Below are 144,179 nucleotides of genomic sequence, written 5' to 3'. Positions count from 1 at the left end.
ACTCAGACAGGCATAATAAAGCAACTAAAATATTAAGAAAAAAAATGAAGAAAATATAAAACAAAAAAAGCCTTGAGCTATAACCTTTAAAACATTCAATAAAAGCAATCAACGCTAATGAAAGCATGCGGTTACATATTATACATATTAAAAGAATCCTAAGAGAGATTTCACAGATGTATACAGATAGTGTCCTATATAGCATAATGAAACTGACTCTCTGAAAAATGAATACACTACTGCAGAGTTAAACTGTGCCATATATTTCAAGCTGTAGCAGTCTACATTATAATTGGTTGCAATTATATTCAACTAAGATCCAATTAAACACTTTTAACAGTTTTGGAAAACAACAACACAGATAAATAAGAAAACTCTTGTAAAATGAAATAAAAACTAGTAGAATTCAACTGTCCCTGACATATTTTTTTCAGACTTTCTCTTTAACACAGACTAACCTAATATTCAATTATTATTTATTCTTCTAGGAGACAATGTTTTTCCAGTTTTTTATTTTTTGCTTTTGTTACATTTACATAACTGCAAACAAAGGCCCTCATTCAGAGCCGTACGCTCTGAGCAGAGCGCACGCTCTGAATGAGGGCCGGCCTCCATGAAAATGGAGCGTCCTCCTGGACGCTCGTATAGCTGTGGGTCACCACCCACAGGCTATTCGAGCGTGCAGTTTGATGGCCGCGATGGTCTTGACCATCGCGACCATCGAAACTGCGAGCCGGAGCCTGCGGTTGAGGTTTTCAACCGCAAGCTCCGGAGTGATTTTGGCTCTATCAGAGCCAAAATCACTCCCACTGACATCACTAGTGATGTCAGTGGGCCGGCTTCTGATGGGAGGCGTTCCCGTGGGAACGCCCCCGTCAGGGAGGCACGCCCCCGGCACGCCTACCAAAGGGGGCGTGCTGTCAATCAACATCGACAGCACGCCCCCTTTGATCAGACACAACGAGCGAAGGACTTTCCTTTGCTCGTCGCGTCTGGCGCATGCGCACGACGGAGCTCCCTCCGTCGTGCGCATGCTCAGTCCAGAACATCGACCCACTTGCGAGCGGACAGCCGCTCGCGAGTGGGTCTGAATCAGGCCCAAAGTTAATTGTAGCATTATTAAGTCACATTTAGTGCAAGGGCAGCATAAGGCAGTTAATATCTGCCTGAGCCAGGTTAAATCCTGGGGTTGTAGTAGCAGGGTACAGTACCTTCAAGAATTATTGTGGTAGTTACAGGCACTTAGAGTTAGTCTATAGGGTTCTTGGGGGGCATGTTTTTGTGCTAATATTAGAGCTGGTCACCAGGAATCAGTCTCTGCTTCCGGAAATTTCCAGCCTAGGAGTCAAGGAAGTGTGGTCTGTGCTTTTGATTATACCAACAGTGTATATTCTGTTCTTTCTTACTTCACAAGGTTTTCCTTTCTGCCTCTGAGTCATTCTCTTCTTGCTCCTCTTGCTACCTTATTCTGCATATCTTTAATTTTATGTCTAGTATTATTTTTTCTTTACTGCCTGGCTGTATTCTTTCCCTTTCACTTGTTTCTGTCCTTGTTAAGGTGCACTACATGTATTTCACTATTCCCCGCAGCGGTTCTGGATCCCAGGGAGGATGAAAAATAATGATTTGGGCGGGGTGAGGGGCTTAAGTGGCCAGCTAGTGCAATGTCCAGGAGGTTAGCTGTAGTGAGGATGCATGGCCATGCGGCGCTGGGCTGCAGAGGGGATATGGACAGTACTGTGCTGCAGCCTGCAGTCCAGGCTCACTCTATATTGCGAGGGCAGCCTATTACTACTCTACAGAGTTGTGTGGTGGGTTCACATAGCCAGTTAGGTCGCGCTGCCCCTTTATACATTGAAGTTATAGTTTCTGGGTGAGCTGCACTTGCACGGGGGCCGGCATTGTTGGCGAATGCATTTGCCCCTTCTTTGGCACAACATTTTAGGTGGGTGTGTTTGCATCAATCACGCATTTTTCCCCGGCGGCTTTCACTAGGTACTATTACACCTGTAGTGCAGCAGGTCCCTTTGACTCCCATCATCTCACCTATCACCTAGCTCAAATCCAGTGGTGTCTTCTATGTTAATAGCTCCGCCACATATGGGGACACCAACCCCGTACCCATTGTCGGCCGCTAATGCATTGGTGGCTATGGCAGGTACTTTAACACCATTATTGAAGGCACAGTCATCTAATGTGACTGGGCTCCAAGCAGTTCCGCAGTTGCAGGAGGTTTAGCCCCTTTAACAGGACAGATTTTGTGCGCTTTAGGTTTACAGGGTTTTTCAGGTCCCTCCATTGTGCTGATAGCTTCCACTCCTACATCTGTAAATATAACGGATTCTGTGCCTGTTATACCTCTTCTATCCTCTACAGGTGTGGCTGTTGGCATGACATCTGGTGACCAGGTTGCTGATGCAGTGGCTCAAGTGGGATCTACCTGGGACTTCAAGTAAGTTGACAGTAGGGGCGGCTCCAGCTAAAGCAATTATTTCTTCCTCCTCCTTGACTTCTGATGATGCGTCCTCTTCATCTGATGCCACACATACATGGGCTAAGTGAGTGCAGGACCCGCAGGTCATGTACGTTCAGTTCAGACTCATCTAGCAGTTCAGAGGCTGATCCTCAGCATAAGGGTGGTGTTGTGCATTGTGAGACCACAGCCATATTGCGCGGCTTGTGCCGGTGTGTGCAGGAACGTATTATTAAAGGGAAATATGTAGATGTCTTTGCACTTACATTAAAATCCAAAAAGGAACTTGCAGTGGCTAAAAGGAAGCGAGGCATTTGGGAAGAAGTTTTTCAGTCTTATACTAATTGGCTATCGGGGATGTATAGATTTTTTGCTTGCTATTTTGAAACTAGGCTGGTGGAACACCCCAATGTACAGTACTAAAATACTTGCACATGATTAATAGGATCTACCACCACAATCAAGGGCCCATGTGGTGTATATATGATGAAGAATTCCGAAAGAAGCAATCGGGATTGGCCATCATCGATTTTGGTTGTAAGGATGTCGAGGTTTGGTTGGAAGTTACTCAGCCATCATCGACATCTGATGTCTACCAACTATTGTGTGTTAGGTATTTATGTAGGTAATATGTAATTAAAAAGTGATGGGGACTGGAGTATGGTAATAAGATTGGTTTGTAATAAATATAATGGAATATCCACAAGATATAGCAGGTCCTTTGATAAATGTGATATAGATATATTACTCAATTTCTTACTTTGTGTTCAGCTAGATTGTTATGTTCATAAAATTATTAAGCAGTGGCTCAGAATTGTAAAAGTAAACCATTTACCCTTCAGTGGGTGTGTACTATGATATGTCTGTGAACATCTTTCACAGACATATCGCATCGGCTGTGCATCACAGCCAATGGCCAATATATCTACAGATATATTGGCACATCTGGATGTGTGTACGGGTGGTCCACCAACCACCCATACATTTGCTGTAGGGACCCAGCGGTGATTGACATCTGAACCTGGCAAGAAAATACCCGCCCAGTTGTGATGTCAGTACTGACAGCGCAGACACATTAGCAGAACGATTGGTAATTGTGTATACACTTACCAATTGTTAGGTTGGCGGGTTGGTCAAAGAGCCAACCCGTTGGCCAAGTTGAGTCATAACTTTCAAATATTGCTGTGATCACCAGTCAATAACACCCTACACTACAGGACTATTAAGAAAATGAGCAATGGGGAGAAGGACAGAGATCTCCCATCTCCTGACTTCAATATATTCAGAGGTACCCAAATGTGGGGATTCCCCTATTTCAAATGATGTGGTATCTTAGTAGTCCTTGTTTGGTGACATCATGTGATCACCACATAATAGCACTCTAAACTTTAAGCAACATTAGGCAGCCAAGGGATTTGGAAGGTGTAATACCCAGATCTTCCCCATTCTGGCTGCAAGAATGCAAGTGGACCCCTGATTTGAAAGAAGATAGTCCCTTCTGTCAAAGTATGTATCCTTTTTGTAGTTATTATCTGGTGCACCCTTATAAACCATTGTCTGATGATTGCCAGGTAATAAAACCCTACACTACAGAGAGCATTAAGAAGCCCAGAGATAGAGTGGTTATAATCAGGGCCAGATCCCTGGCAGGGTAGCCAGACTGGTTACCAAGAGCTGACACACATGGGAAGGCCCCCCAGGTCTGTCACCAGAATGGTGCAGTACCAGATCTGGATGGGCACCTAAAGAGACAACTGGCCCAGCTTCTTAGTCCCTATTTGCATTTTTGGTATCTGCTCCCAGTCTGGAGGAGCTGGCTGCCACAGCAGATCAGCACTGGGGGAGGCAGAGTAGAGACTGAAGACTGAAAGGGCACGTGATGACAGGATGGCCTGACGGAAGCAAACAACTGGAAACAAAACAGACATGGTGAGGTTGTAAGCACAATACAAAACAGTGGCTAGGGTGGGGGAAAGGGAACAAATAAAAAAATGTCCAGGGGATAGAGCACAATACAGATGGAGAGGGTAGCACAGGGTAGCACAGTATGAGACATAAAGGTGGCGAGGAGGCACAATAAGTGAAACATATAAATATGAAGAGGGGGTGCTGCACACTATAGAGCATACAGATTGATTGCAATAGTAATATTAGTATTTGAGATGTGCGGTTTGGTTTTCCTGAAAAGCAAACACACCCGAAGTTAGGGGTTCTGAGTCAAATTGAGTCCCGGCTCGGATCTCTTTTTGGGTTTTGAGTAGGACCAAGTGCCGGCTCAGGTTTGCTGTAAATTTGAAACTCAGATTTTTAAAAATTAATCTCGGTTCTGGTTTGCATGTAAACAGGTCCAAATTACTATCAATTTTAAAGTAATCAAAAACCAAAACCGAATCCAAACCAAAACACTTGAGGGTGGTTTTGTCAAAACCAAAACACAGAGGTTCATGCACATCTCTAGTTAGTAGTATATAAGGTGAGTTCATTTTTCATATTGTTTGTACATATCCCTGATGATCATGAATTGAAATACAAACGTTGGCTCCACCTCCTGCTCCTAACTCGTTTTTACAGACCTGAGTGCCGCCGCTATGTGGATGTATGCATTTGCCCCCCTGGGCTGTAGAAGGCTCCCGACATAGTATACTTATTTTTGGATAGCCGAGAGTGCCATCAATTGGCCTTTCAAATTGACAATATTCCTGACTCTGGGGAGCACCACTGACTAACCAACTACACTACAAGAGTACGTAGGCTACACTCTATTGTTGGGTTATTTGTATACAGCAATTAAATTGTAGTTAGTTAAGAAGAGAGATGGGTTCATTACATAATTACAATTTTCTATAAAACTTCCTCCCTTTTTTCCTGTGCGGTTTTCCTTCCTCCTCTTCTATCATGGTATTGCAACTGCAGCATGTTAACTACATTTGCATAATTGAATGTGTCTTAGATGCATTCAGTGAGTCAGATGAAGCCAGCAACCATCATCATCAACTTGCAAGTTGCACCAAGGCTTTAATAACTACAAGTCATTTCCTTCATAACAGACTCATGTGCTTTTTTTTGTCAGCCATCTTGGGTATATTTCACAGCTGCATGTCCCTGCCCAGCTCCATGTTCCTTTTGGATTTGGGGGCCATACAGATGTGTCCACATGCACCTATCCTCAAATTGCATCAAATAGCTCCTCTTCTCATTGTGACTTAGCCGCAAAAAACTTTTTCTAAAATATGCTTCTAAAACTGTTGCCTTATACCAATTCATTTCTGAAAAAAATATGTAGTACTTAGTACACTATTAGGTACTTAGTACACTATTAGAGAATTATGTTGCAAAATTCAGGAAAGTGTACATAATCTGGGTAAAAAGGCAAATGAGAGAGGTCCTATACAAGAGATTTGGGCCACACATCATTATGTTTATTTATGCTTTATGCTTAATCTGGTACTTTATACCAATTCCTTTGCAACAAAAATTACTTTAATTAAGTACAAAACTTAGGGCCTGATTCAGCTTGGAAGGCAGTTGCTAATACGCACGCAACCAGCTGATTGTTGCGTTTTGCACATCCATATGCATCGCAGTGCCAAAGCCGGTCACTGCGATCGGGACTGCGATCACAGTGACTATGCGGACCCATTGCAGAGTGATTAACAGGAAGTACCGTTTGTGGGCGGTGACGGGGCTAGTTGGTGAAACACAAGCATGCCAGTGCGTCTAAACGCCATTGCAGGAGTGTGCATAAATTAGCAACTACGATGCCCTATGCAGCCTGACACCTAATAGCGTGCAATGAGGTTAGCAGTTCCTGAGTAAGGTCAGAGCTTGTACAAGTGTGCATGAGGCTGTGATGGTACTTGATTGTACCAATGTTTTCGCAGTCTTGCTAAACATTATGGATATGTGTAAGGTAAGGTAGTCATCCTTATGTAGTGCTGCGACGGCATAGTGATTGCAATAGATTAGCATACTATCGCAGTTGAACTTCATGCGTAATCGCTATTGCATCCGAAGTTGCGATCCACAATGAATCAGGCCCTTAGTACACTATTATGGAATTAAGAAGCAAAATTCAGGAATAAGTTCTCAAGCCTGGGAATTGCTGTCAATGGTCATGTGTCTCAGTTGTCCCAATCATCTCGCACAATATGACATAAAAAGGATAGATGTATGAGGACACATCTGTAAGGGCAAAATGTGACTGAGTCACTGGGGCAAATATATTAATTGTAAAAATATGTGTATATGTACTAAAAAAGAGCAAGTTGTGGGCAAAAAGTGGCAACAACTTCACTTTATGTCCAACTCTGTATGTAGACCTTTATGCACTTCCTTCAAGACAGTGCAAATTAGCAACAAAAAATACATTATCATTTATATGTTGAGTATAGAAAAGTATAGAATTAAGATTTTTGCTGTTTTGGAAAGTTGGATTAATGCCAAAGAAGGAATCACTACCCAAAATACAAATATTTATTTTAGTTTATTTTCTTGAAAATGCAATGAAAAAAATCTGACTTTTTAATTGCCATTTTGGGTAAATATTCTTTGCCGTGTTTGGGGATATAAGCAAACTAAGGGTATTTTCTGAAAATATAAAGTCTGAAAACATAATGTAAAATTTGACTGGGTACTGCATACATGACTGATATGGATGTTGGAATGTGACAAGAACAAAGAGTGTCAAACTAGAGTTAAAAAAAATATTTTCTTTCTTTAGTCAACCCAGCTCTATATTGGTTGACTAAACTTATTGCACGTAATAATTAATATATGGTTTGAAAATAAATATGTTTCAGCCTAAACTAAATAAGCACATTTTTTGGGGGTTTATATTTTAAAATAATGCAAGAATCATTGATGCAGCTATGGGAGCTAATGTGGTTTATTCTTGATGAGGGAATGATAAAGGTTAACAGAAAATATTTTCTGTATCATATGGCAGTAACAACTACTCTCCCTATTGTATGGAGGTCACTCACAACTTTTGTCAGTGTTATATGGTGGTCAGTGTTGCTCTCTGTATTATATAGTGGTCAATGACATTCTCTGTATTATATGGTGGTCACTGATGTTCTCAGTATTATATGACAGTCTCTGTTTTTCTCTGTAGAGTCTCTGTAGAGACAGAAAAGCCTGTGGTCACTGATGCTCTCAGTATTTTACGGTGATCAAAGATAATCTCTGTACTTTATGGTGGTCACTGTTACTCTCTGTATTACATAAAATTCACTGGTGCTCTCTGTATTATCTTTTCAATGTTGACATCTACATTAAAACAAGCTAAAGTTGGCTACTAACTATGGAAGAAAAGTGGGGGTGGATTGCTAGGGGAGCCTTGCTGTGTCTTTACCCTGGGTTATAAAAAGCTTAGCTTCACCCCTAACAATGTTATTATACCTCCATTTTTAACATTAAAAGCTGAATCTTAATCAATGGACACTTTACCTATGCTTACAACAGTACACTATTTGTACATTTCCTTTTAAAGGAACAATAAAAAGTTGTTGTTTTTTGCTGTTATTTTTATAGTAAAAAAACAAATTTGTTTATATGGCTTCATTATGTTTATCCACCATTAGATTGTATGAACTTTCTAGGTGAATAATACAGTATATTATTCATTAAAATCTGAAAATAATTTGATTGGCTTCTATCTTCTCACAAAGGCTTTTTTAGTCATTTTATGACAGAGTTAAGATACAGTAAGGTACTTTATGTAACAGTTAAGATACTGTAATAAGGTACTTTATGTAACAAATAAGATACTGCAATAAGGTACTATATGTAACAGTTAAGGTACTGTAATAAAGTACTTTATGTAACAAATAAGATACCGTAATAAGGTACTTTATGTAACAGTTAATGGGGTAGATGTATGAAGCCCAGAAACGGTATCAGCGCACTTATGTGCGCTGATACCGCTTCTCCCCAATGTATGATCGGGGTCTGGGCGGTAAATGACAGGGGTGCTATGCGCCCCTGTCATTATCGGCGCTGCTATCTACAAGATAGCAGCACAGATAGCCTGGGCTATGTACGAATGGTCAGATCGTCTGACCGTTCGGCCGGCTGTAGCTGTCGTTATCGACAGCTACAGCCTGGCGTTAGCCTATCCCAACAGCAGGGACAGCGCTGTCCCTGCTGCAGTGGCTACCGGCTCCAGGGCTCCACGCGGGGATCTTGCGATACTTGCGAGATCCCGCGCATGCTCAGTGGAGCCGGCCGGGACAGAGACACAGCTCATCAGCACTAGGCTGATCCGCTGCTGTCTCTAGCGGGTAGCACCGGAGGGGGGAGTTAACGCTCCCCCTCTCCGGCCGCTGAGATGTTTATACATCTCATCGGTAGTGCTTCCTGCTTCGCCTCGGTAAAGAGGTGAAGCGGGAAGCGTTATAGCGGCACGTTAAGTGCCGCTATAATACATCTACCCCAATATACTGTAATAAGGTACTTTATGGAGCAAATAAAATACTGTAACAAGGTACTTTATGTAACAGTTAATATACTGTAATAAGGTACTTTATGTAGCAAATAAAATACTGTAACAAGATACTTTATGTAACTAATAAGATACTGTAATAAGGTACTTTATGTAACAGTTAAGATACTGTAATAAGGTACTTTATGTAACAAATAAGATAATGTAATAAGGTTCTTTATGTAACAGTTCAGACACTCTAATAAGGTACTTTATGTAATGAATAAGATACTGTAATAAAGTGCTTTGTGTAACAGTTAAGAAACTGTAATAAGGTACTTTATGTAAAAAATAAGATACTGTAATAATGTACTTTATGTAACAGTTAAGAAACTGTAATAAGGTACTTAATGTAATGAATAAGATACTATAATAAGGTACTTTATGTAACAGTTAAGATAATGTAATAAGGAACTTTATGTAACAGTTAAGATAATGTAATAAGGTACTTTATATAACAGTTAAGATACTGTAATAAGGTACTTTATGTAACAGTTAAGATACTGCAATAAGGTACTTTATGTAACAGTTAAGATAATGTAATAAGGTACTTTATGTAACAGTTAAGATACTATATATTCTAAAATCAATTGTAAACAATTAGTCACTTGCAGTTTTACCAGTTCACTGTGACAGATCTATTTATTTCACATAGTAAAAGGCTTATTATCATCCTGCGACAGACATAATATCGAGCAATCAACATAAAGTTAAATAATATTTTCAATGCCTTCAAATAATGACAGCCATCTTGCTTATCACTAAACAAGCCCTATTAGAGCTAAACATCTTTGTATCATAGCAAGGTAGGTAGGTTTCTGATTGAACACAGGTGTAGCAGTTGATATACAGTCACTCAGACTGACATTAACCTAAGATCTTTGTTGAAATGGTTATTACGGATGGCATGAAATGTAATTGCTAATTTTCTGCCTGAGTGGTTACATATTTTCTTCAGATTCTGAGAGTTATTCATCCCCTTTTCTACTGCCCATTTCTCAGAGTAAAAGGCAGCTGTGTCGTTGGTCCACAGACCAATAATTGAACCTGTCACTTGCAATCTGCTGGCTTCATTCCTCATGTATGTGACTACTGCTTCATTCACCTTACTGTTTATGTTACGCTAGATATCAAATGTGATACTTGAACCTAAGCTAACAGATAATTATTATCCACCTACCTATCTTTTTGTTGCAGTGCAAATGACAGTATATTCTGTGGTTGGCATTGTCATTCTTGTCAAATGAATTCACAAGTCAAAGTCACACATTGAAGTGAGATTGATAAATTTACTTTAAATGCCAAATATACAGAGAGATCATTGGATTCAGGTAGAGGTATTGACTTTTTAGCCCATGTTACTGTGTGCCTATGGTGCCTGTTTGTACAGTTTGTATACAGTATAGGTATTGTATTATATTGTATTCTACTCCCTTAACTTCCCTGCACACAGTTCCTACAAAACTTTCATGTACTCTCTTTCTACACTCACACAAGAAGAGCGTTGCTTTGTGAGTGGATCAAATAGCCTCCAAGTAACTTTTACCTTTACAATCTGACTTGACCAATTTGCAATACGTACTGTATGTAGCACATACAGAGCCCACTTACCTCTCTCTCTCCCCCTCTGTTATTACCCAGTCTTGTTTTATTACTGTTTTATTCCCAATTGTCAAGCGCAGTGGAATATCCATTCACAATACAAATACATTTTAATAATATATTGCACATAAATTCTCTTCTCATCAACATAATGAAATGTAAAATACTGTAGTGTTCAAGAAATTGTCAGAAATTAGTATTAGCAAAGCATTGACCACTAGCTTACATCAAACAGTGAGAATTAGGACACTGACACTGCACCAGCCAAGTCATGTAACCAAACACTTATTCCTGCTGAATGTATTTCTTATTTTAATTAACTTTAACACAGAACCCCCTCAAGCTGCATTTACAAATGTAACAATGCACAGAGACATGACAGATCATCTGCAGACAGAATTGATCATGGATTACATTTTGTAAATACTGTTCCTATACATATAGGCATGATTGGAAAGTTTTGAAGCCATTGTGGACTGATCTGAAAACAAGAAGCCAGACAGTATGCACCATGGAAGCAAGAAAGATCACTGACAGCCAGGGTCATGTGAAGGAGACTGTAATGTATTGTGGAACCACCAACAGGCATACATAGACCTAAGTGGACAAAGCTAATGCACTACAACCCCTATATATGTTATTGTAGGTGTTGTAGTGCGGTAACTCTGTCCACTTACCTGTATATTGAGAAGAATAGGCACCTCTTCCCTACCTGCAGCACACCCCGTAACAAAACAGAACTATCCAGTGCACAAGGTAACCAACTATCTATTTTACATAGACCTAACCATCTTTGTGTTCCCCTGTATCTGAGACTGCTTCCACTGAAGAGTAGAAAAGTGACTGGAGAAAGTTGTAATTTGAAAATAATCTAGTTTAAGTGGCTGGAGAAGCAAGGAGGCAGTCATGGGTGATTCTCTGTGTGAAGTACAGGACATTTACATACAGTACATTCAAGTACGTGAACTGTTTCTATACCACAATTTTTTTTTCTGGTGTCCACATCTTAAATACGTCATTGGTAGAAAATATGCAGTAGAAAAAATGTCACTACATTAAATCATTGCAAAGACCAGAAGTCAGACGGCGGCCATACAAGAATCATTACTTAAATGTGCAAACACAAGGGGATTAATTAGGTGGCCATTTTCTTATAGACAAAAATAGTATTAAATGGCATTAAACATAATTGATAGAGACTATTTAATAAGAACTCAAGAAGCCATGTCTGTACATAAATTAAGGAAATTAGCCCCGTGGCCATGTTATTGTAAATAATTAAGCTGTAATGATGTAAAATGTAACAGAACTAAGTATATTATTAAAATAATAATGTAAGAATATAATATACAATAATATATTAAGACCGCATAGTTTACATAATAGTCATAATCAGTAAAATAATGAACCTAAAAAAACATTTCAACACAAATTCTGAATTCAAGTCTTTTGCAATGAGTGTCCAAATTAAAAATGTATTCCATTTCAGTATGTGCAAGTCTGCTTTCATAATTTTACATTAGAAACATAAAAAAGGTCTTAAGACCCATTCCTGCTCTTCACATTTTAAGAAAGTTCACAAGTGCTAAGGGAAGTTTATAAAATGCTTCTGGGGCATTAAACATGTTAGAATACATGGAAATATAGAGATTATGATTCATTGTATCTGCTATATATTGTTTGGCATTAGGACAGTTGCTATACACCTTGATAAAGACTCTGTAAGAGTAGAAATGCATCAGTGTTCTATACATGGACTGGCACTATCTGCTACTATCCGGAGTGGTCTCCTCATCCATCAGGAGCGGTTATCTGCACATTTGTTCCACACAGGCCTGTCATGCTAGTGTTTTTTGGGGGAACCGGGGTCAGGGAAATGTCTGATTGAGAAGTGGGAGGTGTGTAGATAAAGCTGGTAGGCCTTAGGAGACCTCCTGACATGCAAGTAGATGTTTCCCTGACCGGGAATAGAACACGGGTCTCGGCAGGGAGATTCCGGATCGTACCCACTAGGCCACCAGGATGTTGTTGGCGGGATGATGTATGTGGCAGAAAAGGGTGTGGCCGTAGATTAACCAGGCTGAACTGGGTTATTACTTGGTAAAATAATAGCACTCTTCGTACTTGGTACTGTAGTCCGGGACACTTGAGTGGCAGGACTTGGAAGACATATTTATCAGGATCAAACTGGGTTTTCTCTGTAGTCTAGGAGCACTCTGATGATGATAGGACCAGACACAGACCAAACACTGGAATGGATGGTAGCTGTGGAATAATCAGGAACAGAACCAGGAAAGCAGGAATGGCTGATATTACCTGAGCAGTCAGATGTGTGCTTAGCACAGGTGTTAATCAGAATCAGCAAACAGGAGCAGGCTGGATATTACTTGTGCAACTAGAGATGTGGATTGCACAGAAGTAGAATGGCAAAGAAAGTTAGTGCAGCAATAACAATCAGAACTGCACCAGCAGGATAACAAACAAATGTCACAGGAGCACAGTTAGCGTCACTCAGTAGGGACTGAACTAGACATTGTACTGGCGATGACTGAGAGCCAGAGGCTAGAATGTATACCCCAGGGTTAGCCAGGATTGGGTAAGCAGGGTCAGATAATACCGGCTGGCATAGGAAATGAGTGACCAAATTAGTGATTGGCCGGATCGCGATCAGGTGATTGGGACAGCAGTACTCCTGGTCTGGCTGGATGTGAGCTGCTGCCTAGTAGGCCGGAAACAATGAAGCCTGTGTGTCCTAGGGATGACAGTGGATGCATGAACTGAGTTCAGGTAGCAAGCCACCTGCCCACAGGAGCGATAAGTTAGCCTACGGCAGAGGTAACAAGCCTGGGTTGTTGTGACAAAGCATGAATTTGACTGACTGTATGCCATATTGTATAAACTTTGTGGTACTAATTCTCTGGTAGGCAGATTATACCCTACATATGTGCTAAAGCTGTCCAATCCATTATTTTGTATACATTTAGTTTTTTATGATATTGTATTAAAAACTTGATAATTTTAAAAGAAATAATGCACTAGAAAGTTCTCTTTTTTCTTGTATTATATTTCCCATGGTGAGATTCTTTGTTTTGGAGGTTAACTTTACAAGATCAGGGGCTATTCCCTATTTCACTATAAAAAATAATATACAGTATATGAGGAAGAAACTTTGCTGCAGAAACTACAAAGTTATGATATTGTGCCTTGCCTTTATTCTTGGTATTTGGTTCTCTTTCCTTTTGAAAAGGCTACACCTTTAACAATCTGAGGTGTGCAGTGTCATAATTGGTGTGTACATGTTCTTACATTGTATTACATTGTCATTTGTAGAGATGTGTGGTTTGGTTCTCCAGAAATCCGAATCCACCCGAATTTCCTGAAGTAGGACAGATCCGAGTCTCGGTTCTGGTTTCCTGAGGAGATCCGGATAGATCTGAGTTGTGGTTCTGATCTGTTCGAAAATTTAGATTTTAAATCCAAATTTCGGGTTTTGGATTGTAAAAATGACATGATTGTTGCTGTTTTTAACAACTTTTTATAATTTAAAGAAAAAAACCAGATCCAAAACCTAAACCAACCTAAACACTTGAGGGTGGTTATGCAAAACCAAAACCAAAACACAAAGATGAATCCAGATCCAAAGCCAAAACACGGGGGTCAGCGCAGAAAGCACCAACTGGGAGTATTTGTAAGGCTCTGTGTACTTACATATTTTATACTTTCATATTTGAATTGTGTTGTTTTTCTTTTCATTATCATTACTTATATTTCTTTTCAGTATTTATTACACTAACCACCAGTGGCATCACAAGGGGGGGTGGACCACACCCAGGTGTCACCCGCCGAGGGGTGACACCAAAGTGCTGACCCCTCCTCAGTGACAGGAGCTGGGTGCTGTACTGTAGCATTACATGCAGCACTCCCTCACTGTGTCAGGAGCCGGCACTGCACACAGACTATCACCGGGGGCAGTTTGCATCTACGGGACCCCCGGAGTGACTAAAACAGAGGTTCGGGCTGTGAGGCCACACCCCCTAGCCATGAGGCGTTGCCTTGATCTGCAAGGTCACACTCCCTTTTACTGCGTGCACTACATACCTCTCCACACCAGGTGTACTGCCCCGCACTAAGTGTCTGACAAATTTGGAGCAGCCAGCATAACCAATACTCTATCTTCCAATAATCCAGTCAGATGTTATCTGAAGAACTGAGTTTATTATTCGATAGAGGAACTTGCGTGGAAATGATAAGTAATGATATGACAAGTGATGTGGTAAAACTGTAAACAAACAATGAAAAACAATTACTATATGTACATGGGAATGCAAGGCAAACATATACATAACATGGGATATGCAAACAACATGAAACATACAGTATGCAAAGTAGAGGCTGCAATGTCACATAGTACAGCTAACATGCATTACTGACTAAGCAGATCTACAATATGATGGCACGGTTAAAGCTTAGAACTCACCATCGGATGCTGTACCAGGTTGAGCATATGTAATGATGATTGTCTGGGACCATGTGAAAAGGAAAATGGCTGCTTACAGCTCCTTTAGCCCAGAATGCATTGCTAGACTGCTATGGAATGTTAAGAAGGACAAAATAGATCAGATTTAAACTGCTGCTGTCCTGACCACTAGGTGGGGCTGCTAATATTAAATAGTGTAACACAACAAACCCTATGCTGAAGGCATGACACCAGGTGTCACCACAGGGAGGAACGCCACTGCTAAACACTGACTGAAAAGGTCAGAACAGATAATATAATGTTTTATATGGATGAAAAAATGGGAGGACCAGCACCTGATACTGTAGTGTAATATGTTAGATAACAATTAATCCAAATTAAGTACTCCAATATATATGTGTACCATAGATACACTTGTCAGTGAAGTGTATAAAACAAATCTTTAGCACCAGGTGAAATGCAGACTTGAAGTCAGCCAGTCACAGAACCTGTGTAATTCATGAGTGTGCCGATTAAAAGGGGTAGTATGATAAGGTTGCTGTGATATCATTCGGTAGCGTCCGTGCATATGAGAGGAAGTAGCATTTTTGAAGTTGTTTCCTGTTGGGAAGTCCTATAGCAGATTGCTAAAGAATTGTTTTATACGCTTAACTGACAAGTGTATCTATGGTAAACATACATATTGGAGTACTTAACTTGGATTAATTGTTATCTAACAAATTACACTATCAAGCGCTTGTCCTTCTTCCCCCCTTTTTTTCATCCTTAGAATTCAACCGCCTTTACCAAGCGACAAATTGTAAGGACTGAGTAGCCACTCATACAGAGGAGAAGTATAGTGTGACGTCCATACCCAGGGAGGAATTAAATCTGCCCCATCGACACGGATAAACTTAAATAGATATTCACAGTGACTGGAGCTAATTTTATATAGATCATAGGCAGCGCCACAATTCTATTATTCTTAAATATAATGTTTTATTTAGGTTCTGCCTGTCTGCTGTGATGATATTTAATCAATTTATGTCATTGGATAAAGTTATAAGAATGTAATAAATGTAATAACATTGGGTAGGCTGACCACACGAGCCAGCAATTGGGGAAGGTCAAGGGTCTGTAAAGCTCCATAGGTTGTACACCTGATGTCACCTATATGATTCCTCCGATAGCCCATGCTGCTGCAACATGTCCAATTCTGGTAAATTTTGACTTTTGATAACTTTTTTTAGTCATTTTTGTTGAGTTCTTATAGATAGACCAACACAGCTGTGAAATAAAACTTCTCCAACACACAAAAGTGACATGAAACAAAGTCCTGGTGCTCCCCAGGTTTAGAATCACCACTTTCTAAATTTTTATTTAAGAAGACGACCAATTGTCCTGGATTATAATATATTTCTGGCTTTGAAATCACTATGTTTCGCCATTGTCAGGTACATTGAGTTTATGCACATATAACTTCTTTGTTCCTCTACATTTTTGAATAGTGTCTCCAAATATATCCTGCATCAGTGTCATTCTCTAAATAAGCCTCTACATCTACTGTATCTGTGAAAGACATGTAGACAACTGAGTACCGTTGAGCACATCGAGCTGTAATGACTTGGATTAATGTACTACTTAGCTTCCACTTTAACTATTGTAATCCCCCTTACAGGTCTTCACCTAACCAGATGTTTGTCATTTCAATATACAATGCAGCTGATAATCTAATATTTCTCATAAAGTGTTATGCTATTGTAGCACCATCTGTCATTCTCTACATTGACTGTCTTCAAAATAACTCCAAATTGTCCCCTCCAATTTGTGCAAGATTTGCGTCTGTCATCCACACTCGTTACCTGCTCCCATTCCCAGTTACAGGACTTTTCTCAGCAGAAGATACATATGTAGCTCATCTTTCACCTTGATGCGAGCGCATTGCGGCATGAATAGTGCGACTAGTGTGCCTGCATCTATGACGTGCGCATGCATGTGCACAGGATAGACTTCAATGGAGTGAATGCCTGCTGTGAGTACTCGCAGACAGGGGAAAGCTGTGCTATGCTGCGATGCGTGGGCACATGCAGATGCATCACGACAATGATGAGCATCGCTACATCTGTACACTATGATGCTTAGGTATTTGAGATGTGTATATGCACTGCTAACATAGGTTCATAGGTTCATTCACCCAGTAATAAAGTAATACTTATCTTTCTGTAGCCATTGAGCAGTGCTTCAGTGTGATTATCCTGGAACTCATTCTCCCACTATACTAAACAACAAGTAGTATGCCATAGCTCTATAAAGAAAAGGATTTTTTCAGGCTGTACCCACTGCAGGGAAAATCCTCACTTACACAAGATTTTTTGCAAGCCTCCAAACCTTCAAGTGTTCACCATAATATCATCACCACCATCCTAACTTTCTAGGCTATTTTACCTGATTGCCACCATCTACACAGCATGCACAAATTCTCTATTTTCAAGCAATTAACTTTTTCACACCAGGGCTTATCAATGCCCAAAGGGGGGCTGTATGCAGTAGTCCCTCTCCTTTGAGCAGTGGGCCCCTCCAAACCTGCATATACTTACCTTGTGCAGACAAGTGGCTCCCACGTTCCTAGTGACATTTGGGAAAATGGAACTTATACACAAGAGAGCAAAGGCCCTGGTACAGTCCTAGAGTCTTTGCTTTCACATTTTCCCAAAAATGTATGGTGGCACAGAGAAGAAGGGACCGACTTGCAGGCACAAGATAAGTATACACTGGGTCCAGGGTGTGTGGTGCAGGGCCCCCTTGATCCAGGGGCCCGTGTGTACTACACACCCTGCACCCATTGTAAATATGCCTATGCTCTGACCCAAAACCAATATTGTGTTTTGACTGGATCAGATTAAGCAGTTTGTCCCATTGCAATCCAGCTGGACCAATAAACAGTTTGTGGCACTTTGTTTCATCTACAGAACTCTTATGTTTATGCAAACTTTTGTCTGTCTGTTAATCACCAGTTTTGTTTCATTACTATATTTGTTTCCAATTTTAAAGCAATGGTATGCTGGTGACATATAAATAAACATTTTTTTTATTATAATGTATATTTTTGTCTAATTCAACATAGCATTTTACTCTCCCTGTATAACTTGCTTGTCCTCTGAATAACCAGATTGGCTCTTATTATGACAGATGCCTTGTAATGTCAATACATCAAAATCACATTCCAAGTAGAATAGATAGAAGTTTATAAATTGTATTACCAGGAATGATAGTAAACCAATGTGTTACTCTGACAGTTATCTCACTTAGGCAAATGTGTCTCCATCTTGTGGAGGTAATGTATGTGCTCTGTTTCCGCGGCAGCTAAGTTTGGTGTGCAGCAGTGGTGGTGACTGGTGGAAATACATAGTGGCCTTCAGGAGTGCAAATCCGAGTGCAGACTCCCAATGTGTCTGCTCAGTAGTGTTTCATGGCACTGATTGGGATTGATGTATTCAGACTGACACATTTGCCCTTAGCAGGCTCCTTCAGGATTGCAGATAACTCGATCCTCAGCTTTTTAGTACTCTTAAGGTGCCCACACACATAGCGACATTTTACACGATTTGGCCGATTTCGACGAATCATGACGACGAATCGGTTAAAAAAAGTACAAATCGTGAGTTTATACTCACGAGCACGATGCCGATGCACGTCCCCGCTCGTCGTATATGGCATCTTCTGATCTGCCGTGCTGTAGGGAAGATTAGCCAACCATGAACACGATGGACGCCGATCGTGAGGGGTTTTTTCCTCACGATGAATCGTACGATTCATCACACAATGCGGAATTTGACTGACAGAAGCCTGGACACGCCCCATCGCCATCTTGTGCAGCATCATGTATGGAGCAAGACAGTCGCACATTGAGGAGCCTGCACACTGAAGTCTTGTTTTGGACAAGTTTTGGTGAGTATTGGTACAGTTTAATACAACCACACTGACCACCAATATGTGCTCCCCACTGCCCACCAATGTATGCCCCCAGGTAATAAATGCATGACCCAGCCACCGCCCGCAGTATTGAGGCGTGCGGTGGCTGGGTCATGCATTAAGCTCCCCCACTGCCCACCAATGTATGCCCCCAGGTAATAAATGCATGACCCAGCCACCGCCCACCGTATTGAGGCGTGTGGTGGCTGGGTCATGCATTAAGCTCCCCCACTGCCCACCAATGTATGCCCCCAGGTAATAAATGCATGACCCAGCCACCGCCTGCCGTATTGAGGCGGGCGGTGGCTGGGTCATGCATTAAGCTCCCCCACTGCCCACCAATGTATGCCCCCAGGTAATAAATGCATGACCCAGCCACCGCCCACCATATTGAGGCGGGCGGTGGCTGGGTCATGCATTAAGCTCCCACTGCCCACCAATGTGTGTAATACCTCAAATAAATAAACACGTATTTTACAAAAAAATCACCATACATTACATTTAAAAACACACATTATTTAAAGCTGGGGGTCTTCTACCTTTCGGTCTCCAGCTGTTGTGGAACTACAGATCCCAGGATGACCTGCCACCCACCTTTGAAACTGTTTTTAGGGCATCCTGGGATCTTTAGTTCTACCACAATGACAGGCCCAAAGGTGGAAAACCCATACTGTCAAACAAAGAAAAACATTATGTTACAAAGCAATAAACACATAACATTCCTGTAAAAGAAAACATGATTAGAATACCGTAACAAACCTTTATAAACCTGTAAAAAAGAAAATATTAAAACATAAAAAATGTGAACTATAACAACATTACATTTAACAACACTATATACACAAATATTTAAATGTCCTTTTTTTTCTTATTCATAGATAATGTCCATGGATTCAGAACGTGAATTCGTTACAGGATTCATTGAAATCCTGCACTCGAAAGACTGACTGTGGAAGATCAGTTCTCAGAAGTACCACAATAAGTCGCAGAAGTTGGCCGCACTCGAGGAACTGTTGTTGTATACAAAAAAATACATATCTGATGCAGACCTGAAAACTTTACTGCAAAAGATACAAAATCTCAGGACAGTATACATCAAAGAAAAAAAGAAGGTGGATGACTCCAAAAAATCTGGAGCAGCTACAGATGAAATATATACTCCTGCGCTGTGGTACTACCAAATGATGTCATTCATCAGTGAACAAGAGCCTCAAAGGGAATCAATCATCTTGATGTCTGAGCGTGAGGGAGATGAGGTTGCAGAAGTCTTGGTAAGTAGTGACACAGTTTAAACCAAAATCCTTAATGTTTTTGTTGTTAAATCCCAAATGTCCAATTTAGTCAGTAGTTCACAGATAGTCCTCCTGCCATGGTACAGCACCTGATCCATTGAAATAGGTCATGTACTCCTCCCTCACTTCTTTGGCACGTGCGGTGGATGTTGTTGTAGTTGGTGGTGCAGACACAGATGTCAAATGTTCAATGTCCTCCAGGGGTCCTACATCTTCTGGTCTAGCTGGGACTGGTCCTCGATGAGTAGATTTTCTTCGCAGAAAGTTGTGCAGCACACAGCATGCCATCACGACCCAGTCTATCTTCTCCACATGTAGATTGATGGTGGTGTGGAAAATGCAGAAGCGGTTGCTCATTATTTCAAACGCATTTTCCACAATGCGCCGTGCACGGGATAGACGGTAGTTGTAGATCCTTTTCTCTCTGGTCAGGCACCTGTGTGCAAATGGCTTCATCACATGTTCATGTAATGCAAAAGCCTCGTCTGCAACGAAAACGTAATTTAGGCCGTGCTTTGTCTGGTCCAGTGAGGGCAGGTTGAGGGTTTTGTTGTCGAGTCTCTGGTAGAAAGCCGTCTTTTTGAAGCACCCACCATCCGAAGCACGCCCATTCTTGCCGACATCCACAAACAGAAATTCGTAGTTGGTATTCACCACTGCCATGAGAACGATGCTGAAGAATCCTTTGTAGTTGTAGTAATATGATCCGGTGTTGGCAGGTGGGTTGATGCGGATGTGTTTCCCATCGATGGCTCCTCCGCAGTTAGGGAAATTCCAACGTTGTTCAAAATCTTCCGCGATGCTGGTCCACTCCTCCACGGTGTTAGGAAACTGTAAAAATAGTAAAAAAGATGTTAAAACATGACTATAATATTTTTTATATCTTTTTTTCCTATATAGACTCCCACCCAAGACCCTGATTTAACATCAACACCGGACCTCAGTCTGCTCAGTGGTGACAGTGATCTGGAGAATAGCACACAAGTGGAAAGTCAAGTTCCACCTGGACCCTCATCTTCTCAACAACCCCAAAAAAAGAAGAAAAAAGGCAGAAAGGAGAATTTTACAGAACGAGAGGACCATTTTTTACAAAACGCAATTTTTTAAGGTTAAACTACGACCTCTTGAGTCGCTGTATTAGCAAAAAAATCTCAAATTCGACATACATTGCAGATCCAATGCTATTTTCCCCTGCCCCAAATAGGTATGTCCGCCCCCCCCTGCCCAGTTAGATATTACTCCCCCACCAAGCACCCCAAGCACCAGTATTTTGCACACAGTTTAGTGCACACTTTCAGTTGCCTGCAGGTCAGTACACATTGTACTAAAAGAAGGCAATTTTTTGCTTTATGTTGAGTAAAAAAAAAAAAAAACATTTTTCTTTGCACAAGAATGTGTGGTGTTTTTTTTTTACTTACCTTGCAATACTGGTACTGTAGAACTTTTACGATGGCTTTGCAGGTCTCCGGAATGATGACACCCAAGGACTGAGGTGAGATGAGTGTCCCAAACTTTAGGTCTTCCAGTGACCTTCCTGTAGCCAGGTACCTTAGGGTAGCCACCAGTCTGTCTTCAGCAGGGATTGCCCTCCGCCACCTTGTGTCCTGTCTCTTGATGTGGGGGGTCACCAGATGCAACAATTCTTGGAAGCTGGCGTCATCCATGCGCAGGTAGTTCTGATAGTCCTCCGGGTTGTTCTCCTTGATCTCTATCAGCAGGGACATGTGAGAGCGGTTATCCCTTTGTAGCAGCCACTCCTTGGTCCAGCATGCTCTCGTCCTTCTTCGCTGGGCCCTCGTCCTAATCTCCTGGACCCCGGCTTCAGCGACCAACACTTTATACTGATAGGAACGCATCAGTACAGAATTCAGGAACAGGATAGAATGCAGGTAGGTAGCACACACTTGCAGGTAGAATAAAGTTTGTATAAGGCAAGCCAAATACAAAGAACACAATAGCAATATACAGGATTCAGCAGGAATACACCTAGCCTCATCTAGTAGCAGAGCAGAATGTACACAGAGTTTAGGGTGCCTGATTTTTTTATACTCCCAAGCTAGCCCCTCCCATTGTTATGGCTATTTAAATTTCCCTCCAATAGTCAAGAGCCTGTTTTATTTTTTTTTTCAACTCACGATTTTCTTATGGCCAATCTCACGATGCCTACGATCCGATAGATCGTGAGATCATAAGACAGATTGGGTGTCTTTTTTCCAAAATTGTGATCACGACGGCAAAGGACCTCCCGTGAAAGTTCATGAGGAAATTGGCCATAAAATCGTATTGTGAGCACATCGGTATATGTGTGGGCACTTTTATAGTGGCAGTGCTGTGTTTGCCCACTATATACTCAACGGTTCTCTAGCGTGAATTACACAAACCACACAAAACAAAACAAAATGGTCTGTACAAAAAATAAAAAAGGATCTGTATTTTATGTGGGGATTGGTGTTAAAACTATATATGTGCGTGATTTTAGAATATGAGACAGTAAAGTTCAGGATACTACTATGAGATAGTGAAATTCAGGATAATCTTATCTATCCATATGTGGGACTCACTGTTCCAGTACCCTATAATACTGTATCTAAAATAGGGATAGATAATATACATGACCCATATGCAGATAATATGCAATATTTAAATATGCTCACAGTGACTAGAGGGTAGTGGAGCACTACCTCAAAGATAATGTCCCTTTCAAATATAGAACATATTTGTATTACTAGTGTGGTACTGTATGTATTTATATTACTATATAAAGTAGGGATGAGTGGGTTCAGATTTCTGAATTCCGAACCCCCCCCGAGCCCCCCCGATCCGAGCCAGATCCGAGTCAGGTTCGAGTTTTCCCACCTAACTCGGATCTGAAATTGAGGCAAAACGTCATCATCCCGCTATCGGATTCTCGCGGGTTTTGGATTCAATAAAAGGTCTCCATGTCGGCGCCCTTTTTCACTCTGGCTGTGGACAGTGAAACAGGAGGGTGGGAGTTGTGCTGCTGTTGTCATCCATAGGGGCTGTGTCCACTAGTCCAAAGTCCATGGGGGCAGGCTGGTCTGTGTTGTGCAGTCTGTTGTCCATAGGGACTGTGGGCTTGATTCAGACCCGCGCGCGAGCACACAGCACTTGCGAGTGGGTCGATGGTCCCCCACTGTGCATGCGCATGCAGGAGCTGGCTCCGACGTGCACATGCGCGAGCCCTGGAGCGAGAGAGTAATTCTCTCGCTCCAGGACTCACTACAAAAGGGGTGGCTGTCGATGTTGATCGACAACTCGCCCCGTTTTGTAGGCGGGGCGGTGGCTACACAAACGGAGGCATTCCCGAAGGAATGCCTGCCATTTGTGGGTGGCCCCACTGACATCATGAGTGATGTTAGTGGTGAGCCTCGGCTCTATTAGAGCCGGAAGCTCACTGGGGCTTGCAGCAGACGAGACCCTACCACAAGGGTCTCGTCACAAGTCCCGATGGTCAGGACCATCGCAACCATCACGTGGCTGCTTGCTAAAGCTGTGGGTGGTCACCCACAGCTTATCGAGCGGCCAAAAGGCCGGCTCAAAAAAAAAAAAAAAAAACACCGCCCTGATTCAGAGCGAATCAGGGCCTGTGTCCACTCCAAAGTCCATAGGGGCTGGCTGGGCTCTGCTGTGCAGTGTCCCATAGTCTTGTCCAGGGGGTGCTCTGTCTATCAGAGGTGCTCCCCCCAAGTGCAAAAAAAAATATTTTTCTGTTTGTGTGCGCTGTAGCCGCACGTGCATCAACAAAGTTGCGCCAAGCGTGCACCTGTGTCATAAGTAAAGGGCCAGCTGGCTCATCTGTTGAAGGGTAGTGTAACCCCCAAAGTGCCTAAAAAAATAAATCTTTTTCTGTGTTTGTGACTTGTGTGCACTGCAGCCGCACGTGCATCAACAAATTTGCGCCAAGCGTGCATCTGTGTCATAAGTAAAGGGCCAGCTGGCTTGTCTGTTGAAGGGTGGTGTAACCCCCAAAGTGCGCTCCAAAAAAAATTTAAAAAATCTTTTTCTGTGTTTGTGACTTGTGTGCGCAGTAGCTGCACGTGCATCAACAAAGTAGCGCCAAGTGTGTGCCTGTGTCATAAATAAAAGGGTCGGCTGGCTCATCTGTTGAAGGGTGATGTAACCCCAAAGTGCCTGAAAAAAAAAATTATAATTTTCTGTGTTTGTGTGCGCCTTAGCCGCACGTGCATCAATATCAGATAAATTGAGGACAAAAATGTGTCTGATAAAAATAAAACAGGGAAAGATCAAGAACCACTTCCTCCTAGTGCTGAAGCTGCTGCCACTAGTCATGACATAGACGATGAAATGCCATCAACGTTGTCTGCCAAGGCCAATGCCTAATGTCATAGTAGAGGGCATATCAAATCCCAAATGGCAAAGTTCAGGAAAATGAACTAAAAAAATTAATTTAAATCGTCTGAGGAGAAACGTAAACTTGCCAATATGCCATTTACAACACAGAGTGGCATGGAATGGCTAAGGTCCTCACCTATGTTCATGACTAGTGGTTCAGCTTCACATGACGATGGAAGACCTCCTCTCGCTACAAAAATCAAACAAATTAAGCTGGCAAAAGCACAGTAAAGAACTATAGGCCTGATTTAGACCCACTCATGAGCGCACAGCGCTTGCAAGCGGGTTATGGTCCCTCACTGTGAGCGCACGCCGGAGCCGGCTCCAGCGTGCACATGCGCGAGACCCAACCAGCGATGGGTGCTCCGTCGCTATGGGTCTCGCACCAAAAGGGGGCAGCTGTTGATTTTGATTGACAGCTTGCCCCATTTTGGAGGCGGGCAGGGTGGGTGGCTACACAAACGGAGGCATTCCCGAAGGAACGCCTGCCATTTGTGGGAGGCACCACTGACATCAATAGTGATGTCAGTGGAGAGCTTCCTGCTCTGTTAGAGCAGGAAGTTCTCTGGGGCTTTTGATGGATGAGACCCTACCACAAGTGTCTCAACGCAAGCCCCGATGGTCGCGACCATCACCTGGCCACTCACAAGTGAGGCCACAACAAAAAAAAATACGCCCTGATTCAGAGCGAGCACTCTTCAAGAGCATTTGGCTCTGAATCAGGCCCTGTGCTTTCTAATTATAAAAAGATATCACAAATCCCCATGGAGAGTCCAAGTGTGGTGACAGTTGCGATGCCTGCCCTTCCCAACATTGGATGGGAAGAGGTCACTCCTTCCACCATTTGCACACCCTCTGCAAGTGCTGGAAGGAGCACCCGCAGTCCACTTGCTGATATTCAAATTAAAGATGTCACTGTTGAAGTACAACAGGATGAGGATATTGGTGTAACTGGCTCTGAGGAGGAAGTTCACAAGGAGGATTCTGATGGTGAGGTGGTTTGTTTAAATCAGGCATCGGGGGAGACAGTTGTTGTGAAAAAGCCCATCACGGTCATACCTGGGCAGAAGACCAAACATCCCACCTCTTTGGTCTGGCAATATTTCTATCCAAATCCAGACAACAACTGTCTTGCCATATGTACCATATGTAAAGGTGGAATAAGTAGGGGTAGGGACGTTAACCACCTAGGAACATCTTCCCTTATACGTCACCTGCAGTGCCTTCATAAAAAGTTATTGTCAAGTTCAGAAACTGTGGCTAAGACCGTAAGCAGTCCAGGGACACCTAAATCCCTTTTTCCTGTTGTATCCAAGCATCTGCAAACCACACCATCAACTCCCTCCTTGTCAAATTCCTCCTCAATCAGGATGGGAAGTAGTCCTGCAGGCTATGTCACTGGTATAACTGACTCTCCTATCCGGGATTCCTCGGGAGGATCCTGCTTTGCTACACCAACTGCTGCCACTGCTGCTGTTGCTGCTGGGAGTCGTTCATCATCCCAGAGAAGAAGTAGGAACACCACTACTTTTTTTATTAAGCAATTGACCCTCTAGCAGTCCTTAGCGAGGAGGATGAAGTACGACCGCAGTCATCCCGAAGCAGAGCGGATAACTGAGGCCTTGACAGCTATGTTGGTGTAAAACATGCATCCGGTATCCGCCATTAGTGCAGTGGGATTTAGACAATTGATGGAGGTAGTGTGTGCCTGGTACCAAATCCCATCTAGATTCCACTTCAATAGTCAGGCGATTCTGAGAATGTAGAGACGTCAGAAAAAGTGTCCTCAGTGTCCTGAAAAATGTGTTTGTACCCAATGTCCACTTAACCACGGACATGTGGAACAGGGCAGACTAAGGACTATTTGATTGACAGCCCACTGGGTAGATGTATCGCCTTATGCAGCAACAACAGCAGCGTCACCAGTAGCAGCATCTCAGAAACGCCAGCTCGTTCCAAGGCAGGCTACACTGTGTATCACCGGTTTCAGTAAGAGGCACACTACCGATAACCTCTTAGAGAAACTGAGGGAAATCATCGCCCAATGGCCTACCCCACTTAGACTCTCCTGGGGATTTGTGATATCTGACAATGCCACCAACATTGTGCGGGCATTACATCTGGGCAAATTCCAGCACGTCCCATGTTTTGCTCACACAATAAATTTGGTGGTGCAGAATTTTCTGAAAAACGACAGGGGTGTGCAGGAGACGCTTTGGGTGGCCCAAAAAATTTCTGCCCACTTTCACCATTCAGCGACTGTGTGCCGAAGACTGGAGCTCCAGCAAACACTCTTGAACCTTGCCTGCCATCACCTGAAGCAAGAGGTTGTGACGCGGTGGAACTCAACCCTCTATATGCAAAAAGCCATTCAAGACTATACATCCACCTATGACATAGGCAAGCGCAGTGGAGAATGATTTCCGTGTTGTGCAAGGTTCTCCAGCCCTATGAACTTGCCACACGTGAAGTCAGTTCAGACACTGACAGCTTGAATCAGGTCATTTCCTTCATCAGGCTTTTGCAGAAGCAGCTGGAGAAAGTGAAGAAGGAGCTAAGATGGAGCGATTCTGCTCGGTATGTGGGACTTGTGGATGAAGCCCTTCATTCGCTTTTCCAGGATTCGAGGGTGGTCAATCTGTTGAAATCAGACAACTACATTTTGGCCACCGTGCTCAATCCTAGGTTTAAAGCCTATGTGGTGTCTCTCTTTCCGGCTGACACAAGCCTGCAGAGGCGCAAAGACCTGCTGGTAAAAACACTGTCAGCTGAAGTGGAACATGACATGTCAACAGCTCCTTCTTCATTTTCTCCCACAACTGGGGATGCCAGGAAACAACTTAGGTATCCTAAGCAACCCGCTGGCATTGATGCAGGGCAGACAGGACCAAGTTTGGACATCTGGTTCGGACTGAAGGACCTGGCAACAATTTCTGACATGTCTACTGTCACTGCATATGATACTGTCACCATTGACAGAATGTTGGAGGATTACATCAGTGACAGCATCCAGGTAGTCATGTCAGAAAGTCCATACCTGTACCAGAAGGAAAAAGAGGCAATTTGGAGGCCCCTGTACAAACTGGCTCTATTTTACCTAAGTTGCCCCCCCTCCAGTGTGTACTCCGAAAGAGTGTTTAGTGCAGCCGGGAACCTTGTCAGCGAAAGGCGTAGGAGGTTGCTTCCATAAAATGTGGAGAAGATGATGTTCATCAAAATTAATTATCAATTCCTCCAGGGAGACCAGCCTCCAGAATGTATAGAGGGACCTGTGGTGGTGGATTCCAGCGGTGACAAATTAATACTTTGTGATGATGAGGATGTACACAACACTGAAGAGGGTGTGGAATCGGTGGATGAGGACGACATCTTGCCTCCGTAGAGTCAGTTTGTGCAGGGACAGATTAATTGCCAGCTTGTTTTGTGGGGGCCCAAACGAAACAATCATTTCAGCCACAGTTGTGTGGCAGACCCTGGCGCTGAAATGATTGGTTTGTTAAAGTGTGCATGTCCTGTTTATACAACATAAGGGTGGGTGGGAGGTCCCAAGGACAATTCCATCTTGCACCTCTTTTTTTTCTTTGCATTATGTACTGTTTGGGGCCTAGTTTTTCAAACTGCCATCCTGTCTGCCACTGCAGTGTCACTCCTAGATGGGCCACGTGTTTGTGCCCGCCCACTTGTGTCTCTTAGCATAGTCATCCAGCTACCTCGGTGCAACCTTTTGGCCTAAAAACGATATTGTGAGGTGTTCAAAATAGACTGGAAATGAGTGGAAATGAATATTATTGAGGTTGATAATAGCATAGGAACAGAAAACCCCACAAATTCTGTGATTTTAGCTGTTTTTATGCTTTTTTCCAAAAAAATACAGATCCAAAATACAAAACCCAGAACCCAACACACAGAAGGATGGTTTTGGCAAAACCAATCCAGAAAGATCCAGATCCAAAACCAAAACACGAAAAGTGGCCGGTGCACACCCCTAATATAAAGGTACATGACCTATTTAATAAAAGGAGCAAATTCTAGGACAATATTTAGTCCTTTTTTTGCCAGGGTACCCAGGTCGTATATAATTATGGTTTCTTGCTTTGTCAAAATTTCATCAAAATTTCCTCCTCTCCATGGTACAGAAATTCTTTTCAGTCCTATGAATTGTAGTTCTTTAGGGTCACTGCTATGGTTTTCCTTAAAGTGTATCTGTACACCATGGTTGTTTCGTTGGTTGTGGATGTTACAATTAATTTATTACATTTCTGTTTAAGGGACATTGTCCATTCAGGACAGATAAAAATTAACATATGCATAATGCTTTCACAAGCATCATTTTCTAATTGACTTTTATATGGTTAGTAAAAGTTGGACAATGACAGCGTTTCTAAGGCGCAGCTTCATCAACGGTTTTGGCAATTATATTCAATACAAAACCAAGTATGTTTTATATTGACTATATTGACTATAAATGCCCCCTTAAATACTGGTACCAAAATACGTTCATGAAACAATGACTTTGAAAATTGTCACGTTGTAAATTTTGCACCAAGTGTTTGTCTAACTTCTGCTTAATGAAATGTTAGTAAATGAGTACTCATGTGTCCTGATTTCCCAAGGCAGTTCCATTTTTTGCTGCTGAAAATCTTTAGCTTTTAATGGATAATAATAATGTACACAAAGTAACTCAATAGGGGTTGACATCTGTAAAGAAGAAATTACATAAATGCATGCCAAAGAAATTTGTGGGTGATACAATTAGCTGTGAGTTGACTAATACAGCGTTTTAGCATGTGTAATATGTTGAAGAGGAGTTACAGTGAGTATCAAGCTAGTAAAAAAGGTGTTACATTACTCATCTCTGAGCACACATCATTTAATACCTACATTCATGCCTCATGGATATATACACTTCCTGTTCAAAATGATTATCCTTAATTATCTAGGGAGTTGGTATGTGAAGATCATTTTATCAAATTAATATTAAGAGACAAATTTTTGCCTGCCACTAGCCCTTGCAGTTGTGTTTTGGTTCTAATTTGAGGTTCTCAAAAGTGCTTATCATAATGTGGGTGTTGCCAAGATCAAAGGTTGGCATAACTGGAAGAGAAGGCAGGGTTGTATGGATTGGTCATTGGTTCATATTAAGCTGGGTACACAACCGGTCGACAGCTTGGCTGTTCGACAGACCAGCTGACGTATCTAACGATTGGTAAGTGTATATACGATGTGTGTGGCCTGCAGAACCATTTGAATATGCCTTCTCACTTTTGACATCATACTCAATGGCTGCTGCAGCTGACATATCACGCGGTTGGCGGGTCGGCCGTACAAACAGCCAGGGCTGATCAGATATGTTTATGAATGACTCTGTTCACAGACATATCGGGTGTACACACCCGCCAATGCACCATCGATATTTCGTTCATCGCTCAAACTAAAGATATATTGCTCATGTGTGTACCTAGCTTTAGAAATGAACCAGGCTAGTCAATGGCATTTACTGTCTTTGCCAATTTACATATGATTTTTCTTGCTGAAATGTCAACATTTGTGGTTCTGTGACCATTCTGCTTCCCACTGAGTATAAAATGTTGTAATAGGTCATAAAATAATTGCAGTGTAATTTCAGGCATGTTTACAGAAGATTTCTGTTAAGGTATTGCTGAAATTTTACATATATTGAAAGTATAGTTTTTATGCAACATTTTTTATAGAAAATATACTGAATATAACAAAATACACACGTATGTTTGTTCCTAACACTGCACATATTTACATCTTATTTAGGCATGAACATATATTTTCTTTCTAACATTGCACACAGTATATAATTTCTGGTACATCTGTTTGAATTATACTGTACACTTTGTATCTTTATGCAGCTATCCATTAGACAAAATTCAAGGACCCATATATCCACAAGAGTATGTCCATTACAAGCTTTTATCCATCATCCCTCTTAGGATGCATTTATTACCATACAGTCAATTATTTGAAGGAAAAATTGCAAAGAGAGTGCAATTGTTCACCAGTTCTGTCAGCAGAACATTAGCATCTGAGAGGAAAATATTGAAACAGCATCTCAATAAATAGAAATTGCATTTCAGAAAACACATGGGGTTTGTCTATATTTCTCTTCAGGCAGAATACAATTCAGAGTTAACAAAACAGCAATCCACTAATTGAAGGGATCTGCACCATCTATAGTACCGTTAACTTGATTTTCATGTTTTTTTATTTAAGTTTTGTTATTTTATCGGTTTGCATAAAGTGTATAATGAAAGTCATTTCTGGAACTAGAAAAAGCAAAATACTAAAAGTTTAAATTGCATCACTTAACAGAACCGTCATAAGAAATAAATATAGTAGATCAAATGAAAATGACTTTGAACAGCGTGAAGGGGTGAGCTAGCAAAAGCAGATAATTGTGTTGTATGATTTTAGAGTATTTGCTGTACATGGAAGCCCAGTAAAGACATTATCCAATGCTATTAAAATCAGTATGGGTTAGATTTTTCAAAGGTCACAGCGCTGTGTCTAGCAAGTTTCTGTGTACAAAAAATATTAGCGACATATTGGTTTATTGAAATTTGACCAGTTCAGAAAAAAATATTTACTAAAACTCTAAGATTTACAAAAAAAGCAACCTTTAAATTAACCTTTAATTTAATTTGTTTCAGCATCTACAACATTGTCAATTGTCCGTAGTTTAGGATTGTTCTGTAGGACTCATTAAATGACTCTACACAAACATCCAAAACTGTTTATACACGGAATTCTTACTAACCATTAGGGGTATATTTACTAAAGTGCAGGTTTTTAGATCGTGGAGTTGTTGCCCATAGCAACCAATCAGATTATACATATCATTTAACTAGCACCTTTTTGATTCTAGAAGTACTAGATAAATAATAAGTACAATCTGATTGGTTGCTATGGGCAACATTCCACTTCTAAAAAACTGCACTTTAGTAATTTTACCCCTTAAATTTTACTTTTGTCTATTGCTTGAAACTGATGGAACACTGACATAAAGAATAATACTATTCAGACATATTTTGGCTAAAACTACAATGTACTAGAATAATTCCTGATACTTGATATATCTTCCTGAAAGCAACATGATTAAAATATAGAAATACACATTTACCATCACTTGAAACTCATTAGTAAAACCCATAAACAAATATGAAGAGCACTGATTGTTTCTGTGGTGTTTACATTTTAAGTTGACAATTCTCAGAGATTGGTAATTTGTAGTAACCTGCATAATGATTTTCACTAGGCAAATTCATTTTTCAGTAAGTTTATCCTTTACTGTATTGATTAATGTAAACAAAAGTAAATCAATTAATGGTAAAAATATATTGATTTTTAATGTTTTGTTAAAGTAAAAAGAAATACTGGAACTTCATATAATGTGCTTCAAGTTCATAATATTATATATAACTCTCTTAATATTCTCTTTAATGCCTTCATGACCACATGTGTTTGTCACGTTTGTTCTAACCAATGTTCCAAATTTCATACCAGGCTCCAAGAGGCAAACTAGATGGTGGTGCCCCCCTGGTAGTCTCTAGCTAGCCATCCCCCAGTATCACTCCAGCTAGCTTCCTTCTGTCTCTCCAGCCAGCCACCATCGATCTCTTCAGCTAGCCCCTGCTGTCTCACCTGCCAGCCTCTTTCTCTGTTTCTTAGCGAACCCCCACTGTCTCACCTGCAAGCACTCCTCCCTGTCTCTCCTGCCAACCGCCAATGTCTATCCAGTTAGCAACCCTAGTGTCTATCATGCTAGCCCTCTCTGTCTCTCCAGCCAGCACCCCTAGTGTATATCTAGCTATCCCCCTCTGTATCTTCAGTTACCCCTCCATTGCCAGCCTCCCTTTCTGTCTCTTCAACCAGCACCCCTAGTGTCTATCCAGCTATCCCCTATGTCTCTCCAGCCAGCCCCCACTGACAGCCGCCTCTTAGCCAGGCCCCACTGTCTCACCTGCCAGCACCCTTCTCTGTCTCTCCTGCCTACTTCCATTGTCTCTCCAGCTAGCAAACCTAGAGTTTATCTAGCTAGTCCCCCTCTGTCTCTCCAGCCAGCACCCCTAGTGTCTATCCAGCTATCTTCCTCTGTATCTCCAGTAAGCCCCCATTGCCAGCTCCCTTTCTGTCTCTCCAGCCAGCCCCCACTGACAGCCCTCTCTGTCTCTCCAGCCAGCCCCCACTGACAGCCCCCTCTCTGTCTCTCCTGCCAGTTCCATTGTGTCTCCAACCAGTACCAATTGTCTCTCTAGCCAGCCCCTGTTGTGTCCTTTGGCAGACCCCCTCTCTCTGTGTCTTCAGCCAGCCCCCACTGGTTCCTTTAACCCCCGCATCTTACCTTCTACAGCAATATCTGGCTGCGTCTTCCGGCTTGTCTATATGCCGCGGCTCCTCTGACTGTCACAATGCGTATCTGGAGGCACCTCTAGTGGTTGGTTTAATAAAGTTTTTTTTGTTTATTTAATGAGACTCGCACTAAACAAAAAAAACATTATTGCACTGCCACCAGCCACCACTACCTGAAGTGGAGACAGCAGCTCTATGACCGGACCCCACAAATAGATCCATCTATAACCGCTGCCAGCAGTTATAGATGGATTTATCTGTGTGCTCCTGCTGCCTGGCGCCCCCCTGACAGCTGGCGCCTGGAGGACAGTGACTTCATTGCCTCCGGGACTTCCGCCACTCTATATATCTATTTATCTATATAATAGATAGATAGATAGATAGATAGATAGATAGATACTGTAGAGAGCCACATCAACTGTACAAAAAATAACAATAATGTGGGAAGAAATGTAATCTAAAAGATTTTGACCATGTACTAATTTTTGATGACAGAAGGGGTGGTTTCAGTATCTCAAAAACTTCTGAGCTGGTGCACACAAAAGTCTGGTTCAAGCTGACAAGAAGACAAAAGTAACTCAAATAACCAAATGTTACAATAGTTTTATACTGAAGAGCATCTCTGAATGCATAGCACATTGAACCCTGAAGTGGATGGGCTACAGCTACAAAAGACTACACTGGTTTCCTGTCTGTTAAGTTGAAGATTGAAAAATATCTCCTGGTTTAATGAATCTCAATTTCTGCTGTGAGATGCAGGTGTGAGGAAAGCTCCACACAGACAATACCAGTTGCATTGAAAGCACAGTTTGTATATCTGCAGTAGCCACCTACTTAGTGCCCTCAATACCAGAGGTGTTGGTAGTGCTGAAGTCCAAAATTTCCAGGAGCAAGAACATGACCTGTTGATGCTTACACCAATAGGGGTATTCAATTTGGAGCGAAAAGGTCGGTTTTGCCGATTTCAATTATCCCCGTATTCAATTTCAAAGACTTTTCGCAGGTTCGAAAAGTCTTTGAAAAAAAACGGGGATAACTTTTCACCACTGAATAGGTGGTGAAAAAGAGTGCAGAATTGAAGTTTAGGGGTGAAGGCTTAAAAAAATAGCCTGCATCCCTGGGAATGTCATTTTAAAATAAACTGTGTCAAAAAAAGTTTTAAAAAAAAATAGGGACACCCCAAAAAAATTATTTAAAATTTGGGGTGAAAAAATAAAAATGGGAAAAAAAGTGTTTAAAAATAGGGAAATAGGTTCAGGGCTATTCTGCAAGTATGCGGCAGGTGTATTCTAGAATAGATTATTAGCGGCAGGTGCATATTTGCAGAATTTTTAAATAAAGACTTTAGGGACTTAAAAATATGCTAGTACCCATTTTCATGTACCCCAAATTTGATGGGACCACTTAAAAAACCGAAAAAAATAACCTAAGTGCTCTTCTGCAACACTTCTTCAATGTCGGGAAAAAAACACCTGCAGCTGCTATTTAAAACCCCGACTTTCATTTGCAGGCTAAAACGGGGGTACCCATAGTGATCCCCCATGTTTTTACAGCTTTAGGGGGTCCTACAATTTATTCCAGGAACATTTCGTATTTTTTCGCAGATCCCACTTCGCAGGTTCCAGTTTTCGTAGCTTTTATATTGAATACAGGGATAAAGCAGGTGCGCGCCCGATACTTTATCCCTGGAAAATCTCTGATGTGGAGCGAAAAGTCCAGCATGGACTTTTTGCTCCCATATTGAATACCCCTATAAAAGTAGTGTATTTCTGTTACGGATGTGACTTGGATCTGCATTACAACTCCAGAGCTCTAGTGTGTGGGAGCTGCCAATAAGGTGGTACATACATCATTATTACACTAGCACCACTACTTTAGCCTTAACCCACTCACCCATTTGGAGTACATACAAAGGAAAAAATAGTATATACTATATAGTGAATCTCTTTAAAATTACAATTCAGATATAAATATTTTCTTTGCTATTTATCCTACTATATGTTTTTAATTGTCTGCTAATTATTGAATTTGGAAGTAAAAAGTGTACAGTATGGTGTAAAGAACATTGGCTTAAATAAGTTTGTTCCTGACCCACCATCAGACCCTACTCATTGTGCTGTACCCCACAGCACCCAACCTAGAAGATTAGTGAAAGGATTATGTACGTGACATCAATACCGGAATAGAATATAGGTGTAGATTAGGATGGGGGGGTAATGACAAACCTGTCTTTAAGGAGTCAGTATATGGAGAAGTAGTGACAAAGCTGTGTAGTCAAGTAATTACAGGCATCCCTGTGTACGATGCAAGGATGGGAAGCTCCATATTAGTATAGAGGTCCTGTATAGAGTAAGATGAAGGAGCTTCAACAGACCAGTGTACAGTATATTCAGTCAGTACAGGAATAGTAAAGCGGTATACAGTAGAATGGAGTAATAGTGACAGATATGTGTATGTGTAGTCAGTACAAAAATAGTAGAGAGTAGAGATGTGCACTGACCCCCGTGGTTTGGTTTTGGTTCAAATTTGTTATCAAGTTTTGGTTTTGCCAAAACTGCCCACACGTGTTTTGGTGTTGGATCTGTATTTTTATCAAAAATTTATAAAATCAACTAAAATCACATAATTTGGGCCTGTGTTTGTTCCTACATTATTATTAACCTTAATAAAGTTAATTTCCAGTCAATTTTGACCATCTCACAGCTCACAATATTGTTTTCATCCAGTTTAGGCCAAAAGGTTGCACCGAGCTAGCTAGTTGACTAAGCTAAGCAGTAGCAGTGGGCATCATACACACGTGGCAGATCGACTTCAAACATCTAGGAAACAGAGTGGCACTGCAGTTGCAGACAGGAAGGCAGTTTAATATACACTATATGATGCTATACAATGTTTTCATTTATCAAGAACTAGATCAGAGGGCCTGATTCAGAGCTGAACGCTCTGACCAGAGCACTCGCTCTGAATCAGGGCCCTCCTACCTTTTTTTGGAGTGTCCTCATGGACGCTCGCATAGCTGTGGGTTACCACCCACAGCTATAGCGAGCGTCCATGATGATGGTCGCGATGGTCTTGACCATCGCGACCATCGGGCTTGCGACGGAGACCCTGTGGTAGGGTCTCGCTGCCGCAAGCCCTGGAGTGATTTTGGCTCTATCAGAGCCAAAATCACTCCCACTGACATCACTAGTGATGTCAGTGGGGCCAGCTTGAGACGGTAGGCGTTCCCATGGGAACGCCTCCGTCTGGCAGGCATGCCCCCGTCACGTCCACCAAAGGGGGCATGCTGTCAATCAACATCGACAGCACGCCCCCTTTGGTGTGAGACCCGGAGCGATGGTGAGCCCGTCACTTGCCGGGTCTCGCGCATGCGCACAACGAAGTTCCCTCCGTCGTGCGCATGCGCAGTGGGGAACATCGACCCGCTTGCGAGCGTCCTGCCGCTCACGAGCGGGTCTGAATGACCCCCAGAGGCCCAAGAGCAGTACAGGGAAATGGAGTATGCAGTGGAAATGAAATTGATTGATTGATTACTCATTATTTTATTACTGCTATAAAAAACAAATCAGAGAAGTGGAAAATGTTATTAAAAAACAAGCACCCAAAATGGATGAAAGTGGTACATTACTCAATTAATTCATTGATTAATTAATTATAATTGATTAAGAAAATTAAATTTAAGGCCATAAAAGAATACACTCTTAATAGCCAAGGATTTCTCACAGGTTGAAAGAGATGCCAAGAAAATTAATAGTTGCACTGCAGAGCAGCAAACTCCAATCATCTTATACTAACATTATTAGGAGACTGACCTGCTGGCCAAACTACTGCCCCCATCATTGGGTAACACACCCCTGTAGTACATTTATGCTGAATAATCCCATGTTTTTTCTCTTACATCTAGTCAACAAGCAGAACGATTTTCTGCTCATCCATGATCAACAAGTTTGCAAGCATTTCTGTTGACTGTTGTGAATAATCTATATTAAATTATCTTGTGCATTTTACTTATTATAATAACAAATATGCTACATAATTCTGTTTTTAACAAATGACAACCACCTCACACTGCAAGTAATACTGCGCTTATATTATTAGTGCAGTGTCATGGCACCTACTGACCGTTAGTGTTCTTATTAAATAGAGTATCACAGCCAGGTTTTAGAACACACATAAAAAAACTGTATTTTGATTTTGATAAATGTAAAACAAATAAAACAAAAAACAGGCCACCAACTGCAAATACTATGCAGATATTAAGGCAGTGGCTGTTATATATTACAGACACAGTATCATTGCCTGAAGTTTTTATCACAAAAAAAACTAGAATTTTCACTCACAGACACACTTAGAATCTCCTCAGGGATCTGTGATGTTTCTAAACACAAAGTTTGTTCTACTGCCTTAGTGGCTTTTTCAAGTACTGATTTTCTGGTTTTCATTTTTTTTACACCTCTTCTACACTCTGAGTGAGAAGGGCTTGCATCATCATGAGAGGCAGAAGAAAATGCTACACTGACAGCAATTGCCGAGCCAACACTCATAAATTAAGGCCAAGGCCTAAGCCTTTCCTTGCCACTGTGTGTGGTGAATAGCATGTTGGCAATTTTATGTTTTTCTGCTCTAAACTTTCTCTTTATTAGAGGTGTTTTTTCTTTATCACTGTAATATGTTCAGTTTTGATTTCAGATACCCTGATGCTTTAGTAGATGACATTGAAGGACTAGTATCAAATTCATCAGGACTGGTGGCAGCAACTGCAGCATTAGTATTTGGTTGCTGTTCCTGTTCTTGTCTAGACTGAATGTTATCCATATCAATGAATACAAAGACATAGAGCAAACAAATATATATATATTATTTTATTCTACTAATTTCTAATTCACAGCTCAGCTCACACTGTGTGGAGAGACAGCGCTTTTATATGTATGTGAACAAATGAACTGGGGGACAGCGCACAGATGTAGTACAAACAATAGATAATACATATTTAATTTATCCTACTAATTTTTAATTTGCAGCTCAGCTCACAGTGTGGAGACACAGTACTTTTATATATACATGAACAAATGCACAGGGGGACAGAGTACAGATGTAGTACAAACAATAGAAAATATATTTCTCAGCTCACACTGCATGAAGTCACAGCACATATATGTAAGTGAACAAATGCACTGAGGACAGCACACACAGGTTGTATAAACAATTTTGTTTTTTTAACTTTGTATTATTTGCTTTTTACGGAAATGACAACTGTGAATTCACACTGTTTATATTGCACAGTGCAGCGCCATATGTGTGACAGTTACGCTAGTAAGGGATTGGATGGAAACAGCAGCAGCTACTGAACACAGGGAGTATATGGACACAGCATAGCAGCAGCCACTGGAGGCGGAGGATGTACACAGCACAGGAGCCACTAGACACAGGGAGTGGATGGACACAGCAGCAGCTACTGTATACAGGAGTGGAGGGGAGACAGCACAGGAGCAGCCACTGAAGGTGGAAAGGATGTACAGAGAACAGCAGCCACTGAACATGTTAGCACAGCACAAACTGTAGTCAGTGTGAAATGGCAGAAAGCATAGAGGAGTAGTGACAAAGCTGTGTAGTCAAGTAATTACAGGTGTCGCTGAGTACAATGCAAGGATGGGAAGCTCCATATTAGTTTTGGTACTAGGAATCACACAGACTGCTGTCAATGTGATCTTACAACCCTACTGTGACAGGGACGAGCCAGGCACAATATTTATGTGTCTGCCAGGGCAGAACAGCATGAAGAAAGCTGGTGGGGGACAATAGAGAGATTGTGGAAGGAAGGGATACACTGTCCCAAATATATAGCTATATTTTGTTTTAGGGGTTTTTACCAAGGTGACCTAATACATATTGTGTTGTGACACATACAGCTCCTTAATTGTAGATGCCAGTTGGGATTGTATAACAGTAACAAGTTCTCTATTCTCAATATCATTGTCAGACCAATAAAGTAATAGGAGGGACACAATAGAGTACACTGAGATGTAATAGTACAATTTTCAGTAGCACTCACATTGAACAGTCAGGATGCCAATGCTTAAAATGCCAGCGCCAGAATCCTGACACATGTCAGAATCCTGGCGATAAGTAGTGGGGTTAGGGGGAGAGTTAGGGCTATGCACTAGAGGGAGGGTTAGGGTTAGGCACTAAGGGAGGAGGGTTAGGGTTAGACACTAAGGGGGGAGGGTGCAGGCAGGGGGGGTTAGGTTTAGGCAATAGGGGGGAGGTTAGGGTCAGGCACCAGGGATAGTTAGGGTAGGGAGAGGGGAGGCATAGACTATTGAGGAGACCTGGAAAATATGCACTGTTGGTAGCTCACGAGGACGAGGGTTGGCTACCCCTGCTATAGACAATTCATTGATGATGTGTTTTTATTGCGGCGTGGTGATGGGACATTGGTTGAAGTGATGGTCAAATCACTTAATGAACTCAATTCGCCTATAAAGTCACCATGCAGTATGGCTCAAAGCAAATAGATTTTTTGGATGTACTGTAGCTGTGTTTGCCACTGGACAGGGTTTTGGAAACCAACTATATAGAAAGATCACTGACAGGAATACACTATTAGACTATAATAGTTATCATCGTAAACCATTAAAAGTGAATCTCCCAATTTCACAATTCATTCGGGTGATGCAAAATAATTTCGACACTGAGATGGTGGAGATTCAGTTAAAGTAGATGCAACATAGATTTCTTGAGAGAGGATATCTCCCAAGGATTGCTGAAAGATGCCTATGTAAAGCCAGAACTATCTTCAAGAATAATAACTCACAGAGGATTGTATAGGACGATAAGAATTTTGTTTTCTTAACCACCTTTGATACCAGTAGTCATGCTACTAGAACAGCCATAAAGAAAAACTGGGATCTAGTGAGTGCAAATTACCATATTACCTAAGAAACTGATGATAGCATACAGAAGAGGACTTAACTTACGTGACATGTTGATGCATCCCAATATGTCATTAAGACGATAGCAAATGCTGGTTATCAACTACTAAGGTTGGGTGTTTTAGATGCTTGAACTGCACAATGTGCAGAAGCATGAATGCAGGATCCTTTTTTTCACACCCGCACAATGGGTGGAAGATTTCTATTAAACATCATCTGACATGCATGTCAGACTTTGTGATATATACTCTAATATGCCCATGTTCAATGGTATATGTCGGCAAGTCAATTCGCCCCTTCCGTAAATGTATCACAAATCATCAGTCATCCATTAGATTGGCTCTGAAAACTGTTAATTCCGATAAACCAGTAGCATGACATTTCATGCAAAATCAACACCAACTAGCATCCTTACATTGCATGATTATTGACAGGGTGCCTCCACTCCAAAGAGTTGGTGAGAGTAAAAGCCCTCCTGCATAGAGAGGCCCAATGGATATATAAACTGGATACAGTGTGTCCAAAAGGCATGAATGAATCAATACATCTGAACATCTTTTTGTAGGGTGCACTCTGATATTGAACAGTGATATGATTAAGGATATACTTATGTCTCAAGTACTGTGGCGATTATCTCCTTGAAAATATTCTTTGGACTTTCTTTTCTCATATTCTTTAATTTTTTCATATTTATGTATATATTTTTCTATATAGTTTTTTTCTCTTTTTGTATATATATATATTTTTTATTTGTGATCTACTATAGTCGGTGTCCTGGATGTGCAGTTGTGGATAAATGGAATGCTATTCATATTAGCATCTCTATATATTATTATTATTATTATTATTATTTTTTTATATGGCGCCACAAGTGTTCTGCAGCGCCTTACAAGGTACATAACCAAAAAGTGCCTTACAGTAAAATACAATACAATGAGGGACAAGGACATGGATAATATACATTGATACATAGGTGGCCATAACACCCAATTAAGCAACAAAGCATAGGTACCAAGTGTTAGTGTCCTAGTGGTGAGTAAGAAGTAGATGAACATAAAGTAAGGAGAAGTACAAGAGGGTAGAGGGCCCTGCTCGCAAGAGCTTACATTCACAAGGTATAGAGTATACCTGAAAATTTGTGGTTGTTGTGCAATATATAACTGTGTTTATTCCATGATACTGTGTCACCACTTCCCTCCTTATAAGATATGTGTGACATCTAGGCTTATATGATGGAGTTTTAAAGTTTATTATATGTTATTTGGTGTAATATTGTTCAATGGTGCGGTCACGTGATGACTGGATCACTCTGGTTGCCTAGCTACTGTATATCAGTGACGCATGTGTGAGGGCGACTTGTACACCCTCGTGTCCATGGCAGCACGGTGATGATGTGGCGTGCAGTTCATCTATGTGCCACCGATGGGAACACAGATCTGGGTGAGCTTATATAATTATAAAAACTGGACTCTGGATGGTATCTTGATGTGGTATATACTACATTTGCTATATGTTAAATAGCCGATTCGTATGTCATGTATTTATTATATGTCTGTGTCTATATGTTACTTTAGGGGGTAGGCTGTGGGTATTCATGATCTCTGTGAGTTATGGTTATTTGTACCTCGACGGTCCATATACATATACATATATATATATATATATATATATATATATATATATATATATATATATATCACTTAAAATCCTTCTGTTAATATCTTATTTTTGTTTTTATCTGCCTGCACAAATAATTGTGTTTTTTTCTGCTTTCTCCTGTTAGTTCCATGTTTGTTTAAAAAAGAGAGTTAAACATCTTTTCACAACATCAGATCGATATCATTTGGAGAAAATCCCCATTAGATCCTATGGGGGATGCAGTGTGTTCAAAGAACAGTGAATTCTCCGGACTTTTCACTGCACTTAAATATGATGAAAACCTAAATATCACTTTCTCTAGCTATTATGAAGGAAAAATGTGATACTTACAGTATGTTTACTAAATAGACCCTTTAGTGTTCAAAGTTTTTATTTCACCAAAACAAAATTAATTATCTGAAAAATATTCTATTTATCAAACAATTTACACTATTGTGTTTGTCTTTATATTTTCTCAGCACACTGAAATTTGTGAACAGAGGACCTGTTATTTGTAACCCAATCCATATGACATCTGCAATTAAGCATGTACACAATCTACTATATAAAAGCAAATATTTGTCCTTCTGCCTTTCTATACAATTCCACAGTTTACAAGCCAAGATCGTGAAATTTTACATAAAAGCCTATTAAAATACGGCAGAGGCAACTAAAACAAATTGAAATCTAAACGAATTACTGTTAGTTTTTAATTAATTAAAAAACACAATATTTTGCTGGACGCTCATTGTGGGGTCCTTGTACTCAGTACTGCTGTCTGCTGCCTCCAGTGGTGAGAGTTAAGAAGTTTATTATCTCTACTATTTATACTATTTCTGTCCTTCAGTCTTTCTATACAAATCCACAGTTTACAAGCCAAGAACGTGAAATTTTACATATGAGCGTATTAAAACAAGGGCGAGGCAACTAAAAACATTTTGTAATTGAAATTAATTACTGTTAATTTTTAATTAATAAATAAATCTCAATTTTTGCTGTATGCTCATTGTGGGGTGTCAAGGCATATGGTTAGTGCCTCGGAGCGAGCGTTTTGTATTGTCATGTTTTGTCATGAACTTAATGTATATTATCGAAGAGAGCTTTAGCAGGCTTTCCCAGCAATCTGAGCTGTCTGACTATACCAAATTACGCAACATTGACTTCTTTCTTCGAACTGTGTCAAAATGATGACTTTGCAAGGACCCTGCTTTACCGTGAGCTGCTAAAATATTACACATGGAATGCTTCTCGAAAAGTTTTTATGCGCAGAAAACAGGGAGTCGCTGTAGATGGTCATCCTGGTATCAGAGCAACAGAAGCTCTTGGCCGTGTTTACACTGTACATCCCACAACTTTTGAATGCTTCCATCTCTGAAGTTTGCTTTACGCAGTTACAGGTTCTACTTCCTTCGAAGACCTTAGGACTGTTGCTGGGGAAGCCTGCCTAGGAGAGGTTTGTTGGAGGATGATGTGTAAACAAACATTCTTAAAATTCCGGGCAACGCCGGGTAGTCCAGCTAGTATGTACTAAAAGATTCATAGGAGCATGGTTAATACTGCAGCACTTTATTTGCTGGCTGCTGTCACTAAACCTTATTTTTTCTGTCTGTTGTCCCTGGAAACCATTCCTATTTTTATTTACCCAGGTGATTCCTAAACATCTAATTTCCAAGTACATATAATTATGAAGCTAAGAAGATACTGTCCTTAGTAGCCATGATTGTACTGTCTGTGTAAGGAATAAGACTCACTGTATTACAACCTTCTGTGAATTTAAGCCATATTAAATAGAGCTGGAGTTTTTAACCTATGAATCAGGATACAAAACCTCAAAAGCTACCATGCAATGTAACAAATATGCACAGCTCCTAATTAAAGTTTTTTCAATTATGTAAAAATAAGGTTAAAATTAATTGAACAATGAACTTTATCTCTACTGGAGAAACCTAAGAGGTGGTCCAATTGGCAAGTCAAAGGAACGTAGGAATCTGATTTGCATCATCATGGCCCTGCCTCTGCGATTCACTGCATCATGGCAGGGGTGAGGCTATAATGACATGGTTCCCCGCAGATCTCATCAAAGACACCCTTCAAGGCCACTTCAATAAGTATGCAACAAAATTGTATATATATATATATATAATATATACACCAGAGGAACCTTGAAAACTGCTATAAAATACTGTATATGAATAAATATAGCCACACAGATAAGGAAAGTCCAATGATAATTGTGCTGTATAGGTGCAAAATGTAAATAGGGATTGGCACACATTAAAAAATAGTATCTGTAAATCTATTGGCTGTAATAAGTCTAACCTAAAAAAATAGCAGTATCATATATACAGTAGTTTCCACAAATAGATGTAAAATAACCACCGGCTTAAATTAAATGTATCTGTTTTGAAAAGGCTGTGAAAAGGGCTCTACCTTATTTTTATTTATAATTATTTTATTTAAAATAATTTTTGGTGGTGGTACTTTTTATTCTTTCTCCAAATTCAATCATAAAAAACCCATCAGCGGCCATTCATTGGCTGGGACCAACAAGGACTTAGCCAATGAGTGGCTCCTCCAAGTGGGTCTCAGCCAATGAACGGCTGATAATGGAAGCCGCCGCTGATTGGCTGGCACCCGGGAGACTGAACTCATTAGCAAGACGATACACGATACAACATCATCAGTATCACCATTGAAGCAAATAGGCAAACACGATTCTTAGTAAATCTGTGTGTTTGATCAGGAAAAACAAATGGATGAGTGATGCCCAGTGTGTTGTAAATATACCCAGGGGTGCCGAGAGTGGGGGAGCGGGAACTAATTACCCAGGTCCAGGCTTGCTGGAAGGGACCGATGGGGGTTCAGCTCTGGCACCCCCCACTTACCTCAAAGCAAGAACACGCTGCTGTGTGCTGGGCTGCAGTGGGAGATTTCTCGCAGTAGTCTAGTATGCCTGTGGGGGGGAGCGATCACACTGATCACGCCCCCCCTAGCTTTGCGCTGGGCTGGGGGGCTCACATTGCCCTACTACCTATGCGGCGCTGCAAAACTTCTTTTTACCCTTTTAACCCGGGCCCAGCGCGGCTCTCAGCATGCTTGAATATACCCTCGAGTCTATTGTCTATACAGTATGTCATACGGTGTAAGGCACTCGGCGAAACTAAGATACTCTGTCAGGAGTAGTATACTGTATTTCTTATACACATTGCAAAATCAGAAAAAGCTGCTCATAGAGACATCAGGCTGTGACATACAGGAATTGGTTTTACAAGTATACATAACACAGATTAAGCATGCCACGGAAGTTGGCATAAGAAAAAGCACTGGAGGCTGCATCGCACATCATACACAGATTCAGGCTCACACAGATGTACATATGTCAAACATCACATTGACCTGGGCAATCGAGAAATGTAGTTTTGTCGCAACCAGTTGTTTTATATATGCAAATAAGATGCACGTTTTGAGTGAAAAAGACCCTCGGCGCGGCTGAGTCATCTGGGATTTGGCGCAACTGAAGCCACAGTGTAAGAGGACACATTTATATAACCTTTGTGCATTTTTCCTTATTCCGATTGTATATACTGTAGATATAGGTGAGCTCTTTGCTGCTTGTTTTGTGGGATTACTTGTTCCTTTGGGACAATAAATCTGTTTTGCCTGCACACAGTATACTGGTAATAGGTTTAAATATAAAGGTAATACATTTCCTCAAACATAATATAAAGCCTTCGCAGTGCACCTTTAATTACACTAACAGAGGACAATGGCCCTCATTCAGAGCCGTACGCTCTGAGCAGAGCGCACGCTCTGAATGAGGGCCGGGCTCCATTTTCATGGAGCGTCCTCCTGGACGCTCGTATAGCTGTGGGTCACCACCCACAGGCTATACGAGCGTGCATTGTGATGGTCGCGATGGTCGAGACCATCGCGACCATCGAATTTGCGAGCCGGAGCCTGCGGTTGAGGTTTTCAACCGCAAGCTCCGGAGTGATTTTGGCTCTATCAGAGCCAAAATCACTCCCACTGACATCACTAGTGATGTCAGTGGGCCGGCTTCTGACGGGAGGCGCTCCCGTGGGAACGCCCCGTCAGGAGGCACGCCCCCGGCACGCCCACCAAAGGGGGCGTGCTGTCAATCAACATTGACAGCATGCCGCCTTTGATCGGACACAACGAGCAAAGGACTTTCCTTCGCTCGTCGCGTCTGGCGCATGCGCACGACGGAGCTCCCTCCGTCGTGCGCATGCTCAGTCCATAACATCGACCCACTTGCGAGCGGACAGCCGCTCGCGAGTGGGTCTGAATCAGGCCCAATGTCTGGAAGGTAGAGATGAGCTCAATGAACTGTTGTGTAATAGAGAGATCTGTCCAAATTATTACAATTATGTACAGGCTCCATATTTTAAATTACAGGTTATGTTTTTCTGTGGTGACGATAGGGTACTAAATTTAAAAACTGTCAACTGTTTTACAATGTTCTTTTAAGTTAATATTTGGAAACATTTTAAGGGACTGTATATTTAGCTAGGATCAAAACTCCTACTCATTATTAATTTCCTGCATGTCCAGGTGCCAATAGTTTTGAAGTGGGCAGAGATAGAACAACATGTAGCTAATCTGATAGACAAAATATTGACAGCACAAAGTATTTCAGGAGATGTTTGAGCTATTTTTATGACAGTCACTGTTTTTCCAATATGAATGTAGAGTCAGGGTCTTTTTCACTAATATCACTGTGTAAGTGAGGACAGAGCTGTAGATGACAGAGCAAATGTAAGGGGAATAGAAGTAAGCCAGAATTAAAAGACTGGTTTATGCAGTACAATTAGCAGGGTTGCCAAACGTCACAGGGTAGTAAGTAATGTGATTTATATTCTCCAAGGTCATTCCAAGTGGTTAGTTTGGACATTCAACATTCCTGCAGGTATGCTTTGGAACACAGCTGGATTTACAATGGGGCTGACGAAACTATATATCCAGGCAATCTTTAAAAGAAAAAGCCCAGGAAATAATTGACCCTAGGCATCACTGTTGGTCTGATCTGCTTTATGATGATTGTCCCTGTCCCAGGGACCAGCCACTTTGTTACTATATAGAACTGTAAATCTTGCCTGCATTGCCATTGCTTGTTGTCATTCATCAATCTCTACCTTAAAAGGATTGCTTTAAAACAACAAATGTGCGTTACAGTTAGCAAAATCTCCAAAACCAGCACCTGCTGCCTGCATAACCTGGATACTCTTCACTGAACTCCCTGCTTGGAAACTGCAATAACTTACCACTTTGCTTGCATCCATATGTATGTGCTGGCTTTTGGTTTTTCAAAAACATTTGACTACACATCTGTAATATGTACTAATGTCAATTTGCCTTTATACTCTTGAAAATCCTGTCTCACTTATCATTGCTTTTTAGTCTAGCCTGGAAAGAAAATTTGGAAAGTAATGCCACATGCTAAAGAATGAACAAGTCCAACCTTAATAGAGTAAATTAAAAACTCTGAAGTAGATCCTGCTGGTCACCTCTAAAAAAAAGGGGGTGCTGTACACCTCAAATAGACAACTAGAAAACAAAAGGAGCGAGTGCTAGAGTGAGGCATAATTTTAAAAATCTAATGACAACCAATAACAGAAAAAAAAAAAATATATATATATATATATATATGTATATATATATATTGTACAGGGAAATCACACACACCACTTAGGGTAACTTGAATAAATAATAGGTGCCAGGTTAAAGTCAGAATTATATAATACCATCCATCCTCTATATTCTCGTATCAGTATGGAGTACAACCAGCACATATGTGATAAATGTAAAAAAGTGTTATTTTTATTACACCATGTTAGGTAAAAAAAAAAAGGGGGGGAACAAGCCATCCAGTGAAACAATGCATAGCACATATTACTTATCTGAAGTAAAAAAAAATTCAAGTGGAGCAAAGCTCAAACACCCTGGACCTCCATATTTGTATATAGTAAACAGAGCATGTCACGACAGCTGTTTCGTGATGTCCTTTTTCAAGGGACTGCTGCAACACTAGTCATCACATTGGCAGCTAAATAACCCTCTAATTAAGCATAATGCCCAACAACCACACTCACCTGTGTGAGACACATAACCACGTCACCATCAACACAGTTGGGATGCTCAGCTGCCATCTTAGCAAACCAGAAGCCTTGTCAGCAACCTCATGCCGTGCCGGAAGTGGCAGCAGAGGTAGGAACCAAAAGGACGCTCCACATTGCCGAAGGGCAGCACCAGTTGTCACGCCGCCAGAAGTGACAAAATAACGTCAACTTCGATTACTAGGCAACCCCGGTGCCATCCAAAAAAGTAAGCACTCCCGTCAGTTATACCACGCCACGTCAAAAATGGCATCAGTGATAGGAATCCACGGGGTGCCCCACACAGCTGGATGGCAACACCAGGTGTCCCAACAAAGGAAGCGGAAAACCATAATCAGTGGCACAAAATCAATAAAGATAATCACAAAAATAAAAAACCACGCATGTGTTATATTAACATAATGTGTCCATTACTCAACCCACGATCCCTCAACCCCCAACAAGACGTCCAAAAGCTTGTGTCGGTGTGCGCAGCAAAGAATACAGGCAGACCAATTAGGATACACATAGTATCAACAGTAATTCTTGAACATAAACAATGATAAATTAAGAAAATGTGAATAATAACAAGAGTGTTATATTGTGACATATTGAAATATAAATAACAATATATAGCTAAAGTTATTACACATTATCTGAAAGCTCATTCCATTAATAATGTGTTTCTAAAAATGTCATGTTGAATTACGAGATAAGGGATCTGACTAGAGAACTAAGATGGAGACTAACGTCTGGAATTAGCAAAACAAACAAATAAAACATTTTTATCCTTCTCAATTTAGCAAGATCAGAACTCAGACAGCATTAATATGAAGATGTTAATTGTTAGCATAATTGGTATGAAATAAGTCAACCCAAAAACGAAGAGAAGGTCAATTCCTCATTCAGCCCATGTGGACCCATAGTGCCAAGTAAATGAATCCACCGACACTCTTTCTGAAGCAGCAATTTACTGTCCCTCCTTAAGGGTGGCACATGATCTATTGGCATGAAGGAAAAATCTTTCAAAGTGTGTCCATATATAGCAAAATGTTTAGCTACCGGAGTGGTCAAAGACTCCAATTTGATGAATGCTTTTTTAATGGAGGATCTATGCATAGCAATACGTTATTTGACAATCCATATGCTCTTTCCGACATAGAGCTTTTTGCAAGGACATATGATTACGTAAACAACAAATTTGGTTTTGCAATTCATGCGATGATTGAGATGATATATATTACCATTCCCAGGATGTTGAAAAACATTGCCAGTGGCCATAAAATGACAATTGACACAGCCAGTGAATTTAAATGCTCCACCATCAGATACAAGATGATTGACTGGATCCCTCCCAATCCCAGAGGTGGAGACAGAAATCGGTTGCTCCTACAGAGAGAAGCCTATTGGATACACACCCTGCAAACTGTTCAACCCTGGGGGCTTAATGAAACATTGTCCTTAACATGTTTCCTATAGTGCTAGATCTCAGCACATTGGTTAAATACTATATGAAACAATGTCACAATCTATTATCTGTCCAGTTTTTGGTCGCTCAGACTAGTGATTTTGGTTTGTCTTCCCTGGTTAGATCCCTTATATTAGTGGTCTTTTTCCCTATACATATTCTCACAGCTTTTTTCCAGATATGAGGGGACTTAGGGTCTTTTTATTCAAGTTTCATTTATTATTAGATTTTGTTCGTATGATGTAATTATGTTGTACAGTGATTACAGGTTTTCAATAGTTTAACTTTAGCCCTCCCTTCTGCCCCCACTTTGCGGCATTCCTCTGTAAGTAATCATTTTATTTTATGTCTCTGTAGATGCTATGGTGATGGTATCACAATTTGGCCATGCCCCTGGTGAGTCACCGGCCGTCACGGTCGCGCACGCCCATGATGTCACCGGGACTCTGATGGGACAGCGTGGTGAGTACACTTGGGTGTATTGGTTATGGTATGTATTTATATGTCTATTTTATGTTTTTTCAGTCTTGATAAAAGAGCTAAGAGCTCTGAAATGTTGGCTACCACTTGTGCATTTGGTTGTTAATTCATTGGAGACTCTGAGTGCTATCCCCGTTGTCAGCATTACATATATATATATATATATATATATATATATATATACAGTCCAAATGGCTCGGCACTCACTACTCGTGTTATAACAGACCTGGGTGCTCGCAGAAATATGGTAAATACACAGACCAAGTGCAAAGTCACTAAACGTGACAAACACGCAGCGTCACTCCAGGATTTTAGAAAAAAGATTTTTACTGCAAAATCAACGTTTCAAGGCCTCCTGGCCTAGTCGTCAGGAATACAAAACATGAAGACATAGACAAACACTTACCTAAATACCCCACCCGGTAATTGCTGAACCAGAGACTGCCACTGGACCGCGATCACGTGACCGGAGGGCACAAGTCGTCTAATTGATGATGCCACACGAATCCCCTCCGGAGGTTGCCAGGCCAACATACGAACATAATACTGTGACTGTTAGATACTTTGTAAGTGACACTTAGTGACATAATACGACGCAATAGAATTACATTGCGTGCCAAACTCTGATCTAAGGGCCTGATTCAGAGCCACTTGTAAGCGGCCGCTCGTTCGTTCCGAGCGATGTTTGCACAACTGCGCATACGTACGGATCGTAATACGCTTGCGCGAACCAGTCAGTGCGGCCGAAAATCGTTTGTTCGCTAAATAGCAAGTGCCTGCTATTTTGAGTGACAGGAGGAGGCATATGTGGGTGGTAACAGGGGAAGGTGCTTGAAAACGGAGAGTGGAGATCAGAATGCAGGTGTGCTTAAAGGTCAAAACGGGCGTTTTAAGGGTGTGCATAATTAATACAGCAGCGTCATTGACCACGTCACTTGGTTATTTTATAGTCAGAACTGCTCGCAAGATTGCGGTAGGAAAAACCAACCACAAGAATAGCGAGCATTTCATACGCTGGTCGATGTACTCGATTAATCTAATAAATAGCGGACATGACGTAGGATGCGAACGGCCAGGGGGCTTATTTTTCAAAAAACGACCGCATGTTTTGTTCGCTCGTTCAGACCTAGAGGCGTGAACAGACCGCAAAGAGCGAACGGTTCATTTGAATAGCCACCCCTTTTTTCTGAATGAGCGAGCGCAAATAGCGTCCGGCTCTGAATCAGGCCCTAAGTTCTAGAAATATTCCATACACAATCTGTATCATAGAAGGCATATAACCAAAAAGCAAATACTATGGACCTAACCAAAAAAACTAATAACAATTATGAATACAGAATAATATAGAAAAAATAAAAATCAAAAAATAGACATGAAACAATAAAACTTAAACAGTAGGAAATAAACAATGTAAAGTACCTAATTATACTGTAAAGCAAAATAGACCTAAGATAAAAAAAAGGAAAATAGGAAAAAGTACAAATTACACTCAAAAGAGTGATAATTAAATAATTAATTTAGAGAAAAGAGTTCCAGGAAATACATTCATTGAGTCCATGAGGTTGAACAGTATTCATTCTCAGAATCCATTTGGTTTCAAACATAGTGAGAGCTGCCACTCTATTGCCTCCCCTTGGTAATTCTGGAACGTGGTCTATGATCTTGTACCGCAAAGTGGATAACTGATGACCCATTGTTTTAAAATATTTGGCAACCGGCTGATCTATATCTCTGCAGACCTATGTAAGGCCATGTGTTCTTTAAAAGCACGAGAGGTCATGCCTATATAGCATAAAGAGCACGGGCATGTTATTAAATAAATAACAAACTTAGTGTTGCATGACAACACATGTCTAATTTTGTACTTCTTGCCAGTATGTGGATGATGAAAGAAATCTCCTGTCTGTAAAAGCCACATGTCACACAAGACGGGCATTTGTAACACCCAGGTATTTTTATGTACGGTCATAGGATATATGGACCTATGATGGTCCGTTATATCAGCATGAACCAATAGATCTTTCAAATTTTTGCCACGTCTGTAGCACATCATTGGTTGAATGTTACGAAATGTAGGAAGATCTTTATCCCCTGAGACAACAGACCAAAAGGTAATACTGCACTCGAGGTAGAAAAAGTCGTGATCCAAGGAAAACGAGCTTGACCTGTTTTTTCAATTTCGTAACTAGCAGGTCTTCTCTATTGAGAGCTAAGGCCCGTTGTTTAGTGGCCATCAATTGGTTCAGCGGATATCCCCTGGAATGAAATTTATGTACGACCTCATCTAGACGATCCGGTAACTCTTGACAGTTGCTGGTGATCCGTACGGTTCTGATCATCTGAGAAAAGGGGAGACCTTTCTTAAGGGATGGAGAATGATGACTGCCACTATCCAGTAGGGTGTTCCTATCAGTGTCTTTGAGAAACACAGATGTTGTAATTATTCCATCCATAATGGAAATATTTACATCAAGAAAGTCTATCTTGGTCTTATTCCATCTATAGGTAAATTTAATAGGAGAGTTCGAATGATTGATGTCCAACATCAAGGACTCAAACAAATCACTCCCCCCGGACCACAGCATAAAGAGATCGTCTATATAACATGTAAAGAGCTTGATATGTTGTTTAATGTTAGGGGACTGGAAGAATAGTTCCCATTCTTGCTGAAACATGTAGACATTGGCATACGATGGGGCCACACTGGACCCCATCGCACACCCAGACTGTTGAAGATAGTGTTCCCCGTCAAACAAGAAATAATTGCGTTTTAATGTTAGCACCAGAAGCTGCAAAAAGAGCTCTTGATCCAGGCCTAATGGAGATGTTAAATTGTCCAAGAACAATCTCATGGCTGCCAACCCTGTATTATGAGGTATGGATGTGTACAGGCTCTGTATATGCATGACATACATAATCACCTTGTCATCTACTACTTGTACATCCTTAAGGAGTTTCAAAAATGAAGTTGTGTCCTCCAAGCACGATGGTTGTTGAATGACGTGTGGTTGTATCAAAGAATCTAACAGAAGAGATATCGGTTGTTACATTGAGCCTCTGGCGAAAATTATAGGCCGCCCTTGTGGAGGATAGATGTTTTTATGAATTTTTGGGACCGTATCAATGACAGGAGTGATTGGGTCCTTCTGTTGTAACGCCTCAAAGGTTTTGAGATCTATCATGTTATCATTCTGTGCCTGTTTTAAGATGGTGTTCAATTCTTGATGAAATTGTATAGTCGGATTCACTGGCAATTTGGTGTATGTATTATGATCCGCTAACTGTCTGATGATCTCGTCCTTGTACGGTTGTAGGTCCTGAATGACAATACCTCCACCTTTGTCAGCAGGGCATATGATGATTGAACGATCCTGACTGAGGCTTCGCAATGATTCTTGTTCTGCTCTAGTAAGATTTGAATGTGGCCTAACAGGAGCCTGAATATATTTCAAAATAGACATTAAAACTAATTAGGACTATATCAAGGCTAAATGATGAGTGTCTGTAGGTCCCAAATAGTCCTCTTTAAATACTGCTACTTGCCAATCCCGAGTAATGGGTACAGGTACAAACTAAACAAAGAGCTCCTAACTACACCCCCCCCCGTATCCCCAGCCTCCACCAATCCCAGTGGAGAGAGCTGTCCACATGACCATGGCATATCAAAGTTACCCTGGTTACGTCCTGAATAAAGAAACAAACTACAGGCTCTCCCAGCGTCTGGCTGGCTGTGGATGCCACAACACAGCCTCTGTGTTTATATATCCATGTTCTAAAGGTGTCAGGGCAACCTCCTCTCCGGCTTCTGGATCAGTGTTTGAAAAAGAGACTTTTGCTTTCCCCATATGTAATCCGAACTGTAGTCCTTAATCACATTCAGTGACAGGTGCATGGTCTTTTAAAATATAAAAGAAAAAACACACACTTAAAACATATATTACCACTTGTTAGTAATGAACAAGTGAAAAATTTGAAGATGAAAGAAGGTGGAGAAAGAGAAAGAGTAAAGTGGAAGATGTGCAAGGTAGAGGAATAAAGGGGACCCCATAGGGGGAAAAAATGGACCTGTTACGGAAACAGTTTTAATTCAGTCCAAGTTTAATAATCCAGGCTTCAGAGTGCCAAACTTGTAAATGCATTTCATTTCTGACTTTGCAAGCTGACTGGATAATTCTCTCTGGCGCCCGTTGCCCTTAACCGCCTGAAAGCCCAAAAACCTTTGAATAGCCATAGTAGAACAATTATGATGGATCTTTAAATGGCTGGAAAGTGTCTGGGTATCAAGTCCCTTTTTAATATTGCATAGGTGCTCCCCTATACGCACCTTTAAAGGTCTGGAGGTGCTTCCAATAAAAACTACAATACAGGTATATATCACATTTTTAGTATTGCAGGTCATAAAATCCTTTATGATATGTGGCTTGGAATTAATGACAAAGTCCTCAGTCTTACTGACACCATTGCTTTTGACTTCTCTACACGCTACACAAGACCCACAACAGTAAAAACCTTTAGATGTGATATTGGTGATCTGTTTGGTCAGAGGTAAAGCACTCCTCAACAGGCTATTGCCTTAATTTGAGGCCTTCCCATAGATACATTTTGGTCTCTCCGGAAGCACCCCAGCAGTTATTGGGTCCTTTTTAAGCACTGTACAATGCTTACATAAGGACTTCTCAATACATTTGTACTGTGTAGTATAATTCATAATAAGATCCCATTAAAATTGGTTGATACCTTGGCCCTCATATCTCACCCTGTTGGTAGTCTCCAATAATGTACTACTATCAATAATGTCTACTTCTTTAGCTACTTTATCTACCAAAATGGGTTCATAACAACATGATATACATTTTGATTGCATTTTCTGGGCTTGTTGTTGATAGATCAAATTATCAGTATAATTGCATTTTAACATCTTGAGTTGTGGTACATTCACTGACATTGTATGTTAATTGAATGTTAAGGGAATTATTATTTAAAAAGTTGCAAAAATCTTCAAAAATTTAGCAGCTTCCTCTCCAAAAAAAACAAAACATTGTCAATGTATTTCAGTCATGCCACCAGGTTGGCTCCGAAGGGGTTGTGGTTGCAAACATCATCAAGCTCCCACCGTCCTTTAAAAATATTTGCAAAACTAGGTAAGAACCTGGTGCCCATTGCCTTGCCAACCTTTTGGAGATAAAATCTTTTTAAGCATAAAATAATTGTTGTAAAAATGTACACCTTATATAAGGAACTCGTGCTTGCACCAAATGTTTTGCTTGCATGCACCTCTGAATCACACCCACAGTATCAATCTCAAAGTGATGTTATTAGTTATTTTTTTTAGTTTCTTAAATTGGCTCTTAATAATATACAAACTATAAAAAAAGATTAATACAAATTTAAAAAAAAATAAAAAACTAAAACATATCCTGAAAGTATGTAACATGCAGTAATATGTAATCAAATAGACGACAATTAAACAAATAAACATTACACACAGATCTATAGTTTTATTATTATTCAAATTTAAACCAGCTCATTTATCTCAATTGACTCATTAAAACCATCTGGCAACAGAGATAAGAGATGGTAGATTCCAAAAGTTTCTTGTCTAAGCAATCTGGTATACTGTACCTGCACCCCCAACCTTGCAGATTTTTTTTTAAAATGCCCAAAGTTTATTATTTCTAAGCAACTTGAGTCACTTCTTAGACAGTCTTATAATGATATGACACACTGTACTTTGTTCGATACATAAACTCCCTATAAATTACCTCCAACACATAGACACTCTTGAATACTTATAACTAAAAATGTATCTAAAAAGTAAAAACAAGGACACCAAAGTTGGGATTGAAAATTAAGGTCAAATTCATTTTGACAACCAAAGTGAAACTGAATTATTATTTTCTTTGCTGATAATAAAGATAGTGATTAATGTTTTTATAGTGGCAGACAACAGAACAGATGACAAAACAAGACAAACATAAACTCATACAACCAAACGTTAGTGTTTAACTCTCCATGTATCAATAACACTCCCTGATGGGCTTATGTTAATGCCCTTGAAGGACATTTTATTTGGCAATCAAATAACATAAGGAGAGCACACCCACTAATAAATCTAAAAACTTAAAACATACAGCCATTCTATTGCCACAGCAAGGTATTACAATAGCGACAGCACTGACATTATACGCTAAATGAAAAATTAAAACAATTAAACCAAATTCCTGATGCCATAAAATAAATCTTCAATAAACAAGAAAAGACCCTCAGCTGTCAAGTGAACCCCATATGGCCTAAATAAATGTTTATCTCTAAATCTAATCAAATGGTGCTCAACCAGAACACCATCTTGTAATCATAGGAAATTGGCAACAGTAGAGTTAACCTTCCGCTGAGCCTCTATCATAACTGCACCTGACTTTAGAGCTCGCCATTTATGGCATGGTATGATGGCAGACCAGCCAAACTTACAAAATGGGCAAGACATTTGCAACAGGTCCAAGTCACATGTAATGTCCCACTGGACATCCAAAGATGTACACTGACCTGAATCATTACCAGCCAAATGGATGATAACACATTTTGGAGCCCCAAAATGCCTCACCACCTCAATCACCTATCATTTCAAATCTACCTACAACATTCTACAAAACTCAAGTCAACGAACATCCCCAGCTAATTGAAACCAAAATTAATCACAAGACAATTCATACATAGATGCTCAATAAGCAAAAGAATGTCTGATATTCCATATGGGGCTAACATCAACCTAGCCCAAACCCTAAGTGCTTGCATAATTATAAAACCTTTGGTAGGGTCTTGCTCTCCATAAATATGCCACACCAGTCAACCCCATTTTCATCACCAAGAGCAAATGACCCAAACTATAACACTGCCATATGAAAGAGAGCATCAGTCAATGTTGACTCTTAACTTTGTTGCAGGAGAGGCACAGTACTGTTCCCATTCTGACAATGCCATCTCATATGAGCGAAAAGTACAAGGAGCTACTGATCGCTGAGCACCTCACTAAATCCTCCAATTCAGCCAGATTACATACTAAATATAAAGAGGATACATTTCACCATCAAGGACTCTAAATTTCATCCAGTTATACCTAGAAAGAGCATCAACAATTTAACTAACCACCCCCAGAACATATTTAGCTTGGAAAGTAATATTCCAGACCAAACAACGCAAAACCAGCTTAATAAGTAATTGACTGAACAAGCCACATGTTGTCACAGCAGACAACTATGCCGGAATCACACAAACGCTCCCACCAAAGCACTAATGCCAGAGCAATCTGAAAAAGTTCAACCAGGAGCAAGTTCCTGGTCAAAACTTTTCTAATCCAGTCCTGCAGCCACAGTTCTGCACACCATGACCTGTTAAGGTATGCTCCAAAACCAGAAGAACTAGTTGCATCAGTAAACAGCTGCTAATCTACATTAGCACGCATAGGTACCAACCAAAAATGAGTGCAGTTGAAACTGGAAAGTAAAAATGGACCAAATATGCTGGTCAAGTTTTATCTCAGCAGACAAGTGAAGAAAACTATATAGTCTAGAAAGACAATGCTCTCTTTAACTTCCTAGAATTAACTCTGCCCATAGGTATTATCCTACAAGTGAACTTAAACATACCCAATAAAGATTGTTCCTAATGTATCATCTTTCCAACCTCCATGGCCACCTTAATAGCTGAAAGCAATTTTTGGACTTTAATCGCTTGGTAAACAACAACCGGCCCAGGCATTGATTATGATACCCAAGAAAGAAAGACACATAACTGGAACCTCAGTCTTGTCATGCATCTTAAAAAAGAGCTGGCCGGCAGTGAAATTAGCAATTTTGCACAGCGAGGGGAGTCTGGTGTAGGGGGCATAAGGAGGAGGGGGCATACTCCAACTTCCCATGATCTTGCCACCACGCTCCAATGCAAAGAAGTGTTAAAGCCCTAAAAAAGGAAGCATGATATAAAACAACCCTTTGGCAAACATTTGTCAATGAAATATACACTGTGCAAATGAAAACTCATAAATCGGAAGAAATCCGTATATAGAGGTAGGAGATGGAAAGTCGATTCAACATCTATCTTAGCCAAAAGGGCCACAGGACCATAAGAATGAATCAAGTCCAAAACTGTATAAAATGATTGATAAGTAACTTGGCACAATTCCATAGGAATTTTGTTGCTAACCAAACAACCCATAGGGTAATAGAAATGTTAAGTCAACCAGTATTTACAATGTGCTTCTTTGGGACTACACCAATAGGGGAAAACACCAAATCCGCCAAAGTAGGTGAAACCAAAGGGTCTATTATCCAGCCCAAATTAACCTCCTTCATGACCTTCTACAGTGTTATGTGGGCAATTGGTAAGCAGACTTCATATTGCAAGGCGCACTGGTCGCCACAACCCCAAAATAGGATGGCAGATGAAGTAAGGCGCTCAACCAGGGAAAACAAAAGGTAAAGCACCTGTGTATAAAGCTAACACAATGAGTATACATGTATACACATCCTGACTAGAAGTATCTGACTTGCATATTATATTTAGTGTGTTCTTATGCACACTTGGTATGAGACGCCTTCAATCTAGGCTAGCACCCCTTCCCACCTGTCCCTAATTGGTTTTAAGCAGGGATCTGGCATTTTGACTGCACTTTAACAAAAGGCACAATCTAGGTAAGTCCTAAAAATGTTTATACTGTAGTGCAGCTAAGGGTTGATTTTTGGGGCGTGGGTCCCCTGGATTGCTTTGGTTGGGCTGCTTCAGGGCATCGCATTATATAAACATTTTTCTTTTCTTTCACTTTTAGCACTTCCATTGTTTGTTTAATATATATGTATTATTTTCACATCTTTATTACTCACCTCCCTACATGCAGCAGCAGCTGCTCTTATCTATCCTACACCTTTTTACACTTCACCTTTCCTTATTGGAGCAATGCCCTGGGGTGGCTCAGCTGGGCTGGTTTGGGGGTGTCCTGCGCTCTGGATTTCAACCCCAGTAGGTTACCTGGGCGCGGTGGGTAGGCCCATAACCATGGCTATTGCAAAATGTATTATATATAATGAGTAATGTTGGAGTTGTGCATCTGTAAATCTTTTTTGTATGTTTGCAAGAAGGGGAGGCTGACAGAGTCATACAGGCAATAAGGAAACAAATGACGTTCATACATGACAAGCAGACATGGACACTGGCTGGGCTGCAAGCAGGAAGAGAAACCTTTGGCTGGAGAGAGACATCAGAGACTATCTAGAAGGAAGGAATTAAGCCTCATCTGTTAAGAAGGGTTGTTGGGATTTTACAACAGACTGAGGGCCTGATTCAGCAGTGCAGAATGCATATTCCCAATGTTTGGAAATCTGTGTAGGCACAGGATCCATTCTGCGAGTGTGCAGAATGGGTCCTGCTAACTCGCTCGCAGACTGGCAACAGACTGTCAGTGATTGACAGTCTGCTGCCAATTGTGGGCGGGGAGGGGACAGCAATGCCCTCCGTTTCCCGAAATGGAGGTGTGTGGCCGCCATTGCTGGGGAGGGAAGAAACCAGGATCTCCGTCGGCAGATGGAGATTTCCTGGCCTCTTCCTTTAAACTGCTGCAGCCGGCTGCAGGACCCCATGGGTCACCGCAGCTGGCCAATGTTAAGCAGATTATCCGATACTGCATTGGCCAGGCATGATGCCTCCTGCTGCATTACCATATCTGCAAGGGTTGCAATTACAATCCATGCAGAATCAGGCCCTGAGACTTAGGCCCTCATTCAGAGCCGTACGCTCTGAGCAGAGCGCACGCTCTGAATGAGGGCCGGGCTCCATTTTCATGGAGCGTCCTCCTGGACGCTCGTATAGCTGTGGGTCACCACCCACAGGCTATACGAGCGTGCTTTGTGATGGCCGCGATGGTCGAGACCATCGCGACCATCGAAATTGCGAGCCGGAGCCTGCGGTTGAGGTTTTCAACCGCAAGCTCCGGAGTGATTTTGGCTCTATCAGAGCCAAAATCACTCCCACTGACATCACTAGTGATGTCAGTGGGCCGGCTTCTGACGGGAGGCGTTCCCGTGGGAACGCCCCCGTCAGGGAGGCACGCCCCCGGCACGCCCACCAAAGGGGGCGTGCTGTCAATCAACATTGACAGCACGCCCCCTTTGATCGGACACAACGAGCGAAGGACTTTCCTTCGCTCGTCGCGTCTGGCGCATGCGCACGACGGAGCTCCCTCCGTCGTGCGCATGCTCAGTGCATAACATCGACCCACTTGCGAGCGGACAGCCGCTCGCGAGTGGGTCTGAATCAGGCCCTTAATGTGCTTGAGTGAATAAACTGGAGGGACACTAGGTGGTGCTGTTATGAAGTGTTGGTGTGTTACCACTCTGTAATATAGTTATGTACTTGGTTATTGTTGTTACTCGATTATTGTAGATAAGAAGAAGATGTTCTGAAATATTGTCTATTATCATGTAATCCTGTCATGTTTGTATGCTGTTAAACAAAACCAGTTTATAATTATAAACAGGGGGGAATGCAGATGCACAGTCTAAGCACTAAGAATGCTAAATATCAAAATATATATAATAAACTATCAATTAAAATAGTTTTCTGTTGAGATTATTAGTGCATGTTTGGCCAAATATGTTTGCCCAACTACCACGTCATGGTGACTTCATCAGGTGGTTCCCTAACATTCCTAATACTGACTAATTGTATAAATTTATCTAGGACTTACTTATAATAGTGCCCAATACATGTGTGTACTGCAATGCACAGGACCCATACTAATTAAAATCACCTGGGGCAGGTAGGAGGAGTGCTAGCCAAACATGTACTAAGTACAAACATGTACTAAGAACCTCAATAGAAAACCATGTTAATTGATAGTTTATTATATATATTTTGAGATTTAGAATTCTTAGTGCTTAGAGTGTGCATCTGCATTCCCCCTTTTTTCTGCAATAGAACTACAGGTCTCAGCATGGTAGCACCTCTTATTATGTTTAAAATAGGATGTGCAGCCCAGCCCCCCCTTTTTTCCTATGTATGTGTGTATTTAAAATACACTTGAAGGTGAGACCCCTTCTCCTGGGCTAGCACTCCTCCTACCTGCCCCAGTTGATTTTAATTAGTATGGGTTCTGTGCATTGCAGTACACACATGTAACGGGCACTGTTAAAGGTAAAGCTGCCCATCCACTAGATGATTAAGTTGAGCGACTGAACGATAACTGTCGTTCAATCATTTGCAAATCGTTTGCAAAAATGTCTAAAACGACCAGCGATGTGCGCTCCCACTGGTCGTGCAAACATGCTGGACAACCTGACAATATCGTCAGGTGTAGCATGTTTGCAGATGATTGATGAACCTGCACTGAACGACTGCTCATTCAGTGCAGGCTCATCAAAGACTGACAAACGACTGCACGAATACAATGTCATAATCGTGCAGTCGTTTTCAGATCTGCAAGTGGATGGGCACCTTAAGTCCTATATAAATTTATACAATGTGTCAGTATTAGGGATGTTAGGGACCCACCTGATGAGGTCACCATGACGTGGTAGGTGGGCAAACATCTTTGGCCAAACATGTACTAAGGACCTCAATAAAAAAACATGTTAATTGATAGTTTATTATATATATTTTGGTTTTTAGCATTCTTAGTGCTTAGAGTGTGCATCTACATTCCCCTTTTTTCCGCATTAGAACTACAGGTCTCAGCATGGTAGCACCTCTTATTATGTTTAAATTAGGATATGCAGCCCAGATCCCCCTTTTTTCCTATCATTACAAATAGTTTTTTAAAAAAAAAGGTTTCCCTGTGCCTATGAAATAAAATTTGATCTGGTAATTAAAACCTCTGCTAACAGTTTCCAGGGCCCACAATGCCCCTACATGGGCCTTATCCCATTCAGTGCCAGCTTGTGGTGGAGAAATGTATCTTCCTGCAGGGAAAGTCTTATTTACTTAACCCCTCCACTTCTAGCTGTGTGTGGACTATCTGAGTGTGGGGGATGGCCTTGCTTAGGGCATTTATCCTAAAGATCTATTGATGTGTGGCCTGGTTAACCACCTCTCTCCCTCTGCAAGCATATGTGTGTGTGAGGCTATAGAGGCAGTGTATGTGTGAGGCTATAGAGGCAGTATGTGTGTGTGAGGCTGTGGGGCAGCATGTATGTGAGGCTATAGGGGCAGTGTAAGTGAGAGGCTGTGGGGCAGCATGTATGTGAGGCTGTAGGGGCAGTGTATGTGTAAGGCTATAGGGGCAGTGTATGTGTGAGGCTATTGGGGCAGGGTATGAGAGGAAAGGTGCGCCAAAGGAAATTCTTGCCCTGAGTTCTACTTGGCCTAGAATTGGCCCTAAACCCTACAGCAGGTGCAAGTATATTCTTCAAATATATATAATTATACTTTTCATATGTATTTCAGATGGGGGATTATATCAATTTCAAAATAGGATACTGTTACAAGATACTGTAGTTTTACTTCCCAATATTGTTAATTTTGTTTGAGCAATTGTTACATTTAGACAAGAAAGCCATAATGGAAGAGACATTGTAAAATCCTACTAGCGATCCCTTTTTTGAATGTGTAAATTGTTCATCTGCAAAAAGGACTTTTTCCATTTTTCTGGTTTCTTCTAAAACTTTACACAACTACTTAGCTGGATAATCTTTCTCCCTGAAGTTTCTGAATATCACAATCCCAGATCCTAACAGCAATATTACACTACCTTTACTTCTCCCTCAGCCTCTGGAGTGTGATTCCAGTAGAGGGTAAGGCTCACACTTTGCTTTAGTCAAGCCTTTCCATCTCATTGGGACCACAGAGCGGGTACATATACTGTACGGTTACTTTGATTTACAGGGAATCTACTATTTTTTCCAAATACTGGGCAATGCCATCAGATATTTACTGTAGTTTCAGATTTATCATCTAAACAAATATTTGATACATAGAACACTGTCTAGATACAGCAGCATCTCTCAAATTGTGTGTCATGACACTTTAGTGTGTCGTAAGTTGGTCTCTGGTGTATCTTACGCACAATGAGAGTAAGGGTGACCAAAAAAAAAGTCTGTCTTGCAGGATAAACTGTGACCAATCAGCAGAGCAAGAAGAGCAGATTGTGCTTTCCCAAACTCCCCCATGCTCAACTGATTGGCATGAACATGTCCTGGAGCAGGGGGGAGAGTGCTTTATTCACTCTCCTCCTACTCTACTGGATACTGCGAGGGATTGTCAAACCAAAGTCACATCCACCCCCTGGTTTCCTGCAGCCTCAGAGAGGAAACAGAAGCAGTCATGCAGTGACAGCAGTGCAGGTATCTCAGCATCATAACATCTGTCATGGAGGGAAGGTGGGAGCAGGCAACCGCAGACTGAGTAGGAAGGGAGATTAAGAGGTAATGAAGAGGAATGGAATAATGAGGTAACTAATGAGAACATGGGGGCGAGGGGGTATTTGGTACCTAAAGAACCACTGGGAGTGTGTGCTCTGAATATACAATAAGTTTCATTTACATTTATATCTTTAAAATGTTGTGTCACATATGTGGATATGGTATCAACATACTGTGCTCCAATTACTAAACAGATCCATTAGACTCTATATTATACTCTCCTCAAGAAGTGTAGTTGGGAATTATTTCTAATCCATGCAAACTGTGATTTAATATTTACAATGGGCATTTGCTACTACTACTGTATTTGTATTCCTTGCTGGTACCAACTTATATATATATATATATATATATATATATATATACATACCTTATATATATTCTGTGTTTAATAATATTATAATACTATCATGTGCATTTGTGATTAAACTGATTTACATTTATACCTTATATAGATCTCCATTTTTTAAAAAGAATCACCATCCAGCGCTCTCATTGTTTGTTGTTATAACATCCATTACAGCCACTTACTAGAAATGAAAGGTAGGTGGACATCCCCTTTAATAGCAATTACAGTAGTGCTGTATTAAAAACAAGAAATTAAGACAGATCTGTAGTCCTTAACAACAAACTGGGACTACATTGGGTACACCTAGTAAACCTTAGCACAATAAAAGCAGAACAATAACTGTAGAAAAGTAGCAGACAAAGCATTTGCAAACATATTTAGTGCACTGTAAACTATCTAGAGCTCAATTCGTTAAGAAACATGTGTCCCCTATGAAGAGTTTAACTGAGTTTAATCACACATATGGGAAATTAAATGGCCTCTGGAAGTTGGAGACTGATGCATCAAGAAATATAAATGAGTGCTTAATTTAAAATTCCTCATTATAAGAGAGTTTGCAGACAGGGAATATTTTAAAATCAGCTTTATAATATTCTAAATACTCTCAGAGCTATGTGCTAATCACTAGGCTGTTTTCAGTATTGCACTCTCCCTTTATAAATGTTTCACAACTGTTTCTCCTGTTTTTAAAACAGTAAAGCTGCATGCACACACAACGATTTAGTAAATGAACGATTTTAGTAAATGATTTTCATTCATTTTTTCAAGGGAAAATGAACGAAAATCGTTTACTAAAATCGTTCATTTACTAAACGTAATGAACGATTTATTTGAACTACAAATGATTTTGCATATTCCCTTACTGAAAATCGTTAAGTTGGTCAGTCTGATTGAACTACAAACTACAAACGTGAACGCGCATGAACGATAATTGTTCATCGTTTATCATTTTACAGTGAACGATTTTTTGAACGATTGAACAATAACGACGTCGTTATAGTTAAATCGTTCAAAAAATTGTTGTGTGTGTAAGCACCTTTACTATTAGCCATTGCTCAAAGGGAGATTTCCATGTTCAAATAACATACAGTACATGCTAACCAGAAAGACAATCAGGGGTGTATCTAGGGATCCGAGTGCCCCTTGCAAAGTAATGGACTGGTGTCCCCCTCCCCCCATAATTTCAGGAAGTAGCCCCAGTAGTAGTCCCCTCTATGCAGTGCCCCCAGTAGTAGTCCCCCCTATGCTGTGCCCCCAGTAGTAGTCTTGACTATGCAGTGCCCCCAGTAGTAGTCTCCCCCATGCAGTGCCCCCAGTGGTAGTCCACCCTATGCAGTGCCCCAAGTAGTACTCTTTCTTATGCAGTGCCCCCAGTAGTAGTCCTCCCCTGTGTTGTGCCAGAAAAAAAAAACACACACACACAGAAAAAAAAAAAGCAACTTACCTGATCCCCGCTCGTGCCGACGTCCTCCGCTGTCCACTCCTCCGGGCCCGCTCTCACTCTTCACTAGGGGATGGGAGAGACGAAATGACGTCTCTCCCATCACCCGCAGCTCCAGCTGGCTCCCTCCGTGGACGCTGCAGCCAATGAGAGTCTGTCTGTCTGGCTGCTATAAACAAACACACATGCCGCCGCTGGCTGGAAGCAATCGGGAAGCCGACTGCCTAGATACCGGCAGACGGCTTCCCGACTGTCATTTCCCGGCAAGGGTGAAATGCCGGGCGTCTAGATGTAGACGCCCGCATTTCCCCGACGCCGGGAGACCGGCGCCCGGCATCCCGATCGTAGCGATGCCGGGCGCCGCGAGCGGACAGCTGCGGGGGGGAGGGTTAGGTTTAGGGCTCCCGGGGGGGACTTAGGGTTAGGCACCCCCCAGGAGGGTTAGAGCTAGGCTAGGGGGAGGGAGGGTTAGGCACCCCCAGGGGGGACTTAGGGTTAGGCACCCCCCCGGGGGACTTAGGTTTAGGCAGCAGGGAAGGGGGTGGTTAGGGTTAGGCACTTAGAGCGGGGATTAGGGTCAGGCACTTTGGGGGGAAGTTAGGGTTAGGCACCCCTAAGGAGGGTTAGGGGGGTTAGGTTAGGTTAGGTTAGTATATACTCACCTATCCACGATCGGGTTTCCAGCGCTGTCAGGCTTCCGCTGCTTCTAACTCTGCTTTTGTCGGGCTGCCGCTGATGGGAATCGAACCGCCGGCCATGTGGCCGGCGGTATTTCATACCCTTTCCCTGCTGGCGGCTGTATGTGTTTGTTACTGTGTAGGGCAGACCACTCTCACTGCGGTCTGCCCTACACTTGTGGGGCCCAGTGGCCTAGCGGGGCTAGTTCAAGCCCCTGGGGTAGTCCACCCATTGGCTGCTGGTGGCAATGCCAGACGGTGCCCCCCCTTTGGCCAGCGCCCATGGTGAGTGCCATCCTGGCCAATGGGTAGATACACCCCTGAAGGCAATGCAATGTTTTAAGTTATTTGCCTTGTAACTGCTACTTAATAAAATGAAAGACATTTGAGACATTTTAATAACAATTTCTAATATTGAAATTATTTTTAGAATTGAGTGTATAGTATGTGACACATACATATTTGGCAGGGGCGTGCTAAGAACCGGACGGGACAGTGTGCAGTCTCCTCCCCGCCCCCCACTATGAAGCATGCCCCCTCCTCCCTCATACCTGATAAAATGTGCCTCCCGAACAGTGGGCCGGCACTCTATGCTTCTTCAGCGGCGTCATCTTTCTGGTGATAAATTTGGAAATATGTGCATAAGAGAGCAAAGACTCGGGCCAGATTCTTTGCTAGCTCCTGTGCTGAGCCATCTTTCTGAATACATCACTAACAAGATGGCACACCACACGGGAGGCACAGGGGTCATTCCTGGGAGCAGGGTGGGTAAGTGCGCCCCCCCCCAGGACCCATGGGCCCATGTGCATTTCACACCCAGCACCAGGGGCGTATCTATAATGGGTGGCCGGCGGTATTTCATACCCTTTCCCTGCTGGCGGCTGTATGTGTTTGTTACTGTGTAGGGCAGACCACTCTCACTGCGGTCTGCCCTACACTTGTGGGGCCCAGTGGCCTAGCGGGGCTAGTTCAAGCCCCTGGGGTAGTCCACCCATTGGCTGCTGGTGGCAATGCCAGACGGTGCCCCCCCTTTGGCCAGCGCCCATGGTGAGTGCCATCCTGGCCAATGGGTAGATACACCCCTGAAGGCAATGCAATGTTTTAAGTTATTTGCCTTGTAACTGCTACTTAATAAAATGAAAGACATTTGAGACATTTTAATAACAATTTCTAATATTGAAATTATTTTTAGAATTGAGTGTATAGTATGTGACACATACATATTTGGCAGGGGCGTGCTAAGAACCGGACGGGACAGTGTGCAGTCTCCTCCCCGCCCCCCACTATGAAGCATGCCCCCTCCTCCCTCATACCTGATAAAATGTGCCTCCCGAACAGTGGGCCGGCACTCTATGCTTCTTCAGCGGCGTCATCTTTCTGGTGATAAATTTGGAAATATGTGCATAAGAGAGCAAAGACTCGGGCCAGATTCTTTGCTAGCTCCTGTGCTGAGCCATCTTTCTGAATACATCACTAACAAGATGGCACACCACACGGGAGGCACAGGGGTCATTCCTGGGAGCAGGGTGGGTAAGTGCGCCCCCCCCCAGGACCCATGGGCCCATGTGCATTTCACACCCAGCACCAGGGGCGTATCTATAATGGGTGCAGGGTGTGTGGGGCACACGGGCCCCTGGGTCTAGGGGGGGCCCACACCGCACACCCTGCTCCCATAATATATACTTACCTCTATGGAGTCCCACATCGGCGCGGGGATCCGGCGCTGTAAAGATGACTGGAAAATGGCCGTCATTTGCGCATGTGCAGTACAGGGAATATAACCGCCACGGCCATTTTCCTGGTAACCTGCGCATACTCTATAAACTCTAGGTGCACTCTAGTGCCCAGAGTCTATAAATTCGGCGCTGGCCGCGCACAGCTCAGTGCGCTGCTGGCCGCCGGACAGAGAGGAGGGGGCATGTGTCGCAGACTGCACACGGACCCCCTCCTCTCTAGAAACGACCCTGCCCAGCACCCATGATAGATGCGTCACTGATATTTGGTCCCTTTGGTAGTGTCAGTCATACAGTAGTGAACATATCTAATTACTGGAGTACTACTGTATGATGCTGGTCAGTAAGCAGGAATGTGGTTTAATGGAGTTGTTCATAAGCATAGAATAGAAAAAAAGTAATTATTTGCTACTTAAATTCCAGACCAATTTCAAATAAATGGCTTTCATTACATCTGCTTGGTCCAAGCATGCATATTTATCAATACAAGCTTATAGCTCTGCGCTTTGGTTCATGCCACTCAAAAGGGGTTGAACAATAAAGTTTTATAGAACCAACTGATATTGTAATGATAAATAATAATAAAAAGAGGGAGAACAGCCTGGCTGCCTGTGATTTAATTCTGTATAATTTGGTTGCTCTTAGTAACAGGTTCCTGCTATGTAGACTCAGAAATGTCTGGCACATACCTTAATCACCTCAAGCTTCAGTCTGTGTTCATTGTAATAGTCTATTCTTTGTAATAAATGCTATGAAGCAGAATAGAGATGATGCAACAGATCCATGCTAGATGCTCCTCAGTGCTGATGTACTACAGTACATTCAATGACTGATTGTAGATGTATTTTTATCAGCAATGTCTGACATTTATATGATGACTGCATGCAAGCCTGGCGTGACAGCAAGCTGTGCTACACCATCATTTACTGGCTTTAGAAAAGATGCAAAGCCATAACATCTATTATTGAAATTCACAGAAGCCCCAGCAACAGATATTTCTAAGTACACAATAATAATGATAAAAATAATTTTGTTGTCATATACTTACTGCATTTCTGTATTGCAACAAAAATCTGTGTGCATTTGCCCGTATCCTTGCCTTATGACTGGAGAGATGAACAGGAAGGGACAAGTAACTTTGAAAATACCTTTGTATTTAGGAGTGTTATAAAGATTGGAGAACTGTTTATTTCAATAAAAGGCCTTTTACTATGGTGTTGTTTTTTTAAATATTTCATATATCCGCAAATAAACTATCCAGTGCGGCTTTGCTCTGATTGGTTAGAACATGAGAAAGCCAATCTAATTTTTGTGTCTATCCCTTTTACCGTAACCCGCTTGTAATAAACCCATTTAACTGTATTGCCATGCCCCTTTTTCTGATATGACATATAGGGGTCTATTTACTAAGCAGTGTTAGGAGACAGAGTTAAAAGTGATAAGGTGCCAGCCAATCAGCTCCCAACTGTCATTTTTCAAACACAGCCTGTGAGATGGCAGTTAGGAGCTGATTGGCTGGCACCTTATCACTTTTCACTCTGTCTCCTAACACTGCTTAGTAAATAGACCCCTAAGCAGCTAAAAATCGTTACAAATCTGGACTGCTCTACAAAAGTTACTACTGGAAAGTATCTATCCATATGTCTGTCTGTCCGTCCTGTTCAGCTCATCTAGTAATGGGCCATAAATTATGCCTCTCTAAACTTAAAATGACCCATTCAAACTTAGGGCTAGTTAAATAAAATAATGAATGTGCTTAACATTTTTAGGCATGCTAATGTAAGATTTATTAAACACAAATGGAATATGTTTTAGCTAGTCTATGCAAACTTCCTATGGGATGACTTTTACAGCTCAAATTTTAGTGTCTGACATTTTTTCATCAGATTGTCATGTTTCAATGGAAAGAAACATCTTGCTATGTAACTGAGACAAGATTATAAACTGCTCCTCATTTTGAGACGTAAATGTGTCATTCAAACCTGCATTCTCCTGCAAGAAACATATTAGATTTGCAAAATATGTTTTCTTCCTGAAGCATGCACAATATTCCCCAGTGAGGATGAAAACATTTCAGAAGAAAGCAAAAATACAGAACTATTTAAATGACATTTCAATCCTCAAAAATATAAAAAATATGCCCAACCGATTCAGGAAAAGTAACAAATTATCAATAGTGGTTGTGGTTAAAACAGCTTATTAGTTTCATTATAACTCAAATTAATCAATTAGAGTGTGTATGTGTGTGCATATATATCTATCTATATATATATATATATATATATATGTGTGTCTCACATGACTGTGCAAATGAGTTGAATTCCCAGCCAGTGCCCTATCTACTTGGAGTTTATATGTTCTCACTCTGTTTGTGTGGGCTTCCTCCAGGTATTCCTGTTTCCTCCCAAACTCTAGAAAAATTTTAGTTGAGGCTGATAATCGTGTCTGCGATTTTATGCTAATACTAGTAAAAGCCCTTCCCCTGATGTACATCCCTGAATCTGAATGTGCAGGACTGGGATACCCAAACAATTCTGCTTGGTGCATCTTTGTGACATTGGACGCAACATTGGAACCTTCACCTGCCTCATGCAAGGTGCAGATTCTCCATCATATGGCTTCCAATGTAAGTGATTCTGGGGCAGATGTACTAAACTCTGGAAAGTGATAAATTGGAGATCGGTAAACTACCAACCAGTCAGTTCCTGTCATTTTCAAACACAGCCTGTAACATGACATTTAGGAGCTGAGTGGCTGGTAGTTTATCACTCTCCAATGTATCACTTTCCAGAACTTAATTCTGTCTTGTGTCTGAGTTCACAACCAATTGTGAGACATGTCCACAACACTCACATAACACACCCATACTACAGTATATCTTCCAGTCACCAACCAATACCTTTACAATACATTTTTGAGAATATGCGTCTCAATTGCAACTGCGACTCTATATGTACACACTGTGGGATGCATGGCCTGTGTGATGTTTTAGTGACTTAGATGCATGTACAGTTGAAAAACACAGACCACCTGAGTGTACATCTGCATAGCATGTGACTCAGAATTGGTCCCAAAGGGATATTTCCAAGATGCAAGATTTTTGGTCTGTACTGTATGTGCAAAATATTTGGTATCCAGTTGGATACCAGTTTTTTTGGGGTTTTTTTGAGAGAGAGCTTGATTTTTTGGGGAGCAACCAAAATTTTTCCTTGAATCAATTTTTTTAAAGAAAAATTGTTGGGAATTGCATCAGGAGCCTTTGAACAACCCCCTAATGACTAAAGCTGGCCACACACTAGACCAACTTACATCCAACCAGCCAACTAGTTGATTGGTTGGAATGAAAATCTGGTAAGGAATACAATCAGCAATTTGCTCCAAAACGCTGGAAAATGGTCCAAAACTTTTTGAACAAATTGTTTGGATCATACATTTAACAAACTTGTCTGACCGACCATTTTCATCTGTTTTCTGGCATTTAGGAGCAAATTGCTGATTATCATTTACTCCCATACGTTACCAGATTTTCATTCCAACCAATCAACAAGTTGGCTGGTTGAATGTAAGTTGGTCTAGTGTGTGGCCAGCTTAACTCAGCAACTGGAAGTTTCCAATTAGCTTAATTAGTCCATAATTACTCACTTTCTGCAGCACTAGCCTCCTCTGCTTCTCTGATATGCTGTTCTTCTTCTGCAGCTGTGTATGTGAGTGTTGTGAGTGTAAGTCCCCCTGTCTGTGTGTGAGACCCAATGTATGTGTGAATTCCGTTGTGTGTGTGTGACCCCACTGGATGTCGGTGTCAGCAACAGCCAGAAACAACATAAACCCCCTCCTCCTCATCCACAACTTGATGCACAGGAGGGGGGCTGACAAGGAGGGTGAGAGACCAGGAGTGGCCAGAATTTATGAGTGCATGGTGTTCCATGCCGCATCTTTTTTTCTACTCTGGGGGATTATGCATGCAAAAAAATTTGTGACCATTTTATTTAAATTGGATACTGTGTATATCGGAGTGTGCATACCCATGAAAATCCAAAATTGGGTGTAAGGAGCGCAAATTTTTTTGTGGCCAAAATCACGCACTCATTTTGATATGCGCCAAAGAGTCCAAGGTAGTAGGAGTTCCAAAAGTGTTAATCGTAAGTCTCTATAATGTGGATTTACACTAACAAAATCATTGCCATGGACAGAAAAGAATGCCAGCCATGGCTGTATAGATAGATGTTAAAATCATCTACTATTACTATTTTGTCGCTAGTCCAGCACTCACAAAGGTGCATAAAACCAACAAAAACATACTGTGGGCAGCCACCTTGTGAAATACTGCATTTGGTTCAGGATGGAGGGGGGCTTACTCAGGGCCCTGTTCCCTGCACACTCTGCACCCAGTATAGAACTATAGATACAACTGATACAATCAGTTCTTTTATGGGAAAAAAAAGTTTCTCTGGATCGCTGCTCACCACTTTGCTGCCCATTGATAGTGATTATCTGAAAAGGTCTGTCACGTCTCCTACATGTATGCACAGTGGGAGCGTTGGCATGCACTGTCTCTCCAGTGGCCCCCACTGCAACGTGTTGGGACAGACCTTACCTGGAGGACCTCATCCTTCAGTGCTGGAAGGGTAAGTCTATTGTAGGGGACAGCCGCATCACTGCAGCAGTAAACTCTGGGCACTAGAGGTGGCCATTTTCCTAGGTGTTATGTGCAGAACTACAGCCTACGTGGGACTTCGGAGGGGTAAGTATTAAAAAATATGGTTGCAGAGTCTGCAGTGTGGTCTCCTCCTGGACCCAGGGGCCATGTGCACCGCATACCCTGCACCTATTATAAATATGCCCCTAGGTGGGTCAGCAGAGAAAGCAGGGGGGATGGGGGAGCAGTGGGCAGACCAAGTTCCCTTTACTAGTTTAAATGTAGTCTGGAAGGGAATATAAGGTTAATTAGTTTAGTAATCTCAGATGTGTCTTGCACTGATTACAAATATCAAATACATTATGCAAATAGATCATAGCAGTCATGCTAATAATAGTTATAGTGTCAGTGGGAGTGGTCAAGATGCAATCAGCAATCAGGAGTGGATAATAATTGTATAATCATCAGTTATATTTTGCATATAGGGCCAAGCACCCACAAGTGACAAATCATCTGTGTCTTTGATGTAGTCTGCAAGGGACACGAAAACACAGGGCTTCCAGCAGAAATTGTGGGGACTGGGACTGACAAAATAGAAAGCCCCCCAGGTGGGTGGAGCTGTAGATAATGTGGTTGGAGCTAAAGCAGGTGTGTGGTGCATCAATTAGTGCAAAAACCAGTTAAAAAAAATTGTCAAACTTTGGGCTGTGGGAGTGGGTGCAATTATAACCTGTCAATCTATCATATAAATTATATGATACCGTACTCCTGTTTCAGCCACTTCAGTATGATACATAAATACCCTCATCGCAGCTCCATCTCTCACACCCACACACACACATTCCCCAGCCTTCTCCCTCTCACACATATACTGTATATCCAGCCCTGCCCCAGCCACCTCCCTCTCATACAGATATACCCCAGCCACCTACCTCTCATACATATACTGTATGCTACCTGTCCCAGCCACCTCCCTCTCACACATATAGATACCCTAGCCCCACCTCAGTATGATACATAAATACACTCATGGCAGCTCTACTCACACACACACACACACACACACACACACACAAACACACATACATATACCCCAACCACCTCCATCTCACACACATATACCTGGCCCTGCCCCATCAACCTCCATCTCACACATATATAGACATTGCCCCAGCCTTCTACCTCTTACACATATACCCCAGCCACCTCCCTATCACAGATATATCCAAGCTCTGCTTTACTGCTGTTAGCCGTAGTTTCCCAGTGTGCTTGCTAGCTGATCCTGCAGACATAATGTTGCCTTCTTCCTGACCTGTGTTAAATGTGATGCTTCCTTATATTTGTTACTCCATATTGTCGGTTGTTTTGTCTCCTCCATGGTGGTAGCCATTTTGTTGAGGACATTTCTTTACAGTTATACCCTCATCCACAGCTGTAGAGGTGGGTCCCCTCTCTCTGTCCTAGCTTAGGACTGGAGTCCCGGCAGTCCCCCCCTGATGGCTCTCTGAACACATCCTTAATGTACCCAGTGAAAGCTTGCATGCCCCTTCATCCTACATTCTGCCTCTCTAAGTGAAAGGAGACGTAAGTGCAAAATGAATGTATATAAGATTCTAATGTGTGCATTTAATGCAACTCCAAAAATGTGTTCAAACTAAACTCTACATCAGCTCATGAACGCACTGCCAATGTCATTGCTTTAATTCCATTATGATCATACCATATACCTCACGTGCTGAATATATCAAATACATTTCCATGTTTGCATACTCTTAATCCTATCAAGCAAAGCAACACAAAATATTTTGTACTGTATAGTTTATCTTTAAATTTAAAGGAACGTTTTAAAATAATAATAATAATAGTAATACTACTAATAATACATTTTTAGGAACATTTAACAAAACATAACATTTACTGCCTTCCATTGGATTCTCACTAGATGCTTTTCTAGTGACGAAATCAATAGTAAGTAATCTAACTAATTAACAAATAAAAAATATATATTTTCGTTTCAGTTATTACAGTATAACATCTGTGCATATTTTATAAAAAGCTTACACATGTTAAGTAATAATTAATTTTATACAATACCAGATTTCTTAAATCATGTTTTTAAATCCCTTTCTATAAATTCAGGGGCGTACAATAGGCTTAGTGTTATGATTTCTAATTAGTAATTTAATGTAATTTTTTTTGTAGCTAAATAATATTTGCTTTAGAATTAAACAGTAAATATAATTGGCATTTCAAAGTAAATTAGTAAGGATTTGAAATACTATTTTTTCTTGTAAGAATTATTACTTATAAAACTGTAATTAAAAAAGTTCATTGGGTTTGAAACGTGATTTGTTATAAAATGCAATAGCATTGTTCCCAAAATGAACAAAAGAGTTTTGGTTGATTATCTGCAATTGTTTAATGCTGGTGCGCAGTATATAATAACGTTTCTCTTTTTAGTAAAATTAGCATCCCTAATATTTTCCCAAAACACTAAGGGGCTCTTTTACCAATAATCACATTTGCAATGCAATCTGGGTGCGATATTATGTCCATCTTTGCATTGCGATATGCAATATTAGTGTCAGAATGTATTAAATCGGAGATGCAGGGACTGGAGCCTCAAAAGGAGCCGATCCCTGTCATGTGCACAGAATAAAGAGACCACATCAACGGCCTCATTACTCCCATGCTAGAACTCCTGCACATGCGCAGTCTATTGACCACACATGCATGGCAACCATTGCTGGGGAAGGAACCCTCTCCTAGTAAATTTTATGAATTGTAGCCCATAAGGAAACCCACGCAAGCACAGGGAGAATATACAAACTCCACACAGTTTGCGCCGTAGTGGGAATCGAACCCATGACCTCAGTGCTGTGAGGCAGTAACGCTAACCATTACACCGTCTGTGCTGCCCCAAAGATACAGCTGCACAATGTCATCTTTAGATCACATTAGTGGTGGGGACCAAATAACATTGCATCCCTTTTAGACACCTATGGAGGTTGCAGCTGCTGTTGGAAATGGAGGGACCACAGCAGATATTGGTCACACAGCCATTTGTCTAGGAGTTGGAGATGTGCTCTCTCAACACGCTCCTGATGGTCTCCTCCACCCTGATGAATTTTCTCCAGAAAATTCACTCCAGTTGAATGCAACTACTCTATTGGAGATCAAAACTTATCTCTATTAAGTTAGCATTGGAGAAGTGGTGCTAACTTTTGGAAAGAGCTGTGCATCCCATTTCCATTCTCACAGACCTCAAAAACCTCTTATATCTTAAGACAGCCCATCATCCAAAGCAAGAAAGATGGGCTCTGTTCTTCTCACAATTCAATATCAAATTGTCTTTTCATCCTGGGGTACAGAACCGAAAGGCTGATGCCCTCTCTCACTCCATGGAGCAAGAAAATGAGACAACTTCCACTGAGAAGCATCTCATCATTGATCCAGTAGCTTTCTCTACAGTCGGAGTAGAATCCTCACCACCTCTTGGGAAAACTCTTCTCAAGCCCGCATTATGCAAGAATCTGCTACACTGGGCTCATTCTTCCCACATTGCAGGTCACACAGGCATACAAAAGACAAGTTCCAGGTCTTACTGGTGGCCCTCTCTCAGAAAAGACATCCAAGACTTTATTGCCTATTGTAACAAGTGCGCCAAGCAAAAAGTGCCTCGACAGTCTCCAGCTGTTCAGTTATTTCCTATTTCTGTTTCACATCAACCGTGGTCACATCTGTCAAATGACTTCATTACCGACTCCCAGGTTTTAAAACAAGTGCAACACCATCTGGGTGGTAGTTGACTGGTTCACCAAGATGGCTCACTTTAAAACCCTCACCGGTTTTCTGTCAGCTCCCAAGTTGGCTTAATTATCCAAACAAAAAATCTTCAGATTCCATGGACTATCTCTGGAAATCATCTCTGACTGGGGAGTGCAGTTGCCTTCAAGTCAAGCTCAATTTCTTCACTGCCTACCACCCCCAGTCTAATGGCCTGACAGAAAGAGTCAACCAAGATCTGGAGTCTTTTCTTTGTTTATACATATAGTCAGGTGCATAAATATTGGGACATTGACAGAAGTTTCATATTGTGGCCTCTATTCACCAACACAATGGCTTTGAAATGAAACAAACAATATGTGATTTAACTGCAGACTTTCAGATTTAATTTGACGTAAATTACATCCAAATCAGGTGAACGGTGTAGGAATTACGGCGGTTTCTATATGTGCCTCCCACTTTTTAAGGGGCCAAAAGTAATGGGACAAACTAAACAATCTTAAATCTAACTTTCACTTTTTAATACTTTGTTGCAAATCCTTTGCAGGCAATTACAGCCTGAAGTCTGGAACGCATAGACATCACCAGACGCTGGGTTTCATCCCTGGTGATGCTCTGCCAGGCCTCTACTGCAAATGTCTTCAGTTCCTGCTTGTTCTTGGGGCATTTTCCCTTCAGATTTGTCTTCATCAAGTGAAATGCATGCTCAATCAGATTCAGGTCAGGGTATTGACTTGACCATTGCATAACATTCCACTTTTTAGCCTTAAAAAACTCTTTGGTTGATTTTGCAGTATGCTTCGGGTCATTGTCCATCTGCTCTGTGAAGTGCCGTCCAATGAGTTCTGAAGCATTTGACTGAATATGTGCATATAATATTGCCCAAAACACTTCAGAATTCATTCTGCTGCTTTTGTCAGCAGTCACATCATCAATAAATACAAGGGAACCAGTTCCATTGGCAGCCATACATGCCTACGCCATGATACTACCACCACCATGCTTCACTGATGAGGTGGTATGTTTTGGATCATGAGCAGTTCCTTTCTGTCTTCATACTCTTCTCTTCCCATCACACTGGTACAAGTTGATCTTTGTCTCATCTGTCCATTGGATGTTGTTCCAGAACTGTAATGGCTTTTTTAGATGTTGTTTGGCAAACTCTAATCTGGTCTTCCTGTTTTTGTGGCTTACCAATGGTTTACATCTTGTGGTGAACCCTCTATATTCACTCTTGTGAAGTCTTCTCTTGATTGTTGACTTTGACACATATACACCTACCTCCTGGAGAGTGTTCTTGATTTGGCCAACTGTTGTAAAGGGATTTTTCTTCACCACGGAAATAATTCTTCTGTCATCCACCACAGTTGTTTTCCGTGGTCTTCCGGGTCTTTTGGTGTTGCTATGCTCTCCGGTGCGTTCTTTCTTTTTAAGAATGTACCAAACAGTTGATTTGGCCACACCTAATGTTTTTGCTATCTCTCTGATGGGTTTGTTTTGATTTTTCAGCCTAATAATGGCTTGCTTCACTGATAGTGACAGCTCTTTGGATCTCATATTGAGAGTCGACAGCACCTGATTCCAAATGCAAATGTCACTCTTAGAATCATCTCCAGACCTTTTACCTGCTTAATTGATAATGAAATAACGAGGGAATAGCCCACACCTGTCCATGAAATAGCTTTTGAGTTGATAGTCCCATTACTTTTGGCCCCTTAAAAAGTGGGAGGCACATATAGAAACCGTTGTAATTTCTACACCGTTTACCAGATTTGGATGTAATTACCCTCAAATTAAATCTGAAAGTCTGCAATTAAAGCACATCTTGTTTGTTTCATTTCAAAGCCATTGTGGTGGTGAATAGAGGCCAAAATCTGAAAATTCTGTCAATGTCCCAATATTTATGCACCTGACTATCTGCCTCTCAGGACAACTGGGCTGGACTGCTTCCTTGGGCAGAATTTTGTCACAACAATCAATACCATTCTTCATCTGGTTCCTCACCTTTTTATGCCACTTATGGCCTCCACCCTCGAGTTCCTGAGTTTCATCCGCTTCCTGCTTCACAGGTTCCAGCTGCTGACTGCACCTTGCAGCACTTCTCCAAGATTTGGAAAGAGATCCATTCCTCCCTTGTGAAGGCTTCTGAGTGGTACAAGAAGTTTGCTGACAGGAAGAGGAGAGCAGTTCCTAGTCTCAAGGAAGGTGATTGAATTTGGCTCTCTACACGAAATCTATGGTTGAGTACCATCCATGCACCCTGCTACATTGAACCATTCGCCATTGAGCGTGTAATAAACCCAGTATCATTCAAACTCAAGCTACCTCCTTTTCTGAGGATTCCAAATTCCTTCCGTATTTCTTTATTGAATCCACTCATACTCAACTGGTTTCATTCTGCACTTCCAAAGGCACTCAAAGTCCAGACTCATGAGTACAAAGTGGCAAAGATTCTGGACTTTCGAATCCGGTATAAACATTCCTAATACTTAATTGATTGGAAGGGCTACAGCCCAGAAGAACATTCCTGGACTTTTGTCTCTGATGTCTATGCTCCTCAGTTGATCTGAGCTTTCCATGCCAAGTTTCACGAAAGCCTAAGAGGTTTCCTGAAGCCACCCATCAAGGGGGTTGGGGATTGCTCTCATGCTCTGGACTATTAAAACCACTTTCTTACCTCTCTGGTGCCTCTCCAGGCTAGCACAGAGGTCTGCTTGTGCTGCACATCTCTCCAAGCAGGTACTGAGGTATGTCTGTGCTGCTCCTGCCCAGTCTGCTCAGTGTCCTGTTACTGAGCATGCAGATGGCTCTCAACAGCCTCTTGCTCACAGCATGTCTTCCCAGCATGATGGCACACAGGCTGCACACCAGAGTTCCCTCCTAAACAACAGTATGGGTTCAGCCATGTTGAACTCTGTCACCTGACGCTCTTCCTCCACTCAGAGTACTGCTCCCAGACCAGCTGATCATAGCATCCAATCCCTGGGGATCCTCCCCTATAAGTTCCATTTCCTGACTGGCCTCTGTTACCAGTACAACATCACTTCTTGCTGAAGTTACAGCTAAGTACTGAGGGCCTGATTCAGACCTGGATGCAACGCATCACACTTTTGCAGCCATCAGGGGCCAGGTATGCAAATTCCACGATCGCATTGCCAGGCTTAAGGACACCCTCTATAGCTTAGAGAGAGATGGCAGAGTGATCGCACGCCGATGTAATGGTGCCCACTTTTCTTTCTTAGCACATGTCATCTCCAGGATGTGTATGATTATTCAGTAACATCGAGAGCCATTGGAGCTGCTCGTAGCCTTTGAGGTAGACCCTACCCCAAAGCAAGCACTGCATTCACTGCAGGCTGAAATACAACCAGGTGACGTGTACAATGACTATTCTATGCTAATTATGCATGCCCAAAGAATGCCATTTTGACACAGACAAGTTTGCATACATTCATCCACTCCCCCGTTTTCCAGAACCTTCCCCTGTTACCACCCACAAACTGCACTGTCTATCACTCAAAGTAGCACTCAGTCTTTGTGGTGAGTGCATGATTCACAATCGCAGTGACTGGCTCCTGCACTGCAACGCATATGCATGCACAGACGGGTGACTATCGGCCATAGCATGAGATTGCGGCTTAGCAGATGATGAACGTTTGGTGAAGAATATCAGCCTCGCAGCTGCATTCAAAACAGATTGTAGTGGCAAGAGTCTGCTTTTGGGAAGACCAGTAAGGACACTATTTCAATAGTCAATGTAGTAAATAATGAGTGAATGGATTAACAAACAAACAAAACATTTGACAACACCTCACACATACAGTAGCTTGTTTGTTTGCACTGCAATGTGTGAGTGTGCTGATTGCGTGTGACAAATTAAACAAACACACTGACAATGAGAATGCCTGAGTGATCCTATCACTCAGGCAGCCTTGCCACCAGGCTGAGTGATCCTTTCCACAAGGCACCTACTCCAGCTACTACTTAAAAAACTATTTGCATTCTTACCTACAGTACTCCTTCTAGTGGCATATATTATGTTACAATGTTCTAGCCCATAATCCCACATCCTCTCCCTCTGTTCTCCTGTGTTAAATGGCACCCGATCATGAGGCAGGAACTTTTATATGCAAACTAAAACACCCAAGATCCGACGTCAGGAAGATGAAGTTTGTTCAGTTCTGGAGGGTGAGATGTAATAGGGTGTGAGTTTTGTGTGTGGGACTGTGACAGAGTGGGTCTCTCCCACATTCTGAGGAAAAGGTTAATCTCTCTGTAGCCAGGGAGGAACTAGACCCATACCTCAATTAAGACCAGCTAAGGTATAAAAACCTGGTAAGTTTAGTTAATCAGGGGAAATGTGAGGGAGAGGTTGCACCTTTAGCAGCTCCCTCTATGCTGGACAAACTGAACCATGACTGTGCTGGGAATTCTCTGCTTGTTTGAACTGCTGTCTCATGTAAGCTGAATTATTGTTCCTGAACTGAGTTTGCCTTAGCGGGTAGCGGGTCTGAACTTGTAATGTGACTTTCATTACAAGGTCTGAGTTACACAGAAACATGTACAGATCCGTGCATGCTTCTGTGTTTTAAAAAATAGTTATTTTTTTTTTCCATTTGATGTGGGATTCCCCATTAAAAGGACAGCCGGCACCCAGCTTTTCTGAGCCGGTCCTGGTTGTGAAAAAACAGGGGGAAAAAAAACATAGGGTTCCCCCAATTTTTATTAACCAGCACCGGGCTCAGTGAGGCAGTCCTGTCTGTAGAAATACAGGAGACAAATTGAGTAGGGGTCCTCTGTATTTTCCACAACCAGCACCTGACTTTTTCTAGCAGGGGTATAATGCCACAGCCACCAGGTCTCCTGGCCAAAGGATTCTCACTTGACAACTAGTCAGTGCAGACAAGGGATTCCTGGGGAGGCAGAGACCCTAACAATAAAGTATTCCCCCTCCCCAGGGCACTATTGGCCTGGGGTTATCCCTGGCACCTTTGGTCAGTGGGTGCCGTATTGATAAATAATAGATTCGATAATGTTGAAGGATGTGTGGTTGGAGGAAAGAAAAGGAAAGGAAGAAAAAAAAAAGAAAGAAATGTACACACAACACCATTAATTAATAAAACAACATGAAATTAAACACAAATGATTTGCTTAGCTCTCTGTGTTAGTTCTTATGAATATCTTCCAAATTCACTATCCACATCTTGGGGGTCCTCTTTTGTTTCCTGCTAATTTTTATAATGTAATAGTCCAGATAACTCGACAATCCACCCTGCCCCAAAGGCTTGCTGCCTAGGTGTCATACTTGACTCTGAACTGTTCTTTGTTTCCCACATTCGATCTGTCTCAAAATCATGTTACATACATCTAAAAAATATATCCAAAATTCGACCATATCTCACACAAGACACTGCAAAACTCTAATCCATGCACTCATTATTTCTCGCTTTGATTATTGCAATAGTCTCCTTACTGGTCTTCCCAAAAACAGGCTATCACCATTATACCATTACAATCCATTATGAATGCAGCTGTGAGGCTTATCTTCCTTGCCAAACAATCATTGTCTGCTGAGGTTAATAATTCTAAACAACAAAAACATGACCAAATTACATGATTTTAGATGTTTTTTTAATTTTTTTTATAGAAATCCAAAACCAAACCAAAACACTTGAGGGTGTTTTTTCCAAAACCAAAATATGAGGGTCTGCGCACATCCCATCTTTTTAGCCTGCACATGCATCAGATTCGCACAGTGCATGCACCCTGGTGGTTACCATTCTTAGTCACAGATTAAAATTGCATGCAGAGGGATGCAATTTTACTGCATGTTACTGAGTGATAACAGAGGGGTGGCTAGCAAGACATGGGCATGTCATGTGTGTGTTGCAGTCAGTGAATGCATCTAAAGACACCGCTGTACTGACACAGATGGCCATGTTCAGAGAGAGAATCTGAGGCTTGTGCAGTCTTCCATGGTGTGACCGATGGTACATCTTAATGCTCATAGTGACAGACTAGCACCATAGCTTGTAGACATCTCAGTAGGAAGATTATTGGCTATGGCATTAGCATAAAGATGCAGCCATGGCTGTGGCAAAAGACGCCGTCATGGATGCAACTGTGTCCATCCTAAGGGTTTAATTTTGTCTCAATTTACATTTTTACCTGACTTTCACTCCATACATACTCCATCTCTGTTTCCCTGTACTACCCTCATGCCTTTGGGCTAGTTCCCTACATACTCGGACTCTCTGGGGTACCACATAAATGTACTACAGGGGAGAGGATTGTATGGCCAGCTTCTCTTGCAACCCTTGTCAGGAATCTTTGTTATTAACATTGTATTCTTGTATGGCTTTTTCTCAGTTGCTGCAAAACTGTTCTCACAAGGCCACATCTCAATTTAATTTGTTTTTTAATTAATCAATGAATCAATCAATCATTCTGTTTTGCCTGCCTTCCACTACATGCATACTTTACCTCCACATCCATTTACTGGCCATGGGCCTCTGGTCTAGCTCTTGATTAATGAAAACATTCCTTCAATTGGATTGTATAGTTTATTAAACTACCATCCTGTCTGCCACTCCTGTGCCACAATGTTTCAAAGATGTGCTATATTCTTGTAAACTATTGTGTGTTGGAGCTACTGATCTGTTGCTAACTTTAGCCAGCTAGCTCATTGCAGTCTTTGACCAAAATGGGTGAAAACAACATTGTGATTTGCGAGGTGGTAAAAATTGACTGGAATTGACTGGAAATTTATGTTATTAAAGTTAATAATACTGTACAATTAAAAACAGGCCCAGGTTACATGATTTATCTGTTTATATCAATTTCTTAAAAAAAAATTTAGACCCAAAACCAAAACTCGTGAGGGTGGTTTTGGCAAAACCAAAACATGATGATAAATTAGAACCAAAATCAAAACACTGAGGTCTGTGCACATCTCTATTAATAATATATATGTCCCATAGTGTAATTTTATCACCAGTACTTGGCTGTTCCCTGGTCTAGTAGTAATAGTAGTAGGAGCTTCTTCTTGGTCTGATTCTAAGACTATATAGATGGTCACATAATGCTATTCTGTAGCAGGGATGACATAGATAGTAACTTTGTTTGAATTTCTGAGCAAACTGTAAGTATAGATTCATGCACTGGCCAGTGATATAAAAAAAAGTGTAGTAAAAAAAGTAAAGAGCAAAGATCAGTTCAGGTGGCAATACAAATATTAGTCAAAGTTCAGAGCAGCAATCTAAAGAGAGATCAGGCTTCAACACAGGAGTCACAACCAGAATCATAACTAAACACACAGACATGCAGATGTCTCATGGTTGGCCTGATAGCACCTATAATCGGCACAGGAGTGCAAAGTTTTCTGCACAATAAAGAGCAGTAAGCCAATCAGGAGTCTCCTAATGATCCAAGACCCCTTGTTAGAGACTGTGTTTGTTGTGGACAAGGGGTGGTAACAGGAGTAGACACTGGAACAGGCTTAAACTGAAAGGTGGGTTGTTTAATGTGAATGTTGGTAGATATGAACAATAAGATAAACTAAAGTCCAGTAATAAACAAACTAATAAATGTGGCAGGTGGGAACTGTAGTAAGTGGGAATAAACAAACATCCAGATCAGTGACAGAGATGAATGAGGTGAATCCAGATAGACTGTAGAGTGAAGTGGATATCCTGGTATGCTGAATAGTGGTTGAGAGGGATATCTGGAAATGTTGTGATGATGGCTGAAAGGGAAATCCGGTAATGCTGTGATGATGACTGAAAGGAGAATCCGGTAATGCTGTGATGATGGCTGATAGGAGAATCCGGTAATGCTGTGATGATGGCTGCGCAGGAATGGATTAACTGAGGAGCCAGGTTCAGGCAGGAGTGGGTCTGGTGGAAAGTGCAGGACTGATCTCCAGTGGAGTGCAAGGCAAGGCAGAGCGGTGCAGGCTATGCAGGGAGCCGGAGGCTGACAAGGAACTAGGGCAAGCACCGGAGCACAAGTCTAAGGTACAGGAGCGCAGAGAACTCTCGCTCACAGCTGACACTGTGAACACGTTGCACTACAGGGTGCTCCAAACACCCTTAAGTACCCAGTGATGGAACGGTATAGGCCATAGAGAGCATGTGACCCACAGACGATTGGCCTGCTATGTCACATGACCAAAGACAACATGGTGGCGCCCAGACAGCGGAGACACCACTAGACTTATCCTTGCCAGGATGGCCCAATGCTGGCAGACCTCTGTGTACATGCAATGCCAGTCTCCACACGCCAGCTCCCCTGCCAGAAGGACCGCGCTACAGCGCCTCCACTGGAAAGGACCGCAAACCTTCACACCACAAAACCCTGGTCGTGACACCCCTTTACTATGTTGGAAATTATGTGTGTGCAGGTGTTACTATTGCAGAGTTATGTAGGCACATATCAGAGGATGACTCAAACTATGAACAGTCAAGTTACTTTTATAGATAGCAGGTAGATTCATTCTCACTGTTACATGCACACTGGTAATGGAGCAGAGCTTTAACAGACAGAAGTAACATAAAGCTCACCAGCCAGTGAGTGTATGTTGCAAACATGTAGCAGTGAAGGACGCTGGAACAGCTTCATAGCAGGTAATGACTAAAGACCTGATTCAGATCTGCTCGCTAGCAAACGATCACTCGTTGCTGGCGATGTTTACAAATGTGTGCATGCGTATAGTTCGCAGTGCATGTGCGCAAACTAGTACGAGCGATCAGGATGTGCTTGCTCGCCCTGCAAAGACAGCCCAGTGGAATGAGTGACAGTAGAGGCTGTTTGAGGGTGGTAACAGGGGCAGGGCAGTAGTAAAGGTGGAGTGGAGTTGCGGACACAGGCGTGCCTGAGTGTTTAAATGCCGTTTCAGAGGCGTGCATAATTAACCGGCAGGTCACTGTACACGTCACCTGGTTGAATTATACATTGAAGTGCTTGCAGTGTTTGCGGTAGAGTACAGTCAAGCGCTGCGGTCAGATCCGATTGAACCCGATGTACCGATGGATGTATATACTTCCTGGAGATGATATCCACTAGTGGGTGGCTAAAGACAGGCTGGTGGGTGTTTGAAAACACAAAGTTATTGCTCGCCAAGACATAGTGGGCATGCTTATGCCTTGCCGTGCGAGCGCCTGCCTTGATGTCACTTAGCTGAATTTCCATACGCTGGGAGCAAACGGCTGCATCTAGCGAGCGGGTCGGAATCAGGCCCTAAGTTCTTTATAGGAGCTAAATAGGAGACTTCTGTTTCCCACCGTGTCACTCTACACAAAAGATGGCTGCAGTAGCACATCCGATTGGAGGTTGGACCTACCTGCAGACTCTGGGTCCTAGTGCCCAGAATGTATACACAGTGAGGAGACAGTGCAGGAGTGCACTGCTTTGCAACATTATACTGATAAGGTACAGTCATACTTGCCTACTCTTCTAGAATGGTTGTGAGGCTCATAAAAAATTGAGTGGTGCTCTTGGACGCACACAAGAGAGGACAAGTCTCCTGACCGCCATTCATATAAACCTTGTCCATGTTCTACCATGTTTTGTACTGTAAGTCACTGTTTTCTTGCTTTGTTCATACTGTTTCTGTACTTTATAAGGTGACCTTTTTGTGGTGCCATATAAATAAATGATAATAATAATAATAATAATAATAATAATAATAATAATAATAATAATAATAATAATAATACTAAGGACATTTTATTGTTAAGTTTGAGAGTTGGGACTCAAAAAACATTAATATAACATTTTGATGGTATAGCTTTTTCACTATTACCGTTTAGACTGAACAAGGAGCATGTAGTAAATTATAAATTCACTTGCTATGTTTTAAGTGTTAATGACCTTTCCATTTTTCTATTAATAAGTGCAGTGCTGATACAGGCAACCATTTGTCTCAGCATATTTGCTGGTAGAGAATCAGCTTTTATAGCCATTTGTGTAGGGTTTAAATTTTAGTCATCTCAAGGCTAACTCTAACGCTGATGCATTGGCAAAGCCTGAAATTTGTTGCTGTGCTTTTCTCAGCTTTTGTTTCAGTCAGATTCTGCTTATTGATTCTTTCAAGAGACAAGTTTTAATTTTAGGAAGGAGACCTCCAAGAGCCTTGGTTTTATCTGATAGGAATCTAAAGTAATAAAATGGAATTTTAAATACAGTAAGCCTTAAGAGCATTCCACAAGGAGAATTTAGTTATTCGTTGTAAAATAAGTGTTTAGAGAGGTAGTCACTTTCTTTTTTCTTGATGTAGATAAAAGCACAAATTTAGGTCATTCCACTGCCATCTATACCTAAGAAGTTTTTGGTTGTTTTCAAGATTTCAAAACAGGGGCTAAAGCTGGGTACACACAGTGCCGACGGATGTGCCAACGGACAGATCCACGGACACAGCGGCCGATCAGGCATACTATACAGACTTACTGATCGGCTGCTCAATGACCGCCCATACACACAGCCAGATGCGCCGATATATCTGCAGATATATTGTCCATCTGCTGTGCTGCAGAGCAGATGTGATATGTCCGTGAACAACGTCTTTCCAGTGGCGTAGCTAGGGGGGTCTGCCGGAGCTCATGCCCTGGGCGCTGCTGGGCGCGGTCCAGGTCAGTAGTATTAGTAAGTGTACTGCTGACTGCACTACACAGTAACACAAACACACTACCACCAGCAACGGGTAGAACACTCATACTACCCGGCAGCGGTGTGTTTGTTTTAGCAGCCAATGAGAGTCAGACAGACTCTCATTGGCTGTTGCACCCACGGCCGGAGCCGGGCTGGAGCTCACTCATGAGCAGGAAGCTCCCCACTGACATCAGCAATGATGTCAGTGGGGCCGCCCCCAAACGGCAAGCGTTCCTGCAGGAACACCTCTGTTTGGGCAGGCACGCCTCCTGCCCGCCTCCCAAATGGGGCGAACTGTCACTCACCATCGACAGCTCACCCCGTCTGCTGCGAGACCCCTAGCGACGGAGCGTCTGTCGCTAGCCGTTTCTCGCGCATGCACACGATGGAGCCGGCTCTGTCATGCGCATGCCCAGTGGGGCAACATTGAGTTGGTTGCGAGTGCTCAGCGCTTGTGACCGACTCTGAATTACCCCTATAGTGCCAAGCGGGAGGATGGAAGATCGGACGGTGGCAGGCACAGGAGCAGGGATTCAGAGAAGTATTTTGTTTGTGTGTCTTGTGTCTTGTCACTACTGGGGGCACTTCATAGGAGGGACCACTACTGGGGCACTGCAAAGGGGGATCACTACTGGGGGCACTGTAGTAGGGGCACTACTGGGGGCACTGTATAAGGGGCACTACTGGGGGCTCTGTATAAGGAGCACTACTGTGGGCACTGCATAAGGGGACCAATTCTGTGTGGGGACACTCCATTGGAGGGCACTGTATAAGGGGCACTACTGGGGGCACTGCATAGGGGGACCACTACTGGGTCCCTGCATAGGGTGGCACTGTATAAGGGGCACTATTGGGGGCAGTGTATAAGTGGCACTACTGGGGGCACTGTATAAGGGGCACTGTATAAGTGGCACTACTGGGAGCACTACTGGGAGGTCTGTAGAAGGAGCACTACTGTGGGCACTGCCTAAGGGGACCACTTCTGTGTGGGGACACTGCATTGGAGGGCACTGTATAAGGGGCACTACTGGGGGCACTGCATAGAGGGACCACTACTGGGTCACTGCATAGGGGGCACTGTATAAGGAGCACTACTGGGGGCACTATATAAAGGGCACTGCATAAGGGGCACTGTATAAGTGGCACTACTGGAAGCACTGTAAAAGGGTGCACTACGGGGGGCACTGTGTAAGGGTGGGGGCACTACTGGGGGCACTGTATAAGAGGCACTACTACAGGGGGAACTGCAAAAGGGGCACTACTACAGGGGGCACTGCATAAGGGGCACTACTACAGGGAGCACTGCATAAGGAGAACTACTACAGTGGGCACTGCAAGAGAGGCACTACTACTGGGGGCATTAAGGTGCATATGAAATGGAAAGGAATGTTCCCAGAGTGACGAGTGTCACATTGACATGCCCCTATATTTCAGTGGCCACGCTCATTTTTCAGCACTCGCACATATTTGGAGGGGTTCTTTTTTTTAAACTTCCCTTGGGCTCCAATTACCCTAGTTACGCCACTGCATCATTCACAGACATATCAGGGGTACACACCCGCTGACGCACTCGCGATATATCGGACGTTTGATTGAACAGGTGATATATCACCCAGTGTATTCTCAGCTATAGTCTTATCATGTTACTGTACCAATTACAGATGAGGTAGTATTTTTGTATACAATAAGTAAAATAGTTTTCATCCAAATGCTCAGTCCTACAAACAATAGGGGGAAATCAATTTCTGCCATTGATGCTATGTGCATCACGTCCTGGCTAGCACCACCATTTTTCTCTCATACCCCATAAATGTGCAAGGGAAAACTTGCGATGTCGGCATTACCGTAATTGGGCAACGGCACTTCCCACACATAAAATCTCCTGCTGTCAGCAAAACAGTTTCTTTTTTGTTTACTATTCATTTTTTCTTTCTATAAAATAGTTTTAACAGGGATCAAAAATATTTAATATACTGTATGGAATTTTTTAATTTTATTTGACATATCAACATCAACTACCTTCCATTTTCTGTACTTGCGCACATATAAGACCTGATTCAGAGGTAAGTGCTAACTGCACGCAATGCTAATATTCACTCAGTTGGCCGATGTTGGAAGTACTGCGCTTGATTCCGAGTAGGACAGCGCAAGCATTCAGATGTTTACTGCCAGGAGACGTAAAACGAATTTGAATGCAAGAGCAGAGGATTTCAGTGGTAATTCCTGGGAGGTAGCAGGGGGATGGTTAGTCAGATGTGGGTGTGTCTACAGATGCAATAGAGCTGACGTAGGACTAAATGTTCAGGACAGAGAAATTGCAGATGCCATAGGGTTTCTTGCAAGCTTCGATGGTGAAACCGATGGTGCAGTGATGGTCTAGATATTGGGCTTTTTTGCTTTATTTAAACAATTATTTTTTTATTTTCTGAAATCTGAAAATTGCCGTTTTGCAATATCGTCATTTGATACATTTTTGATAAAATTTCCCTTATTATCTTTATTAAATGTGGAAATTTTGTGCATCTGTTGAACTTTTTACTACATTGCGTACTGAGTATCTAGAAATGAACCCTCTATACTCCTTTACAGAATCTTAATACAATAATCTTCTAAACAATTCTACAAAAAATGCAGCACTTTGGTGTCCCTACTTCATAAGGTATGCAGTCAGCATATTGGCATTTGGTATGCCGACATTCATAATGTCGACACCAGAATGTCAAAAGTTTTGATGTTGATGTGGTTAAAAGGTTGACGTGTAACCTATCGATCAGTTCCATTGACCTGATGGGCCAGTCTGGCAACCTAAAAGCCTGGCCGAGCAGTTCCACCTCCCTACACTCTGATCAGACAGCATGCAGAGATGGGTCATGCCATAAGGCCATGCCCCCATGATTTGCAGCACTCCTCCATGGCAGGTGGTCATGCCACCATTCATCACGTGCTCACCAGCTATACCCGCACACTAAATATGCTGGGCTGATTATTGCCCCTAATCTGTCTGCTGTTGCAGAGGATTCCTTGTATATATAGTATTGTGGCACTTTGTCAGTATTGATTGTTCATTACTTCTATTCCTTCTAAAACCACTTGTTTGATCACACTTCTTGAAATATATTTTATCTCTTTATCCAGGAGTTTCCGGTAACTTTATTAAACCAGTTGAGCTTTGATAGCACCGGATTCTTCTAGTTCCTCCCAAAATGTTTCTCTATATTACTGCCATTTAAGAGAATGTCAGCACTCAGCATGACATTGTTCATCTTAATGTATAGTAGAGACAAAGGGACTGATGAAGAGTTTGAGAACAATTGTGCCCCAATCACAGATATAAATTGTGTGTACTAAAAAAAACATAAATGCCAAAATATGTAAAGAGACAACTACAGCTTAGCAAGTTGCAAGAGGGTGTGCAGCTAGCATATCTCTCGGTTTACAGAATATCTGGTATACATCATATATTCTACCATGTTTTCTTTTTACCCATTTGTTTTGCTTGCACAATAAGCATTCACATTTAGGCTTCAACAGAATTGCTGGTGCCTGACACATGCAAATAAAACAGCTTGGATAGGTTTTTTTTGCTGGTTTGCATCTGATGACAATTACACAATCATGTCCTTACTATACTTGGTCCATGTTAGTCCACTCCGACCCCACAATACTGCCTCTCCAGATGCAAGTGGGCAAAAGTGTCAGATACATGCAAAATTTATGTGCACATGACAGGACCGGCTCTTGGGGTGTTCGACCATTGTGGTCGAACAGGGGCGCCATCCCATAGAGGGCGCACCCCTCCCCAACATCCCAATTTCAGCGGGACAGCACTGCGCACAGCATCTATTCAGTGCCGGGAGAGGGCTGGGGGAAGCCCAGCTAGTGACGAGGGTTAGACTTCCCCCAGCCTGATGTTACACGGATGTTACATTTTTCGGTCGCACGCGATTAGGAGTTCGGTACACCCGGCAGGCACAGGGCGCAACTAACCCTGGAGCCGGTCCTGGCACATGAACACGTAGTCTGTTTTCTAGACATGCACATTTTACATTTTATGATATGCAAACCGGAATAGATCTAACTGCTTCAGTCCCATAGTCTCTGAATCTGGGCTTCAAACAGAGGGCCAGATTCAGAGGTACTGTAGTTGCTCTTGCAGCTGCTCTCGCCTTTGCGGTTGCAGGAATATGCAAATGCTCAACTCAGCCTTCCATTTGTTCTCCATGGTGCGATGGAGTGTACGAGCCATGAGACTCGCACTTTCAAGCTGTGCATTTGCGATGGCGTTGTAAGCACACCAACATCAATGCAACATTGGTCACACCATCGATATTTGTGGTAGGCTAGGGTCTATTCTATCTACTCTCCTCAAATCCAACTAAACATGGTCTATGAGCAGTGTATTTGCAATTCGGTACACAGCAGCATTACCAGACACTCCCCTAACATACCCATGAAACTGACCTTTTTTGTGATGAGTTTAGGTCACCTCCCGGTCTCCATCCTGACCCCTTCTCAAGTGGTACAGATTAGGTACGCACTGGCGATTGGCATATGACACTTAGGTTGTGTCTGTGCAATAAGGGATTCCTGGCACATGCACACTAGCAAAACATTGCTCCACTGCGGAAACATCGGCATAGGGTCCATTTCTGAGTTAAGCCCAGACTCTGAGAAAAAGTCAGTAGCTTTTAACTGGTCTCGACCCATTGGTAGCTAAACAACATTACATGAGATTCCCAAATGATTATCAATACTTGCTAAAAAAAATATTACTCTTTAACAAACAAGCTGAACACAAGAGATCTCAATGATTCTGCTATAATTTGTCTAGTGTCGAGTTATTGATTTACTGTACATGTTTTAAGTTCCAATAGCACTATGTTCCCTTTTTAGTAGGTTTCATACTCTCAATTGATCTTCCACTAACTACAGAATCTTTTTGTGTACACTGATATATTTTGTTGACATCAAATAAATACATATTTATTATATGTATATATATATATATATATATATATATATATATCCACACCCACACACAGTGATGCCTCAAAGTTTGTGAACCTAAAAAAATAGACATGCTAATATTTTTATTGTGGAAAATGATCCAATATCACATATCTGTGAGTGGCAAAAGTATGTGAACCTTTGCTTTCAGTATCTGGTATGACCCCCTTGTGCAGCAATAAATGCTTTCCAGTAATTGTTGATTAATCCTGAACATCGGCTTGGAGGAATTTTACAGAATTCATCACAAATAGAACAGCTTCAACTCTGTTATGTTGGTGGATTTCCTCCTATGAACTGCTCGCTTCAGGTCCTTCCACAACATTTCGATTGGATTAAGGTCAGGACTTTGACTTGGCCATTCCAAAACTTTCAATTTATTCTTCTTCAACCATTCTTTGATCGAATGACCTGTGTGCTTTGGGACGTTGTCTTGCTGCATGACCACACTTGCTTGAGATGCAACTCATGGACAGATGTCCTGGCATTTTCCTTTAGAATATTCTGGTATACGTCATTGTCCCATTATTGATGACAAGTCGTCCTGGGCCAGATGCAGAAAAACAGGCCCAAACCATGATACCACAGATGATATGAGGTTTTTATGCTGGAATGCAGTGTTCTTCATTCTCCAAACATAAAGCTTCTCACTTAAACCAAAAATCTCTATTTTGGACTCATCTGTCCACAAAATATTGTTCCAATAGTCTTTTGGCTTGTCCAGGTGATCTTTAGCAAACTGCAGATGGGCAACAATGTTCTTTTTGGAGAGCAGTGGCTTTCTTGCAATCATGCCATGCACACCATTGTTGTTCAGTGTCCTCCTGATAGTGGATTCATGAACATTAACATTAGTTAATGTGAGAAAGGCTTTACGTTGCTTAGAGGTTACCTTGGGTTCCTTTGTGACCTTGCGAACTATTAGATGCCTTGTTCTTGGCATGATCTTTGTTGGTCGACCACTCCTGGGGAGGGTAATAATGGTCTGGAATTTCGTCCATTTGTACACAATCTGGCTGACTGTTGATTGGTGGAGTCCAAACTCTTCAGAGATGGTTTTGTAACCTTATTCAGCCTGACGAGCATTTAACAACTCTTCTTCTGAGGTCCTCATAAATCTCCTTTGTTCATATCATGATACACTTCCACAAACATGTGAACATCAGACTTTGATAGATCACTGTTCTTTTAAAAAGACAGGTTGTCCACTCACACCTGATTGTCATCCCATAGATTGAAAACACCAGCCTCTAATTTCACCTTATATCTGCTAAACCTAAAGGTTCACATAATTTTGACACTCATAGATATGTGATTTCAGATTTTTTTGTCTCACTTGTTTGATTTGGTTCTCTTTGTCTACTTTAAGGACTTGTGTGAAAATTTTATATAGTTTGAGGTCAAATTTCAGCAGAAATGTAGAAAATTCTGTAGTAAGGGTTCACAAACTTTCAAGCACCACTGTATATATATGCATCTACACCCCTGTATGGCACCCAAGGGCAGATTGGCCATAGACCTCACCAGGAGTTTTCCCAGTGGGCCAGACTGTTTCAGGGCCACTGAAAACAATTTATTTTTATAAACATTTTTTTTAAATGTTAATATGTGACCTGACCAACCCAATGGGAGTCAACATGATTAGTTCATAGTGGTTGACCCCTCACAGGGACCAGCAACCTATGGCTGTGCTTTGCAGATCAGCCTACCCCTTCTTGATCCACTACTCACCCTCCCTTGGCTCCCCTCTGGTGGCATCAAGTGCTGGAAAGTAGTAATGTAAGGTGAGCAGCACAGGCAGTGTCTCAAAGCCGAGGTCACACAAAACCAAGGTATATGCTGCTGACCCTCCTCCCCCACTGCTGAGCCGTTGCTCCCCCACCTGCAGACCCCCGGTAGACCATGAGTTAGCCAGCAGTGGACACCAAACAGTTCCAGCCACTTGGTGAGTGCCTCTATGGAATTCGAGGGTGTGCATGCACCTGAAGGGCTGCTGTCTGGGGTGTTGCAGTGTGTTTACCCACCTGGTTGTCTGTGGGGTCTGCAGCATCTTTCATTGTATTCAGGGCCGGCTCCAGGAGGAGCAGCGCTCTGTGTAGAACAGCTCCATGCTTTGCCGCGCATGTCCAAAAATGGAAATGGAAATTAGGCCACACCACTAAATGCAGTTATTTGGGGGCATATCTATATGGCATGCCTCCCATTTAATGTTAGACTGGGGGTGAGCCCAGCAGTCCGTCAGTAGCTGGGCTTCCCCCAGCACTCTTCCTGCACTGAATGGATGTGACACGCATGCGTGCGGCATCCATTCTCTTCTCTAGGGTCTGGCACAGCTGTGACAGTGGAGGTGCCCAACCTCTTGACCACCCGTGGACTGATGTGCCACTGGTGGAACAGCGGGGCAGTGCCTGAAAAACTGGACTGTCCCACTGAAATTGGAAATGGTTGGGAGGGGTGCACCCTCTAATGGGTGGCACTCCATTCGAGCTGGCCTTGATTGCATTGTATCACCGGCCTCTGGAAGTATGCCAGGGTATAAAGGTAAGTAGACTGGAAGTATGATAAACAAAAAAAATTAGAGGATTTCCACTACATTTGGCAAAAGAAAGCTGCCTGAGATTGTGTCACACCCAGAAATGTAACCACATCTCAAACAAAGCTTACATACTAGTAAATGGATGATCTCAAACGTCAAGGCACTATAAATAATCTAACAAGCATAACATGATGTAAGTGTCATTTATGCTATACGTTCCTCTTAATGGAGTCAGTTAATTAAATGTCGCTGCGTTTTGGTCATAAGTTGATCTTTATCAAGACCTTTATCATACTAACCGAGTCGACAAGGAGGTGTGAACAGCCAATTCCTTTTTATCACATATTAAAGGGTACGTTGTGCAATATTTTTTATGGATGGATATTGATCTACTTTGATTGTACTTTGTTGATATTTTGAACTTTTTCATATAGCCTTTTGTGTTCCTTATGTTTGGGAACTTGTTACCATTTTTTACGAATACATTTTATATTGGGGTTTTATCATTGCTTGGATATTACATTTTTACTGGAAAAAAACCTCTCTGGAATACTTGCTTGGATGGTTAAAACAAAGATATCTTTACGTGCATTGAACCATCTATACTACCGTGAGTGGGGCATGCTTATCTATCTGTGACATCATCCCATGTGCTAAAGAAACCCTTATATGTTTGCTCCTTCCTGCACCAATAGTGAGTGGGGTACGCCCATCTACTACTGTGGTAGACATATATAAAGAGGCGATTGTTGTTGTTAACAATGTATACTGCCATATGAAAGGAGGAGGTGATTGTTGGTGATAACGTTATATACTACTGTATGAAAGAAAGCTTGATATGCATATTATCATCCCCTAGAGTGTGAGTCTGGGTACACTTTTTCCACAGTACCACCATCCCCTCTACATTCAAATTTGATTTTTGAATTTATAGACTGTTCTACACATTTATATATTTTTTGTTTACATGCCTGTTACATCCATGACTTGGAACTAATGTGGTTGGTGGTGTTTGAAGGAAACTAAAGAACTACATAAAAAAACTGACTCCATTAAGAGGAACATAATGTATATATTACACTTAAATCATGTTATGCTTGTTAGATTATTTATAGCGCCTTGAGGTCTGATATCATCCAATTACAGTACTTGTATATGTAAGGCAGGAAGTATGGCCCGGTATAGGCTGGCGATGTATGTGTTCCTGTCTCTGCCCTTACAGGACTTGGACAAACTTTGAAGCAGCTCTGGAGCTGGGTGTCCTCTACTCCTGGTAATCCAACTCCTGTAGCGTCTGCAAACATGTGTGCACAAGTTGTGACTCATGTTGTTAGTTCTGCTGGAAACAGCCCTATGGTAACTCACTGCTGAGGGGGTACCTAAACTGGTCAGCCCCCTGAGCACTCACTGCGGAGGAGTTACCTACACTACATTCAGCCCCCTGGGCACTCACTGCTAAAGGGAGTTCCTACACTGGGGCCAGCACACTAACTGCTGACGGGGTACCTACACTGCAGTTAGCACCTTGGGCACTCACTGCTGAAAGGGGAATCTACACTGTAGGCAGCCCCCTGAGCACTCACTGCTGAGGGTGTAACTACACTGGAGTATAGGCCCCTGTACATACACTGCTGAGGGCATGGAAGATTGGCCATAGCTTCACCAGTAATTCCCAGTGTACTGCTTTGTGTTTTTATATTATATTTACTGTAAATAATATTTTTACGCTGCCCAGTGGTGTAACTCTCCTGTGTGCAGCTATTCAAATAGATTTCATAACAGAGTCTGCCCTTACTGTGTACTGTGTAAATGTCTCTGCCCCCTCCCGAAACCCCATCTGAAGTTCCCCCACTTGTCCATCCCCCATTTGAAGGGAATTGGTATGTAATGCCGGCTGTCGGGATGCCTCCTGTCAAAATACAGATGGCGGCATCCCGATGGTAGGTATCCTGACAGTGGTCAGGTAAGTATACTTACCCTCCCTTCTTGCAGCCTAACCAGTGTTGCCTAACCCTAACCTCTGCCCCCCCCAAAAAACCTAACCCTAACCCTGCTATGCTGCCTAAACCTAGCAGGCTAACAGCTAACATGCCCCCTGACTTACCTTGTACGGGCTGGCGTCCTTCTGGATTACAGTGTTGGGATTAAGATAGGCATCAGCATTGCGACACCTATCTTAAGTCCCGTGTCGGGCTTCCCCCGTCGGGATTTAACGCAGCCACCAGTCTCATAACTACATCTTCTTAAACTGCCAAAACAGCCTTGCTTCTCTAAACCATGACTGAAAGACAGGGCCGCATTAAAGGCCACATGGGCCTGGGGCTGTAAATGTTCAATGGCCAATATTGAAAAGGGGAGAATCTGTGACCAGTTCCATTAGGGTGTGGCCACCTCCCACACTCTGACCCACTTCCCCCTAAATACATAAAAATAAAAGAAGTTCAGAATTTTGTGAGAAAAAAAAATAGAAATACCAATTTATAATACTTATAGCTGACTATTTGATGCAGCTGTCATCTACCATGATGATGGGCCTATTTTTATGTGGAGGCCTGAAGCTGCAGCTCCGTCCACCCCATTGTTAATCTGGACCTGCTGACAGAAGGGGAACAACCGCACAAGTCCAGCAGCTGGGAAACTCCCTCACAGAGAGGAAAGCCCTGTGTACTCGGTTACCAACCAGATAGAGGATTCACCTCAGGGGATTAACAGAGTGTGTCCCAGCCAAAAAGACCTCAACATTCAATTTACTCCTCCTCTCTCATAAATGGGGTGAGGGAAATATTACATAAACATACAAACACACAGTGCTGTTTTATGAGCTTGTCATCCAGAAGTGATCAAGCTAAAAGTCTGGGGTGCTATATACTTTACATTATGATGTTCTGTATAGCATCACCTTGATGCTCAATGTACTGTATGACATTCAATGGAATGCTATCTGTACATTATGGCTGTCACTGGGATGTTGTCAATGCTGTATAGTGATCATGGCAATCAGTCATTGTAACTAGGATGCTGTTTGGGCTGTATTGTCACTAGTATGCTCAATTTCATGTTTGGCAGTCCCTGGAATGATCTCTGTACTTTATGGTGGTAACCAAGCTGGTCTCTATACTTGTGGCAGTGACTGGGATGCTCTTCCTACTGTATGATTATCAGTGGCATCAAGGGTGTAGCAAGACACAATAGCAAAATGTCCAAAGGCTCCCCCTATGCAAATTATTTTGCAGTTTATCTGCCTACTAGCAGGCATGCAGGATTAAATGAATGTTTATTAACATATAGCACGCATTATACATTTATAAAAATATCTATACATTCTTTTTATTATATAGTCTCCCTAATCCTAAATGTTTATGATATAACATGGTATATAAGAAGGCTATAATTCAATAATAAATTTTAGTGCGGAGAGATGGAGGCAGAGACTGGTGACATCAGATCCCCTGCAGCAACACTCAGAGGCGGCCTGGGCCCCATAACAGCCCTATACTCTCCTCCTACTATCTGAGATCTGCTGCAACATTGGACAGGTGCGTAAGCATATACTGTGTGTTGAATCTGCGACCAGGTCTCCAGTAGGATTGTGTCAACAGCCGGGTCTGGAGTTGGATCCTCAGAGGATTGGACAAGTGTGTATCCATCTTAAGTAATGCAGTGTCATATCAGATAAACCATAATATACAAATAGTATATTAAATCACTGCGGTGGTGTACTTAATTAAAATAAATTTACAATAAATTTCACAGTGTAAGTGTGCTCCCGATAATGGAGTAAAGCTCAATTATAAAATAATATGCAATTTAATAGTTGCAAATAATAAAACAAATAATAGCACACAGTTCAATTAAAATTGGAATAAGACCAAAAACAGAACGTAACATGTGCAGTGACTATTAGTAATAAATGCTTGATCAACATACACTATTGCATATAAATAGACACAGTAAAAATTGCTTGAGCTGGCGTCCCAGCAAGAGTGTTAGTGCCCGTATTAAAAATCAGATGTCTGTCAATATTGAAATTAAAATTCCAGTGAGCAGGCAGGTAACTTACTTGCAAGATGCAGATTTGTAATAGTTTCCGAATGGAGCTCTTGGTATGGTTATAATATATCGGCTAGAGCTTCATTTGGTGAGGTGCTGGCTGTTAAAATCACTGCAGATCTGTACTATTTGCTGAAGTCCTACAGGGGGGCAGATGGCTTACGTTGTATACTGGATCTGTAACTCACAGCACATCAGCAGCAGGTGTAACAGACTAGAGACCGTAAGATGTAGTGGATTTCTGGTCTCCTTGTTGCAGTTAATTTCGGCACCGTCTGGATTGCGATATGTGTATAACTCACTTAGTGTTGCCAGAGGGTTCCCTCACAATGCCGGTTTGATGTTTAGCAGAGCTTATACACACAAAAAGTCAACATGTTTCCTTCTATACACAATGGGAACTTTTTCAAGACTAGTAACAAGTTGTTCACATACTGAATTTATACCCGGCAGGATCTCTGCCCAAAGTGCTCTGATTAATTGATCTGTCGCACATGATTATACTTGTTTTGTAAGTTAAATAGTAATATAAAACAAACTATAGTAATAGTAAATAATTACATATAAATAATAATAATAATAATAATTTTTACTGATAATTGAGCCTTGAAAATAAGTATAGGTAAAAGAAAGGAAAAATACCAGTCAAACGATAGCATGTAACAAGTGCATCAATTAAGCTGAGGTTGCCAAGTTTGATACAAATTAACATAGCATATTGGAAGGGATATAAAGGGATACAAGAAATGTTTTTGCCTAGCATAGTTATAGGTCCCCTCAGCCATTACCATCACCAGGGGCTGGCTGGCAACTTTTAGTCTGGGGGGCACATGCAGTCAAGTGGCCCGGGCAGGCGGATCAGACCGAGGCCTGGCACCGTAGATGCAGATGGAGGGCCGCGCCCCGGGTCGGTCCGGGGCCCATAGCATCCGCAGTTACTGCACCTACAGTAGTTAGGCCACTGCACACATTTACAGTAACACACATACATAGTCACATACATACAGTTACACACATACATACAGACACACTTATTCACAGTCACACACTAGTGCACACCTAGTCACAAATTAATACACACACATAGTCACATACACACATACATACAGTTACACACATACATATATACATTTATTCACTGTCACACACTAATACACACATACATACAGTAACACACTAATACACATCTACAGTCACACACTAATACACACCTACAGTCATAAATGAATACACACACAGTCCACATATAATCACATACACACACATACATATATACAGTTACACACACATTCATAAATATAGTCAGACACACATACACACGGATACATACATCTCATGCATACATACAGTTACAGAGACATATATACACACACAGATACATATATACTGTTACAGAGACATATATACACACAGATACATATATAGATATATATATATATATATACAGATACATACAGTTACAGAGACATATATACACACAGATACATATATATATATATATACACAGATATATACATACTGTATATACACAGATACATACAGTTACAGAGACACATATATATACACACAGATACACATATATATATATATATATATATATATACAGATATATACATACTGTATATACACAGATACATACAGTTGCAGAGACACATATATATACACACAGATACACATATATATATATATATATATATACACAGATACATACAGTTACAGAGACACATATATACACACAGATACATACATATATATAGAGACACATACGTACACAAAGACAGATACATACATATACAGTACATACATACAGTTATAGAGACACATACTTTGAGAGCATTCTGACGTTTGGTATCATTATCTGGTATGGCAACTGCACAGCGAGTGAAAGAAGTGCACTGGAACGGGTTGTTAGGACCGCCAGCAAAATCATTGGCGTGCAGTTGCCAACTATTCATGATGTTTATGGGCTTAGGGTTCTAAAGAGAACCAAAGGTATCATATCGGATCCAAGCCATCCATTTCATGAATTTTTTGATAAGCTCCCATCTTTAAAGCGGTTTAGAGTACTTCGGGCACGTACGAGTCGCTTGAGGGTTAGTTTTCTTCCATCTGCTGTGCGCATGTTGAATGCTATGATTGTATCTCTTTAGTTAATTTTAATTTTATTATTTTTGTGAAATTGTTTGTGATAACCTTTACCATGGATTGCTATTCACTGTTTTAAAAAAGTGCAATGTAATTTCGTCTGTCAAACTTGTTTTGCTGATGACAACAATAAATACAATACAATACAATACAATACAATACAATACAGTTATAGAGACACATACTTACACACTTATACACACAGATACATACACAGTCACAGAACCGCCCCTCCCCCTCCCTCTCTATCACCTTACTGTCAGACAGGATACAGTATACTCACTGTTTATGTACTCTGTCTCCTCCATCCCCTCTCTCCCATGCTGCTGCTGCTGGCCTGGCACTGACTGCTGTGTAGCCCCGCCCCCTGTCCCGACTCCACCTCCCTGTTAGCCTCCTTCGAACTGCACTGCACTGTTACACTGTCACTGACTGCAGCTGCAATTGATGGCCTGGGGACCGCTGCGAGAGAACGGAGAACAGGAGGCGGGGCAAGAGGTAGGACGTCCAATGAAGCAGAGAGGACCAGCCCCAGCGGACAGCCTTCCACAGCCTGCGCTGCTATGTATATGCAGAGCACGGCTGCTGGCAGCCCTGGCTCACTAAAATGTTACCGGCCGGGGGGGGCACATGGCACCCTGCCCCCCGGCCCAGTCCGCCCCTGACCATCACTGATGTCTTAAATGAATGTCTAAAATTGTATTTCACTTCTTATTATATTAAGCAGGGAGCAAGGGAAAGGGGGAAAGAATGTATACAGGTAGCTGATACTTCATCATATATCTCTGACCATGAGATAAATTACTAAAATAATATCGCACTAAAGTTACAAAGAATAGATGGGCTGGGGGTAGTAGAAATAGTTAATTCTCCCAGCGATTGTGCTGATTAGTGCCGTAGTGGTAGTAGTGGAGTTGTCCCACTGTTACATATTTTGTTGTATTGGTCATATCAGATGAATAATTTGCTTTAACCATTGTTTCTAAATTAAAAACTGTAGATAAAATGGAGGGATGTGTCTGAAGGAGTAAGGGTGAAAGGCCAAGATTTGTTATAAGTCCTTACCTGAAGATGTTATTCAGATTCAGGCGGTTCAGGAAAGATATAATCCAAAGTTCATATAAGTAGTCGTTATCTAAAGTCGCCTAAATAAAGCAGGAACTATTCAGAGAGTATCAATGTAGGACAAACTGTCACCACAAAATGGCTGCCAGTAGCTGGGCATCCTTTATATAGGGCTGTGACCTGCATTGTGACATCACAATCAATTCAGACAGCAGATAGCGATGGCTGTAGCTTGGATCAGCTCCCGGCCCAGATTCCCTGCAGAAGCACTCTGGTGAGAATAGAAAAGCCGGGGTTTAGGAGATGGCTGTGGAAGTCAGTGCAGGGAGAGGGTCGGGCCCCAGAGGTGGCCTGAGCTCCATAGTAGCCGCACTCACCACACCTACTATATCTACATCCTTGACTGGGATGCTGTATGGCAGGCACAAAGATGCTCTCTGTATTGCATACTTGCCTACTTTTGAAAAATTTTTTCAGGGAGATTGTAAAAGCAGCACTTATGAGCGCGGTGGTAAAGTGGGTGTGTATTGCTCCATCTGAAAGCCATAAAACTAATTTACATCCAAATGCAATGTAAATGAGCCCCAAATCAGTTAGGAACATCTATTTGTTGATGAAAATACACTGATACTTTTCAGAAAATGCATGTAGCCAGAGGGATCATTGTGCCTTATACCCTATGCAGGGAAATTATACTAATGATCCCATTTGAATGTATGTATCTTTGTTTATATATATATATATATATATATATATTTATATATATATAAAACAGCTTCATTATGGAGTCAGGGAGATTGCTACTATTTCAGGGAGTCTCTCTGACAATCAGGTAGAGTTGGCACAAGAGTTGGCATTCCTGTCCTCACCCACCTACTCACCCGCCTCCCTGTCTTCCTCCAGTCCTTGCCCGCCTCTTCACCTGCAATTGTAACTACTTAATGGCCTGACAGCCAGAGAGCAATTGGTAGGTTTGAACTTCTGTTTTGACAGATGTCATAGAAGGAATTTTAATAAACTAATACAAAGGCTGGCAATTTAACCTTATAAAAGTTTGGGTAACTGGACTGGGGGTATCAGGCTTCCATGCATTCCAGAGAATGATTTCTTTATACATCATCTTCTCATTTATATACTAATTTTACTATTTCTCTCCCTGTCTGTCTCTATTACCCAGTCCTTGTGGCATTATCTGTGTCTCTCTCGCTCTCTCTCTCTCTGCGCCTTCTCTTTCACTTTATTTAACACTCACTCTTTTGCCCATCTTATACTCTCTCTCCCCTCATTTGTCTATCTCTATCGGTCTCTTTCCCCCAAAGCCGCTATCCCAAGGGGGAAATACCAAACATCTACGGGGAGGCTTTTTATAATTGTGCCATTTATTTTGCCAGCTGTGAGGTGAGCTGACCACATCCCCCATAGCTGTGTGCCCCGGGGCGGAGAGGGGTGGGGTAACAAAGCCAGAGAAAACAGAATCAGTTAGGGGGCGGCAAAGGGTGCATTTATTATCCTGCAAAAGATGTTCTCTATAGATAATTCTTGATTTTGTTTTTCATTTCAAATTTGCCTCACGTACTAGCCACGCCCACTTTAGCAACATACAGTAGAGGGGGGTGCGTACCAAGAGCATGCTCCGGGTGTCATGGCTCTAGGCTACACCTCTGACTGTATGTACTCTGGGCCTGATTTACATAGATGTGGATGATATTGCAAAACCGCAAGGAAGCAGCTGTGTAACACATCCAACAAAAATGTAAGTGCAGCAGGAGGTGTCTGTAGGAAATAGACAACTCCTGCATCATACTTGCCAACTCTCCCTGAATGTCAGGGAGACTCCCTGAAATAGCAGCAATCTCCCTGACTCCCTGAAGAGTCTAACAATCTCCCTGATTGCAACTAACCCCTATTATGTAGCTGTTATATACTTGGAAATAAAAAAATAAGATATATATATATACATTCAAAAGGGATCATCAGTGCCATTTCCCTGCATTGGTTGTAAGGCACAATGATGTACCAATGTGTTTTCATCAACAACAATCTCTTACTGAGCAACAACTGCTTTGGGGCTCATTTACATTTGGATGTAAGTTAACTCTATGACACGCCTCTCAGGAGGACCAGCACACATCCATTTTAATGCCGCACTCATAGGCGTTGCATTCACAATCTCCATGAAATGCTTTTTCAAAAGTAGGCAAGTATGTCCTGCATGCATCTGCGATCCCAGTGCAGCGTCGGTAGACTCTGATTTGGATCACCATCACTTTCTCAGCCTTGCCGTCGGAACCCCTCTGCCAGATCCAGAAAGTCCCCTTGGGTGCTAATATGCTACTGCCTCAAAGCACATTTTCATCCTGAAGTCTGACTGAGGGGTCTATTTATTAAGCAGTGTTAGGAGACAGAGAAAAAGTGATATGGAAGTGATAAGGTGCCAGCCAATCAGCTCCCAACTATCATTTTTCAAACACAGCCTATGAGATGACAGTTGGGAGCTGATTGGCTGGCACCTTATCACTTCCTTATCTCTTTTCACTTTGTCTCCCAACACTGCTTAATAAATAGACCCCCGAATGTTTTAAATAAACAGCAAATAATTACTCTCCTGAACACTACAGAGAGTATTTTGAATTGTATAAGTCAGCAATCACTACTACAGTTCTACCTTTGCAACATGTACTATTAACAATACTGTAAGATGGATGGTTGGAAAGCATGAATCATCTATCATTGCAAGAAGGTAGTAAAAGTAAACATTAATGATAAACAGATATAATGAATAATTTTAAAAATGTACACATATTTAAAAAATTACAGTGATGCCAAATTAAAATAAATGAAGAAACATAATATGTGAAAGTAGTTGTTCTGCCCATTTATTGGGTATTGACATCACTTATTATTCTGTAAAGAAACTTTCCTATTATTAATGAAGAAGATTTACAGAATGATTCTGACAAAAGTGGAACATATTACTGTTATGAAAGGTATAAATTGTTGTATAACTATATGGAATTATTTACTTTAAAAGTGTATATAAAGCCCATGCTTTATACAAAAAACTTAAAAAGTATTATTCAGCAAAAAACAGACACGCCTGCACACAAACACAAATACACATGCACTCACAAAAAATAAAGACTGAACCATTGCTAAATTGCAACTTTTGGTGCAAATTCAAGAGAAGAAAATATTCTATTTAATATTTAATAAACTTAATGGATGTCTTGGCAAAGTGCTTACATAAAAACCAAAACTTTTTATCTGCAAGCCCGATGAGTGCCTTCTGATCTTTTTCTATATTATGATTTTAATAAATACAAGCAATACATATATGTTTTATATATATATATATATATATATATATATATATATATATATATGTGTTATGAAAGCTACAGTATGTGCTATCCTTTAATAACTACTTCAATAAACACTAAAATGTACAATACACATAGTAGCAAAATCTCTTTTTGGCAGCATACTGTATTTGTTGTTACCTTTTCATAATATTAAGTACAATATTCATTATTAGTGCTTACGTTTTTTTTCTTTTTTCAATCTGTCATAATAGCAGCATCAGTAGTAGTAGTAGTAGTAATAATAATAATATAATAATAATAATAATAATAATAGTAATATATGACTCCCCATTGCACTGTTCTTCAGATACAGGATTGGCTTCTTGACAAATACTTACCAAAGGTGATGACACAGTCTTATCTAGTAAGCCACAAGCTTATCTTCAAATTCCAGAAAAGCCTACTTCAGTAATGGTGCAACAGTGTGAAGGTTGCAATAATTGTCCAAGGTCAATGTATTGAGGCACATTTCAAAGCTTCTGCTACACAAATAGGAGCACTTTATATAACCTACTTCAATCAGGCCAAGCTACTGAATAATCACAAAATGCTTCACAAGTGATTTTTAGCTGGACTTCACTGATCCAAAGGTGAGATAGAATGCAGCCAACCATGATAATTCTACTTGGAACAAGTTATTACCACTACAGATTGAAAACATGACAGTTGTCTAAAAGATGTCTAAAATTTTAAGAATTCCATATAATCTTTTGAGTAAAAAGTGCCTATTGGCTGTACCCTTCAATACATTTTATTTATATTAAATACAATTGTAACATCATGTTATTGTGCCATATAGTAAAATAATAATGATAATAATGTCATCATAATCTTTATAAGTCCAATTTTTATGTTCTCTTTATACCTTACGTCATATATAAAATATATCATCTGTTATAGAGCCTCTATTCTCCTCTGGATTCTAGGAAACAAACTTTCCGTAACTGTGTATGTTTCCATCTTTGACAAGAAAAGTTTAATCTAACTTCTATCTTTTCATACAGTATAAATCTTGTTTGGAGTCTATGGGGTCTATGTACTAAGCCTTGGAGAGAGACAAAGTGGATGGAGATAAAGTGCCAGCCAATCAGCTCCTAACTGTCACTTTACTGTCTGTTTGTAAATGACAGGAGCAGATTGATTGGTACCTTATCTCCATTCACTTTATCTATCTAGTACATAGAACCCTAAATGCAGTATATAAATTTTACAGTTATTCGTTTAGAGATACTATACCATATTTATATGTTTGAAGAGTTTGACTTCTATGGGATCTGGTGCAGCGTTGAATACAAATCTGGAGTAATCGTTTCCGCATTGTGGCTAATTCTGAGTTGAGACTGAAGTAAGAAAGAGCAGGTAACTTTGCACCTTGGCAAAATCATGTTGGGCAGATTTAAATGTGCAGAGATATTTAGGTTTGAGAAGAGGTCTGTCCAAACTCAAATCTAAATCGCAGTGTAATAATAAAGCTAACCAGCATTTCTGGGCTACATGCAAAAGCAGCAAGCACAGTAATTACCCTGCTTGCAACGAAAAAATATATACATGTATTTGCACCACTTGCACTGCAACATGGTTTGTCAGAGTTGCAGATTTACTTTTTTTTGCTTTGCCCCAAAACAGCCCATACTGTATGTGCACAGAAATAAATGCATGTTTCGCCTGCATGCAGAATTGTACTCATTTTTATGAGTGAACGGCCCCTATCTGTACCATTTTGCAATCGCAGCTGCAATTTCGTACGCAACGCAGCTGTGAAATTATGCCAAAGGCCGACCGTATGGAAGCTGGTGGCTTGTCCTTCCTAATGTCATGATGCTAGGCCTATTTGTACATGGTGGCCTGCAGCTATAGCTCCATCTGCCCCATTGTTAATCTGGCCCTGAAAATACGTGAACATTCAACTCTGTGTCAGGCCCTATACAGTGGGTATTCTGGTGTGAGGCTGGATTCATATATACGTGCCATAACGTTTTCCTCTCTTCCTGTTGACCTAAGACCTTGGTCATAAGGGAAAGACATCAACTACCACACTTATAGATTTTCAAAAGGGTGTGCGAGATGTTGAGAGTGTGTATGGCATAGGTTAGTTAGATCCATTGTGATGTTGGCAATTCCAGTGAACACAAAATGGAAGGTAAGTAGCCATGGGTGCTTTATTCTATCTTAAGAATCTCAAACCAAAACAACATTTATAGAGGATATTTTGTTTGTGGTGTTATCTGTTAATTAAAATAATTCTTCCACACCCCTCTATTTAATTGGGAGAAGGCAGAGCCCCTGCCGAAACGCGTTGGAGACCCCCTACATTCTGACACCACAGCCAGCTTACACCAGAGCTCTTCATTCCTGCGGAGAACTCGGTCGAGCCTTGCTGCTTCCAGAACCCTCTCTACCCACCACCCGCAGGGCCGCGCTGGGCATCACACCTAGCAAAGCCCTTCGCACCCCTCTTGATCACCACTCCACCTGCTAGACCCAGGCGACCACGCACCGCCCCCTGGGAGCAACCAACACCAGCTCCACTCACAGCTGTTCGTCCAGCAGCAATCCCTAAGCGATCCACACCAGCAGGCACCCACCAGGCAGCGGGAACAGAACGCCAGCAACGCGGTGCACCTAGCCCCACAGTGCACCAGCAAGCCACTACCACACACAGAGCTTCCTCCAACCGCTGACACCGCAACAGTCATCCAACACCGCATCTGCAAAAGGAAACTAACACCAGCTACCAGCAGCCCAAGCCTTTTTCACCAACAAATCCTACCGGTAGGTAAGTGACTACGAGACTTATACCCCTGCGCGGGACGCCGCCAGGGTGTACATCCACAACCGCCAGACCCGCTGCCAACCCACCACTCCCCTCCCCCTGAGACATCCTAAGACTGTTGACCAAAGGTCCAGCAGGGGTAACGTGCCGGTCTATTGAACTGCACGGAAAGGAGCCCCCTAAAAGGGTCCACTCACCTCCCCAGTCTCCACCCACACACACCCCCAAGTGGATCGCTCACCCCACCTGGGTGCCTGGGACCAAACAGGATTAGTACTGTTTTTTTCCAATAAACCCTTTGGCCCCCATTTCTGCCTCTGTCTTGATTTCCTCACCCACCACCTCCAGTCCATTAGACCCCCTTCCCTCCCTACATCCCATCACTCCACAAACAACATCGAACACAAAAGACCACAACACACTATTACTCCAGCATTACACCCATAGGGCGAGCGCACCCTCCGCACCCTCTACCCCATTATATCGTTACACAGGACCCGGTACTCCTGCTTTTAGGAAGGTGCAGCACCCCGACACAAACAATACATCTCACATCCCATCTGCCCATACAGCAGAGCGCAGTTCTAACCCATCATTTGCAGTTAATTGGGAGAGTGCCTGGTAACTTGTGCATCCAGCATATTAGTCTATCTCCACCAACAACCCCCTAATGTAAGTACTGTACCTTTTGCTGTTTTGCTTTGCTCACATAAAGCAGGAAGGAGCAAAAGCAGAGAAACAGAGCGGAGCCCTGTGGTTAACACACTAAATTGACTATGTTTGGAATATCAAGCTAAAAAGCACATGGTAATTTCCAGAAGTGGTTGTTTTTTAATGTTAGGTTTGCGTCAGTTATATTATTATCCTGCTAAAGTGCAATAAGGTAGTGGGTCCAGCAAAGAGTATGTCCAGTGCAAGCTGGACAGTGATCTGTCACTCAACCATCCACCAATATGCACCAGCTCTGCCAGAACTATTTGCCCTTTAGACCACTGACTGATTTTGAGTATACTGCCGTAGAAGTGGGGGGAGGGGGACAGCAGGGTAGAGACAAAGGTTTACCTAAGGTTTTAATGATTTTTACTTACAGATGTGCCCAGCTAGTTTGTTGCTCATAGCGCGCCATTCAGCCCTCTGTGTCGCGCCATGGAACGTTACGTGATGGCTGGACTTCAACTAAAGATATGCTACGGCATGTAATACACCGCTTAACCACTGGGTGACGAGTGCTCCACTGATGTAATTTGTACTGAATACCATACTGTTAAATTGGATGGATATCACATTCATGCAGTGCATTTGCATTTTGCATGTTCACACATCCAATCTTTTTAATATCACATAAGCTCTTAGAATGGGACACAAATCAGTATACATACATAGCTGTACAGTAGTGTAATTGCCGTGTTCTTATGACGGTATAACCGATACTACATACATTAATAAGACGCACGCACAGCTTTCAATGAGACGGGATAAATTATTCTCTAATGGTGGGGTACTGTGTATATACTGTATGTACTAGTATAATATTTTGTAAGGAAGACACTTTTTTTATTATTAAAAACAGCAGCGGGTGGGTGGTGGGTGGAGTGCACAAGGATGAGCCCACTGTTGACATTGTACACATTGCCTGCTGTAATTCGCAGACGTCACATCACATACACAACAGGTATGGCTCTTGATATGGCTGTCGTGTGTCCTAGGGGTTAGGTGATCGCATTGCTACATTGCTTGTCCCGGGAGTTCGAGACCTGGAAAATATATATATATATATTTTATTTTTTTTTTAAATCTTCACTTCAGGATTAAAAAGAAATCACTTGGTGGTGTGTGACTTCTGTCATTTATTCAGCTACTGTATCTGTGTTGACCAAAAATATGCACTCCCAGCATTGCATAAAGACCAAGCTATTGAAGTTCAGTATTGTTATCCAACCATTACTGAACTCAATACAATATTTACAACTTCCCACCACCTGGCATTTCTATGCTACTTTATGCCACTGTGTGCTCAAGAAAGTGGTGCATGGCGCTCCAATACAGTACCCACATAGCGCCCTGCTAGTCACGCTATGGCATTTAGAGTCTATTTGTACTGTGCATGCCTAGTGTGTCAGGAGTCGCACACTGCATCCCAGACTATAGTGATTTCATGACTTTAGAAACTAGTAGTGAACTGTTTAAAAGTGGTGTCTCTATGTTGCAAACTGACTGTGCGTTTTAATCTGCACTCTTGCATCAATGTCGGCGCTGTCCCAGACAAACACTATAGTGATTTCATGACTTTAGAAACTAGCAGTGAGTGGTTTGAAAGTGGGCTTTTAATCCACACACTTGCGGCACTGTCGGCACGTCGGCGCTGTGGTGGCTGCCAGCTCTAGGGGGTTGTATTTGGATCTCTGGTGCATGCCCAGTGGAGCCGCTCCATACGCCAGTGTGATGCAGTGTGTGACTCCTGACCCACTGGGCATGTGCAGTACTATGAGACTCTAAACACCATAGCATGACTAGCAGGGCGCTACGTGAGTACTGTATTGGAGCGCCGTACACCACTTTCTTGAGCACACAGTGCATCAAGCAGTACAGTGGCATAAAGTAGCATAGAAATGCCAGGTAGTGGGAAGATGTGGATAATGTATTTCGTTCAGTAAGGGTTGGATAACAATACTGAACTTCAATAGCTTGGTTTTTATGCAATGCTGGGAGTGCATCTTTTTGGTCAACACAGATATCTGTATAAATGACTGAACTCACACACTGCCAAGTAATTTCTTTTTAATCCTATAGTGAAGATTTAAAAAGAAATATATATTTTCTAGGTCTCAAACCCGCAGGACAAGCACTGTAGCAAGGTGATCACCTAACCGCTAGCCCACACGGCAGCCATATCAAGAGCTGCACCTGTCATGTATGTGATGTGATGTCTGAGGATTACAGCAGACAATGAGTACTATGAGCCTCCATATGCCACAGCATAGCACGACAGGCATATGGAGCGGCTCCATTGGGCTTGTGCCATAAATACCATTGCAAACCCCAGAGCTGGCAGCAACCACAGCGCCGACATGCTGACAGTGCCGCAAGTGTGTGGATTAAAACCCCACTTTAGAAACTAGCAGTGAGCTGTTTAAAAATCATGAAATCACTGTAGTGTTTGTCTGGGGACAGCGCCAACATTGACGCAAGTGTGCGGATTAAAATGCACAGTCAGTTTGTAATACAGAGACCCCTCTTTCAAACAGAGGCCCTGATTCAGAGCCAGTCGCTCTGACAGAGCACTCACTCTGAATCAGGGCCAGTCTTTTTTTTTTTTAGAACGTCCTCCTGGCCACTCGCATAGCTGTGGGTGACCACCCACAGCTATACCAAGCAGCCAGGAAGATGGTCGCGATAGTAAAGACCATCACCACCATCGGGCTTGCGATCAGACCCTTGTGGTAGGATCTCGTTGCCGCAAGCCCCAGAGAGCTTTCGGCTCAAACAGAGCTGAAAGCTCTCCTACTCACATCACTTGTGATGTCAGGCGTTCTCATGGGAACGCCTCTGTCTGGGCAGCCACCCCCCCAGCCTGCCCACCAAAGGGGGAGTGCTGTCACTCAACATCGACAGCACGCCCCCTTTGGTGCGAGACCCGGAGTGACGGCTTGCCCGTCGCTATCTGGGTCTCGCGCATGCGCACGACAGAGCCGGCTCCTTCGTGCGCATGCGCACTGGCCCACAATCAATCCGGTTGTGAGCGCACTGTGCTTGCGACCAGGTCTGAATCAGGCCCAGAGCCCGCTACTAGTTCCTAAAGTCATGAAATCACTATAGTCTGGGACAGCGCCAACAGTGCCGACATGGACGCAAGTGTGCAGCTTCAAATTTACAGTCAGTGTGTAATACAGAGCTGTGCATGAGTGTGAAATATTTTTATAAAAAAGTACAGGACTCACACATTTAATGTAATGTTGCAAAACTTTATTAGACATTCTTCTACAGCTCTGATTCCATGAGGAAAATGCTGTACTATAGTGTACCGAATCACTGCTTCTGTCAGTCAATCATCGGGCGGTGATACAGAAATGCATTGGAAATCTGATGCATGCGCTGTGTAGTTTTAGGAAAAGTGACACCTGTTGGACAAAAATTTGTATTACACTTTATGGCTTTTTTCCAGTGCTATGCTACGTTCTGTTACGAAACATTCTGGGCCTGATTCAGAGCCGGACGCTCTGACCAGAGCGCTTGGTCTGAATCAGTGCCCTCCTACCTAAAAATGGAGCGGCCTCCTGGCCGCTCGCAAAGCTGTGGGTGACCACCCACAGCATATGCGAGCGGCCAAAAAGATGGTCGCGATGGTCAAGACCATCGCGACCATCGGGCTTGCAACGAGACCCTGCGGTAGGGTCTCGGTGACCGCAAGCCCTCAAGTGATTTTGGCTCTATCAGAGCCAAAATCACTCCCACTGACATCACTAGTAATGTCAGTGGGGCCGGACCCAGACGGTAGGCGTTCCCATGGAAACGCCTCCGTCTGGCAGCCACGCCCCCGGCACACCCACCAAAGGGGGCGTGCTATCAGTCACCATCGACAGTACGCCCCCTTTGGTGCGAGACCCGGAGCGACAGCTTGGCTGTCGCTATCCGGGACTCGCGCATGCGCACGACGGAGCTCCCTCCATCGTGCGCATGTGCATTGGGGTAACATTGAACCGCTTGCGAGCGTCCTGCGCTCGCGAGCGAGTCTGAATGACCCCCTCTGTGTGGTGCGACTCATGGCGTAGTGTGTGGCGCGAGATGCATGGCACGCTACATGGCGTATGGAGCAACAAACTAGCTGGGCACATCTGTATCCTAGCTGAGAGGTCTGTTTGTTCTGAATAAGCCAGGAACTTTTAAAATTAAATTATTATTGTAAATGCAAGCCATATATTTCTTAATATAAATTAGAGTGCACTCGTTAAAGAGCTTTTATACATGTACTGCAATTAGTAAAGCGAGCAGATAACTTCTGTAAATTGATATATGGTTTGGGCCTTTGTTTTGGTATTTTAAAGCAGTGTGTAGAAAAAGCTTAAACTCAGCTCAGCACATATTTCCATTGTGAGAAATTGTCTGTATGATTAGATTTTCTCCTAAGTGAAAATGAAAGTGGCAGTAAATCCTTAGATAACATTACCCGTCACAGAAAGAAGCCAAGATTTAATAGAATCAGAGGGCACAGTCAGCAAAGATGACATTTGGACTTAATGTAGAATGTAATCACTACTATCCATTCATAGACTGTCTGTCACTATGTTGGACAATATTTGATTCTGCGTTTTGCAAGTGCTACCCTGGTCTTTTCCCAAAATCCTGTTTTAAATCTTGATTCAACCACCTACAGCACAGACTGAAACTGTGAGTATGGTTTATTCTAAACTGCTGAAATTTGTTTTTTTTGACTGCATCTATATTTACTGTATCAATTTCCCTACCCTTATTTTCTGAAAATATTGATATTTTAGCAATTTTGCTGTAATCTGTTCCATAAACAGTATTTAAAGGTACTTTAAACCCAAAATGTCCCTCTCTATTTTTTTGTTGTGTACAGAAAAGTAATTGTGGAAAATACTGCTGGTTTTATGGTCTATATTTGAAAAACAAATATTCCTTTGGGAGAAAGTGAGTTTTGATTATAACACAGCTTGTAAGCCATGTTGTTAGGGGGTCCTTCTCCTCCATACCACTGTACTGTCCCATCCATCATCTGAGTACAGGATTTGTAGCACTTTATATACTGAGGAAAAGGTCATCTAGAAAGACTAAGGGGTAAATTTACTAAAGGGAGAGTTTTTAAAAGTGAAGATGTTGTCCATAGCAACCAATTAGATTCTAGCTACTGTATTAACTTCTAGAAGGTACTAGTGAAACGTTAAGTGGAATCTGATTGGTTGCTATGTTTTAAAAACTCTCACAATGATACATTTTCCGCTAAATTAGAACAATGCTAGAGATGCAAATGCGCATTTTTACTGTTGTTTATAGTAGGCAGTGGCATACATGTCCAAATGTTTATATAACTATTATTTCCAAGTTTATTATTACTATTATTATAATTTATAAGGCACCACAAATTTCTGCAGCGCCCAACAGAGCAGAAATACAGAACAGGGTAAACTGAGTAACAGTGTAAACAAATATACATAATAACAATCAGGAGCAAAAAAACTGACACATAATAAATAGAAATACTGTAGTATAAACAGAGTAACAAATGTGGGAATAATGGCAAAATGTAATAAATAATACTGAACCAAACCCACTGGCTGAGACAGTGGACATGGGGAGAGGGAAGAAACATTAGGAGGACAGGGCCCTGCTTGCAAGAGCTTACCTTCTAAAAGGGAAAGGGAGGAAGTCGGCTTACTGGGTAGATGCAAAGGTAAAGGTTAGTGTAGTGGGCCAAATGAGGCAGAGATCTGATATGCAAGGATGAATATCAAGATTTTGAGGGTGCGCTTGAAGTAATGGATATTAGGGGAGAGCCTAATAGAATGAGGCAGAGCATTCCATAGATAGGGGATAAAATAGAGGTTGCATTGCAGTGCATGTATTTGGGTCTGGGTCAATATTTGTGGGACTGCTATACTTAGAAGTGACTAATCTCCCTTAGAATCCAATATATAACAATAGCACAGCATAAGCGCTCACCAAGTGTAGTGCTAGTATATAACTTATGTGTTTATAATTATAACACAATAGTTCCATTGAGAAATAAATAATTAAAAATGTAAATGGTTACACAAAATTAATATATTCAGAATTAGGAATAGATATATATGAAAATGTGGCAAATAGTGTAAGCAGTGAATTATAAAAGTAGGTGGAATAATTTGATGTACAATATGATAGTATGATGATAAGTGAAAATAAAAGAATATATAATATATATTCATAATTACAATAAACATATACAGTGGTGCTTGAAAGTTTGTGAACCCTTCAGAATTTCTATATTTCTGCTGAAATTTGGTCAAAACTATCTCAGATTTTCACACAAGTTGTAAAAGTAGATAAAGAGTACCAAATCAAACAAATGAGACAAAACAATTAGACATGCTCATATCTGTGAGTGGCAAAAGTATGTGAACCTTTGCTTTCAGTATCTGGTATGACCCCCTTGTGCAGCAATAAATGCTTCTAAATGTTTCCAGTAATTGTTGATTAATCCTGAACATCAGCTTGGAGGAATTTTACAGAATTCATCACAAATAGAACAGCTTCAACTCTGTTATGTTGGTGGGTTTCCTCCTATGAACTGCTCACTTCAGGTCCTTCCACAACATTTCGATTGGATTAAGGTCAGGACTTTGACTTGGCCATTCCAAAACTTTCAATTTATTCTTCTTCAACCATTCTTTGATCGAATGACCTGTGTGCTTTGGGACGTTGTCTTGCTGCATGACCACATTTGCTTGAGATGCAACTCATGGACAGATGTCCTGACATTTTCCTTTAGAATATTCTGGTATACGTCATTGTCCCATCAATGATAACTGCTTCTAAATGTTTACGGTAATTGTTGATTAGTCCTGAACATCGGTTTGGAGGAATTTGACCCCATTCCTCACGAACAGAACAGCTTCAGCTCTGTTATGGTTGTGGAGGAAATCCATGAACTGCTCGATTCAGGTCCTTCCACAATATTTCGATTGGATTAAGGTCAGGACTTGGCCATTCCAACACTTTAAATTTATTATTTTTTAACCATTCTTTGGTCAAATGACTTCTGAGCTTTGGGTCGTTGCCTTGCTGCATGACTCACATTCTCTTGAGACGCAGCTCATGGACATATATCCTGACATTTTCCTTTAGAATATTCTGGTATAATTCAGAATTAAATTTCCCATCAATGATGGCAAGTCGTCCTGGACCAGATGCAGCAAAACAGCCCCAAACCATGATACCACCACCACCGTGTTTCACAGATGGTATGAGGTTTTTAAGCTGGAATGCAGTGTTCTCCTTTATCCAAACATAACACTTCTCATTTAACCCAAAAATCTCTATTTTGGACTCAACTGTTAACAAAACATTGTTTCAATAGTCTTTTGGCTTGTCCAGGTGATGTTTAGCAAACTGCAGATGGACAGCAATGTTCATTTTGGAGAGCAGCGGCATGGCAGGCTTTCTCTTTGTAATCCTGCCATGCACACCATTGTTGATCAGTGTCCTCCTGATGGTGGACTCATGAACATTAAAATTAGCTAATGTGAGAAAGGCCTTCAGTTGCTTAGAGGTTACTTTAGGTTTCTTGGTGACCTTGCTCTTTACGTGATCTTTGTTGGTCGACCATTCCTAGGGAGGGTTATAATGGTCTGGAATTTCCTCCATTTGTACACAATCTGTCTGACTGTTGATTGGTGGAGTCCAAACTCTTTAGAGATGGTTTTGTAACCTTTTCCAGCATGATGAGCATCAACAACTCTTCTTCTGATGTCCTCAGAAATCTTCTTTGTTCGTGGCATGATTCACTTCCACAAACATGTGTTATGAACATGAGACTTTGATAGAACCCTGTTCTTTTAAAAAGACAGGTTGTCCACTCACACCTGATTGTCATCCCATAGATTGAAAATACCTGACTCTAATTTAACTTTCAAAATGTCTGCTAAGCCTAAATGTGCCACTCACAGATATGTGATATTGAATAATTTTCCTCAAAATAAAATGAGCATGGATAATTGTTTTGTCTAATTTGTTTGATTTGGTTCTCTTTTCTACTTTTAGGACGTGTGAAAAGCTGAGGTAGTTTTAGGCCAAATTTCAGCAGAAATATAGAAAATTCTGAACGGTTCACAAACTTTCATACACCACTGTATAGATACATTACCCAATTTAATCAAATAAATAAACATAACATCAGAGCTCTCCGTACATTATTATATACTGTATGTGACTATAAAATATATGTAGTAAAATAATCAGTCTCCATAACTAGATAACTAGATAAATTTGTACTTTGCCATAACTAAGGAGTTTGCAGGGTGGCATTAGCCCAGGGCGCAAGTCTAAAGGAGGGCGAAGGGAAGTAACATTTTGTAAAAATTTGTGCTGGGGAAGTGTTAAATTTCCTACTTGACCCAGGCACTGAAAATTCTATTTATGACTCTGGTTCCACTATATTATAGTCTACTGTGTGCCATTTTGCTTTTTTTACACTCAGTGGCATCACTAGAGCGTGCAGACTGCACTGGGTGTCACCCTCCAAGGGGGTGACACCAAAATGCCAGCTCTTACTCAGTGACCAGGAGCTGGGTGCTGCACTGTGATGCTAGTGTGCACGACCCTGCTCTCAGTCACTGAGGAGGAGCCGGCAGTTTGGACAGAGTCTGTGGGGGCAGCCCGACATCTCCGGGAGTGCTGGGCAGGCCCCCAGATTGAAGAAACAGGGGGTGTTCCACAAGGCCTCGCCCCTTCCTCATTAGGCCATGTCCTCTTTTTGGGCTTGCACAGGGGATATATTTGGCACACTGGGTGTCCCCGACCCTATTTTTGACACTGCTTATACTTTTCCTTCTGTTATTATTTTAACTTTGAACCATTCAGGCTACAAATATAATACGTGCATTAGTTGATCATATTTTCATTAATCTTGTCAATCTTGTTGCATCAGAATAACACTTATTAGAAATGTAAGATATTCAATGGCAATACTGAGACTGTCCTTGAGAAATGAGTAAACATGGAGATCTATGTGTGTGTAAATGGGTTTGGGTACGATAATGAAATTAACTAGAGATGAACAGTTTGGTTTTACAGAAACCTGAACACACCCAAATTTCTGAGGAGAACCGAGTCCTGGCTTGGGTCTTCCCAACAAGATCAGTTCCCAAAATGAGGCCAAACATAATTTTTTCAGAAATCTCGGATCTTGCATGTTTGCACCATTTCAACACAGGAAAGTGTATGGAGAGGGTGTTGGCTGTAGTTATGCTTCAATAAATGCCATTAGAGAGAGTTGTAGATAGATGGCATGGTGGAATCTTTGTCACTGTATAGGTGTTTGATAGCTAGCAACTGCAATCCAGAGCTGCAAACAGGCTACTGTCACTGTGTGTTTGTAGTCAGACACTAGTGCAAACAGGCTTTTGTGTATTTTTTTAGAAATGAACTTTAAGTGAGCTGCACTTACAATATTTTTTCACAAGGATATCTGTCTACACTGCAGTATAATATTGTCACTTGTGTATGAGGGCAGAGACAGTGATTTCAAGCTTACAGTAGCTGCCCAAAAAATATTATGCTGTGCCTTAGTGAGCTGCACCTCAAAGAAAGGGCAGACTGTGTTTTTGAGATGCAGTGTATATTACTGTACTTACTGGGTGTAGTGTCCCCTTCAACTGTACCCCAAATTATTATAAAAGTGGAAAAAAAAATAAAAAATCTGGTATCGAAAAACAACTCAAGTCTTTTATAATTCAGTTTAATTCATATTTCAAGAGTGTATATTTTGGAGAGTCTTTTAATATAATGTTGTTGTTTTTTTTATTAAATATTCTTTTATTAATTTTCCTATATCAACAGGGAAGAAATACAATTATCTCAGACAACATATACAATACATATACATTACACATCGTAGGTGTTACCCATATACTCTATACAGTTACTGCACATACCTAAAAACAAAAAACAAAACAAATCAAGGCAAAAAAAAAAGAAAGATAATTATATTTAAAATAAAAGAATATTTCCTCTCCTCTCCCCCCCCCCCCCATACTCCTGCCAACAAACTACTGAAAGGATGCATTAGATGAATCTCACTCTGAGAAATGTGTAAGATATTTCAAATTAAGCCACTTATATCAAACTTTATCAAACTTGGATTCCACTTCTCTGACCAAATATGAGTATTGTACTTCTCGTGGGCCAGGGTTGTATTAACTAACAATATCCATTGTTTAACTACTGGACCTTTACTGGACCATCCAAGTACAGACTATACATACTTTAGCCAGGCTGCATAAATTCACAATATATTGTTTAGTGTATCTATCCAGCTCATTTTCATCAGCTATGCCCAGCAGACACACATTTGCTTGAAAAATAGCCCTCGGAACTCCAATATCTGATATAACCCTTATTACTTGAGTCCAAAAATGTAGATCCCTGTGCTGCAGCAGTTTATTACTCACAAGATCCCTGCGCTGTTCCTTTATTAGTACATGTAACTTTTGTCCAAAAATTTAGACCTGCGTACAATCCTATACCAAATGTAAGAAAGTACAGTCCTTGGCTGCGCATTTAGGGCACTTAGAGTTTGTCCTACTGCCAAATTTCTGTAAACATATTGAAGTAATATATCCTATGAAATATAAACAGTTGCATTTGTTGAAAACGAATGGAAAATGTAGATACCTGTGGGCATTTTAATGCAATTTTACACTCATCCTCGCATATGGCCCCCAAATCATTCTCCCATTTAGTTCTAAGGTCCAATACCTCCTCTGAATGATAAGCATCCAGCAAAAAATAATAAAATTTGGATAAAGATCTGCATGATTCAGTAGACATTATATGCTATTTTATAGAGGAGTCAATAATATCTGGGGGTCCTCCTGAAAATTGAGCAGACTACGCATGCCTTAACTGAAAAAAATGTAAAAAAATAATTAGTGGGAATACCAAATTCTCGTTGTAACTGGGAGAATGATTTAAACACCCCTGAGGAGTATAGTTGACTCACTGAAACCACTCCCCACTACCTCCAAACCTCATGGACCTGAATTCCCTCTAATTCGGGCAACATATTAAAGTGAAAAAGAGGTGTATCTGGATCTAAGCCCTCTTCACCCAACAGCTTCATAGCAGATTCCCAAACTCGAGTCGCCTGGGTAATAAGAGGTATGTTATTCCAAAACAATTTACCACTCAACAACATCTGTAATGGTGTATGAGAAACTCCCAGTTGTGCAACCATTAATTTAGGCAATGCTAACAGATCCAGATATCATATGGGCAGTATAATAATATAAACGAAAATGGGGTAGCGCAAGTACACCCAGTTTTCTAAGTCATGTCAGTACGTTAAGCTTAATTCGGGCCAACTTTTCATCCCAAATCAAAGATGAAACAAAACTATCTGTGATAGAAAACATACAATAATTTCGGGAGTATTACCATCTTGATTAAGTTGACTCGACCCGTCACAGGTAAGGGTAGTTTTATCCAGCTTCTCACCTTTGTTTTTAAATATTCCAACTGAGGTCTAACATTCAACTGAATGTAATCTTGATATGTAATTGAAACCCATATACCCAAATATTTAAATTTGTCTACCCACTGTACTGGGAAGGTAATTTATTGATTAGCCAGACATGAACCCCTTTAGAGGAAGGATACAAGATTTAGTCCAATTCATAGACAGGCCTGAAAAACTACAATATTGGTTAATAAGTTCAAGGACTATGGGCATAGAAAATTCATAATCCTTAATAAACAACAATAAATAATTTGCATATAATGCCAATTTATCTGTCCTCGAGCCCATATTAAATCCCTGTATACCCTGATGTGATCAAAATAAGCAAGCTAGTGGTTCGATTGCAATGGCAAACAGTGCTGGTGAAAGAGGATAACCTTGTCTCGTTCCACGTGATACCAGAAAGAAAGATGATATAAAGCCATTCACGGATACTCTGGCTTTTGGAGCAGAATATAAAAGCTGCACCCATTTTATAAATATTGGTCCTATACCAATCTTTTCATAGTCTCCCATAAAAAAGGCCACTCAACTGAATCAAATGTCTTATTAGCATCTAAAGAAACAATTGCAGATAATGATTCTTCTTCATGGGAGACCTGAAGATGAGTAAACAAACGTATAAAATTAATGGCTGTAGTATTACCAGACATGAACCCAGTTTGATCCGGTTGGATTATATCTAATTTTACCTGATTAATCCTAGTTGCTAATATTTTAGCAATAATCTTGATGTCTGTAGCCAATAAGGAAATAGGGTGGTATGATTGAGGCAGTTTCAGATCCTTCCCTCATTTTGGGATTACAATTATAAGACCTTCTGAAATAGACTGTGGAAGAACGCCATTATCAAATATGAGATTATAAAGATTCAATAATCGAGGTATATAAAATCTGGAATAGTTTTTTTTAAATTCGACAGGGATTCCATCCAATCCAGGAGCATTCCTATTAGGGACGGAGCGACTTGCTCGTTCGACTTCTTCAGATGAGATCGGGAAAATCAAAGTTTCCTAGCTTTACTAGATAAAAAACAAGAAGAGGAATATTAGCTAGATATTCTGCCAAATTCTATACACTACCTATTAATTTAGACTCATAAATAAAATGTTATGGTTAAAGTACCAGTCCCTCATTTCCCATTGTATGTTCACTTGGTGTGGTGGCAGTTAACTTTTACTCCTGTCCTGTTGTAAATACCAATCATGGAGTAGTCAACAAAAGAACAGGAACAGTAGTGCTGGCAGTCATAGTAATTCTTAATCAACTTTCAAAAAATGTGAAGGGGTAAGAAGAAGGTATAATAAATGGAACTCCAAATCTAAACCATGTTTGATAATATTTAAGAAAACTTCACCTCTAATTATGAAGGGAAAAATTATTGTAAACATTTTTTAAATTGCCTACATGCCATACATAACATGCAGTGGCAAGGAAAGGCTCAGAGCAAGGCCTTTATTTGTGAGTTGTGGTCCTGCTACTGCTCTTTCATGCACTAGAATGCCTATTGCAAAAACCAAGGCCAAACACAGTCAGGCATATTCTAGCATCCAACACCTTCTCACTTAGAGCGGTATCCAATTAGCCCCAAACATTGTTTTTGTGCTAATTGATCCCCCTGATCGCGAAAAACCGGGATTTTTTGTCAATTATCCCCATTTTTCACCAATGTTTTTTCCACCCTATCCTATTATTTCAAACGAAATAATAGGATATGTCTCATGAAAACACATAGGGTCCGTGATAAGCTCGAAGACCTATGTGTTTTCGCCTTTTTTAAGGTGAAAAAATGGCACTTATCATGGATTATTTTTCGGGACACATCAGGTCCCCAAAAAAAAGCCCCGATAAGTGCCGGTGTCGGGCTGACTTCAGGGCTAATTCAATAGCCCCAGGGATTCCATTAGCACCCGAACAATGTTCGGGGCTAATTGGATACCCCCCTTAGAGTCTAGATGTGTCACCTTTACAATAGGCAAAACAGTGCTGATGAACAAACTCTGTGTTCACAAACTTTACAGATTGGTGAGCACATGAGTGCTATGTGTGCTTTTCTGATTCTGACACTGTAATCATGGAGAAGCCACCTTCAACCAATGCTGAACCATCTGCAAGCCCTCCTCACTCTCTGGCCATGACTTTGCCACCCACTACACATCTAAAATAGAATTCATCCATTAGGGCATCACTTCCCACCATACTCTCATCACCCCATCTTCTTGTATCCCAACCTACCTCTCGCCATCTTCTCTATTCATTTTACCGACTATAAATACCAATCCCCAGTGTCTGGAGATGAAGTCATGGCCCTAATCCAGTTCTTGCCACCTTCTACCTCCCCCTTGATCCTATCCCCTCCTGCCTCCTCTGCTGACTCTCTCCTATTGCTTGTTGCAGTCTGATTACTTCCTTCCATTCCCACCTCCAAGATTTTGCCATACTGATCCCTACCGCTGGAACTTTCTCCTGATCAGACTCCATAGCTTTCTTCAAAATTTTAACCAGGACCAACTTTATTAACAAATCTTTCCAGTTCTCATTCTAAGCTACTGCTCCATGCTTCTTGCTGTCTCTCTCCTCTGTGTCACCCATGTCTGTCTCTGACACCCCTTTAGATTGTAAGCTCTTATGAGCAGGGCACTCTTCCCTCATGTGCTATTCCTTCCTCACTTATACCATTATGAACCTATCCACTGTGAACAACAGCACCAAATCTTGTGTTTGGCCACACCACTGCTTATTTTGGTGCTATGACTGCTGCTGCTGCAGAAATGTTTATGAACCTTGTCCATGCTCTGCAATGTTTTGTTATGTAAATCACTTTTGTCTTGTTTGGTTCATACTGTTTCTGGTTGCATACTCTGCAAGGCCCCTTGTGGCACCATATAAATAAAAGATAATTATGAAATAGTAAAAATAATGATGATGGTTTAGACAAATAATTTGAAGATGCTACTGTGGATGTGCAACAGGATGAGGGGGAAAATTGTGTATGAGACACTAATATGGATGTTTATGATGATGTGTTGGCCAGAACAAGTCAATAAAATTCAGGATTTGTAATTTCTGATAATGCAAGTATCACTGTCCGAGCATTACAACTGGGTGAATTTGAACATGTACCATGTTTTGCGCACACAATAAACTTGGAGGTTAAGAATTTCTTAAAAACTTATATGTCTGTGCAGGCGATTCTGGCTGTGGCCCACAAAATTTCTGGGATTTGTTGGCATTCTGTAACTGCATGTAGAATATTATTTCATTTCTCATGCCTGCAAAATTTTTGACATCTCTGAAAATCAATTAATTCTATTTTCAGAGATTCTACTTGGAAAAACGTAAAATAGATAAGTTCCAGAATACTTTCTGTTGCTTTCTCAGGTTTCTAAACATTGGGCCATGAATTTGGAGATCTTTAAACTCCTTTTAAAAATCATAAAGATCATTGTATCCCCTCAAATGTTAGATGTTTTATTCTGCATGTTTATCCACAAACATTTACGCTGTTGATAACTATCTCAGAGTACTTGTCATGATACCATCTGTGGAAATCTGACGTTTCTATGTAAAAGCATCCCAAATTTCATACCAATTTTACACCAGTTTGTCTATGACCCTGAAGTTGTACAGGGGATTTAAATGTGCAGTAATAACTGTCAAAACTTGAAATTCAGAAGTCATTATAATTCTGAAGTCATTATTTGCTCTCCAGTTCTCGATAATATTTACCAATTTCACAAAGACATATTTGAATTTCATCCAGACAACTGACAAATTGAGAGCGTACATTCCCTCTGCTTAGCCAACATTTATTGCAATGCAGTACAATATTGCCATATTCAGATTGAGTTTCTTCTAAGAAGACTCTAAATCACCTGTGAGTACAGTAAGTAATCATGCCACAATTCTATTAACAATTTTGACTACAATAACCATAACATCATTTAAGACATTTGAAGAAATTCTTTAGCACAAATTTTCTTGATAGAAGGCACATTGAAATGCCAGAATTAATCTTGATAACTTTTGTTTGAGAAGTTCAATAAAACCAAGATTTTCACCCGTCATTGCCATTGGCGCATCAGTACATACAGAAAACAAGCAATTTTTGAAGCCATACATTTCAGCAATTTCCATGGTGATCTTGACAACATCTACCCCTTTTGTAGAGTCATACATTGAAGCAACTGTACAAACAACTTCTACAACAGCTTTGTGTTTCTGAGAATAAAATCGTACAGCTAATGTCACACGGGCTGCGCCATTTATGTCTGTGCTCTCGTCCAAAGTGAGACTAAAATCTTCACATTTTTCTAGATCGGGTTTCAGCTGTCCATCAATATCTTCAGTCAGGATACATTTACAACATTGAACAGTTCGAGCTGAATACGGTATGTCTCGAATTGAGCAATAATATCTTTTTTGTTTGAAAAGTTTTGAAAAAGATCTTCAGAACATTTTAAAAAGGTGTCTTTGAAAAAATCACTATCAGTAAGAGGCTTTTCTCTTTGTGCAATACCCATAGCTGATGTTTACCTTACTTTCCTAGGAATTTCATGATGATTTTTAAATTTAAGTACTGGATTGATTTTCATAAGACACAGCATGATTCATTAAATATTCATTTCTCTCTGTAACATCCAAATGTGACAAAGAACTTTCATGCTTTGTGGTGTAATGTCTTTGAACACTGGATTTGCGAGCCTGTTGCTAGATTCTTATATGACCAATCTCCATTGCGTATTACAGCTCCAAACTGCATTGAGGGGCTGATCTTTGGGGTCTCAAAAGTCCTGCATATTATTTATTAGTTGTTTCTTTTAGTATAAGAAAGCACTTGCTGGTAGCTGGTGGTTTGTCTCCTTACTGTAACTCTCACTGACTTTGCAGGCAATTATGAAGGGCCTGGACTCTGCAACAGCCTGTGACTGGATTCAGTGGGACCAGTTGCCAAGAAATCGTTGCAGACAAAATACAATATTATGAGATTTTATTTGTTTGGAACTCTCTTTTTTTTTCAAAGTTCTGTGCCTTCAGGGAGCTTGCTGAAATGCCTGGTGCTCTATACTAGAGGGAAGCCCCTGAAATTGATCTCAGTCTAAGATGAGTGCTGAATTGCAGCAGGGTGGATACTGGCAGTCTAGGGACAATGTAGAAATAAAACATTTATTTTATAGAAAATAGAAAGGTAATTTGATTGGTGCAGATATTAGAGAATATAAAGTAAATGATTTATGAGGAAATATAAAATGTACTGTATTTACAGCCATTTTGCCCCCTCTACTTGCACTAAGCAAGACGTCTTTATATATTTAGCAACCTATACCTCTCGCTTCCTTCATAATCAGACAACTAACCCCCACCCTCACACAAAAAAACACCATCTACACCCCGACACACACATATTCACACACACTCACTAAACAGGGCGTTATAATTTAAATAATCAACCCTCCCCTCCCTCCTCCCATATTCAACCATCTATCCCCCTCCCTCCGACAAAACAACAACCATCTACCACACACGCACCCAGTCACTAAACAGGGCACTATCCATTTAAATAAGCATTCTATCCCCCTCCCGCCCACAAAAACCACTACCACATACACACACACTCAATAAACAGGTTAATATATTTTAAATAAGCAACCTATCCCCCTCCCCATAATCAGCCATCTATCCCCCTCCCTCCCACAAATAACAACGTTCTACTCCCCGCGCATACACACACATTTTAATTTAAATAAGTAACTTATGCACCCACCCCCCTCCCCACACACGCACACACACACACACACTGACTAAGAGGGCATTTTTCGGAAAGACATTACATGTTTGCTTACCTTGACAATTACACATAAATGTGTCTGTAACATGTGAGTGACCAATGCCAAGAGCGCTGGTCTCCTGTGATGGTATACCATCTCCTGTGCTGCGTTTTCCGGCACTGAAAATGGCTTCACTTGAGAAGAAGCAGGAAGGGTGGAGACATACAAGCAGCTTAGCCGCACAGCCTGGCAGACTGTGTTCATGACGGAGCTCAGAGAACCCAAACAGCTCACGAGTAGCGACTGTCATCTCCTACCAAGTGCCTGAGTCGGCGCAAGCGGCAAGTGCCACTCGAAATAGTGCGCTGTGCCACAGGATGCCATAGGTTGCCGACCCCTGTTCTATATTATTATACAATAAATATAAATACATTTGTACTCACAGGTTAGGTAAATGTATGCATATGTTTTACACATGTTCACCAAAGAAAACCATTTGCAGTAAGTAAGAAATAAAAGTTAAAATCACTCCTACTAATGTATCTCAATCTTAAAATAAATATATGAAAAGTGTGGAGCGAACTGAATTTAATTCAGGTCTATTTTGTACATTTTGCCACATGTCACAGCTGCATCCTTTGTTTCTTGAGCAGGCAGAGAACACTGCATAATGATATGCACATATTTGTCTTGATATAAGCCTAGTAATATATTTATTGAACTCACTTCTATTTTGGCGCATATATATGATTTACACATACTTAATATGGTGCAGAATTCTATACACCCCTCGAGTTAATATATTTTTTCTGTGTCATGCTGCTTGTAATTTTGAATAACTGCTTTCCCCTGCTGTGTAGTACAGTTACCAGTAAGTATTACACTTTATTCATAGCCCATTTGTTGTTATGGAAACAGCACCCATACCAAACTTTGTTCTCTAGATGTTCCAAACGTTCCTAAGATTATTCTGAGCAAAGGTTGAGACTGCAATAAAGGGAATTCAAACATTCTATGACTTTTGCAAGGTATCCCTATGAAGAGGTTATCTGATTTACTATTTACTGCATTAAATTGATGTGTTTTGTTAAAATCTGACTAGTTTCTTTCATTTGAGAAAATTGCATAGCCCATTTCCTAGGGTTCAAATTGTTTTAGATTACATATACCAGTAAATTACATTGTTCAGATTTGTTTTCAACTTTGAATACATATTGCGGATCTGTAAATAACAGAAGAACACAATGCCTTTTCTGTTTTCGCATGTAAATGTTTTATACCCATATTCTATACATAGACTATTTGTATTATTTGGAATTTACTTATCAACTTTTGTATATAATCTTATTTAGAGATTTTCCTTTTTTTTAATGTTTGAACTATGAAGTAACATCACAAAACAGAATATAATTAATAACATACATATTTAATTCAAACTAAGGGGCCTATTAATTATTGGGGGTTTGGTGGCCTCCAATAATTTAGTATCCAACTCGTTGTGAGTAGCAGCGGTTGATGGTAATACACCAGAGCAATTCAACATTGCTCCGGTGCGGAAACAGCTGATCCGAAGGTCAGCTGTCCCCGCGATCCCTGTCACCGCTATTTCAATAGCACTGAAAATTAGCACTGCCAAGTCTGACCAGTGCTAAGGCACATGTGTGAACTTGGGTCAACACATGCACACAAAGAACCTGTATCCAGCAGAAGCAGCCGAGCAGGGCTAGAGGGATTCGATCAGATCCCTCTTTATAACCCTTGACCTTGAAATCTGCGCCATCTGCAAAAGGCAAGGGTTCTCACTATCAAGTTCCAAAAATGTAGTACATTTGGGGCTTAATAAATTCTGGTCCCCAAAATATCTGTGATATCTCCCGCTTTACCTTTATAATGTATTTACCCAATACTTAATTTCTACAAAGAAGGTGAAAATTTTAATTTCTTCTTCAGGGTCCATAGGGAGACAATGGGGTGTAGGTGGCACTTGGAGGACTGGACACCAACAGCAAAGCTTTTCTCTATCCCATTATGCTCCAGTTCTTCCCTCTATACCTTGCCCACAGCCTGAAGGAAACTCAGTTTTGTTGGTGTCCAGCAGGGGCTGGATCACCATTAGACAGTGGGGCTGCTGTCAAGCAGCCCAAGCTTTATTTTTATGATTTATATTTAATACAGAGCAAGAAGCGCTAGACAGTCCTCTGGACATCTGCACTGCTGCTCCATCACCCCTCCGCAACGCCGCAGCCCTTGGCTAGGTACTCTCGGCGGAGCTCCCAGGGGACCTAGCTAGCAGAGCTCCTTGGACCCCAGACTGCAGTCGGGACTCAAGGGGACAGGTAAGGCGTCTATGCACTGTCTTACCTCCGGTCTCTGGAGACACACCGGAGGCACTGATGTGGACACCGGTTCGTCCGGGACTCCACTAGACCACCAGGGTATAACCTATACTGGTGCAGGGGACAGCTAAGGCCAGGGACCCGATGGTTGATAACAGCATAGGAGAGATGGTCCTCTCCCTGCAGCCCCTCCCCCAGCTCAGTGCACCATTCCAATGTGATCTTGCCGCCCTTGAGCTGCTCCTCCCTCACCCTCCGCCCCCTCAGAGGTTCATGGCAGCCATTTTCTGGATCAGGTCTCCGGTAATGCTGGGTCCTGTCTCCCTGTATACCTTTCCCAGGAGCCAGGTTATCCAGCACTAATTCCTACCAGCCACTAGGAAGTTGATTTTAGTGCCCATTGCAGTTATATTGTATGCTCTGCATTGTATGTGACGTGCTAGAGCTGCTGTCTGTTTATTTTTCTCAACTGTCAGCTTATACTTTTACCTGTCTTTCATTATAACCCTGGAATACTGAGGTATAGGGGGTTCACTGTACCTCAAATCTACGTGTATCTATGAGGGCTATCACATACTGTATATCTGTGCTGTGCACTACACTGTGCCATATTGTACATATATCTGGGTTGCTCACGCACTGTGCCGGATTGTGTGCTACATTATCCTTGCAGCTATGTCTAGCAAAGGCAAGAATAACAAGCAGCCTGTTGCTCCCACTCTGGTATCTTGCAAGTCCTGTTTAGCAGGCTTTGTTTCAGAGGACCTCATTCAAGATGGTTTAGGTGCATCTTTTTATACAGCACCTGGCCCATCAGCCCCTGCATCCTCTCCTCAGGACCCCCCTTGGCTTCTTTTTCACAGGTGTTGGCAAAAATTGCAGACCACCTAGCGGTCCCTGTGGTAGCTCCGCCAATGGGATGTCCACAACAGGTAATACCTGTGAAACCTTTGCCTCCCCTATGGGTAGACGTACTTTCTACCTCATTGCAGAGTCTGGCTGCTACTTCTACAGCCTTTCAACAAATGCTGCAAAAGGAGAAACCTTTACCTAGTAAACCTACTAAGCGTGCTGTGTTATTTTCCCATTCCACCCAGCTATCAGATCCTGAGTTATCATCTGGGGAGGCAGAAGACGCAGACCTCTCTCACTCTGACTCGCACTCAGGAGAGAAGCCCCCTTCTAAATTGAATATACCTGCACTTGTGAGAGCTGTAAAATCTATTCTTCAAATAGAAGGGGCAGAACCCACTCCTAAGGCAAAAGAGACACTATTTAAGTGACAGAAGGTAGTTTTGTCAGAGTTTCCTCACTCTGATCTGCTATCTGATCATTTGTGAGAAGCATGGAATATGCCAAGTAAAAGGTTTCAGTTGCATAAACACTTGATTTGATTTTACCTTCTTCCAGCTACTGATTGCACTAAATGGGAAGTTCCCCCTGCAGTGGATTCCCACATGACACGCCTAGTTAAGAATGCTACCTTACCTATCCATACTGCAACCTCCTTAAAGGAGACTACGGATAGAAGGATTGAAGCTTGCCTGAAATCTATATACTCTCTTACAGGAGCTATTAATTGTCCTGCCAGGGCTATGGCCTGAGTGGCAAAAGGCATTGAGAGTTGGGCAGAGGCCCTAGAAGATACATTTCCCTCTTATGCTTCAAAGGAACAGCTGTCCTACATATCTCACATTAAAGAGGTTGCTTCGGATTGCAAAATTCCACGAATTTGGTCTCTGAGCGGGCCGTGAAGGGTGCGAGATGCTGGTCTGCCATTTTAACGCTGTTGCAACGGCAACTCGCACCCTTCGCGGCTAATTAGATTGACCCCTAGGTGTCAATATATACCTACACGGAGTTGAGATTTTCCCTTCCATTCTAAGAAGATGTTCTAAGTAGATATAAAGACAGTTTTTTGACTTGCAAATATGTATATGTGAGTTTGCATCTGTGTCTGTATTGCTTAGTTATTAATAGTCCATGAGTTAATCTTTCAAAATTACTTCATAAAAATGCAATACTTGTATTTCATTTACATACAGTAATACTAAAGCATTTAAATTACCCCCAAATGAAAATAAAACAGAAGGAAAATAATCTTGTTTCAGTAGCAGCTATATGATTACAGGTTTAAAAAGGATTATGTGACCTAAATGACTTCATTGTTTCACGATTGGATTACACACTGGATATGTCGGCATAATCTCCTGCGTGAATTCCAGGTGCACTGAATTTTTATTTTATTTGCAATTGTCAATTTTAATTCATTTCTGTCAAAACAAAGCTGAATATGCTACTGTCTGTTAATCCTGTAATTGATTAACAAAAATAATAGAGGAAAGTTACAGTTACACAAGGAAGCAATTACAAAGAAAGAATATGCAGCTGTACAGACCATGGCAGTGCACTATGTATTATAATAGTTATAAGGCTACAGGTGTACAGCACTATAACAGGGCTTTGTAGTGCCCTATGACGGCCATGACCCCTGAATGCATGGCGTCATGCAGAGAATGTGAGGCTGGCAAGGCTCAGGAGAGCTTTAAGAGCTGCAGTGTGCACATCTAAGGAATGCTCCAGGCGGCACTGGAGCAGCAATTCTGACAGCAGGGTGCCGTTCCAGAGGCAGAGACTGTGGCTGAGCATGGTGCTGCCCACAGGGCTCTGCACTCTGTGCTAGGCACCACTCGCACACCCCCTAGTTATGGCCCTGCAGGTGTAATGTAGTTTTTTCTAAAAGTAAGCATATGTAAAGTTTATGGTTAACATTCTTTTCTGTCACAGGAGAAAATATATAGAAAATACTATGCACACAACAAGGTATTATGGGCCTCATTTATCAACAAGTTTTATCATTAACAACATGTGATAGATGATAAATGGGGCTCCAATCAATCAGCTCCCAACTGTCATTTTTCAAACAGATGACAGTTGAGAGCTGATTGGCTGGAGCACCATTAACATACACAACAAGTTTTATCACTCGTTGTGAATTATAAAACTTGTTGATAAAGGAGGCCCTCAGTACTACGAATAATAAATAAGTAGAATAAGCAATTACAGAGAAAATTACAGAGAAAACAAGACTGCAGATTATATTAAGGGGCCTATTCAGTATCCCATATGTTACACATCCGGAAACACTAGTCTCCTCATGTATTAAATAATGTCCCATTCTTTATTAAGGGACCAATCTGGCCCTACTGAAAGTTCCCAATGGCCCGCTCATGTGGGATGAGTTGTATCATTCTCTCATCCTCCCCACAGAAATGTTTCTGGTTTATGAGGGTCTTCAATGGTGGTGAGCTGGAGGTTAGGTGGGTTCATTACACAGTGGCAAAATATTCTTCCAGGTGGACAAAGAGGTGTCTTATAACTGGAAAGCTCTAGGACTTCTGCAGAAGTTTTTGAATGATGTCTATGTAGTGTTGAGGAATTCTGAAGGCCCTTTCCATCTCTGTGCTCCACAGGATGTCCTCTTTCCAAATCATTGTCACTGGGAAATTGTGCTCTTCTCCCTGTCTCAGGAAACTGGGATTGGTTGTTATGGGTTACACTTTACAAATAATTGCTATTTGGCCAGGTTCTAAACAAACCTTAAAGGTACAGCTTCTCATTTACTGTAGAGATCAGAAGCATGGTCATGCCAGGTAGGTTACCCCAGAATTAACAGACACTTAGGCTAATTCTTAGTCAGACAGATCTCTGTGCACTGATGTAAATGGTGATTGTTTGCATACAGTGCATGTGCAGATGTGAATGAGTCAGGCAGAGCTTGGCTGGATCTGTCTTTCTGTAAAAATGGACAAGTGCTGCAATAATAAGACCGCTTTGACTAGTATGGGGCTTGTGCAAGTGCCAATACTAATGATGATGGTTGCAGTGGCTGATGGAAAATCAGTGGGCGGTGTGGTTTTCCGCCTGCAGATGCATGGATGCTTGCAGTAGTTGAATAAAATCTCACATGTCATGGCATCCTCACATACCTCTGAAGCAAGATATCACTCTGCTTTGATACCCAGTCTTTTCAGTACTTAAATAAGACTAGAGATGTTACTGTATCTGTGTGCAGTATCTCTGCATGATGTACGACACTCTCATGCAACACTCACTACTGTATACTTTTATTAAATAACCTGGCTTCTATCACTACCACTTGCTTTCTGACTTTGTAGCAATCTATGGACCACCTTCTGTTCACACATGAAGCAGTTCCTCTATAGCTGTCTGATCAGTCACTGATCCCACCAAGTCAACACTCTTACGCTACTATCCTTCTGTCTGCATGACAGCTATTTTGCTTTATTAATGTTTATGTAAAACACCATTTGGATTTCTCAAACCATTACAATTCTGGGAATTGCATGGATAGTTTTTCTCCACATGAGCACTTTTATGCTGCTATTCCTCTGTCTGCATGTCTGAAATTTTGCTGTATAAGAATGTTAATGAAAAACATTAATTGACTTTCCCCAACTATTACATTTTGGTATATTTCATGCTTTATGTTTTAAATGGGTACTTAGACACTGTTAGCATAGTAATATGCAAAGTGAATCCAGAAAGTCTGCTTGCCTAAAAAAGAAAACATTTTTTTTGCTATTTTTTTGTTTTTTTAAACACAGTGTACTTTTGCCTATTTCTACACATAATCACGTTCTTCATTTAAGCATTTATCATATCTGTCCTCTAGCTTTAGAATCCCCTTGGCTGTCTCTAGTCCATTGAACCAGTTGCTCACTACAAACATCAACTCATCATCACTTCCAAAATGTTTTCCGTCCAGGAACTCTTTGAGCTTAGTGAATCGCTTGGAGCAAGGTCTGGTCTATAGGGTGGATGATCAAAAACTTCTACCCAAAACTATTATATATCTGATACTTTCTCTTACACAACAATGCCCTTAAAACGTAGCCGCTTGGATAATCCAAGAAACCAATCAGATTAAAATTGTGATTAAACAAATAAATTTGAAAATCCTTTAGATTTTTTGGGGGGTTTCTAAGCTCATAGAGCCACAGACATTATGGTTAAGTAGACATATTACCCTGAAATCTACCAATTGCTACTATAACACAGAAGTGGTCCTGACACTCACATTATAATGGGTTCCTCAATAAAAGTATTAATACACAATTTTTTATTTGGTGTTCCTTTGCAGTCAAAAAGCCATAGAAACCTGTATTTCTGCAGCTGCATGGAAATATCTGATACTGGACTGACCACAGAAGAAAGAATACAATACAGCAATGACTACACTCCCACAGTATATAACACACTCAGTATTAATGTTTCAAATTTCTGCAACCACTAAGACTTGTTTCAGGAGTGTCCCACTTCATCTAGGAAGCCTTAAGTTCTCCCTATGATTTACAGTTACAACCCAGTTAATTTTACCCAAACAATAAATATATATAGCATGTATTGCTGATCCACAGGATATATGTATCAGATAAGAACCACAGAGTCCAAACTGATTAAATGAAAGCTTAATCTGAGAATAGTTACTCTCGTTACTTAATATGTGAAAAAGATTGAAGAATTAACATACAGGTAATCTTAGGCAAATATATTTCTATAAAATAACATGAAGAAAAAACAGTTTCACTTACATTAGCTATGAATTATGAATCTGCAGTTAGGAGTTCAAACCGAAGTTTACAGGAACAATCTTGCATGTAACATGGACTCCTTAGATGGAACATAAAACCCAGTCACTGCATTATAATACTTACAATAGACATTGACAGCCCCCTTTCCTACCTTTGACTGCCTATGTAAGGTCAGCTAGCAACACTAGCTTTATTTGGTGGTGGTGACGGAGGTGGGCGTTTGATATTTCATGGTCTGATGTTTAACAGACTCCATAGTATTTTTTCAGAGGTAAATCCCCAGACTAGGAAACTTCTTTACAAACCTTTTTAATGGCTCATAAAATGTTATCTCTTTTCTGATGGTCTTCCCTGGTATCTGGTCTACTTTCCATCATATGTGGAGTCTCTGTGTCTCCAGTTAGATCACAGGTCAAAAACCATAAACTTGTTTAGACAAATAATTATCTTGCATATGGACAACACATAGTAGGTCACTTTTATGGCATCATGTTTGATAATCACAGGACATTTTTAATATATACATCAAAGTTATAGGAAATCTAATAACTTGTGATTGTTTAGCACATAATCACAACCCCCCCTAAGAAGAGCACTGAGAACAGTGACCTACCTGTCACAATTTCTTCTGCTCACTAATCACTACCTATTCACCCTGCTGAGAGAGTCCATCAGAATTACCTGTTCCAAATACTTTCGGTGATGGCTTATAAAGTTGTATTGCTGCAAGGTTACTCCATTTTTGAACTTTCCCAATGTCTCCAGACACCCTATTCAGTCAAATCAAGGTATTGTCATCAGTAATAACAGTGAAGACTCGCCAGTAAAGATATGATTGTAATCACTAAACATTATTTTTCTATGACAGCATAGACTACAGCACCTCTCTGGAGAACAGTTTCCTACTTAGGAAAATGATAATGTGTTCATTCACTTGTTCAGTTAGCTGGCTGAGCACAGCTCCTAGACCATAACTGGATGATTCTGTGTGCACTATGAACCTCCTTTGAAATCTGGGGCCTGTAATACAAGAGATTGGGCCAAGGCAGATTTCAAAGCTCTGATTGTTTTTTCACAGTGCTCTGTCCAAGGTACCACCTAAGGCAAATTCTTTTTTGGTAAATCAATCAGATGTTTGGCTAGGGTGCTGTAGTGGGGTACAAATATTTGGTAATACCCAGCTGTCCCATGACAGCCCCCTTCCTCCCTCTGGCTGCCTGTGTTAATGTAAATTAGCTCAGTCAGATATACTAGCTGTCATTGGTGGGTGGGGAGTTTTGATAATTCAGAGTCTGAGATTTCACAGATTCCATATATTTTTTTAGAGGTAAATCACCAGGTCAGGAAACAGCTTCTAACACACTTTTTGTAATGGCTCATAAAACATTATCTCTTTACTGATGGTCTTTCCTGCTCTGTTCTTCTGTCTATCTCATCTGTGGAGGCTTTGTGTCTCCAGATAGGTCACAGGACAAAAGCCATAAACTTGCTTAGACAAATAGTTACCCTGCATATGTACAGCACATAATAGGCCACTTGTAGGGCAGCATGTTTGATAATTACAGGACATATTTAATATATATCAAGGTTAAAGGGAATCTAATAACTCGTGATTGATTCAGCACCTAATCACGACACTAGGCTGCACACGATAGAAAAAGAATATTGATTGAACAATTGTATTCTGCACTGTGTTAAGCAATACATGTTTGGGGGTCTGAGAAATACACAGTCACACATCCACAGAGATGTGATTATACTGCCCCTCATAAAATAATACAATAATTTAATGCATATTGGCTTTTGATTTTACCACATTAAATAAATATTTGCATGTCATCTTGTCTCTTTGTTACCCTCAGTTACCCTATTTCTGTGACCCAGATCTGACTTTGGCCAGAGGGGCTGAGGCCTGACTTTGTTCAACCCATCTTCCCAAAACTTCATTGTGTCGGATTTGTCCAAATCTGTACTGCTCATCTCTAATTTAAATATTTTAAAGCCAATCGTTGTGTAAGGTTAAGCTGCTATCTTAACTTTTTAAGAATGCATTTGGGTAGTCAATAGCACTGATCTCTATGTTGTGTGTATTTTTAGTGAGTTTTAAAAGAAATGGCAATTCCCCTATTGTCTGATTAGATGCTGATTATTTATTGAGATTTTACTTTACAGTTTGCAATTTTTCCTCCATTTATTTTTAATTTTGTTGATTCAGAGCCTGAAATTCTTTATGTGCAAATTTGGGGCCAAATGCAGAATACAGTAAATAATTCAAGAAACAGTTTTGAAAATATCACACACCTCTATGCTTAATGAATGAGTGCCCCTGGGGATGACAGTTAATTGCCCCTGAGGATTCTCTACTGCATTATTTTTGTATCCAATTTAGAACCTCATGTCACAGACATTTAGCTAGTGATTATAAAGGTAATTTAATTGCCACAAAAGGTGTAACATATTTATTTTTCATAAATGCATTTGTTTGGGAGCCTTCCATATACGTTCGTGTACGCCAAATTTCAACATATGTAGTCTCCATGCAGACGCTAGATTTGATCATTTGCATGATTGTGGGCACAGACTGTAATGCATATGCTGGCAACTTCACTATAAGTTCCTGCCAACTATCACTTTTAGCATTCAGCAATTTGTGATGGCACGAGGGGGAGTCTCACTTCACTCAGCCTGCAAATTGTGTCACATAGTATTAAAAGACACGCAAACATACTTTCGTAGCTCTGGTCCTACCCACACACTTCACTAATTGACTGGTAATAAACTGGCTCATCCCATACGCAGTGTTACCAGTATAGTCGCTGTCGTGCTCAAGGGCATTAGTGCTCTGTTTCATTAGATCTATCTATTGCCAAGTTATATATTTCATGTGGTTAAATTCCTGATATGTTAGTATAACATGATGGGCAATATTGTATTAGATTGTGTTATTATGATTATATTGTAAATGTTGGAATATGTACAGATGTAATCTAAATTCAGATGGGATTAAGAGTCAGCATGAGTAGTTACTGTATCTATGACTTTCAGAGTCTACTGTCTAATTAGGCCAAACAATACTGTTACAAGAGGTTATGCAGTCAGGATGCCGATGGTCGAAATGAAAACCGCCGGCTTGTTGACTATCTAATCCCGACAGATAGGGATATTGACAGGCATCGAAATACAGACGCCTATCATTATCCCTATGCCAGGAGCCCAACGCCTGGCATACTGAATAAAGGTAAGCTGGGCGGGGGCGCGTAGGTTTAGGACTCCGGGGGGAACTTAATGTTAGGCACCCCCCGGGAGGGTTAGGGTAGGGAAGGGGGGATTGTATTTACAGGGGAGGTTAGGGTAAGGCACTGGTGGGGAGGTTAGGGTTAGGCACCCCTAATGGAGGGTTTTTGTTAGGGAAGGGTTAGTAATAGTTAAAATACTTACAATCGTGATTTTGGACGCTGCCGGTATTCCGCTGTCGGTATTTAAACCGTCAGACATAGGTCCGGTGGTCTTTCATACCGACCCCTACAAGAGTGTGTTTACTGTCTTTACCATACATGGATAAATAAATTAGTATACTGACTCACCCTTCTTAAATGTATAGTCAGAAAGGTCATTATTGTTATTGTTTTATAAAATCCACAGGGGTCTAGCTATACAGATATTCCCTTGTGTAAGAGAAACCCCTACCACCTTGCCATATTGATTTTAGAAATGAATAGTCTACTAGTTTGTGTAATTGTTATCTCCTTTCAGGTAAATAATCCTAGTAATAGGGTAATAGGCTGTGTGAGCAGTGATGACATTATGTAAACCAGGCCCAGACAGTGTGGAGCTTTCTCAGCAGTAGATGCTGAGAAGAAAAGGGCTGAAACATACACATTATGGAGCCCCTGAAAAGTTTATCAACTGCAAGCCAAGTCTAGATTGGGTTTTGGACTTCTGGAGTGTAGGCCCTGACAAGGCATTGCGGTGCCATCAGTAGGGAGAATTTGTGGTATAGGGCACTATATGAGCTGGTATCTCAGGCCAGGAGACACAAAACTACTGCTGGCATTTAATAGCTGGAGACCGCAGGCATCTGTAATTCATATACTACTGTGGGGACCTACTAAATTAGTTATCATCCTAGCTTGTAATTGTTAAAGTTAAACTGTACTGTGTGCATATATTTGCAATAAAGGGCATTTGCCATGTTACTGAACTATATGGCGCTGGTGACCACAGGTTGAGTAATTGCACTGTAGAGTGCAGGATGGGCCTTAATTGACTTAGGGCAGAGGTTCCCAATTGCAGTCCTCAAGGCTCCCTCACAGTTCAGGTTTTAGAGATATCCATGGTTGAACACAGGTGGTTAAATCAAATTGACTGAGATACTAATTAAATCACCTGTCCTCAACCATGGATATCTCTAAAACCTGAACTGTTGGCGAGCCTTGAGGACCACGATTGGGAACCTCTGACTTAAGGGCTTGTGCACCAATGTATTTACTTACATTGTGCTTTGCCATTGTTTATAACAACACCTCTTATTACTACAAAAAAAATACTGCAATACTTAACAGGCATTCAAACCTCTCCAGGCGTTCTGTTGCTTTACTAACTGCCCATAGCATGCGTCAAATCATCCCCACCATACCAATTGTTAATTTCAACTAATTTCGCCACTTTAGTATGTTCTTTTTTTAATACGTCTTTCCTGCCTACTATCTATTCTATCCCTCACACACCTGCCATGCTTACTTTCTACTGTACATTTACCTTCATGTGACAAACACTCAGGGCTAAATGTAATAGCCTGCAAGCCGGCACCGCTGCAGGAATACATGATAAAGCAGCAAGCATGTTAAAGGCTAAACCAAGAAGGTTTAGCCTTTAACATGCTTGTTGCTTTAAACATACGGGCATACTAGCATGTATTCCCTCAGTGGTGCCGGCTCGCAGGCTATTACATTTAGCCCTCAGGATCAGACCAAACATTTCTCTTCTTATAATCCAGATTTATCATTCCAGATGTTGGGGAGTTGTATCAAACCTTCTAAAGAAATAAAGTGGAAAGTTTCCCATAGCAACCAATCAGCTTTTAACTATCATTTTATAGACTGTGCAAGATAAATGATAGCTAGAAGCTGATTGGCTTCTATGCTCAATTTCTCCACTTTATCTCTAGTGAAGGTTTGATACATCTCCCCATCTACATGATGAGTTGTCATCTCTTTTCTTTTCAGATTTTGCAACAACAACCAAACAGAAAAGCTTCCCACTTCCACTTATGTGATACTTTATTATATTATAATTATATTAATTTGTATTAATATCTATCCATCATCATGTTTATTATTACTATTACTGTACATGATTAGCACAGAGTAATGTATGTCACAGACCAGGGATGGATTGTGTGGATGCTTACCCATACTATGGGATTGACTGACACCAGAACAGATGTGCAGAGTCTAACGTGATAGTAGTTTTCGCCAGGGACTCCATGGGAGATTGGGCTTCAGTGCACCCAACACGCAGGTCGCCCTAAGTTCCCATGTATGGAACTGGTAGACACTATGGGCTCTATTTATTAACATTATTTTTACTAAAATAAAGTGAAAAAGGGTGTTTTCACACCCTTTTCACATTATTTTAGTATCACCTAAAGTTACTAAAGGGCAAATGGAGTAGAATTCACAAAATTCTACTCCAAGCCCTAATTATCACTTATTTTTAGTAAGCAGATCGCATTTCCCATAATTGTAATGAGAAATTTGATCTGGCCAAAGTTACTAAAAACAAAATGTGAAAAAATACCGGGGAAAGCCCTGTGATAATAACGCCACCTGGAGGTGGCGTTATCCAGGGTCTTCCCTGGTTACTGGACTCCTGTTCTGCTCTAACAGGCAGAGCAGAGCCTGGACCCGGCCCCTGTGATTAGCTATGTGGTCTAAACAGACCACACACTGATACACTGTAAAAAAAAAAAAAAAAATAGTAAAAAGAAAAAACTTACCAGAGTCCAGGGACCGGTGATCGGGGCTCCCATGATGTCTTCCCTCCAGACAGCTGGTCTCCCATGCTGCACTGGGGCCCGGTCGTCACTGACCGAGTCCCAGTGCAGGATGGGATGTCAGCTGACTGGAGCCACGGAGGACATCACCGGAGCACCGATCACTGCAGGTAAGTGTAATTAAGGGAGGGGGAGTCACGTGGGAAGGGGGGGGTCGTGGGAGGGGTTCCACGATCATGGAGGTGGGGTTTATCGGTGGGGGCGGGGCTTAGCGACGGTCGGTCGGTGCATGCGTCGGTACTTGTCACGGTATTTTTTCCGACAATACTGTGATAAGTGTACGGAGGGGATTAGCAGGGACAGAGCTTTATCGCAAGCTCTGTCCCTGCAAGTTATTTTTAGTAAATCCCTGTGATATTGCCTGAATTCGCAATGTGAATTCAGTCGGTAATATCACACTACAATCTGCATTCAAAATGTGGATTGTAGTAAATAGAGCCCTAACTCAGAAAGCAGTACTAGACTCCAGAGAGTGTGTGGTAGCGTAGTCGTCAGAGTGGGAGGACCCAGACGTACAGTAATAGAATGAGGGAACAGGTTATAACTAGGGGTGAGCGGGTTCGGATTTCTGAAATCCGAACCCCCCCGAGCCCCCCCGATCCGAGGCCGATCCGAGTCAGGCTCGACTTTTCCCGCCTGACTCAGATCTGAAATCGAGGCCAAACGTCATCATCCCGCCTTCCGGGTCTCGCGGGTTTTGGATCCTATATAAGGTATCCGCGTCGGCGCCATTTTCTCACTCGGCTGTGGACAGTGAAGAGGAAGGGTGGGAGTTAGGGCTGGCTGGGCTGTGTAGTGTAGTGTAGTGTTGTGCTGCGCTGTGCTGCTGTTGTCCATAGGGGCTGTGTCCACTACTTCAAAGTCCATAGGGGCTGGCTGGACTGTGTTGTGCAGTCAGTTGTCCATAGGGGCTGTGTCCACTCCAAAGTCCTGTGCAGTGTCCCAGTCCTAAAGGGGTGCTGTAGTGTTGTCCAGGGGGTGCTCTGTCCATCAGGGGTGCTCCCTCCAAGTGCAAAAAATATATATATTTTTCTGTGTTTGTGAATTGTCTGCACTGTGGCTGCACGTGCATCAACAAAGGAGCAGCGCCAAGCGTGCGCCTGTGTCCCATAAGTAAAGGGCCAGCTGGCTTGTCCGTTAAAGGGTGCTGTAACCCCCAAAGGGCACTCCAAACAAAATAAAAAAATATATTTTTTTGTGTTTGTGAATTGTGTGCGCAGTAGCCGCACGTGCATCAACAAAGTAGTGCCAAGCGTGCGCCTGTGTCCCATAAATAAAGGGCCGGCTGGATTGACCGCTAAAGGGTGCTGTAACTCCCAAAGGGCACTCCAAACAAAATAAAAAAATATTTTCTGTGTTTGTGAATTGTGTGCACTGTGGCTGCACGTGCATCAACAAAGGAGCAGCGCCAAGCGTGCGCCTGTGTCCCATAAGTAAAAGGCCGGCTGGTTTGTCCATTAAAGGGTGCTGTAACCCCCAATGGGCACTCCAAACAAAATAAAAAAATATATTTTTTGTGTATATGAATTGTGAGCGCAGTAGCCGCACGTGCATCAACGAAGTAGTGCGAAGCATGCGCCTGTGTCCCATAAATAAAGTGCCAGCTGGATTGACCGCTAAATGGTGCTGTAACTCCCAAAGGGCACTCCAAACAAAATAAAAATATATATTTTTTGTGTTTGTGAATTGTGTGCACAGTAGCCGAGCGTGCATCAACAAAGTAGTGCCAAGCGTGCGCCTGTGTCCCATAAGTAAAGGGCCAGCTGGCTTGTCCGTTAAAGGGTGCTGTAACCCCCAAAGGGCACTCCAAACAAAATAAAAAAATATATTTTTTTGTGTTTGTGAATTGTGTGCGCAGTAGCCGCACGTGCATCAACAAAGTAGTGCCAAGCGTGCGCCTGTGTCCCATAAATAAAGGGCCGGCTGGATTGACCGCTAAAGGGTGCTGTAACTCCCAAAGGGCACTCCAAACAAAATAAAAAAATATTTTCTGTGTTTGTGAATTGTGTGCACTGTGGCTGCACGTGCATCAACAAAGGAGCAGCGCCAAGCGTGCGCCTGTGTCCCATAAGTAAAAGGCCGGCTGGTTTGTCCATTAAAGGGTGCTGTAACCCCCAATGGGCACTCCAAACAAAATAAAAAAATATATTTTTTGTGTATATGAATTGTGAGCGCAGTAGCCGCACGTGCATCAACGAAGTAGTGCGAAGCATGCGCCTGTGTCCCATAAATAAAGTGCCAGCTGGATTGACCGCTAAATGGTGCTGTAACTCCCAAAGGGCACTCCAAACAAAATAAAAATATATATTTTTTGTGTTTGTGAATTGTGTGCACAGTAGCCGAGCGTGCATCAACAAAGTAGTGCCAAGCGTGCGTCTGTGTCCCATAAATAAAGGACCGGCTGGATTAACCGCTAAAGGGTGCTGTAACCCCCAAAGGGCACTCCAAACAAAATAAAAAAAAAATTTCTGTGTTTGTGAATTGTGTGCACTGTGGCTGCACGTGTATCAACAAAGTAGTGCCAAGCGTGCGCCTGTGTCCCATAAATAAAGGGCCAGCTGGCTTGTCCGTTAAAGGGTGCTGTAACCCCCAAAGGGCACTCCAAACAAAATTAAAAAAAAAATTCTGTGTTTGTGAATTGTGTGCACTCTGGCAGCATGTGCATCAACAAAGGAGCAGCGCCAAGCGTGCGCCTGTGTCCCATAAGTAAAGGGCCGGCTGGCTCATTTCTTAAAGGGTGGTGTAACCCACAAAGTGCACTAGTCTCCAACAAAAATAAAAAATTATTTTCTGTGTTTGTGAATTGTGTGCACTATGGCTGCACGTGCATTAACAAAGGAGCAGCGCCAAGCGTTCGCCTGTGTCCCATATGTAAAGGGCTGGCTGGCTTGTCCATTAAAGGGTGCTGTAACCCCCAAAGTACACTCCAAACAAAATAAAATAATATTTTCTGTGTTTGTGAATTGTGTGCGCAGTAGCCGTACGTGCATCAACAAAATAGTGCCAAGCGTGCGCCTGTGTCCCATAAATAAAGGGCCGGCTGGCTTGTCCATTAAAGGGTGGTGTAACCCCCAAAGAGCACTCCAAACAAAATAAAAAAATATTTTCTGTGTTTGTGAATTGTGTGGGCTGTAGCTGCACGTGCATCAACAAAGGAGCAGCGCCAAGCGTGCGCCTGTGTCCCATAAGTAAAGGGCCAGCTGGCTCATTTCTTAAAGGGTGGTGTAACCCACAAAGTGCACTAGTCTCCAACAAAAATAAAAAATTATTTTCTGTGTTTGTGTGCGCCTTAGCCGCACGTATATATCAATATAACATAAATGGAGGACCAAACTTTCTCTGATAAAAATAAAATAGGGAAAGATCAAGAACCACTTCCTCCTAGTACTGAAGCTGCTGCCACTAGTCATGACATAGACGATAACATTCCATCAACGTCGTCTTCCAAGGCCGATGCCCAATGTCATAGTAGAGGGCACATACAATCCCAAATGACAAAGTTCAGGAAAATGACCTTAAAATTTTTTTTAAATCATCTGAAGAGAAACGTAAACTTGCCAATATGCCATTTACGACACGGAGTGGCAAGGAACAGCTAAGGTCTTTCCCTATGTTCATGACTAGTGGTTCAGCTTCACATGACGATGGAAGCCCTCCTCCCGCTAAAAAAAAAATAAACGAGTTAAGCTGGCAAAAGCACCAAAAGCACAGCGAAGAACTGTGCATTCTAAGAAGATATCACAAATCCACAAGGAGAGTCCAAGTGTGGTGGCGGTTGTGATGCCTGACCTTCCCAGCAGTGGACGGGAAGAGGTGGCTCTTTCCACCATTTGCACGCCCTCTGCAAGTGCTGAAAGGAGCACCCACAGTCCACTTGCTGATATGCAAATTGAAGATGTCACTGTTGAAGTACAACAGGATGAGGATACTGGTGTAGCTGGCGCTGAGGAGGAAGTTGGCGAGGAGGATTCTGATGGTGATGTTGTTTGTTTAAATCAGGCTCCAGGGGAGACAGTTGTTGTCCGTGGGATGAAAAAGCCCATCACGGTCATGCCTGGGCAGAAGACCAAACATTCCACCTCTTTGGTCTGGCAATATTTCTATCCAAATCCAGGCAACAACTGTCTTGCCATATGTACCATATGTAAAGGTGAAATAAGTAGGGGTAGGGACGTTAACCACCTAGGAACATCCTCCCTTATACATCACCTGCAGCGCGTTCATAAAAAGTTACTGTCAAGTTCAGAAACTTTGGCTGAGACCGTAAGCAGTCCAGGGACACCTAAATCCCTTCGTCCTGTTGTATCCAAGCACCTGCAAACCACACCGTCAACTCCCTCCTCATCAATTTCCTCCTTAGTCAGGATCGGAAGTAGTCCTGCAGGCCATGTCACTGGCATGACTGACTCTCCTATCCGGGATTCCTCCAGAGGATCCTGCATTGCTACGCCTAATGCTGCCACTGCTGCTGGGAGTCGTTCATCATCCCAGAGAGGAAGTAGGAACACCACTACTTTTACTAAACAATTGACCCTCCAACAGTCCTTAGCGAGGAGGATGAAGTACGACAGCAGTCATCCTGAAGCAAAACGTATAACTGAGGCCTTGACTGCTATGTTGGTGTTAGACGTGCGTCCGGTATCTGCCATTAGTGCAGTGGGATTTAGACAATTGATGGAGGTAGTGTGTCCCCGGTTCCAAATCCCGTCTAGATTCCACTTCACTAGGCAGGCGATACCAAGACTGTACAGAAACGTCAGAAAAAGTGTCCTCAGTGTCCTGAAAAATGCGGTTGTACCCAATGTCCACTTAACCACGGACATGTGGACAAGTGGAACAGGGCAGTCTAAGGACTATATGACTGTGACAGCCCACTGGGTAGATGAATCACCTTATACAGCAACAA

Source organism: Taudactylus pleione, unplaced genomic scaffold, assembly GCF_031769625.1.
Source record: "Taudactylus pleione unplaced genomic scaffold, aTauple2 ptg000202l, whole genome shotgun sequence".
Classification (NCBI taxonomy): Eukaryota; Metazoa; Chordata; class Amphibia; order Anura; family Myobatrachidae; genus Taudactylus; species Taudactylus pleione.
The sequence above is the reverse complement of the archived record's forward strand: the minus strand, read 5'-3'. Positions refer to the sequence as shown.